Source organism: Cololabis saira, chromosome 24, assembly GCF_033807715.1.
Source record: "Cololabis saira isolate AMF1-May2022 chromosome 24, fColSai1.1, whole genome shotgun sequence".
NCBI lineage: Eukaryota > Metazoa > Chordata > Actinopteri > Beloniformes > Belonidae > Cololabis > Cololabis saira.
The window spans coordinates 17,200,629-17,344,807 of record NC_084610.1 but is presented as its reverse complement, the minus strand read 5'-3'; the positions used below and the strand labels follow the sequence as shown (position 1 = coordinate 17,344,807).

General features: G+C 40.9%; 6 protein-coding genes across 6 annotated transcripts in view; 4 read left to right on the top strand and 2 right to left on the bottom strand.

The window, feature by feature from the left end:
* LOC133424849 (retinol dehydrogenase 16-like) overlaps positions 1-1,177 on the top strand; it is a 5,743-nt gene extending 4,566 nt beyond the window's left edge. Inside the window, exon 4 of the mRNA XM_061715383.1 lies at positions 847-1,177. Coding sequence (XP_061571367.1) covers positions 847-1,070 — 224 coding nt within the window. The 3' untranslated portion in view covers positions 1,071-1,177. The remainder of the gene's footprint in view (positions 1-846) is intronic.
* Positions 1,178-8,495: 7,318 nt separating this feature from the next.
* Positions 8,496-15,223, bottom strand: atp5f1b (ATP synthase F1 subunit beta). Its single transcript, XM_061715382.1, has 10 exons — positions 15,092-15,223; positions 12,886-13,059; positions 12,631-12,805; positions 11,667-11,788; positions 11,400-11,584; positions 11,163-11,321; positions 10,311-10,433; positions 9,986-10,198; positions 9,047-9,248; positions 8,496-8,955 (listed from the first exon to the last, which is right to left on the bottom strand). Exons 1-10 carry the CDS (start codon positions 15,192-15,194, stop codon positions 8,858-8,860), a joined length of 1,554 nt encoding a protein of 517 aa, XP_061571366.1. The 5' UTR covers positions 15,195-15,223; the 3' UTR covers positions 8,496-8,857.
* A 21,542-nt stretch (positions 15,224-36,765) lies between these two features.
* LOC133425074 (collagen alpha-1(XXVIII) chain-like) lies at positions 36,766-110,056 on the top strand. The gene is made up of 36 exons (XM_061715740.1): positions 36,766-37,221; positions 38,208-38,377; positions 43,283-43,857; positions 47,854-47,874; positions 47,962-48,024; positions 58,160-58,213; positions 58,314-58,358; positions 58,468-58,494; positions 58,897-58,941; positions 59,194-59,238; positions 59,602-59,655; positions 67,066-67,134; positions 67,241-67,309; positions 68,841-68,909; positions 76,947-77,015; positions 77,808-77,876; positions 79,459-79,527; positions 83,579-83,647; positions 83,759-83,830; positions 85,130-85,198; positions 85,294-85,365; positions 85,500-85,568; positions 87,442-87,510; positions 87,976-88,044; positions 91,217-91,285; positions 96,564-96,632; positions 99,449-99,517; positions 99,676-99,744; positions 99,837-99,917; positions 101,546-101,581; positions 101,679-101,715; positions 102,519-103,076; positions 103,794-104,020; positions 104,109-104,286; positions 108,348-108,542; positions 109,317-110,056. Exons 2-36 carry the CDS (start codon positions 38,224-38,226, stop codon positions 109,322-109,324), a joined length of 3,582 nt encoding a protein of 1,193 aa, XP_061571724.1. The 5' UTR covers positions 36,766-37,221; positions 38,208-38,223; the 3' UTR covers positions 109,325-110,056.
* An 8,900-nt stretch (positions 110,057-118,956) lies between these two features.
* LOC133425072 (kelch-like protein 41b) lies at positions 118,957-130,492 on the top strand. Its single transcript, XM_061715738.1, has 6 exons — positions 118,957-120,208; positions 121,612-121,769; positions 122,089-122,196; positions 124,696-124,881; positions 129,888-130,034; positions 130,136-130,492. The coding sequence occupies exons 1-6, from the start codon at positions 119,102-119,104 to the stop codon at positions 130,245-130,247; spliced, it is 1,818 nt and encodes a 605-aa protein (XP_061571722.1). The 5' UTR covers positions 118,957-119,101; the 3' UTR covers positions 130,248-130,492.
* An 8,565-nt stretch (positions 130,493-139,057) lies between these two features.
* Positions 139,058-140,038, top strand: LOC133424835 (2-oxoglutarate receptor 1-like). The gene has a single exon (XM_061715369.1). The coding sequence runs from the start codon at positions 139,058-139,060 to the stop codon at positions 140,036-140,038; it is 981 nt and encodes a 326-aa protein (XP_061571353.1).
* A 3,138-nt stretch (positions 140,039-143,176) lies between these two features.
* LOC133424905 (heparan-sulfate 6-O-sulfotransferase 3-B-like) overlaps positions 143,177-144,179 on the bottom strand; it is a 38,067-nt gene continuing 37,064 nt past the window's right edge. Inside the window, exon 2 of the mRNA XM_061715486.1 lies at positions 143,177-144,179. This exon is cut by the window's right edge and continues 979 nt beyond it. The gene's annotated coding sequence lies outside the window, so the exon portion shown is untranslated.

Sequence of the window (144,179 nt, the reverse complement as noted above, 5' to 3'; positions counted from 1 at the left end):
TCTTTTCAATACCCAGAGCAGAAGTAGGAGGTTGTAGTGAAGCTGCTGTGACGTATTTGATTGTGTATCTAAATGAAGAAGACAACAACACTAAAGATGTAGAACCTGGAGGAGATGATAGATGTGCTGCTGTGTCTGTGGCTTGTGTTTGATATCAAGTTAAAACATGAGAGTGAGAGAAGCTTCAAGCAGCAACGCTTTTAATTTTTATTTAGTTTGTCTTGTCGCTGCTGAAAAGTCAGCTGGAGCCGTGAGCAGCTATGAAGTGACAGAGCTCCTGGTGGATCTGGTCGTTCCTTATCGCCCGTCTAGATCCCTTTTTAATTCTCTCCTCAGCCACCAGATTTATGAACATCTGCACCTCAGAGTTGGATCAGAAACAGACTTTTGTGCTGCCATTGCTGGTGGAATAAAATGAACAAGAAGCCGCGAGTCGCTCTTTCTCTGATGTCACATCCTGACTCAGACGTCTGACTCCAACCCCTCGACCAATCGGTGGCCTGTAGTGTGATGACGTCAGATACAGCCGACTCAGCTACTTAGAACCTCGGCAGAATAGTTACAGAAAAGTATCTACTCTTCATATACCTGCCCAGGGACTACAAATGGAAAGTAGCTAGTAAGCTAAATCCGGTACAAAGCATCTTTTTTCATCTCTGAGACTAATGTAATTTTGTACATTGTCCCTAACACAAATAAACTTAATTAAAAAAATACATTAAAAAATACGTGGCACGTTAGACCCCTAGTGGAAAAGTGCAAAACCTAGGCGAGTCGGGCTGAGTAGGTACTAATGGAAAAGCGCCATACGTTTCATAGGATTCTAACAGTCTTTTTCCCCCCTAGTCAAACAAGTCACAAAAGAAAAAATCGAAGCGATGAGCAGCGGAGACCTGATGAAGGTGGTGAGCTGCATGGAGCACGCTGTGTCGGGGGTCTGGCCTCGCAAACGCTACTCTCCCGGCTGGGACGCCAAGTTCTTCTGGCTGCCGCTGTCCTACATGCCTACCTGCTTCGTCGATTACCTCATGCTGAAGGGAGCCATCCCCATAGCCGAGCAGAGCCGGTAGAGCTGACCCACCCTCTGGTTCCAGGCTCCGTCTCTGTTTGGATCGTTTGCTCCAGAGGCAGGGCCGCCGCAAGGGGAGTGCGAACCGTGCGACCGCACGGGGCCTCGCGCTATAAGCCGTTTTTTTTTTTTTTTTTTTTTTTTTTTCCAATTTTTTTTTTTTCCTTTTTTACTTTATAAATATCAACAGCCACGTTCCATTACAGACCTAAATGTGTAGTAGTCTGTGCATATCAATAAATATATGTGCAATGATGCGCGTGTCTGTTGTTCAATACAACTGATCAGACCAAGCGCAGACACAAGTTGCTCTGATCCAGACGGTGGAGTTGGAACAAACTGTCACACAATGTCGAGAGAACGAGACAGATTCAGGAAATTTCCATCAGGGGATGAAAAAAGAAAAAAACGAAAGAAAATGGAAGAGTTTAATGCCTCTCTGAAAGGCTCGTTTGATGAATTTGTTACAAAAATCACCGATCCCACCGGGTCTCAAGCAACCGTGGGGCCCCGCGTCGAGTCAGAGCAAGCCAGATGATGATGAGGCAGGGGAAGGTATCCAGTATTTTTCTAAAATTTTGCGCGCGCTCGCTACGGTCACGCGCGAAGGCCTCCACCGGTCATTTCGCACAGGGCCTCGCAAATCTCCCCGACGGCTCTGTCCAGAGGACCATACAGTTTCGCTTTTTTCAGTCTGTGACTACGTGTACATGCAGTCAATAACCCTTTTCTAACCGGAATATTAGCAATAACCCGGTTGCGCACGGCCATGTAAACACCAATAACCCCTTTGAATAACCGGAATTTGCTCATATTCTGGTTTTTAAAAACCTGAAAATGACCCCTGGGTTCCTTCTTTTCTAACCCGAATATTGGGTCATGTAAACGCCTAACGGGATATCCCCATTAAAAGGAACAGGAATTTGTTTTCTGCGCATGTTCTTTTCACAAGGAATCTTGTTCTTTTGAGTCCAGGAAGTTCTTATAAACATGGAGAAACGCAAGACCCGGAGGAGACTAATCACTTCATAAATGTAATGAAGGATATGAACATTTTGGACTTTGTAGACGGTAGAAAGTACCGGGATAGCCAGATTTACAAAAAGGTGAGCGAAAGGTTGTGCAAAGCAGGATTTGTACGAACGCCAGACCAGATCAAGCTCCGCTGGAAGACGCTGAAAAAGGTGAACTACAGGGCCGAGAAACAAAACGACTTCTACTGGGCTGTTCATTATCCGCCGTGCTGCTGTTATTGTTGTTGTTTTTGGTTTGGATACAGGAAGAAGAAGATGAAATGACAGGAATTGCGTCATGACATTCTCTGTGTGTTGCTGGTTTGATCCAAATAAATGATTAATTACCATGTATACAGGGATAACCCTGTTTGCTCACGCATGGAAACAGATTATTCCAAATGTTTCAGTAACCGGAATATTGACCTTAACCCGAATTTTGACTGCATGTAAAGGTAGTCAGTGTCTCTTCTTGAGTTGTTTTCAGTAATAATTACAGAACAATACTTGACCTTCTCAAGGCCAGCTTATCTTATGGAGGGAATAATGTTGTCAGCATGCTTGATAGGCACGTGTTCAAGGTTGGGGAAGAGCAATAAAAGAGCAACCTGCCTCAGACCTGATTTAGTACTTGGCCGTGACCTTAACGCCACAGAGAAGGAGCCCTGACTTAAAACGAAACGAAATGAAAACTAACTTGACAAGAGCGCCCCCCGGTGGCCGCGCGGTAGGACGTCATGTGGACAGCAACATCACTCATCACCAACACACGGAGAAGGTTCCCTTATAGGAAAGGAAAGGCACGTTTATTTGTAAAGCACAATTCAAGGTAATTCAAAGTGCTTTACATCAAAATTAAAAGCAGCAAGACACAGTTTAAACAGTAAATAACAAATAAAATGATAAGAAAAGAGGTAAAATAATAAAAAGCACAAGTTTTTAAAAAGTAAGGGCAGTAGAGTACAGCAGGTACATCTCATTCTTAAAATGACAAGAATTACGTTTCTATACGGTCAAAACGTACAAAGACCAGGTCAAATACAGTATTACAAAAGTAAACTGTAACAATTCGTACGGTGAATTAAACCCTTTTGACAATTCTACATCACAATGCCTGCATTCAGGGGCTTATCAATAACAAAAATCATGTCAAGTATTTAATTTAAGAGTACACTTAAATACGGAGTATTAGGACCAGGCAGGAGAAAAATAAAAAATAATATTTTAGAGGAGGAAGATTTTTTTTCATTATGCACTTCGAAAAAAAAAGTCAAAATGTCGAGAAAAAAGTCGAAATGTATTTCAACTTTATTCTCGAAATTCCGACTTTCTTCACGAAATATCGACGTTATTCTTGAAATTGTATTTCAACATTAATCTCGACATTTCTTTTTTCTCGAAGTGCACAATAAAAAAAAAATCTTCCCCTCTCAAATATTTCTCCTGCATGGCCCTAATACTCTTCCGTACTTAAATAACAAATAAAATGATAAGAAAAGAGGTAAAATAATAAAAAGCCCAAGTTGTTAAAAAGTAAGGGCAGTAGAGAGCAGGTAAGTATTTAATTTAAGAGTTGACAGTTGGAGCAGACCTCAGGTCTACAGGAAGTTTGTTCCACCGGTGAGGAGCAGAATAACTGAACGCTGCCTCACCTTGCTTGGTTCTGGTTCTTGGGACACACAACAAACCAGATCCAGATGAACCTCAGGGGTCTGGGAGCTTCATAGGAACTAACAGATCAACCATGTATTTTGGTCCAAGACCATTCAGTGCTTTGTAGACCAGCAGTAAGATTTTAAACTCTTTATAGGGTTTAATCATGTTCCCCAACAGCGTGGCAGAAGCTCCTTCTCCTCTCCAAACCTCATGAAATTATCCAGCTTATTAGAAAAAATACACATCATTAAATACCCTCAATACTCTATTTTACAACAATCTTGCGAGGAGCAGTATGTAATCACTCCTTCCCCCTCAACGGAGGAAGTCTTTCACAAAGGCCAGGTAGAGCCTCGGGTGCTCCCCATATACGGTCTCACGACCAGCAGAGAGAGAGAGAAGAAACTATAATCTGCCCGTTGAGGGAGAAAGCATTAAAGATACATACTGGAGGAAAATATAGTTCCCATAATCCTTTTATGCAGATGCCCCAAATTGAGTTTGAAGAAGGAAAAGTTACTCGTAATATTGTACCACCCGCAGAAGAAAGAAAGAGCAAGACAGCGTAGAGCGGAGATGGATCATTTAAAGCAGTGGTCCCCAACCCCCGGGCCGCGGGCTGACTGACTGATGATGGATGACTCTCAAACTGATGGTTCACAATGTTTTTATTCCTTGGGTGTAAATACACTGCAAACACACCGTAAAAGCTATAAAAGGAATAAAATAAAATAAAATAAAATAGTTAGTCTTTCTACATTCATATAAGTTTAACTTAAATACAGACCGATGCAGCTGCTCGCTCGGTTGGCAATAAAGCTACCACAATACATGAGCGACCAAACTCAAGCTGGACATAAAAACGGTATAAAATCACAAATCCTCATCAGCAGGTGCTTTTTGTGTCAGTTAGGCTCCACTTTAGCATTCCCGACACTAGTTTAGTCTTTCAGACACACTTTCTACTGCCGTTAAACTTTTACCGTTAAAGTCCGAAGCGCCGGATGTTTACGAGGTCTCGGTGAGACGCCTTCAAAATAAAAGCACTAAATATCGGTCTACTTAATATATAACAATAAAATAAAAGCCTGGCTTTAAATAACGTTAATGAGAAAACAAACATAAAAACACATTTATAGAAACACTGATTATATAGGTAATTTACAATTTCCATTATTTCATTTTATTTCTTCAAAAATGATGTTTTTTTATTATTATTATTATTATTATTATTATTATTATTATTATTATTATTATTATTATTATCACTACTACTATAGAGAAAATACCACAGTTTTTAATGCCGGTCATTTTATTTAGTTTTTATCAGCTACACCTTTAGATTGGGCCGTGAAAATATTGTCAGACATTAAACCGGTCCGCGGTTCAGAAAAGGTTGGGGACCACTGATTTAAAGGGATGTCTGGGAACAGCAGGTGGTGGGGGGTTGGAGATGAGGAAGGGGAGTCACAGGGGGACTCTGCTTCTGCTTCTGGCTAACACTTACCCAAACGGCTCCTGCCTACCTTCACTGCTTCATCCAGAGCTACTCTCCCTCTCCACAGCTCCGCTCAGCCAGTGAAAGACGCCTGGTTCTTCCACCACAACGTGGTGTGAAATCAGTAGCCAGACTCTTCTCCTCCATTGTTCCCCGATGGTGGAACAACCTACCAAACTCTAATCTGCAGGGTCTGGACCTACTTTTAAGAGCAAAATTGAAACATCCAAGGAAGAATCACAAAGACCAAGGCAGGTTAATTCTTTATCTAAATTCAGGGAGAGCACACATTCCAAACAGCAGTCCCAAAATGGCTGCTCACAGGGCCGGGTTCAGACAAAGGGTCAACACCTACTGTATATGGAAGAGAGAGAGGGAGTGCTGCCTCTAGTGGGCAGGTGAGGTTATGACATAAACACAAGACACAGAATATCACAAAAATAAAGACTCTTCTGCATCTAGTAAGATGTATGCACTTATGACATGATGGTGTCTTCTTAAGGCTGATTTAAGGTTCTGTGTTAAACCAACGCAGAGCACACGCCCTTGCCGTGACGCCGTCATGAACCCTTCAGATTTCTCCGTCACTCCATTTCACCGCGGTGCAGTACCCCCCCAGAGCGCTAGTTGATACTTTGTTTAGCTTCCGGCTTTTTCCGGTCACAGTGAATCAAAGAGATAAGGACAACTATTGTGCAAAAAACCAAAACAACCCAAAAAACAAATCGCACACACACGAAGAAAAGAGCGCTGAAAGTTCACTACTGCTTCACGAACCGGAACTGGAAATGCGTTGCTACCAAGCAAACCAATCACAGCCCTCTCGGTCTGCGTTGAGTTTGCGTCGCCTCGAATTTTGGGAGGTTCACGTCAGGCTACGGCATAGGCTATGGAGAGAATCCCGCGTAGCCGCGTACCCTACGGCGTAGGTTTAACGCAGAACCATAATTCAGCCTTTAGACGTAGCTTTCTTAGATATATATTCTAGCATTAGCATGGCAGCACCTGTGTCCAACTGGACTCTTTGTTCTCTCAGATGTAAGTCACTTAGGATAAAAGCGTCTGCTAAATGACAGTAGTAGCAGTAATAGTAGTGGAGAAGAAGAAAGAAGGATAGGGAAAATACTGAGGGGTGGAGAGAGGAATAATTGCTAAACCTAAGCCACCTCAACAAGCTACGTCTCCTGGTGGTTGTTCTGAGGACGACATGATGGAGAGGACGGCCACAGGTAGGACTAGCACTACTGGATATGACCTGTTCCCCGCAGAAATGCTGCTCCAGTCTTCAAACACGTGTGGAAAGCCCACGTATGCACAACTATGAGTAGGGTTGCCAACCGTCCCTTGAAAAACGGAATCGTCCCGTACTTATAAACTAAAGTTTGCGTCCCGTATTGAGCTGAAAAGGGACGCACTTTGTCCCGTATTACTGTGAGAGTCAAAAAATAGTAAAGTAATAAAATGCCAATGGAAAACGGCATTGAGCTGTTGAGTTCATAAGTTATTTTTTCTGTTTTACAACTGTAGCCTACAGTCATGGCCTTTGAGGCACAAATTTCTATTGTTTTATATTGATTTATACAATTTGAAGTTAAGCAGGACAGGTTTCTGTTTAAGAAAGATACTTATTTTATTCAGTTCATTTTGTATTAAAGTGAATTGCTGGATAATAATTTGTTTTCCATGTGTTCATGGCATTCAAAAATATGCATCTAATTCAATTCAGGTTCGAGTCAAATAATTAAAAAATCGTTTCACTCACATAAAAAGGGGCTAAAAAAATTCACCACGCCAGGAAAGATGAAGGCAATCGATGGTGTCCCTTATTTATTTTCCAGGGAGTTGGCAACCCTAACTATGAGATTAGAGAAAGATCCAGAAAACCAAAATATCCAGGGAATCTCACGTGGGTCAATTAACAGAATATCCTCCAGTCTTATCGGCTTCTGGCTCAGGATTAAGGCCTGAACGGCACGTCAGGATGTTGTAATGATGCAAGCAGGTATATTTGGAGTCAAAAGTTCACCAAACCAGTTCAGTCGTTTAAAGGTTTGGTAAAATGTTAATGTCCTCTTTTATGACCCCCCAAAAAATACATAAAAACAAGGCTTTTATGAAAAGAAATGGAGTAGCAACTGTTGTAGTTGCTAAATTAGGCTACAATAGTACACTGATAAACGGGGGCATTTGGGATCCCCAAGAGCAGAATCTCCCATCAGTAGAAGGAATCATCCAGATGTGAAGAGGAGGCAGAGTTACCAAATAAAGGGCATCTCATTCATGTAAGTTTGGTCAGTTTTGGTTTTTTTTTTTGAAACCATGATAAACAAATCTGCAAGTCAAGGCGAATCACTGTTAATAGTCCAGACGTTGGGATGAGTTCTTGAGTTCTCCCAGGGCATAAAACAAGCCAGGACTGCCACTAATCCCTCAAAAATAAGAGAACATGTCTAAAGATCGAAAAAAAAAAAAAAAAAAAATTCCATTTACAACTTTTGGTATTTTTTGTTTATGCCCAAAATAGGAATATTTTGTTGGACATGAGCATAACTAGTGCCATGTTTTTGCCTTTAAATATGTTTAAAGGGACAGAAACAAAGTTTTTTTAAATAATTGCATCAATTGTCTATTTCTTTGATTTATATACCGTATACCGGGGTTACATTTGCATAAAATGCTAAAAGCGAAATTCTCATGAGAAAAAATAAAAATTTCATACGGCCTCCGTTTGCTGCCCTGGACCTGTTGGATAATTCTGACACAATGTTTCTGAAAGCAGTTCTATCAGCATTCTGGGAGGTGATTGGTCCTTACATCATTAGCTGCCAATACTTGCTGTTGAATCTCAATATAATACTAGTATTAATATGTTGCAGAACTAGTCATGCAACAGCTGAAATAGTTCTAATAATCCAAATCAATAGCGGAATCGAACCAAAGCGTGATAATCTAGTCTGAATCGGAATTGATTCTTGACATTTGAATCCATCCCCAGCCCTAATCAAAAATGAGTGTTGATTAAAAAGGTTTTAGGCAATTTTCAAATTCAGCCTCTTTTCTAGCAGCTTGTTAGTTTCAATGGCACTCAACCAAAACAATATCCTGCATGTCTGTAGCATCGTTTGAGCTGCAGCTGACCAATCTGACTAAAAAAAAACAAACCCAATTCTTTTCATCTGGTCAACATCCTGATATGAAGTCATTTTGATGGATGTTAATAGGGGAAAAAAATAAAATAAACACACCGTAGAAGCTGGCATCCAAATGTTTGTCCACCGTTTTATTTCAGTACATAAGCTGCAGAACAATAACAAAAAAAGCTTAGCCTGGCGCGAGGCTGCCATCTGGTGGCGACCACAGGAACTGATGAACTTACTAGCAACAAGATTCTCAGCTGCTTCTACACTTTTCAAATATACAATTGACAATTTGTTTTTTTGTGTAAAGACAGTTTGTTTTATTCCATCTTTCATTGGAAACATTAAATAGAACTTTCTGGGATGACAAGACAGGTACATTTGTATTTTGACATGTTTTACAAACCAAGCTCCCTAACCCCTCCTGTTTTTTTTTGTTTTTTAATTTTCCTCCTCTTCTCTTTTTAAAGATAGTTCAGATGTTTTACGAGTGCTCCTCTGCCAGCTTCGCAGCCTTCTCAACCACTTCCTCGATGGGGCCGACCATGTAGAAGGCCTGCTCGGGCAGGGCATCGTACTCGCCTGACGGAAAAACAAACGGGACAGAATTAGCAACGATGGCCGAGAAAAACAAGTCGGTCCACTTGACATTAGGAAGCCCTGCCGCACTCACCACCGAGGATGCTCTGGAAGCCCTTGATGGTTTCCTTGAGGGGCACCAGCTTGCCCATGTGGCCGGTGAAGACCTCGGCCACCTGGAAGGGCTGGGACAGGAAACGCTGGATCTTGCGAGCGCGAGCCACGGTCAGCCTGTCTTCCTCAGACAACTCATCCATACCCAGGATGGCAATGATGTCCTGGAGGGACTTGTAGTCCTGCAGCAGAGACAAGATAGTGAGTGCGTTTACATGGGAAGTTTAATTCAGAATTAAAATTAAATCCTATTTAAAATGAGTAAAAATGACCATGTAAACACCTAATTCCGAATGAAAATGGCCATTCCGAATTAAACTTAATTCCAAAGTGGCTGGTTTATTCCGATTTTAAATCCGAATAGAATAATTCCATGATCATGTATACACTCATTCCACTTTAAATTCTTTCTGCGCTGCTCGTTCCCTCGCCCGTCTGTCTCCATGACACTTATATTCTGCACTGGGCTTGTTTTCTAAACAAAGTTTCAAGATGGCAGCACGCAGTAAACGGTGGTCAAGAGCAGAGACCATTTATTTAATAAATAGCTTGGAGGACCTGGAAATAATTAAAAGAACAGATGGCAGGAAACAGAAAAATTGTGAGCTTTTCAAAGTTGTAGCGGCTAAGTTTTGATTTTCTTCCAGTAGACGTAACTTCCGGTAGTTTAACATCCGGTCCGCCCCCCTATCCAATCAGAACCTTCCCAACTCCCAGACCTTAAGCGGAATTGGATAAAACCAATCAAACTTGTTTTCCATGTAAACCTCAATTCGGAATTACTATTTCCACGTAAACTCGAAGGAAAATTGTTTAATTCGGAATAAATTAATTTGTCATTGAGCCCAACATTAAGCCTTGTATTGTCAAAACAAAACAAAAAAACAGTGGGTAGGGCTTGTTCAATCACTCATCTTACCTGGAGGATTTTCTGTACACCTCTGGCAACATCGTAGTGCTCAGATCCCACAATGTTGGGGTCCATGATACGGGAGGTGGAGTCCAGGGGATCCACAGCGGGGTAGATTCCCAGCTCAGCGATGGCGCGGGACAGCACAGTGGTGGCGTCCAAGTGAGCGAAGGTGGTGGCAGGGGCGGGGTCAGTCAAGTCATCAGCGGGCACGTAGATGGCCTGGAGAGAGAAGACAGCTCCAGTTTAGGTCCCTTAAGCTAGAAATCCAAGTCAGGATTTCTACTAGCTTCCTAAGGTTTGACCAGCATCCTGGCTCAGTGTTGTGCTGTACCTGCACAGATGTGATGGAGCCCTTCTTGGTGGTGGTGATTCTCTCCTGCATGGTTCCCATGTCAGTGGCCAGAGTGGGCTGGTAACCCACAGCAGAGGGGATACGACCCAGCAGGGCAGACACCTGGGGGAGGGGGGGGAATTTAAAAAACAAAGCACGACTGCATTTAAATTTACATGACAAACCTGGGGCTGGTTGTTTTCTGTGTATTGTTGATACTGATATATTATATAAATGGTTTTATACAGGACTGCCTCAGAAAATTAGAATATTGTGATAAAGTTCTTCATTTTCTGTAATGCAATTAAAAAAAAAAAAAAAAGTCATACATTCTGGATTCATTACAAATCAACTGAAATATTGCAAGCATTTTATTTTTAAATATTGCTGATTATGGTTTACAGCTTAAGATTCCCAGAATATTCTAATTTTTTGAGATAGGATATTTGAGTTTTCTTAAGCTGTAAGCCATGATCAGCAATATTAAAATAATAAAAGGCTTGCAATATTTCAGTTGATTTGTAATAAATCCAGAATGTATGACATTTGTTTCTTTAATTGCATTACAGAAAAATCACAATATTCTAATTTTCTGAGATAGTCCTGTAGGTGTGAGGATGTTATTGATATTCATATAACATTTGTGTGTGTATGCCGTATGTCAAATATATATATATATATATATATATATATATATATATATATATATATATTTAATACGTTTTTACTTCCTACTCCTTTTCGAGCGTGTTAATTATGATGCATGCATGCATGTTTTTATTTATATTTTTGTTTATTTTATTATTATTATTTACTACTGTTTCATGTTGGAAATAAAATTTCAATTCAAACCTCAGAGCCGGCCTGTGTGAAGCGGAAGATGTTGTCGATGAAGAGCAGCACGTCCTGCCCCTCCTGGTCACGGAAGTATTCAGCCACGGTGAGTCCGGTCAGGGCCACTCTGGCGCGGGCGCCTGGGGGCTCGTTCATCTGTCCGTACACCAGCGCCACCTAGCACAAGAGACGGTAGTTTTAAGCTCAGCGTCCAACGCCACTGGAAACCAGCCCGGCGGGGGACGCCTTCCTCACCTTGGAGGTGGTGTCCTTCAGGTTGATGACGCCAGACTCAATCATCTCATGGTACAAGTCGTTGCCCTCGCGGGTTCGCTCTCCCACACCGGCAAACACCGAGTAACCACCGTGGGCCTTGGCCACGTTGTTGATCAGCTCCATGATCAACACGGTCTTGCCGACACCGGCGCCGCCGAAGAGACCTGCGGCAAATAAACACAAAACGTCAGCATATGATGGATGTACTTTTGACTCGCGAGGAAACGGGGTTGGTCCGGCTCGTACCGATCTTTCCTCCCTTGGCGTAGGGGGCCAGCAGGTCCACCACCTTAATGCCGGTAACCAGGATCTCCTGCTCCACGCTCATGTCGGTGAATTCAGGGGCTTCAGCGTGGATGGGGGCAGTCCTGAGGAGAAATAAGAAAATAAGTCCAAAATCCAGTCACAAAAGACCAGTAAACATTTTAAGACCTAGACAATTTAAGCAAACTATTAACATAAAATAATTCAAATTGTTAGTAAAGAAACATCTCCTGAATAGGTAAATATATATATATATATATATAAAACTTAATTATTAAACAATGTAGATAGTACATGGGTATGTGTATGCATGCATATGTAAATAAGGTTATTGGTGCAAACTATGAAGGACCGTCTCAGAAAATTTGAATATTGTGATTAAGTTCTTTATTTTCTGTAATGCAAAAATGTCATACATTCTGGATTCATTACAAAAACAGAAAAATTGCAAGCCTTTTATTATTTCAATATTGCGGATTATGGTTTACAGCTTAAGATTCCTAGAATATTCAAATTTTTTGAGAAAGGATATTTGAGTTTTCTTAAGGTGTAATCCATGATCAGCAATATTAAAATAAAAGGCTTGCAATATTTCAGTTGATTTGTAATGAATCCAGAATGTATGACATTTTTGCATTACAGAAAATAAAGGACTTTATCACAATATTCTAATTTTCTGAGACAGTCCTGTACATGGTTCAAATTTGTTGATGTTATAAAATGTATGTATGTATTGATTTTATTTATATCTAAATGTTAAATGGAAAGACTAATTTTTTCTCCATTTTCTGTTTTTCCTCTTTTTTTATATGCTACCTCTTTAGGTTTGCTTCTAATTTCTTGTTGTAATGTACTGTGTATTATGTGTCGGACCCCAGGAAGAATAGCTGCAGTTTTGCTGTAGCTAATCGGGATCCAAATAAAACAATTTCCAAAATAAACTCACTGTTTGGTAGAAATGGGACCCCTCTCGTCGATGGGCTCGCCAATCACATTCATAATCCTGCCTAGCGTCTCTGGGCCCACGGGGATTCTGATGGGGGCACCAGTGTCCAGAACCTTCTGTCCACGGACCAGACCCTCGGTACCGTCCATAGCGATGGTGCGCACAGTGTTCTCTCCTAAAAGGCAGAACAGTTTCAGTAAAGGTCTATGGGTGTGAGCAACGTGCTGAGAGAGAGAGGGGGTGCAGCCGACTCACCCAGATGCTGAGCCACCTCCAGCACCAGCCGGGCCTCGCGGCCGGCCACCTCCAGGGCGTTCAGGATGGGGGGCAGGCCCTCGTCGAACTGCACGTCCACCACGGCACCGATGACGGCCACGATGCGGCCGTTGGCGGTGGCGGCAGCCGCGGCGGGAGCAGCATAGTCTCTGCCTGTGGAGACACGACAGAGCAGTGTTGTGAATGTGTTCATTTATGTGAGAACATTGAATTGAACACATACATATTTGCAAATAAAGAACTTGAACGTGAACTTGTTCATTCTGCAGATCACGAACTGGAATTTGAACTGTTCAGATTATGTGAGTTTCAGCGCGCACGACCTCTCTCTACATTACCCACAATGCAGTGCACACTAGCATAGCAACGGTCACCAGCTCCATGGCAACGGTAGCCCAAGCCCGGTGCAGTCTTTACATGACCAGTGAAGAGACAGATGTTGCGGATTCAGCGTCAGATGATGATCTGCTTATCATTATCTGCAGGAATTTTACACATCGTCTCCCAAAGAGTCAGACGGTAAAAATCTAACTTTTCTGTGCAAATGATGTCCACCTGCGCAGATAAAACAAATCCGAGCGTCTGCCTCGTCAACTTCACATCTGAAACGTCATGTGGAGTTAAAGCATCCGTCCTGTGTGACAGGTAGACACACTGATAATAAACTACATTAGAGATTGAAAAGCCACTAGGACATGATTGTATACAGTGAACGGTTTTAGGATAGGGGGGCATTATTCGTACTTCTCACCTAAAAATATTGAAATGAACTGAATTTGATCAATTTGAATTTGTTCAAGGTGAAAATGGTGAACTATTCATTTTTAAACTATGTGAACTGAACTTTTAACTAGTTCACAAGAAGTTTGTTTTTATTGAAACAGATACAAGGCACAAAAGTCATATCAGAATTAAAAACTTTTGCCTTGGGTTGAGCAACATCAGAATTACAAAATATACACTGAGAATCTAATTATCGTACAACATTAAAAATAACTCACAAGGGCCATCTCATTAAATCATATCTTTCAAGTAAAGAAAACAGTTTAAGGGCTTTCTTTTCTTCAACAAGACTCAAGGACTTAGTCAAGAGCTTTAGCTCATTTCTCCAATGGGTCAAACCAGAATCAGAAATAAGTTTATTGCCAAGTTTGTTAGACACACACAAGGAATGTGTTGTGGTAATTGGTGCAGTACAAAGAGCAAATATATAATGAAAGGAGAAAATGTACAACATGAGGTTTTAAAGTGCCGGATGAGTGTGCAAAAACACGGTTTGGTCTTAAAATATCTACATTTGTACTTTGAGAGCACTTTTAATTTCGTTGTACACAAGTTATAATGACAATTAAGAACTATCTATCTATCTATCTGTGAATGAAGAACTTTCCCAATAACACCAAATTATTAGAAGGTCAAAGTCCAAATTCTTGTCTTCAACGAAAAAACACCAAATATAACCGTCTTCACTGTTAAATGTAGCTCAATCGAGAAGTAGGAACTTGCAGACAGCACTGCGGCAAAGTCACGCGTGGCCACCGGGAAGTATCGCGAGAACAGCTGCGCGGCGGACCGCTGTCGCCTCAATGTCACAGGCCGGTTCAAACAATCCCGTTAACAGCAAGACCGACGAGCGAAGTAATTCCTTGAGTCTTGTTAAAGAAAAGAAAGCCCTTAAACTGTTTTCTTTACTTGAAAGATATGATTTAATATGAGATGCTACTGCTATGCTACTGTTTTGACCCCACAAGCAGCAGTTTTGACAGCTCTTAACTTAACCCCGTCAGAAACGCGTCCCTGGTAATAATAAGCAGGTAAACACGTGTAACAGGTGTAACAGTGTAAAATGTAACCGTGCTAGAGTGTGACCGTGCAGCGCTCGCTCCTGCGGGTCTCGCCTCATGTCATTCCACAAAGGTCATTCCTGATAACGTGACAGAAACAAACCCGATCCGCTCCATTTTCAATGCACCACGTCTAGCAAGGTGATATCTACCCGTTTATATCAAGTTATATTCAGTTATAGTTGGGATAGGTGTAAGTTTAACGCCTTTAACCCGAGGCCTGCTCTGCTCGGCCTAGCGGGGAGCTAACGTCCTCTCCCACTCATGCCTGCGTTCATTTAATTCGTCCCTTTTCCTGCTAGGATTTCGCTTCAAAACACGCCACGCATGCGGGGACTCACGGGAAAGGACGGCTGGGGATCCAACGAGGGCTTTGAAGGGCTGGCCCGCGGGCCTGAGAGCCTGCAGAGCCCCGGTGCAGCAGCGTCCCACGGCTCCTAACATTGTAAAGATGGCTGAAGGTGGAAGGAGACGGAGGACCGGGCTTTATATAGGACCCCAGAGGGGGACCACTGCGCATGCGCGCCACGCCCAGGAGCCCGACTGAGCATGCGCAGACCGGTACACCCAGACCGGCTGACATTGTGCCCTCCACAGAGGCATGTTTGACTAAAGGCAAGGCGAGTTTATTTGTAGAGCACAATTTAACACGAGGTAATACAAAGTGCTTTACATCAACATTAAAAGCGGCAAGACACATAACAAAACATAAAGAACTAGGGGTGTAACGATACACTAATCTCACGATACGGTACGATACACGATATTGAGGTCACGATAACAATACGATATTATAGCAGTATTTTATTTCATACAAATATATTTTTAGGTTATTTTGGTAATTCAGGGTTCATTATGTTATAAATATATTCTTTATATTCTGATGTAAATCAGGGACTATAATTACACTAGTCAGTTTATCTGTAGTGGTTAGTCTGTTTTAGATTGGGCGGAGTGATACGCAGTACTGGAGTTGAGGGGGGATGAGGGGGGACGGCATCCCCCCCTGAAATAAAAACAGCCAAAATCATCCCCCCTATAAAACTGCCATCCCCCCTTTCCATCCCTTATGTCATTTCATCAATGAATGTGGTTTTACTGATATTTCAACATTTAGAGTCATCACCAGAAAAATAACTTATTTGACAATTTTCACCTGTTTCAAGCAAATTTTCACTTGAAATAAGTAGAAAAATCTGCCAGTGGGACAAGATTTATCTTCTCATTACAAGCAATACAATCTTGTTCTACATGCAGATTTTTCTACTTATTTTAAGTGAAAATCTACTTGAAACAGGTGAATATTGTTGTTTTTTCCAGTGATGAGTCTTGTTTTAAGTGTAATGAGTTTTTTTTACTAAAATGAGACATTTTAACTAGAAATAAGACAAATATTAGTTTTTGCAGTGATCCATTTTACTTATCCTGTGAAGGACAGAGTCATATTGAAGTTCAGAAAAGTGTTTTTTATTGTTGTGTTTTGATGTATTTGATGTAAGCCCAGTGGATATTTAAAGCTTACAGAAGGCTGCATTTAACTGCTGCTATGTCATTCCTGCAGTATTTCTGCAGGTGTTTTGGTCACTGCTATTATTTGTAATATATTATATTATTTGTAATCAGCACAAATTATCTGTCCCCATATGATCAAATCCACCATCCCCCCTGATTTTTTTTTACAACTCGAGTACTGGTGATACGCCACAGTACAGCACTAGGTGCTGTGTTGATGTTCTAAAATCCTACGCTGTTGAGGGACATTAAAGTACACTGGAACTCAGCAGAAGTTGTCCCCGTGTTTATCCTACTCACGACCCCAAAAAGGTTTAATTTAATAAGGTAAGGCTTAACTCTACACCAGCCTTACATAAGTAAAAGTTCAGAGCTCAAAACGGGACTGCAAAACGGTACTAGTTTCTTCTGAGCGTAGTAAGATTTTGGTCCACGGGTCGAGGCGTGGTCGGATACGCATTACTAGTCAACACAATAGATTAATATTTATAACCCAATATCGCGATACAGTTTGTCACCTCCATGTATCGTGACGTTTTTGTATCGCAAAATTTCGTGGCACGATATATTGTTACACACATATAAATAACAAATAAAATGAAATAAAATAAGAGACGAGGTAGAATAATAGAAAGCACAAGTTGTTCAAAAGTAAGGGCAGTAGAGTACAGCAGGTACACATCTCATTATTAAAGGGGACCTATTATGAAAAACAGGTTTTCTCTTGCTTTAACATATATAAAGTGGTCTCCCCTCAGCCTGCCAACTCAGAGAAGGAGGAAAGCAACCAAATTCTGCAGTGTCTGTACAGCCGCTGGATGAGCCGTCCAGTGTGATGTGGATCTACGAGCCGTTCAGATTCTGCTCCATTTCATTACGTCAGTGTTTCCTAACCCTGGTCCTCGAGGCCCACTGTCCTGCATGTTTTAGATGTTACCCTGCTTCAGCGTGATACAAGTGGCTGTGTCATCAACAGAATTGTGAAGACCTTGATGACAAGCTAATTAGGACCATTAATTAATCAGGTGTGATGATGAAGGGAAACGTCTAAAACATGCAGGACAGTGTTGCCTCGAGGACCAGGTTTGGGAAACACTGCATTACGTAACCAAAATGCAAACCACGCCCACAACTAAACACCATGTCCTAACTGCATGCGAGCGTCCGACTATCACGTAGCACTGCGTGACATCGGACGCTCTCTGTTCATCTCCCTCCAGCAGCTGCCACTTTATTGAGGTTTTTGTAGTGAAATGAGGAGGAATCATAGAGATAACTTCTCATTTCAGCTAACTGGACCAGCCGTTCCTCATCCGTGACTGTTTCCTACCGCTTTCAACCGGCTTTCAACCGGCTTTCAACCGGCTTTCAACGCGAGCGGCAGGAAGAAAATAGAAGCAGGGCGTCCGACAAATGTTCAGCTCAAAACGGTGCGCCGCGTCGCGCTGCGCAGCCAGTTAGGACAGTTAAATAGAAAATAAAGCAATGGAATTGATTTTGTCGCTGAAGCTCACTCGCATCGCATGCAGTTAGGACACGGTTTAATAGTGTACGCAGCCGGCTGCTCTTCTGCCCAGAGCGATGCTTTGTGTCCTCCCCTGCTACACGTCATTCAGGCAGCCAATCAGCACAGAGCCTCATTATCATAGCCCCGCCCACTCAGAATCACTAATAGATAATGAGGTTAGAGAATGGGAGGCTGAAAACATTCCTCAGAGGCTGAATTTCTAATTTATTTAGAAAAAAACATAAAAAGCTTGTTTTTAAGACATTCAAGGCCTGTTTAAAATATATATTACATGCCATAATAGGTCCCCCTTTAAAATGGCAAGAATTACGTTTCTATACGGTCAAAACGTACAAAGGCCGGGTCAAATACAGTATTACAAAGTAATCTGTGCCGATTCGTGCGGTGAATCAAACCAATTTCACAATTCTACGTCACAATGCATGCATTCAGGGCTTATCCATAACTTTGCGCGGTTTTCAAAAAGTATTTCATTTAAGAGTACGCTTAAATAACAAATAAAATGAAATAAAATGATGAGAAAAGAGGTAAAATAATAAAAAGCACAACCAAGGGACCTCCATCACTAGAAAGACTCATTTACAGATGTTGGAAGACGTGCAGGAGGGTGTTAAGGGCTCCTCTGGAGCTAAGTGGAAATGGAAAATACAGATCTTACAGATATTTTGTGTTTTTCCTCTTTATGGGCCATCCTTCTTTGCACGATCGGATCCAGAGTCTCCAGAACAGAGACGGCCCTCTAAACCGGTTTGTACTGACTTTGATGCCGCTCCCCTAACAGATGGCTGCAGATGAAACTGACCTGTTCACAGCAGTGCTGTGGAGTAGGGAGTACAGTAGGGAGGGAGTGACATAAACTAGGTTATTTGGCAATATTTTTTGTCATTATTGTAATTAATTAAATTGTGTTTTTCTTGGCTCGATCATAATAGGTCCCCTTTAAAGAAAATGCAACATCATGCTGCAAATGTAAGCCTGCCAGTCCTTGGTACTGGAAGGTTCAGTTCTCTCTGATAGCACCCTGCGTTGTGCTGTAACAGTGGTTGAGACTGGTCTGATTTCGCCTTCACCGGCCATTTATTCTCTGTACAAAACGTGGGAATGCCGTCTCAGTCGGGTCACACTGTGTAGAAAAATCTGCAAGTGGGACAAGATTTATCTTCTCATTACAAGCAAAAAATTCTTGTTCCACTGGCAGATTTTCTACTTATTTTAATTGAAAATCTACTTGAAACAGGTGAAAATTGTTGTTTTTACCAGTGATGAGTCTTGTTTTAAGTGTAATGAGATTTTTTTTTTTTTGACTAAAAATGAGACATTTTAACTAGAAATAAGACAAATATTCTTGTTAAGATTGTGAGTTTTTGCAGTGATCCATTTTACTTATCCTGTGAAGGACAGAGTCATATTGATAAGTTCAGAAAAGTGTTTTTTATTGTTGTGTTTTGATGTATTTGATGTAAGCCCAGTGGATATTTAAAGCTTACAGAAGGCTGCATTTAACTGCTGCTATGTCATTCCTGCAGTATTTCTGCAGGTGTTTTGGTCACTGCTATTTTGTATTATTTGTAATATTTTCAGATTTTGTAAACTGTTTCATTTGTTTTCAACAATTTGCACTTGAATTAAAATGGACTTGACTTGCCTTGACAGGATTCATTTGTTCATTTACAATGTTTTGTGGGGTTTTGTTTTGAATTGTAATAGATGAAATTCCCAATAGATTCAAAAGTACCATGAGTAAGAAGTTACACTTGATTGATCCCAGTGGGAAAATTCGTCCTCTGCATTTGACCCTAACTATTAAGAGCAGTGGAGCTATGGCAGCCTGGGGACCGACTCAAAATCTGAGGTGCCTTGTTCAAGAAGAACAATGTCAGAAGTATCTGACACTGGTGAGAGAACAGTACCCTGAGGTGCTCCTGTGCTGCTGACCACCTGATCAGATAAGCAACCATTTAGTCTCATGGATTCTGGTCCGTTTGTCGGGTTTTAATCCAAAGTCTTCACCTGCAGTTTCATACAGTAAAGAAAAAGGCTGAATTGTGTTAAATTAACTAAATCAAAGAACCTGATCCTCTTAATGTTGTCTGCTTTGTGCAGATTTGTGCTTTCAGCTGCACCCCATCATGTTTGTTGTCCAGTTCAGGGGTACCTTTTTCCTTCAGGGCAGATCTGTGTCCTCAGTCTTCAGAGAAAAAGCAAAAGCATTCACATTCTGACCACAAATAATCAATCTGCCCAAAATGCATGTGTTTGCAGAGATATATGGAGAGGCAGCATTCACGCAACTGTAATTCCCCATTCTGTTACATCTTTATCTTTAATATCCTCTACAGTTTTTTGAAAAGTTGCATTTTAGATTTTATGAATACGTTTGCCCCTTTGTGAGTTTATGATGGGTTTGTGAATCTTAAGTTCAATTGCAAAGGACCTATAGCAAAATAAATTCAGATACAAAACAATACTTTACACAACAGTTTAAAAGGGAAAAAAGTGATATAGTGAAGATTAAAATTCCATGTAAAATAAGAAAATGTAAATTTGCTAATTATCCAGGGAAAACTTTGAAATTTTGACTCACAAACTCAGAAATTTGCACTTTAGTGCTGCAAGAAACAGCTCAAGCAAAGTAAACGAGCCTCACCTGGCAATACCCCAAACAGCCACTAGGTGGTGACAGTAAAACATATTTAAAAAGTGAGGATTTCTCTGATGAAGCACAAAGGGATTTTTTTTCCTTAAAAGTCATCATAGTTTGTGGATTCACCTGAAGAAGCTTCATACTTCACCCGCTCAAGACTATAGATAGTGTTTCTTCCATTCCTGCTCTATTATTAACATTATTGGTATGTGTCTGTGTGATGTTTTATCTGTGCGATCGTGATAATGTGTTGTGGCGGTCAAAGTTATGAAGGTTTTATTAATTAATTATTTTTCTTGTTTGTGATTTTGTTTTATTTATTTAAAGTACTTTGTTTTGCACATTGCATTAAAAGTTCTATAAAAATAAAGATTAACTTCTGATCAATTTTCTGCTATTTAAAAAAAATCAATTTCATAATAAAATATGTATAAACAATATGAATTTTTATGTTTTAAGCCAATAACGTGAGTCTGAAAAAAAGGAGGCGGCTGGCATGTTGTGATCAAGGGTGGTGGTAATTTAAAAGATAACGTAAACGTATAACTGAGATATGAACGCAACCTTCCACATTTATTTTTTCAGGTGCAAAAATGTACCCAAGATAAATGTATACTACGTTCATAGCAAAACTCCTCGGCAAGCAAAATTCAGTATTTATTGTGACCTCCGACAGAAGCAAAGATTTGGCCCGTGCAGTTTGCACGGACATAAAGATATCAGTTAGGAGTCCATGCTATTTAGGTTTCAGGGCTCCAGGTTCTTCTGTTTTCTGTTAGTATGTTAAATAACATGACATTTGTTCCAGACTAGCACAAGTTAAAAAAAAAAAAAAGAAAAAAAAAGGGGGATCATCTTGGCCCTGTCTGCAATTCCAATGTTGATTGATTGATTTGATTGATTTTTTGTACAGGTAAAAAGATTTCATCCTTTAACACTTAATATCTTAATTTACATGTGCAAAAAGGAGTAGGAAGAAGTGTAAACTTATTTAATCCTAAACCCATTCACTAATCATTTATTAACAAGTATTTATAATAACTAATTATACTATAATTATACTCACACACTTACCTGTACATTCATACACATAGTTGAGTATTTCTATATATTTGTACACACATGCCCATATAAATATTTATATAAATATACTTATTTACCCCATACTATCTCTATATTAACTCCATCTGCTCTATATCTATATATATCTATATATATATATATATATATATATATATATATATATATATATATATATATATATATATATATATATATATATACACATACATGCATGCATGCATACATACATATATATACACATGCATACATACACATATAATTAGCTGCCCATTTCTGTACATAAATATAAACAAATCTACCCTTTCACCCAATAGTGTTATATCAGGCCCGTAAAGGTCGCTAAACCCCTTCCTCTTTGTACCTTGTGAAAATCATGGTATCATGTTGAGTCTGGGACCTCTTTTTGGGATCTAACTCAATCATGTTTCAGTTTGAGGCCTATGCCCCTGAATCTATATGAGCCCCATCAAATATCCCGTCTTAGCCTTGTGCCATTTAGCTCACTTGTGTTCCTTGTGGCCCATATAGTCTTCCCATTCGGGGCCCACAATAATAAAACCACATAGAGCCCATAACATTTGCCCTTTCCAAGGCCAAACCTCCACCGTAGCCCACTCTGAACCCAGATGGGCCCACATGGACATGCGGGCCAAGTCCTGACTTTGAAAAGGCAGAATGCCAAACTTCAGACCTCAGAGCAGAAGTTCACAAACCGCTTGTTGACGTCACTGTGGTTATATGCGTCTTTATATGTGTTATCCATGCTTGCAATCCAGCTGATGCTGGTGGCATCAGGAGTAGTTTTTCTCATTTAGATGACTTCATTTGCATGTGGGTGAGTAGGGGCTGGGGATTTCTGAGATATTTCTAAGAAAAAGTGTAAGACGTCCTCCCTGTCCTCTCCTAGAAGGGACTCCGCAACCCTCAGATCTCTGATTGAGTCCAGACAAACCAAAACTATGTCCCATTTTCACCACATGCTAGTTTTAAGCATTTTCCAACACTGAATAAACAAAAGAGCCAGGCTGAAAAACAGAAAAAAAAAGTTCCCGTTCAGTTTAACATGTGCTGATGATGGTAACTCTTATGCCACGGTTCGATGCACACAGCGATGAGACGATCTCACATCTGTACAGCATCTACACACATTGCAGAAGGTGGAGCAACAGCTTTTGGAGCTTCTTAAAAAATAAAGCATTTTATTTTCCCACAAGTGAAAAGCTACGACGGAGTATTAGGGCCAAACTATGACAAAAAAATTACCAGAATAAAGTCATAATATTATGAGAATAAAGTCGTAAAATTACGAGAATAAAGTCATAATGTTGCGAAAATAAAGTCGTAATATTACGACAATAAAGTCGTAATATTATGAGAATAAAGTCGTAATTTACGAGAATAAAGTCGTAAAATTACGAGAATAAAATCATAATGTTGCGAGAATAAATTCGTAATATTACGAGAATAAAGTCGTAATATTATGAGAATAAAGTCGTAATATTATGAGAATAAAGTCTTAATTTACGAGAATAAAATCGTAATTTACGAGAATAAAATAGTAAAATTACAAGAATAAAGTCATAATGTTGCCAGAATAAAGTCGTAATATTACGAGAATAAAGTCTTAATATTATGAGAATAAATTCGTAATTTACGAGAATAAAATCGTAAAATTACAAGAATAAAGTCATAATGTTGCGAGAATAAAGTCGTAATATTACGAGAATAAAGTCGTAATATTATGAGAATAAAGTCGTAATTTACGAGAACTCTAACAGGAAAAGCATCTTCTCCTTGTGTTAAAATGAAGAATATTGAGCATCTTGTGAAGTTATATTAAATAAGGAAATACTTAATCTTTTGGCACATCAGCATCGAATTATTATCAGTATAAGGACTTTAAAACGATTGTGCAAATGACTGCGTCTATTTGGAAGAAGGAACCACAGAGACTTGGAAGAAATTGTGTCTTTTGTGGAAGAGGAAAATCACAACAAAACCTCTTTGAATGGCAGCAGATGGAACCACCGCTAGCCTTGCAGTCGACCAGACAGCTGCTCTTCCACAAAAGACGTATGTGCTCTTCCTGTTAGAGTTCTCAGAAATTACGACTTTATTCTCGTAATATTACAACTTTATTCTCGCAACATTATTACTTTATTCTCGTCATTTCCAATTTTTGTCTTTGTCTTAGTTTGGCCCTAATACTCTGTCGTAGAAAAGCAGTTAAAATGCCAGAGTTCTTATTTACTGACTGAAAACAGGACCAAGAAGTTTAACCCAAGAATGTAACTGGGGCAGGGGTCAGTCTGCGCTGCTCGTCCACCAGACGTCCTCTGGAGGGCGTCGCTGCACCAAAAGAGACTCCATGAAGGGTTTAGTTTGTCATTACAACTTTGGCACATCATTCCCCCCAAAATAAACTCATATTTATCTTATAGGCCTGAAAAAAAGAAACCATTTACTCCTAGTAACTGAAAAGATGTTCCCATTAAGAGTTTACAGCCTGTCAGAAGCAGCAGTCCCTTCAGTCTTCCAAATGAAGGAGCTGAATAAACACGTACTGTTGATGATATCACTGTTAGGATTTTATGAAATTGTTAAAAGTATGAGGGGTTTTTCGATAAGATTGTACACTGATGGTTGCTCTCAGTGCAGAACCAGCTCCTGTTTTTATGACCAGACTGATTAGCTGAGTTCTTCTTTAGGTGAGGACGGTGAAGAGGAACGGATGTTTAAGATTGATGGTTCTCCTCCTGTTTTTCTCTGGGTTTTGGTTGTCGTAGATCTTTGCTGGGTTGGCATGTCGGATTAGAGATAGACAACAGAAAATATATGGCTGAAAGTGTGACATGTTTAAGTTTCTTTCACTGCAGTTGGCCTCCTAGATAAGGTTCAACAGATAAGGTTCAACATCGGCTCCTACAACGTACAACAGTGTGCATTTCTCTCCTACCTATGTGGTTTGAGAAAAGTGTACCTCTGACTGGAAAAACATTGTGCATGATATAATAAAAGCTTGTATTAACTTTGATTCTGTTCCCTGGTTTTCTTATGGTGCACCAGACAAACGAACAATAGGATCTTTCATCACTACGGCTGATTGAACAAAGTTCACCTACAGATGTGTATCTGACCACCTGCAGGCTCAGCTCTACCTGTCTGGCCTTGTCTGCAAAAAACGCTGTTTTTTTCTATTCAGCATTGCAAAATGTTTAGGAGATGGATAAATCTGTTACGGTCTACGAAGAACACAGGTTTGTGAATCTTAAGTTCAATTTGCAAAGGAGCTATAGCAAAATACATTACATACAAAACAATACAATACTTTACACAACAGTTTAAAAAGGAAAAAAAGTGATATAGCCCCAGACTCTGGATGTTTCAACAATATATTATTCAGCCATTGAGGTCAGCTTTCAATTCATCCACTTCTGCTGTTTGGAGCTATTTCTGCTAAAACTTAAACTTCTTCAGCAGAACTTGGGGAAAAACATTCAGTTAACAGCATTTTTATAGACATGTTTTCTTATTATTAAAGCAACTTGAGATCTACAGAACTTTGTACTTAAAGAAAAATGCAAAGCATGGATTGCATTATTGCAGAAAGGAATAATGTTTTTAATTTTTATTCAACACGATGTTAGAATACTGAATGTCTGTTTGTATTCAGCATTACAAAATGTTTAGGAGATGGATAAATCTGTTACGCTCTACGAAGAACACAGGTTTGTGAATCTTAAGTTCAATTGCAAAGGACCTATAGCAAAATAAATTCAGATACAAAACAATACTTTACACAACAGTTTAAAAGGGGGAAAAGTGATATAGTGAAGATATAATTCCATGTAAAATAAGAAAATATGAATTTGCTAATTCCCCAGGGAAAACTTTGAAATTTTGACTCACAAACTCACTTTGGTGCTGCAAGAAACAGCTCAGGCAAAGTAAACGAGCCTCACCGGCAATACCACAAATAGCCACTAGGTGGTGACAGTAAAGCATCTTAAAAATATTTAAAAAGTGAGGATTTCTCTGATGAAGCACAAAGGGATTTTTTTTTCCTTAAAAGTCATCATAGAACAGTTAATAATTGTACTCAGTAGCACGTCTCAAAGTAAAGTCTGATGACTGATGACTCCCATCACCCTCGGTTTTTGGTTGTTTTTTCCAGTCGCATGCAGGAGTCACCACAGTTTGCCAACAATCACATCGTCGTTGATTCCAAACCTCCCGAGAATGGAGGGGAACTAAACTGCCATAGTTTGATTTCTGTTTGGGAGGCATCAGGTTTCTGTTGCTGAAGTTACAGCCATTTGGCCGAATCAGGTCACAGCATTTCAGGTGCTTGGCGATGCGAGACTGGACATGTTTCCTGTGATCTAAAGCAGCAAGTCTGTATGTTTTTTTTTTGCATGTTTGCATGTTTGTGCATCAAGTAATACAAGTTTGTGCAAAGAAAGAAGGAAAAAGGAAAAGGAAAAAGACAAATAATAAAATAATTCTGAACACAATAAGGAAACACATCTAATATATACATGTAGACAGGATAACAATGACTTCAGTCAAATAATGTAGAAGGCACTTATTAAAAATAATAGGTCACAAACATGCAAGGAGTTTTATTCACACACACAAAAACAACACTTCCCATTCCACCCCCCACCCACCTCCCTTGTACGGCTCTGTATTGCCTTTCATTCATATACCTACACAGTCTATATACACCTACACATCCACACTCAAATATACCTATAAGTCTGTATGGTTACAGATCTGCTGCATTTGTCGAATGAAAAGTCTCATGATCCTCATCGTGGAGCGATCAGAGGCATGTGTTTGTTATTTAATTCCACGATAAAAACCTTGATGGAAACTCTTTGAATTGTTTCCTGCCCCCAAAAAAGGGCCACATCTGTGTTTTATCTCTGTCGGTTGTTGCGAAGCAACTTTCACGGTTCTTGGGACGGAAACACTGACTCTGACCTTCTGCAGACACTTCCCCGTCCAGCTCTTATGATAAAACTTACAACGAGAAAAAAAGCCATTTTGGATCAAAAACCTTCACAAGGTGACGGAAATGTCAGTGATTTAATGTCTGCAAAATTAGTTTTTTCTCTTTTTCCCTTCTGGTCTCTTCAGTCCTGCTAGCAGCATGCCTCCAGGCGAAGAGGGAAGCTGTGTTTGTGTCTGTCAAGCCTTGTGAATTTTAATATTACCTCGGTAGGCAAACCTAATCAGGGAAAAGGCCAACAATGGGAGGTACAGCACAGGGACTGACGGACGACGACCAACGTTTACGGATGTTTCTGCCACCTTTCAGAAATAGAAATAAGAGACGCCCCGATTTCAGCAGCAGAGGCGCCAATAAAGAGGGACATCCCCAAAACTTCTAAACTGCATTAAATGTATATATTTTATATGAAAAAACAAAATGCTTTGATTTAAAGTTTAAAGTGCTTTAATAGCATTGAACTTGCATGACTGTACGGACAGCCAACCATATAGCAACTGAAATAGCCTATGCTCCTATGCTGTTTTTGTTTTATTCTTCATCCATTATGTGCTATACGCTTCACTCATTTATTTGCAATATTCTTTCACTCATTCATGTGCAATATTCTCTTATTCATTCATGTTCATAGTGTATATATATTTATGTTTCCTGTTTCTTATTTTGTTTTTTACATAGTCTTTACATGTGTGCACTTTTTGGAGCTGCTGCCTAATCTCATTGTATCATTATAATGATAATAAAGGCTTTCTATTCTATTCTACGTATGTCCACACCAGCCAAGATGTATAATAAAGCTACAGGTGAAGGTTGGAAAATTAGAATATGGTGTAAAAGTTAATTTATTTCAATAATTCAACTTGAAATGTGAAACTAATACATTACATAGTCTCATTACATGCAAAGCAAGATATGTTAGTGAGTGAGGTATTTCAAACCTTCATTTGTTATAATTTTGATGATTGAATTGTTTATTGATTTCATGAAATATTCTAATTTTTTCAGATTTTTTATTTGGGGTTTTCATAAACTGTGAGCCATAATCACCAAAATTATAACAAATAAAGGCTTTAAATTACGGTGGCCGACAAGGGCCAAACGCACTGCAACGGCCTAATGCGTCTCAGTTAAGGAAAACGGCTTCAAGTACAGAAACGATTCAAATTCACAAACTCAAAACGAGGTACAAAAAGAGGAACGTGGTGCAAATGAAAAAAAGTGCTGCAGAAAACAAAGAGAAATGCAGCATCATCAAACGCGCTGCAAATAGAGAAACGATGCAAAGCACAAACCAAATATAAAACAAAAAACCCTCTTCAACAGAAAAACGCTTCATAACCGGTCACTACAACCGGAAGTGCTCCAAACCTGCAGGGGGCGCTCTCGGCGTAACAGCTCAATGGACACACAGGATGTAGAGAGAGACCGAATAGCTTACTGTAACGTTAAAATATAATAAAGAAACGTCTCGTAATGTACAGCGTTGTACAGTGATATAAACATCGTATATACGGTAAATATAGTCAGATAAAAATCACATTACCGTTCCCGCTGTATGTTTAAACCATGGATGTAAACACTGTGGTTCAGTCAGCTGTTCTGTCAGCTTGCGCCCCCTGCAAGTTTGTTTCCCTCCATTTGCTTTTTTCTGATAATGAACCCTCCTCTGGAGCCGTTACGGGGGCACGGTTGCAGCTTAGCGCGCTCTGTGCTGCAGTTATAAGCTTACACATGCATAAAGTCGGTTTCCCCTCCGTACACCGACTATACATTTGAAAAATAAACCTTATCTTGCAAAAACAGTGGTTAAACCAAGCCACAGAAACACCTTAGGTGGTTATGGAACATCAGCGACTTAAAGGATCGCTCAGCTTCAACTGTCACTCCTACTTTTGTCTTTTCTCCTCTTTATTCCACCTTAATCCAGAGAATGATATGATTAAAGTCAGTTGGATGACATTACACACTTCTGTCGTATACTATCATCTGTGTATCTTCCCAGAGTAGCACCATTATGCTAATTATTTTCAAACTTTATGGTGACTCTCACCTCATTGATGGGGAGTTTGGAGGCATGTGGGGTCTGCTGTCTAAACAAGAAAAAACCGCCTCTTCTAGCAAAGGGTGAACATCTCGTTTCACTTCAGAGTACGACTATGAAATGCATTGAAAACATGACGTTCAAAGGTCTTTTAAAAATGATGATAGGAAACATGGATTTGAAGCTTTATGTTTTAAGAACATTTCAGTGGTTATATTTGAATAAATAATGACAGTTCAGAGCTGTGCTGTAGCCTAGTTTCAGCTCCATGTGTTTGCTTTGCCTAACAGAAAGAAACAAAGCTCCAGAACCTCCACTGATTTACATGAGCAGGTGCTTTTTTACTCTGGTATCAACACTTTTTTCAATTTTCAATTCAATTTCATTTATATAGCGTCTATTACAACAGAAGTTGTCTCTAGGATCTTTACAGAGACCAGAACATGAACCCCGATCCATTATTTTTTTAATCGCGATTAATCACATGTTGTCCATAGTTAACTCGCGATCAATCGCATATTAATCGGACATTTATTCACAAATTTTTTCGCTGTTCTAAATTACCTTTAAATGTTTTTAATACTGTTAACAACATGAGAGAACATTCGAATCCCCCCCCCCCCCCCCCCGACCCCAACACAGACACACACATCTTTTGCATTCAAATGCGACTGCAATTTATTTCATATATTGAACATATGTGCGAAAAAACTGTCCATCTCTGTAAAAATAGATTTTCAACCTGACCAGCTCCCAGAGATTGAAACAACAACAACACAAACAAGCCAAAATCTGAACATTTGCTCTACAAAAATCCCCACATCTTTCCATTGATGTGAGTGGGCTTGCTTCATGTGTGCAACACATTTCTTTTTTTTCCTTTTTACTGTACAATACAGTATGCATTACTTTCAACATATTTTTTTCCAAAAATAACCAGCTCCCAGAGGAAAAAAACCCAGCAGCAACAGCTAAACAAATAATCAAAATTTCAACAATTGCTCTGCAAAAATGTCAGCTTTAATCCCTACACATTTTCAGTGAGTGGGGTGGGCTTGCTTCATGTTACAGATCTTCTCAAACCGGGGTTGCAGGTGAGAGATTTCCACATGCATCTTCCTCAGTAGCACCGGGTAGTTGTGGGACCTGAAGCAGCAGGTCCTGGTTAGATTCCCGCTGGCCAGACCATTACTTCATGTCATTCCCCTTCTCTCTTCCCCCTATTTCCTGTCTCTCTCTCACTGCACATATGAATTGAAGGCAAAATCTTAAAGAAATAAAAAATCTTGGGAAAAAAAAAAAAAAAAATCTAATTAATCTACCTTCCAACCTCGCCGCGCCCCCACTGCAATAGCGCCGCGCCCCCCAGTTTGGGAACCACTGCTTTATGCCAATGTTTATTTAACTTTCCACAAAAAAAGCTTTTGACCTGAATGTAACATTCCTTCATAAATACAAACACAATGTAGTCCCCAACTTTACACTTGTAAAGACTAACTTAAGATTCCTTGTTTTTTTAAACAGCTCAATGTAAAACAATGAACCATATGCATCACAAACATTGTACAAGAAGTGCATTGGTCAGTTAAATTTTCCATGTAACTATGTCTAACCTCATATGGAGGAAAATAAAAGGCTCAAAAATTATCCCCTTCTCCTAAGTGGGATCAAAACAGGGGGATACAAACAAACAAATAAAGTGCACATGTAACAGCAGGGAGTAACTCAACCTATAAAGTGCAGTTAGGCTATAATTAGCTAATACTTCAGATGCTTTGGAACAGATCTCTCTTTACTCATGTAATGTATTTTTTTTTTTATGCTGCACGTTAATCGCGCGTTAAAAAAATTGTCCAGAGGACGTTAAGTTAACGCATTAACTTTGACAGCCCTAATTATTACATAAACATAACATAAACAATGGCAGGTAAAAAACTCCCCTAGTGGGAGAAAAACCTTAAACCAAACAGTTGCAAGGAAAACTCCCCTTTAGGAGGGAAGAAACCTGGACCAGGACCTGGATCATAAGGGGGGATCCTCCTGCCTTGTTTTAATTTCTCTCTGCAAAAATGGATTCTGATTCTGGTTTTTCAAAGGTTGGCCATTGTTTTGCTCAGCGATGCACAGAAAAGAGGTAACAATATTTAAGGTTTAAGGAGAACATTCTTGAGAGGCAGCTTTCCTACCCTGCTTTCAGCAAGAGAAGAAGAAGAAGCTCCCCAGCATGTGCTGGGCTCCACGTCCAGACTGGAGGCTCTACGCAGCGTCATGGGATTAAAACATGTCTGTATTTAAACACTATGTTACAGGATTATAGCATAAATATGAAGCTGATATCATTCTTATGAGCTCTAGGACAACTCCAGCTCAAGAAAAGGCTGTCCCATGTAGCTCTAAAGAGACCTACGGAAGAGTATTAGGGCCATGCAGGAGAACAAATATTTGAGAGGGGAAGATTTTTTTTATTGTGCACTTGGATAGAAAAGTCAAAATGTCGAGAATAAAGTTGAAATTTCGTGAATAATGGACATGTCTCCTCTGTCCCATCAAATCCAGTTAGGAGAGCGACTGACAGCTATGCAGCAGCAGCCGTAACTAACTAACTAACTAACTTACATCCTTAGAGTGTAACGAAGTTATGCAACTGCATATGTGTGATATGAGTTTCAAATCAATATCGTCGAAATTTCGCCTTTTTTCTCAACATTTCAACTTTATTCACGAAATTGTACTTCAACATTAATCTCGACATTTTGACTTTTTTCTCGAAGTGCATAATGAAAAAAAAATGTTCCTCCTCTAAAATATTTTTATTTTTCTCCTACCTCCTATACTCTTCCGTAGAGAACCCTGCAAGAGACTTTAGCTTGTGTTAAATGACGACCTCTTGTTTAAGAGGCCAATTATTTTTAGGAATGCAACATGTAATCTATTAGAATATTAGATCATGAATGTGAATTGAAAAGAATGGAAGAGCTGATGACTCGCTTGTAAATCCTGCACTTGCAGGGCAGGTGTTTCATCTGACGTCGCTCCAGTGAGTCCTGTCAGAGGCAGAGATGACATACGACTGATCCTGGTGTTTGCACAGGTGGTCCACGGGTGGCCGCCCCGGCAAGGTGTGCAGCCTGGAGGCAACAATCTCCAAATTTAACTGGTTCTTATCAGGGCGAGGCTCTGGGAGCACAATTACACAAAACATAAATAAAATATAATATGTGAAAAATCTCCGAAACAAACAGCAAATACAAATCTAAAGCTACTCCAATATAACTGGTTAATGCAGACATATACAGTACAACTCCTTTCAAATTAAATAAATATAACAGTAATATACCTGACAATTGTTTCAAATGCAATGAGGTTCAGGGAACATTTGTGCACTGTGTCTGGGAATGTGACAAAATAAAGAAATTCTGGAGGGAGGTCATTAATAAAACCCTGCTTATCCTGTCCTGTATGAATATTCCACTGGACCCTACGTTGTTATTGCTGCATCTATATCCAGCAGATCTCAATTTGAAACCCCAAGTTAAGACTGTTAAGTCGAAAGTTGTTGTGAAATGTCCTTTATAATAATATCCTGTGTGTGAATAAATATCAATAAAGATATTGTTAAAATATATATATATATACTTAACTGCAGCTACGTTCAGTATTTATACAGAAACAATGGATGAAAAGACGTGTGATGGTGGTTCTCCTTGCTTCGTGGAGAATGATAACTCTTCTGTTGCTGACTGCTCTGGCTCACTTTGTGTCCCATTCAAGCGCAGCTGGTTTAAAAAACATAGATATTAAAAAAAGAAAAGAAAATACAGACATGCAAGACATCTGGTTAGCTTCAGCAGCTGACCCGCTCGGGTGTTCAAAGCATAATCATGGAGAATATTTGATGTTAGAGGGGACATATTACGAAATAAAGAAAAAAATAAGTGGTTTTTCATTTCATAGATGTAAGAAAAACGAGTTTCATTTTAGAGATGGTATCAAAAACTGAGTTATTGGTTTTTCGGTTTGGAGGTGAAAATAAAAAAGCAGTGTTTGGGGTAGAGATGTAGTGTTAGGGCCATGCAGGAGAAAAAATATTTGAGAGGGGAAGATTTTTTTTTATTGTGCACTTCGAGAAAAAAGTCGAAATGTTGAGATTAATGTTGAAATACAATCTCGAGAAAAAAGTCAAAATGTTGAAAATAATGTTGAAATACAATTTCGTGAATAAAGTCGAAATTTTGCCTTTTTCTCAACATTTCAACTTTATTCACGAAATTGTACTTCAACATTAATCTCGACATTTCGCCTTTTTTCTCGACATTTCGATTTTTTTCTCGAAATTGTATTTCAACATTAATCTCGACATTTCGGCTTTTTTCTCGACATTTCGACTTTTTTCTTGAAGTACATAATGAAAAAAAAATCTTCCTCCTCTAAAATATTATTTTTATTTTTCTCCTACCTGGCCCTAATACTCCTATTCCGTATGTTCTACATCCAAATCACAGCCGAAATAACATTTAAAGCCAGTTTATGAAACAATTCCACTTCTGACCACATGGGTCGTATTTACGATACTGTGCCACCGAGAATGGTCCTCATATCATTAATAGGATCACTTTGCTCCACTGGAGGCAAAACTGGTCAGAAGGGGTTTTTACCTCAATTCAATTTTATTTATAAAGCATACATTACAAAACAAATCATCTCAAGGCTTCTTTTACATACCAAAAGCACGACCCCAGAGCAATTAGTAAAGAAATACCTGCAGGTAAAAACTCCCCTTTAGGAGGGAAGAAACCTGGACCAGGACCTGGATCATGAGCCTCCTGCTGAAGACCAGCAGGAGAGCAGGAAAAGAGGAGGGAGAAAGGAAAGAGAGGATGAAGAACAGAGAGAAGAAAGGCACAACATGAATTGTAAATATTAAATGAAACAAAGAGTTCTATGTATTTATATTATGACCGATTTGAAAGGCTTTGGAGAGAAGATACTTTTTAAAAAGCTGGCACAATTTTCCAAGGTTTTAACAGCACCACCTTAGTGGTTTGCTCTGTTGCCTCACAGCCAGAGGGTTCCTGGGTCGACTCCCTGGGTCGACAGACTTTGGACTTTGCATGTTCCCCCTGTGCTTGCCGGGGTTTTCTGCGGGTACTCTGGCAGCCTCCAGTCCAAAATCATCCATGTTAGGTTGAGGGACGATTTGAAATTGGCCGTAGGTGTGAATGTGTTGTTATGGTTTTGGTAGTTTCCTGTTTTATTTTGAAGCCCGTCAGTGCGTCCAAAATGCCATACTAAACAGTATATACTCAAAAAGTATACTTAAGTTTGGCACACTTTTGAGTAAATATCAGTAGTATGCATTAATTCGGACGTACTACTCAGAGCCACACGGCACTTCCTGCCGTTGGGAGGGGGAGTTGTTACCATGGTAACAACTCCTGTCACAGCAGCAGTAGCAGCACCGCTCCGCTCTTTCCCGTTTATCGTGGCCCATCAAGACCATCCATCCATCCATCGTCCGCCGCTTATCCGTTCCCGGGTCGCGGGGGCAGCAGCTTCAACAGAGATGCCCAGACTTCCTTCACCCAAGACACTTCCTCCAGCTCTTCTGAGTGGAGTCCGAGGCGTTCCCAGGCCAGCCGAGAGACATAGTCTCTCCAGCGTGTCCTGGGTCTTCCCCGGGGTCTCCTCCCGGTGGGACATGCCTGGAACACCTCCTTAGGGAGGAGGGACATGCCTGGAACACCTCCCTAGGGAGGAGGGACATGCCTGGAACACCTCCCTAGGGAGGCGTCCAGGAGGATCCGCTACAGATGCCCAAACCACCTCAGCTGACTCCTCTCAATGTGAAGGAGCAGCGGCTCGACTCCGAGCTCCTCCCGGGTGACCGAACTCCTCACCCTATCTCTAAGGGAGCGTCCAGCCACCCTGCGGAGGAAACTCATCTCGGCCGCTTGTATCCGCGATCTTGTCCTTTTGGTCACTACCCAAAGTTCATGACCATAGGTGAGGGTGGGTGCGTAGATTGACCGGTAAATCGAGAGCTTCGCCTTCCGACTCAGCTCCTTCTTCACCACGACGGTCCGGTACATCGACCGCATAACTGCGGACGCTGCACCGATCCGTCTGTCAATCTCACGCTCCATCGTTCCCTCACTCGTGAACAAGACCCCGAGATACTTGAACTCCTCCACCTGAGGCAGGACTTCTCCACCCACCCGGAGAAGGCACGCCACCCTTTCCCGGTGGAGAACCATGGCCTCGGTTTTGGAGGTGCTGATTCTCATCCCCGCCGCGTCGCACTCGGCCGCAAACCGCCCCAGCACATGGGGCCGCACCGAAACAAGACATTATATTATATTATATTATATACGAAAATTATAATATCAATATTATATAATAATAATATTATTATACTTAATATTATACTTAGGACATATATACGTATCTGCGCAGCACTTAGCAACCAAACACTGCTGCATTGCATTGTGGGAAGTTTCTGCTTAGATAGTGTCCATCAATCCATACTAATATATTTCTCCAGAATGAGTATGGATAGCGCATACTATTGTGTACGTACTAATGTTTCGGACGCACTAAAAAATCTCACATACTGTTTTTGCTACTTATTAGGGTGGAAGTATGGAATTTCTGACGCAGCCCGTGTCTTTGTGTTTCAGTTCTGGGTTGACTTTCCTGTTTCCCATCTGCCCTGATTGTCTGCACCTGTGTCTCGTTAACCCTTCTGTATATCTGGTCTTGTTTTCCCTTGCTCCCTGCTGGTCCGTACTGTTTCCTCCCTCTGTGTTTCCATGTCAGGGTTTGTAGTTTTTGATTTTTGTTCCGCGTTTTTGCCATTCTGCTTTTTGTTTAGTTAAATAAATCACTGTTTTATGGAACTCCTGCTCTCCTACATCTGGGTCCGACCAACCCTCATTCCTAACACGTGTGGGCTGTTCGTCATACGTGGCCCTGTGATACACTGCCAACCTGTCCAGCTGCACCCACCACCTTTCACCTGTAATGAGCTGGGATAGACTCCAGCAGACCCCGGCAACCCTGCACAGGATTAAGCAGCTTTAGAAAATGGATGGACATGTGGTTGCCATGTCAACCATCCAGACCTCTCAGGTCTTCTGGTCCAGGTCTGCTCTGTGTCCACAGAACCAGAAACAAACATGGAGAGGCAACATTCAGCTTCTATGCTGCACAGATCTGGAACAAACTTCCAGAAACCTGCAGGAAGCTGAAACTCTCAGTTCCTTTAAAAGGAACACAGATCTTTAAAAAAACTAAATTCAGGCCAAAATTAATGGAACGTTGTGTTTCTGTAAAAGGTATCAGTTTATAGAACAATCTGGATACAGAAGCCAAAGAATGCAAATCAAACATTACATTTAAAAGAATAATAAAAGCCAGTTTGATGAAGAAATATCATAATTGTTAAGTTAGGTGGGTTTTCCTTTTTTTCTCTCTCTCTTTTTAGCACCATTGTCATATTTTTTTTCTTTGAATCAAAAAAGAATACGACTATCTGTGTTTGACGACAGCTATTTTGTGTTATTCTTTAAATTTGTTGTCGTTTTTTTTGTTGTTTTTTTAAATTAAGTTTATTAGGAAGTGTTTTTTTTTATTGCGTAATTTGTTTTTGTTTTTTTTCTTGTTACATTAATTGAAATTTGATTTCTTAGGAAAAAAGGACAGATAAAATAAGCTTAGTCTTCTTTCTGTTCCCTTTCATTCAAGGAAAGCGATTTGTTGTAATTATATTCAACTGTTTAGTTTTTCTTTTAATGAATGAAATAAAGAATTAAGAGAAAAGAGAGGGTGAAAAACGTTTCCAGCTGCCTTGCACTGAATTATTCAAACTATCTGAATTTAGATTTAAACTGTTAATTTTAGGTCTGCACTGTAACTCTAGTTTAACTTTTCTTTATTGTGACACTGCACTGTAGCTCATGATCATTTGATCTTCTCTTTTACTTTTCATGTTTTTTTTATTATGTAAAGCACCCAGACTTGAAATTCGCTGATCAAATAAACTTGCCATGCCTTGCCTTACTCCACCTCCTTCTTCTGTGACTCATTTGAGATCTGTCTCACAGCTTTGCATTTCCATCTATCCAACTCTCAGGACTTTAATACTTCACGTATTCCTCCAACTTTAATCTTGACTACGGGGTGGGGGCTTGTCATCCTCCTGGTATTCCACTGAAACAAGAGAAAGGACCTTCATTCCTCAGTGTTTATGAGGGATTTATGGACTGATACTGCCTCCCCAGCCTCCACACCCACTCTCTACCCAAAAGGAGTGAGGGAGTTTAAAAAAGGGCCGGCCTTCCTAACGTTTACTGCAAGCTCAAGAATGACTTAAATCTCAGGGAGTCCCAGACTGAAGTTTAATCAAGGCAATGCTGCTGCTGCTGCTGCTATGACTGTGATGCATATGTGATCTTCAGACTCTCAGCCAGGATCCAACTCTTGGAAGACAACGCCGACCTTGATACTCTGCACATGGAACCAAGATCTGAAAGAAGTAGCTCTCCTTCGTCCTGCACGCCACGTCTTTCTTGATTTCTCCCGTTACCTCCAGGAGAGCAACGGTTTACAGATTGCAGCGTTTTTGGAGACTTAAGCCAGCAGGACTGTGAGGTATGCATCCTTGGATCCCGGGGTCTCCAGCATGCACGCTTGTCAAAGCTTGTTCTCTGAGTACTGTGCAAGCTTTTTTTTCTGCTTTTTTTTTACTGAATGTATTGAAATCTAATTTATGTTGATAGAATCATTTAATACCTGATAGAATCATTTAATACCTGATATAGAATCATTTAAAACCTGATATAGAATCATTTAATACCTGATATAGAATCATTTAATACCTGATATAGAATCATTTAATACCTGATAGAATCATTTAATACCTGATATAGAATCATTTAAAAAAAAGTTAAAAAAAAAAGTAGAAATTTTGAGAAAAAAGTTGAAATTTTGAGAGAAAGGTGACATTTTGAGAGAAAAGTCGAGAAAAAAGTTGTAATTTTGATGAAAATGTTGAAATTTTGATGAAAAAGTTGAAATTTTGATGAAAATGTTGAAATTTTGAAAAAAACTTTGAAATTTTGATGAAAAAGTTGAAATTTTGAGAGAAAGGTGACATTTTGAGAAAAAGTTGAAATTTTGAGAAAAAAAGTTGAAATTTTGATGAAAATGTTGAAATTTTGAAAAAAACGTTGAAATTTTGATGAAAAAGTTGAAATTTTTATGAAAAAGTTGAAATTTTGAAAAAAACGTTGAAATTTTGATGAAAAAGTTGAAATTTTGAGAGAAAAGTCGAGAAAAAAGTTGTAATTTTGATGAAAATGTTGAAATTTTGATGAAAAAGTTGAAATTTAGATGAAAATGTTGAAATTTTGAAAAAAACGTTGAAATTTTGATGAAAAAGTTGAAATTTTGAGAGAAAGGTGACATTTTGAGAAAAAGTTGAAATTTTGAGAAAAAAAGTTGAAATTTTGAGAAAAAAGTCGAAATGTCGAAAACGCACGAAAAAGAACGAACGCACGAAAAAAACGCACGCTCGCACGCAAAACGCATTGGATAAAATGGATCTTCTTTTCTAACCACATTTGTGTTCTTTTTAGCCATTTCAGGGAAGTCATGCTCCCTTCTTTGCACTGGCTCCTACTGCTGTTGAGGCTTCAAGGTCTGTGGGCACAGTATTATGATGAAGAAGATGACGAAGATGAGGTGGTAACCGTTAAGAGGAAGAACAAAGTGTTTTCATCCAATTCTTTATCACAAAACGGCAAAAGTAAGTTTCTTGACACTAAAGTACCCAGAAACACCGGTTCTCTTTCTTCTTCTTTTTACCCCCCTATTGATGCACGCACTTGGGGGAAACAAATTAGATACAATTTGAGCGGGAGAGAAATATGAGAAATATGTGCTGCCACAGGTAAAAAGTCAAACACGATACTAGTAAAACTACTCAGTGGAGGAACCAATCCAGCTGGACTGATCATATCTCGTAACCTCTGAGCAATCCATCTCTCGTGTGACCGCTCAGCACTCTGATACCTAAATGTTTTATTCGCTCAGATTCCCATTTCCCCAGGCACATTCCCTCTGTGACATATTTCTGTGAAGATGAATGCGATACCTCCTCAGTCTATATTAGATCTCAGCCTCTTTCCACAACTGAAGGCTGACACTGCGAGCTGAGTTACTTTCATTTTGTCTTTAAAGTGATGTGTCACATTTATGAACTTATCACAATTTTCTGAAAAAGGTGTCAGCCTCTCGTGTCTAAATGGTCAATAAATCACCCCTTCTGAAGGCCTCGCAGATAAAAATGTCTGCCCTACCCTTAAAATCCCTTTGGCTGTGATCAATTGGGGATTTATATTTGCTGGGAAATCAACATAGTAAATGATAAATTAATAAAAGTGTCAAAAACCACCTAGGCAACAACAAATACAAAAGAAATACATTCCTGTATGTGGAGGAAACTTAGTGATTTATTATGAAACAAGAGCAGAAATGGTTCTGATAAAATGCCAAAATGTGTCATTATGTCAATTAGGGCTGGGGATCGATTCAAATGTCAAGAATCGATTCCGATTCTTAAGATTCAGAATCGATTATCACGCTTTGATTCCGATTCAATTCTGATATCGATTTGGGTTAGTGTTAAGTTTTTTCAGCTGTTGCATGAATTATACGACTGTGTAGTTATACAACATATTAATAGTATTGGCAGCTAATGATGCTGTAAGGACCAATCACCTCCTAGAATGCTGATATAACTGCTTTCAGAAACATTTTGTATGGTCAGAATTATCAAACAGATCCAGGGCAGCAAACAGAGGTAGGGCCATATGAAATCATTTTTATTTTTTCCCATTTTTGAGAATTTGGTTTTTAGTATTCTATGCAAATGTAACCCAAGACAGTATATAAAGTAATGAAATATAGACAATTTATGCAATTATAACTGAAAACTTTAACGTTTTCATACCTTTGAACATATTTAAAGGCAAAAACATGGCACTAGTTATGCTGGTGTCCAACAAAACATTCCTTTTTTGGGCATAAACAAAAAAATACCAAAGTGTTAATGTAATGACGAAAAAAAAAATCGATCTTTAGACATACAAATCGATTTTTAGGAATTAATATGAAAATCGATTTAGAATCAGACAATCAATCTTTTCAACACAGGCCTAATGTCAATAATGTTAATAAATGTGTCAATACTCGACTGATAATTATTGAATAATTAAAATGTGTTTCAATCCATCCATCTATTATCTACAGCCACTTCTTCCTGTTCAGGGTTGCGATGTCAGCTGGAGTCGGTGTCTTCAGGCAGGAGGCAGGGGACACCCTGGCCTCGCCACCACTGCATTTCATCAAAATTGGTATCCAATTTGGGAAATGGACTTTGTTGCACATTTAATTTGTTGGTAATTCCAATGGTGCTTGAATTACCAAGGGTGCTCCTCTCACTGAAATTATTCCTCTACGCTTGGTCAGTCGGAGAGAACTGCCAAAGCGGAAACTGGAGGGTGTGTGAGAATTCTCCCAACTATTCTTATTGAATTTTGTGCTTTGGAGAGGGTTTTCAACTGTTTACAACTCTATTGATGTCCTGTGGAAGATACTCTGGGCGAATAGCAACCCTTTTCCAAGGGCTATTAGATCCCTATACAAACAGAGCTCCAGGTCATGTTGCAGGAAGCCAGACAACTGCAGGGGTGCCCTTTGGCACTGATTCGGTTCACAACATTTCCGGACAAAATTCTTAGGAACATAGGAACAGACTATGGGTGCAGGGTTTCCAGTAAAGATTGCATTGTTGAGTTTTGCAGATGATGTTGTCCTTTTTGCTTCATCGAATGCAGCAATTAGTAGTTCAGAAAATACTGAATTGGGGCCGCTGGGTGGCACAGTGGTTAAAAACAAGCTACAGTACCCGGCCTGCAGCCCTTTGCTGCATGTTGTTCTCATTCTCTCTCTCTACCCCTTTCCTGTCTACACTTTGAATAAAGGGCCACTAGAGCCACAAAATCTTAAAAAGAAATACTGAATTGCTCAGTCTGGATTGGGAATGAGTGGAGGTTTTCAAGTATCTCATGACCTTCTTCATAAGTAGGGGTTGAACTGAGATAGAGATTGATAGGTGCACTAGCGCATTATCTGCAGCAATGTCTGTTGTGTGAAGAGAGAGCTCAGCTTAAAGGCACCGTTCTTGAGTTAAAGGATGTTCCAACCATCATCTGAGCTGTGGGTAGCGGCCGAGAGAACGAGGTTGTGAATACAGGCTACTGAAGTGAGTTTTCTTTGAAAGCTGGGTGGGGCCAGCCTTGGGGGATACAGCGGCATTGAAAGAAACCAGTTGAAGTGCTTTATGTCACTGAAGAGATTATCTCTCTCTGAATTTATTTGAATCGAATTTACTTAAAGGGATTGTGACATGAAAAACACATTTTTCTTGATTTTTTGTGTTTTGTTGGGTGTCTTGACATCAATTACACCCAAAAAACAACAAACTTTTAACATTCAGTGTATTGTGTGCTTTCTGGGATTTTCCGCATAACTATGCAAAAACGGCGCATGTGGTTTGGTGGCGGATCGTTACGTAACGATCCGCTAAATCACCGCCCCCTCCACCCAGCTCCCTGTCTCCTCTCCTCTCCAGTGCACCATAAAGGCTGATTTATGGTTCCGCGTTACACCGACGCAGAGCCTACGGCGTAAGGTTACGCGGCGACGCGCACCATACGCTGAACCCTACGGCGTAGGCTCTGCGTCGATTTAACGCGGAACCATAAATGAGGCTTAACAAGGAGCTGTTTAGAGCCTCTTTTGTTCTAATCACCGGAGGAAAACTGCTAAGAAGACCCGCGGCCACTGACTGGACTTAAGATAAGGGGACAGTGCTGCTTGCATGCCTTTATTTTTATGATTGTTTGCTGTGGTTCGCCCTCCTGCTTTTCCGTGCATGCTTCGCCTGTCGCTCCGATGCCGCTGTGAGCGTATGGCTGGAGGAGGAGGAGGTTTGGAGGAGGAGCGGAGCAATGATTGACAGGAAAGGGGGGAAAGGAAGCATTTTTCACGGCGCAAAAAAACACTGTAATAAAAAGCCAGGAAAAGAGTACTAGAGTGAAGTTTTTCTTGTTACACTCTTTTAGACACATTTGAGGGATGTTGGCCAAGACTTTTAATAGTGTTAAAAGCATATTAAAAATGATGTCACAATACCTTTAAACAATACTTTTTTCTCCAAATGGAAATTATATTATTGGAATGTAGTGAAAATGAGAAGAAAATTATCAAATTAAAACTGATAAACAAAATATGTAGGAGAGAGAGATGCATGGTTGAAATCTTCAGAGATCTCCCTAAATAACCTGATGACATCACTGCTCGAGTGGTGCTAGCAGGTAAAGGAGATGAACTATCTAAGTAGAACACATGGATGAACGTGAAGTCAGTTCAACATCTGGGCACAGTAACATGTTCTGGGTCACACTATGTGTCAACAAGTGCGACAATTCAAGTTCTAAAACACATACAGCGAAACTCCCAACAGATTTGTCAGTTTCTGTGCCATAAGTGCTATCCTTTCATGTGCAATTTATCTCACATTCACCTGAGAAAAAAAAGTAATACTTCCTCGTCACGCTCTGTTTTACTTAAACTTCTTTAGCGTCTCCTTTCAACACATTCTGAACTGCTAAAACCTCACAAGCACATAATGATAGAAAGCAGATTTTGCTGATGCTCAGCCAGATGTACCTTCCCAGTCATCTCCATATTTGTTCATTTAACATTTAAAAAACATATATTTAGCTAAGCTAACCGCAGTATGGAAGAGTATTAGGGCCAGGCAGGAGAAAAATAAAAATAATATTTTAGAGGAGGAAGATTTTTTTTCATTATGCACTTCGAGAAAAAAGTGGAAATGTTGAGAAAAAAGTGGAAATGTTGAGAAAAAAGTGGAAATGTTGAGAAAAAGTGGAAATGTCAAGAAAAAAGTGGAAATGTTGAGAAAAAAGTGGAAATGTCGAGATTAATGTTGAAGTACAATTTCGAGAAAAAAGTTGAAATGTTGAAAAAAAAGTGGAAATGTTGAGAAAAAAGTGGAAATGTTGAGAAAAAAGTGGAAATGTTGAGATTAATGTTGAAGTACAATTTCGAGAAAAAAGTTGAAATGTTGAAAAAAAAGTTGAAATGTTGAACAAAAAGTGGAAATGTTGAGAAAAAAGTGGAAATGTTGAGAAAAAAGTAGAAATGTCGAGAAAAAAGTGGAAATGATGAGAAAAAAGTGGAAATGTTGAGAAAAAAGTGGAAATGTCGAGATTAATGTTGAAGTACAATTTCGAGAAAAAAGTTGAAATGTTGAAAAAAAAGTCAAAATTTTGAGAATAAGGTTGAAATGTTGAGAATAAAGTCGAAATTTCGTGAAAAAGTCGAAATTTCAACTTTTTTTTGAAATTTTTTGAAATTGTATTTCAACATTATTCTCGACATTTCCACTTTTTTCTCAACATTTCCACTTTTTTCTCGAGGTGCACAATAAAAAAAATCTTCCCCATATTTTTTCTCCTGCATGGCCCTAATACTCTTCTGTATCGCAGAGATTGGAAACTGATGAAAACATTATTTTTCACCAACAACTGTTTATTAATGGCTTTAACCTTGTTCTTTTCAGATGCCGTTAATGAGGACTGCAGTTTGGAGCTGGCCTTTCTCATTGACAGCTCAGAAAGTGCCAAGGACAACCATGCCCAGGAGAAACGCTTCGTCTCGGATGTGATCGACCGGCTGCAGGGGATTCGGCTGCAGACCAGTCGCGGACTCAACTCTCGCGCCGCCCTACTGCAGTACAGCAGCCACGTGATCGTAGAGCAGACCTTCAAACAGTGGAGGGGCAGTGAGGACTTCAAGGCCAGGATCGCTCCCATCGCGTACATCGGCCATGGCACCTACACCACCTACGCCATCACCAACCTGACCAGAATCTACCTGGAGGAGTCGGATACCAGCAGCATCAAGGTGGCCGTGCTGCTCTTTGACGGCGTGTCACACCCCAGGAACCCGGACATATTTTCAGCCGTGGCCGACGCCAAGAACCAGGGCGTCCGTTTCTTCACCATAGGAATCACACCCGAAGCCAAAGCGGCCAGCAATATTGCAAAGCTGCGTCTGATCTCTAGTTCCCCAGCGTCCCGTTACCTTCACAATCTGCAGGATGTAGGCATCGTGGACAAAGTCATTAAGGAGATTGTGAGTATAAAATAAATCTCTTTCCTTTGCAAATAAATATAAAAGTTGGAATTTCCTCGCAAGGGTTCACTGAGGTTGAGCTTTTAAGGATTTGATTTGATTTTTTTCACCTTATGTTTGATGAATATGTAAGACACGAAGGGTGAAACTCAGCATCCCTCCTTGGCCTTTACTCTTGGACACTTTTGCACTGTGTCTGCTTACAAATTGAAAATTACCTTCAAGCCCAGTAAGATCCAAATTCCTTCAATTTCCATGCTCAAGAAACTTAAAAGCTTTGCTGAATTTATAACTCTTCTCTACTCAAAGAACCAAACATTTACGTTTTATCCTGGGTAGACAATTGCAGTGGTGTATCAACCCTTTACAAGGAATTTGGTAGCTTCATGACAACTGAGTTTTCCTTTTTCAAAAGAGAAAAATGTAATTTAACAAGAATCTCATAAACAATATTAAATCTGGCAGCAGTTGTTAAATCCCTCTCAATACAGTTTCATTAAAGAGACTTCAAAGAAACAATAACATGCTTTTGGTATTCATGCTTAGACTTGTGCATAGCCACTGGGCAAACATGGGCACTTACATCGCTTATGAAATTGCATGTATGTCTGATAATTGCTCTTTGCAAGAGGGTACAAATTTATAGCTAGATAGTTTTTTCAAAAGGTAATTATGAAGACAGATATTTGTTTAAGTCTTCTTCCTCTACCTCTGTTGGTATCAATTACTGTTGGATTGCTGTGTGCCCTACAGTACCTGCTGTTATAGCAACCGGTCTGTTAACTTAGATTAATACTTATGTCCACAACAGATGGCCTAAAAGTCACCATGGCTGGCTTTGACAAAGGAAAAGTAGGCCATTTTAAATTGTTGCTGCTGACTTCAATGACTGGGGTTACTTTTATAGGCCACTTCATGTTTTAATCACAAAATGTGCTGCACAGCAACATTCTAGAAGAACCAACGGACTGCCGGGGTGAAACATATGCTCCACATTAAAGCTCTAAATATCGCAAGAATAGGCATGCACGCAACTTCATTTCCAACAACTCCCTCAAACACTAATTCCGAATCCAGTTTTGTTGACACAGATGTTATGCATCTAAATATGATAAAGGGAAACGTAATACAGAACTTGCAGTCACGCTTCCTAAGCATTGACTTTTGACAGACGGCATTCTGCTGGCATGCAGGAGCCCAGCAGCAGCGAGAGTCAGACTTTCATCTCATCATTTCCTTGTATAGGCACCATCTGTATGTCATAAGCATGTGCCTCTGTCCTGGCTGAGAAATTGTCTTTTATCTTTACTCTCAGTATTCACCTAAAACAAGCAGTGTTTTTTTTTTTTCGAGCAAGGAAAGTGGGTGCAGTGTCTGCTCATCCCCTCCAGTTACAGAGACATTCCCTGGATGCTTACTGGGGCTGTTTCACTCATTAGTGTGTGCGGTTTAGGGCTGTCAATTACACTCTTTTGTAGAAAATAGAGTCAGCTTTGAAGTTAAAATTAGTCAAAATTGAGGTTCTAATCTTTACAAGAGAAAATATGGGCCGGATGATTTGTTACATTTCCCATCTGAGAAAGCCTCTATGGTGAAAATGAAAACAAAGAAACGACATGTTAATCGTCAACCAATCGGCCATCTCCGTTGACCGTCATCAACTCACTCACAGCTGCCAGTTTCTGACACTAACTGATAGGGATGGGCGGAAATACCAATTCTACTCCACCTTTGTAACTATAAATCTATCTCGCTCTCAGATCCGCCATGTTTGTTACACAAAAACGTCATCAACGGGAATTTATCCTTTTTTCTTTCTTTCTGGCTCATTTCTTTCTTTCTTTCTTTCTTTCTTTCTTTCTTTCTTTCTTTCTTTCTTTCTTTCTCTTTCTTTCTTTCTTTCTTTCTTTCTTTCTTTCTGGCTCATTTCCTTCCTTGCTTCCTTCCTTCCTTCCTTCTTTCCTCCTGCTCTCTACTTCCTTTTTTCCTTCCTCTTTTCACCCTCCCTTCCTCCTTTCCTTGTTTTCTCCCTTCCTTCTCCCCTTTCATTTCCTTGCTTCCTTCCTTCCTTCCTTCCTTCCTTCCTTCCTTCCTTCCTTCCTTCCTTCCTTCACGTATGTTGTGCGTGGATTTAACACAGAACCATAAATCAGCTTTACACAAAAACGTCATCAACGGGAATTTATCCTTTCTTTCTTTCTTTCTTTCTTTCTTTCTTTCTTTCTTTCTTTCTTTCTTTCTTTCTTTCTTTCTTTCTTTCTTTCTTTCTTTCTTTCTTTCTTTCTTTCTTTCTTTCTTTCTTTCTTTCTTTCTTTCTTTCAGGCTCATTTCCTTCCTTCCTTCCTTCCTTCCTTCCTTCCCTTCCTTCCTTCTTTCCTCCTGCTCTCTCCTTCCTTTTTTCCTTCCTCTTTTCACCCTCCCTTCCTCCTTTCCTTGTTTTCTCCCTTCCTTCTCCCCTTTCCTTCCTTGCTTGCTTCCTTCCTTCCTTCCTTCCTTCCTTCCTTCCTTCCTTCCTTCCTTCCTTCCTTCCTTCACGTACGTTGTGCGTGGATTTAACGCAGAACCATAAATCAGCTTTACACAAAAACATCATCAACGGGAATTTATCGTTTTTACCGCAAGATGACAAATTCTTATCGTGAGGAATTTTTTTGACGGTCGTGAACGTTAAAACGTCCATTCCTACTAACTGGTCTAAAGTTGCACGTGGCATTCTCAAATAAAACGTGAGCCCTTGCAATTCAAAATGTTTCATAAACTTACTGAGTCAGAGCAAGGACAATTTCACAAATAAGGTGCTTTGAAATGTTGTAACCTGGTAAAACACAATTTCTTATCTCTATTTAACAGTAAACATTCATAGCATTGGAAAGGACAAAGTAAGTGAACCAAGTGATGCCTTCAAAAGGGGACTCAAGATTTTTTTGTTCACCAAGGCATTTGCCTAACCTCAGTAGGAACTATGTATTTTTTATTTTTTATTCTCTTAGCTGTGCATTGGTGAACATGGTCTGACTTTCTTTTTTTTTCTTGCAATTTTGGTCCATCTTATTGTTTCTTTTTTTTTCAACTTGTTTTTATTGTAGCATTTGGAGATTTGATTCAAATATACAGTAAAGTGCGTTATAAATCAAATTTATTGTTATTATTATTATGAACCCTTGGAGCTTCAATACTAAAAGGAAGCAAGCCCAAATCATGATACTAACTCCACCGTACATCAAAGCTGTAATAATGTTTGGATGTTGCCAAGATGCTCGTTCTTTTTCAAGAACGGCATCTTCTCTTGTTTTGTCCTGTTAGGAACCCCTCCCTGTTCAATGGCTTACATACGGTAGACTCATGAATAGAGATGTGTGTCTTCAAGTCTTCAGTTGCTACTTATGGATTCTTTTTTTGGGGGGTAATTGAAGACTTTTGCAGGACAGTCACATATAGGACATTTAGGCAAAGCAAGGCAAGTTTATTTGTAGAGCACAATTCAACACCAGGTAATTCAAAGTGCTTTACATCAACATTAAAAGCGGCAAGACACAATTAAACAGTAAATAACAAATAAAATGATAAAAAAAGAGGTAAAATAATAAAAAGCACAAGTAGTTAAAAAGTAAGGGCAGTAGAATACAGCAGGTACACATCTCATTCTTACAATGGCAAGAATTACGTTTCTATACGGTCAAAACGTACAAAGACTGGGTCAAATACAGTATACAAACTGAATTTGTTGATTAGACTCAAGGTACGTAAATCACACGTTCAACTAGCTTTCATTAAATGAATTATTCTGTGTTTCTTCTTAGTTTTTGGGTGCGTTCAATAAAGACCTGGGACTTGTGCATTACCAGCTTCAGCACATATTGTAGTGATCTTGATGAAGATCTTATGTCTGGCAAATGTAGAAAAGCAGATAGTTTCAGAAGGTTTGGACAGTTTGTTATGATCAACCATATGGAGTTATGTTATGATTTTGAACTTGTGATGTTTCTTGTCCCACAGACAGCGCTGGCAGATGAAGGGGTAAGTCTCCAGACTGGCAGCCACTCCACTAATATCTGACTACGCCACTCCGTACTCCGTCTCATGCTACTTTTCCTGTGTTTGAAGTGTCCTCTGGCCCAGAGCACGTGTGCATGTGAGAAGGGTGAGAGGGGATCGTCTGGCCCTGCTGTAAGTACTTTATTTATGTCTATAGTCATGCACAACCACAATACAATTCAACTCATTCATGTAGTACTTTTTGTTGTAGTATTAATATGCTCAAAATAGAGGGAATGCGCATGACGTCACAGATGCGACTTCACAGCAGGTTACGTCCACTGAGTGGCAGAAAGACTGAGTGGCAGAAAGACTGAGTGGCAGCGTAAACTTTCAGTTTGTGCAACTGGAAAACATCTTAAATGGGAAAAAGCTGTTGTGCGATCGACTGTACTCATAGATTTAGCAAGAAATCGAAAAATAAGCTTAAGAGAGACAAATTCTAACTTTCTAAATACCAGGTCGATTCTTCCCTGATGTCTATGTTTTATCGTTCTTTCATCGAATCTGTCATCACTTTTTCTTTCATTTGTTGGTTTCAATCCTTGAAGGTCAAAGACAGAAATTTGCTCAATAAGGTTGTCAGTCTAAGCAGTAAAATCATCGGGTCGGCTCAACAAACTTTACAAGAACCTAATAAAAAACAGCTGGAGGCAAACTCCATGTTGTCTGCTCACATCCCTTACATCAACAGTTTCAGTTTCTACCATCAGGTACACTGCTTAGACTCCCTTTTGCAAAGACAAACCGATACAAACACTCCTTTGTTCCCTCTGCTATTGTTCTTTTAAATGCCGGAAGGAAAAGGTAGCGAGTGAAAAAGCCTTCACTCTCAAGCTTAGGTCTATACTACGATGTGTAACCTATTGTAATTTATTATGTATATTTTATGTATATTTAACATTGTGTGCTTCTCCTGTCGCGAAACTAATCGCCCCCTTGGGGACAAATAAAGTAATTGATTGATTGATTGATTGATTGCACAGAAATGTGGATTTGCGGTTCCCATTTTGTATCAGGTAATGTTGGATTTTTGGGTAGCTAACGTTAAATGGTCAAATCCTAAAGTTCAGTGTCTTCATCACTTTAATTTCACCAACAAATCCTGCCTTGAAGTAGGACCAAGCGTCAAGACTTTTGTATGCCTTCAAGCTTTGCTTCTTGTTTTTCCCCGTGTAGAAATTAAGTACATATAAATATCAGGAAACTCGATTCGTGGCCAAATATTAATGTCCATGGACCACTGGTTCTTCTGGTAACTGTATGGGTCACTGTCAAGTCCAACTGACTTTAATTTAAGCCCATAATCGGCTGTTATCCCGTCTTCTCCACTAGTTGCAGCCATTTTTGCAAATTATGTTTTGCCACTCAGTGCTAGTAAGGGGGCTGGTCCAGTGGGGAAGTGACATCAATGCATACCCTCTATAGCCTACTAAGATTTCAAGGTGCTGAATACATTTACTCTGGAGATTTTTTCTAACGTCAGCTCTGTGTGATGTCACAGAGAGCGTAGTTTCCTTATATGGTCGTATTATCCTGGCAGTGTACATCCATAAGTTCAAGAGATTCAGCAGTCATTTTTTTAAGCGGCAGTTTATGACCAAGTAGCAAGGATTTAGTAAGTTTTCAATTCTTTTTTGTGAGAGAAAAGTTAGCAGATCATGGCTAGCAGATTTTACATGACACTCGGTGGGAGACCCCTGAAGCTGAAAGTCTGCGCTATTCCAACACTAGAAACTCACAAGTCTGAACTTTAAGAGGTACAAAAAGGTCCGTGTGCATTTTAGTGCAAGCCTCACACTCTTCCCTGCCTCATGCTAGCGAGAAATAAAAACACACCACATGAAATCACACAAAAAAGCAATCAATTACCCTTATCATGCCAAGACAACTTCGACTGCTTGCAGCTTTGGTTTCAAAACTAGTTGGTGACGCCATAATCCGCTTTTCTATTTCTTGGCTGCTGAAGTTTTTCTGACTGTCAGGAAATGTGAATACAGAAAACTTATATCAACATTATGAGACGGAAAGATGGCGCAATCCTTAATGTTGGACTGCAGAAAGAATTGAATGTGTAAATATTGTGTTGATATGCTGAAAATGTATGTGTTTGTGACTGGCAGCACTAATTGGCTACTTTGCACATTGGCAAGCCTGCACAAATTTCATCAGCCAAAAGACAAATCTGTTCATTCTTTAGGAAGATTTTTGGCTTTTATTGTTCAAAAATTATTACTGGGTTTTGGAGTTATGTTGGGTGCAAAACTTCATACTAAGAGGTACCAGAGATTATAATTACATGGCGGTATAGGAGCTTAAAATAGCCACTTTCAAGTAATCCAGGTGATGTTTTACCCCTTGTGTCATAAACAATCTATGGCTCCCTAATAGTTGTGTTTTCCTGCAGCACGTAAAACTAAATCTCTCTTTCTGAAAGTGACATTTTCTCCAGCTGTCTCCTCCTGAAACACCGTGGAAGACAGCACAGCTGACAAACACCCCCCTAATGCTAACAGGCTCCATAATGGCAGGGTTCAGGGGAGTTTAGTCATTTCTGTGGTTATGAGAGGTTCTGTTTCCCTCAAGCAGTGAGAGTGAAGCAAATGTCTTGCATTCCTTTTAGAGTTTATTGAGAACAGGTCTAAACATATATTTACATGGCAAATAAGCACAGTCATGTCTGTTGAAAGAATGTAACCATTTGGGACTGTTTAAGCAAACCAAGACTTACGTTTAATAGACAAAAAATGTTACATATGTGATTTTCTTTCCTCGTCAAACATGTCCTGACTCTGGCCTTTTATTACACAGATCGCTTTGTCTGCAGTCAGACAAAGCCATCACACTTTGTCTGCGGTCAGACAAAGCGATCACACTTTGAAGTTTTCTCTCAAGATGAGAACAAAACAATTGCCCACATGAAACCTAATGCTCAGAACAAGAGCTGCTTTTCATCAAGAGCAAAAAGGACATTATGACCAAAGCACTAAATACAAACAGTCATGCAGACGCAGTGATACTTAGAAGATAAAGACATACGCTTGAAAAGATGTAGAAGAGCCGGACCGTTGTCCAAGGAAGTTCTCACACAAGCATGCAGAAACTTCATCTGACTCATCTGCTCCCAGAGTCCTTCACCCATGATGGCTGGTTTCCCCCAACACAAAGATGTTCTTGTATTCAACATTACAGAGCTGAACAAAGTTAATAAGGAAGGCTATTTTATGAACCATAATTGCATTAAATTACACAATCTATCGACAGCAGCACTGCCATCCATAGTTACTGAATATATGTCCTTGAGAGGTCACACTTTGAAGAGTGGTGCACAGTAGTGCAGTGTTTTGTCCACAGATTTCCACTCATGGAGGATGTTAACTCGTACGATTAGGGCCATGCAGGAGAAAAAATATTTGAGAGGGGAAGATTTTTTTTTATTTGTGCACTTCGAGAAAAAAGGCAAAATATCGAAATTAATGTAGAAATACAATTTCGAGAAAAAAGTCAAAATGTCGAGATTAATGTTGACATACAATTTCAAGAATAAAGTCGAAATTTCGTGAATAAAGTCGAAATTTCGCCTTTTATCTCAATACTACGGAAGAGTATTAGGGCCAGGCAGGAGAAAAATAAAAATAATATTTTAGAGAAGGAATATTTTTTTTTTTCATTTTTTCAGAAAAAAAGTCGAAATGTCGAGAAAAAAGTCGAAATGTCGAGATTAATGTTGAAATACAATTTCGGGCGTCGGAATGTCGGGATTAATGTTGAAATACAATTTCAAGAAGTTGAACGTTTCATAAAGTTGAAATGTTGAGGAAAAAAGGCAAAATTTTGACTTTATTCACGAAATTTTGACTTTATTCTTGAAATTGTACTTCAACATTATTCTCGACATTTCGACTTTTTTCCCAAAGCGCATAATGAAAAAGAAATCTTCCTCCTCTAAAATATTTTTATTTTTCTCCGGCCTGGCCCTAATACTCTTCTGTAAACTCAACTGAGCATCTCAGTATTCTGAGTTTGTAAAACATACCTCAGAAATGGGTTAAATTGTTGTAATTAAAAGCCTTTTTGTCAGTTCAAGATAAGGAGAAAAATGGAAGCAGATTCTCATTTGCAATTCTAACACACATTTCTCCAGGCATCTGAATGTCAGTCTGTAGAGGAAATAGTGCATTTGTGCTCCTTAAGGAGCTGAGTTGCACTTGGATGATTGACAAGGAGCATGGCTCAAACAAGACACCTGTCAGGTTGAAACAATGGAGAGAGTTATGAACTTCCTTCAAAAAAATGTGTTTGGCAAATCATGTCTGTAGTTCCCCCACAGCTATTTCTAAAATGGATACGAGGACAAATTAAATGGGAAGTGTGTAAGCAGGTCAAGGAAGACTTGAAAGCATCAGGAAAGTAAACTTTAAGTAATATGTGGAATGGAAAATAGAAAATCAGCCACCACCTCCATATGGTTGACATCAAGCCGTATCAAGACATTATTGTCGGAAATTGGAGGTTGGAGTCGGACCCAGATGTAGGAGAGCAGGATGCAGGAGTTCCAAAAAGCAGTGATTTATTTAATCAAACAAAGAGTGCTGCTTAGCAGGATGGCAAAAACCCAGAACAAGAATCAAAAACGACAAAAAACCTGACGTGGAAACACTGAGGGTGGAAACAGCACGGACCAGCAGGGAGCAAGAAAGACAAGACCAGATATACACAAGGGTTAACGAGACACAGGTGCAGACAATCAGGGCTGATGTGAAACAGGAAAGTCAAACTAGAACTGAAACACAAAGACACAGGCTTCAAAATAAAACAGGAAACTACCAAATCCATAACAATTATTTGACTAATCCCCCTCGGCAGGATATACAGCAGTGATACAGGAAGGCTCTTGAATGGTATCAAAGAGGGGCCAAATGATTTTGAAGCGGTCAAAGTATTAAAAGTCAACCTATCCGGTATTCAGAGCAACGATAGTTTCCATAACAATCCAGCAACCAGAGCAGGGGCCTGTACTACGAAGCAAGTTCAACATACCCAGGATATCTTTTCCTTATCCAGATTCACTAAGCGGGACAATTGCAATCACGCTAAGCGGTCACACGACGGTGGTTATCAACTCGGTATATCAACCCAGGTTTCTCCAATCTGGATATGAGCGCGTGCACATAAAAGGGGCAGTGTTTTCAGCGCATGACCAATCGCAAGCATGGAGAAGTCCGCTGTCAGAGCCGCTTATTTCAGTAGCGAAGAGCAAACAATAATTTTACGGAAATATGATGAGTATAGGCATATAATACAGGCAAAAAGCAACACAGTTGCAGCTGCAAAATGCAGGAAAGACAGCTGGCAAAAGATCGCTGACTGTATAAATGCGTAAGTTCATAGGGATATAAACATCACTGCCCCATCATTAGGGCATAAGTAGATCTGACTATAATTACAGTTGTCTATTCTGTTAAATGCATGTGTTGCTTAGATGTATTCGTATGGCGTGTATGACAATTGTAGCCTCATTCCTTCAGCTGCAACCCCAGCGGAGTGAAACGCACATGGGAGCAAATAAAAAATAAATATAAAAACATAATTCAAAGCGGTAAGTAGGCTCACTTTCATATCTTAGAAGTACAACAAGTACAAGGCTTTAGTGTTTCTATCACTCTCTGTTTTAGGATGATATCAGTATACAAAAGCACAATGAAATAGCATTGACATTACTTGCAGCAAACAGAAAAAAAATGACAAGAAGAAGATCGGAGGGATCCTCTCACGATCCGCGCACCGAGCTCCACTGGATTCTCTTCGAAAGGGCATGCCATTTTCCAAGAGAGCTGATTGGTCAGTGGGCGGGGCTTTTATACCCGGCGATCTGTATCTCGAACATAACCTGCTCCGGAGCAGGTTAGCTGTTCAGCATAAGTTACCATGGCGATGTACCCCGGTAAGAAGTGAACCACCGTCGTAGTCCTGAAAACCCAGGGTTAAACCTGAAGTTACCTCGCTAACCCCAAATCCCGCTTCGTAGTACAGGCCCCTGAAGTAGGCGGGTTGTGTGATCTAAACGAAGAAGACAACAACACTAAAGATGTAGAACCTGGAGGAGATGATAAATGTGCTGCTGGGTCTGTGGCTTGTGTTCGATATCAAGTTAGAAAATGAGAGTGAGAGAAGCTTCAAGCGGCGATGCTTTTTTAAATTTTTAGTTTGTCTTGGCGCTGCTAAAAAGTCAGCTGGGAGCCGCGAGCAGCTATGAAGTGAGTTCCTGATGGATCTGGTCGTTCCTTATCGCCCGTCTAGATCCCTTTTTAATTCTCTCCTTAGCCACCAGATTTATGAACATCTGCACCTCAGAGTTGGATAAGAACAGACTTTTGCTGCCGTTGCCTGTTGAATAAAATGAACAAGAAGCTGCGAGTCGCTCTTTCACTGATGTCACATCCTGACTCAGACGTCTGACTCCAACCCCCCGACCAATCGGTGGCCTGTAGTGTGATGACGTCAGATGCAGCCGACTCAGCCGCTTAGAACCTCGGCAGAGTAGTTACAGAAAAGTATCTACTCGGCAAGTTAGACCCCTAGTGGGAAAGAACCAAACCGAGCTGAGTCGAGTCGGGTTGAGTAGGTACTAGTGGAAAAGCGCAGAAAAGGGAGAAGGAAGCATCTACAAGCATAAGCCCCTGAACATCATGTACCACCAGCAGGTCAAGGAAGTGGCTGAGATCAAGAAGTCCTAACAGTGGCTAGGAAAGGCTGGTCCGAGAGGTACACAGGAGCAGGCTCTGTGCACCAGAGCGACGAAGGGCAGAGACCAAACCTGACCCGGTGCAGGCCGTACAAACATGCCCCTGACACCAGAACATAACAGCAGCGTCCCAGCTGCGGTTAAGGTTAAAACCAGAAGTTTACAACTTTTTTCCTCACTCCCTGACGTTAAATCTGATTAAACTTGACCTCTTTTAGGTCAGTAAGTAATACCGACATTGTTCCTATTTGTTAAATGCCAGAATAATGAGAGGGAGACATTTCTTTTTATTACTTATCAGAAGTCAGAAGCTTACGTAGACTAAGATTGCTACATCTTGAAACACTTTGGGAAGCCCCGATGCTGATGTCATGGTCATGGAAGCTTCTGATGCCTGATGGTGCTATGTTGACCTGTTCAAATGATTTTATGCAACTACAAACGCCATGAAACTGTCCAGCCGTCCAGCTATCGAAGAAGGAGAAAGGAGCCAGAGACGAACCTCAGAACAAAAGTAAAACCCCCTGTGAAGATGTTGTCTGAAGCTGGTGAGAGAGTTGTTATCAACAGTGAAACGAGTCCTGCACCAACATGAGCTGAATGGCCACTCAGCAAAGAAGACCCCATTACTCCAACAACAACAAAAGAGACAAATTTCAGTTTGAAAATGCAAACAGGAACAAAGAGCTTCTTTTTTGGAGACATGTCCTCTAGTCTGATGACACTAAAATTAAACTGTTTGGCCATAATGGCCATTGTTAAATTTGGAGGAAAAAAAAGAGCAGCACCCCAGCTGTGAAGCACGAGGGTGGCAGCATCATGGTGTTTTGTTGCAGGAGGGACTAGTGCACTTCACAAAATAGATGGCATCATGAGGAACAACTCAAAACATCAGCCTAGAAGTTAAAGCTTGGGTGAAAATGTGTCTACCCAGTGGACAATAACCCTAAGAATAACACCAATTTAGACACAAAGCAGCTTAAGGACAACAAGGCAAGTTTATTTGTATAGCACAATTCAACACAAGGTAATTCAACGTGCTTTACAGCAACATTAAAAGCGGGAAGACACAATTAAACAGTAAATAATAAATAAAATGGTAAGAAAAGAGGTAAAATAATAAAAAGCACAAGTTGTTAAAAAGTAAGGGCAGTAGCAGGTACATCTCATTCTTAAAATGGCAAGAATTACGTTTCTATACGGTCAAAATGTACAAAGACCAGGTCAAATACAGTATTACAAAAGTAATCTGTGCCGATTTGTGCGGTGAATCAAACCAATTTGACAATTCTACGTCACAATGCCTGCATTCAGGGCTTATCCATCACTAGCGTAACTTCACGCGGTTTTCAAAAATCAAAAGTATTTAATTTAAGAGTACGCTTAAATAACAAAATGATAGGAAAAAGGTAAAATAATAAAAACAACAACAACAAAGTCATTAGGCAGTTTTAATTTAGATCCTGCGGCCGACAAGCTAGATCTGCGTTGCCAATGTAAAAGGTTGGGTCGCTGTCACAAAACCCTGATATCAATCTTATAGAAAATTTGTGGGCGGAGCTCAAAGGAATTCTCTCTCATTATTCTAGCTTTTATTATTTAAATAGAAATAATTTCAGTATCCTAAATGACCTAAAACAAGAAAGGTTTAGATTGATTTAATGTCAGACTGTGAGAAAAGAAATGATGTGTACTGTATGTTAGGGTGCGGTTGGAGTAGGACCCAGATGCAGGAGAGAAGCAGGAGGCAGGAGTTCCAAAAAACTGTGATTTATTTGTTAAAACAAAACCAAAAGCGCTGCTGAGCAGGATACAAAAAACCAGAGCTCAAACAAGAACTAAAAACCTGAACGTGGAAACACTGATGGAGGAAAACAGCACGGACCAGCAGGGAGTAAGGAAAAGACAAGACCAGATATACAGAAGGGTTAACGAGACACAGGTGCAGACAATCAGGGCAGATAGAAAACAGGAAAGTCAAACTAGAACTGAAACACAAAGACATGGGCTTCAAAATAAAACAAGAAGTATCAAACCATGACAGTGTATTTTTTTTACAGTGTACGTGACCTTGTGGTTGGAGCTGTAGGTATTGCATACATTGATGAACAAGTAGATGGAAGAGTCTACAAGAATGTCTGAGTTGGAAGCCAAAAAGTCAAAAAGGAAGACACTTCTGCGGATGGTAGAAAATGATAGAGGGAGGACCTTTTAGGATGATGTAATTCAGGCTAATAAAGAGGTGATGGCTAACCAACGAGATATTTTGATAGCCCACAAACACAAGAGGAAAACAATGTGACGGCAACAAAAGTGACGGCAATATCAACTAGAAAATTTCAGGAAATTTTGACATGGGCATGCCCTATTCGTCCCCTCTAGCTGCTTTGGTTTGGGGCTGTAGTGGTTGTGTTCCGGGTGGTTCTATGTCAGTTTGAAGTGTTTACGGTTGTTTTGCATTCATTCCTGTGCTCCCCACAGGGGGTGTGGTTTAGGGTTGTTAATAAACCACAACTCCTGCTTTGGGGTTGTGTGGTTTAGGGTGATTAATAATGGCCAAGAAGTAGTTTAGGGTTGTTAATAAACTGTTAAAGGTTGTTAATAAACCTTTGGGATGGGGCCATTTGGCAGGCATTTTGACTTAAAATTTATGTAAATCACAGCTTCATGAAATTTGAATATGTTGTAGTCCACAGCGAGTTTTGAAACATTTGAATCATTTCCCTACGATAACCTGATAACAATCGTCCCAAGTCGAATGGATTTTTTTATTTTTTTATTGAAAGTTAAATATCGCAAAAACTGTAATAATTGGCATAATGAGGTTGTACGATCCTTTAGTGCCAATCGGGCCGAGTGTTTGAAAATTTGAACGATGTCTCTACGATAAAGTTCGGCCGAGCAATAAGCGCCACAATATTCGCCATTTTTTTTTTGCTTTTTGGCATCTAGCTTTGCCACGGTAACACTTTTGACTGAGAAAAGTAATGTCCATCGAGGCACGATGGAGATGCATCCAACGATGTATGCCATGCATGGGTGCACATTGCGGTTCGAGCCACATTAACGGAGGAAAAAGCGTGCGGAATAAAAAGAAGAAGAAGAAAGGGGAAATCTCTTCTGGATACTAATAAATCACCTGCATTTTTCAGGTTTTCTCGGGCGTCCATATCAGAGCGGGGCAATGCTGTACACCCGCTGGTGCTCAGTGGGATTTTTGCAACTTTAGCTTTCTAGAAAAATGCTAGCAACATTGCCCTTTGGGCCATTTTGGACACTTGTATTATGGTCATGCCACTACTTGGCATGCCCAAAGTAAAGAACACAAAGCAGTAGAAAATAACGTCAAGATTTGAAAGAGGAAGTATAAAAGGTGTGGAAAGTGAAGATTGCACTGGTGACAGTGGTCATTTGAAAGTCCCACTGGGAAAAGCATCAGAGATGTTTGTCCAGAGGAGTTTAGTTTAGTTTATCCTTGAATGGTCCTGAGTGATAATGCTGCTCCTGCAACTACTTTCACAGGGAAAAAAGGGTCGTTCTGGAGATGATGGACTTCCTGGTCCAAAGGGAACCAAGGTATGGTATACTCTCATTAACCAACAATTAAAAAAGAAAGAAAGCAAGAAAATGTTGATACCAAGTTCCCAAGCTAATCTTCTCTTTTTCTCTTCCTTAGGGTGAAAGTGGGCTCGGTGGGCTTCCAGGTCGAGAAGGGGGAGAGGTGAGCAGAGCCTTAGCGGTGGATGATCAGAGGATGCTTTCTGTCATTTGAAAGTGTTTTTTACTTGCTGCCTAGCTTGTCCTGACTTAAATCTGTTTTGTGCACACAGGGAAAGCCAGGATACAAAGGGGAGAAGGTATTTTCTAGCTCCTGCCTACATTTCTATAGTTTTTATAAAGAAAAACTGCACAATTAAGTTCTTCAGATATGATAAAGTGGTCTGGTTTTGGAAATATCATGGCATTTGTTGTCCTTTGTTCAGGTGGGCTTAATGTCAAGCTTGTCTGCGAGTATCAGTATCCGGGGGAAATAAACCGGAACATTTTACATTCATGTAAAATTCCCTGACATTAGTTGCTGCAATCCTGCTGCTAGTTAGAACATGAAAACCTATTATTCCAAGATAAACTGCACCTTTGTGACAGCAGGCTTTGTCATAAACTTGTTATTGTAAATGCCATGAATTTGATAAGTGTTAAATTATGCAAAAGGACGTTGCGTTAAGGAATTCACTGAACCTTATCTTGTTCTCTTACAGGGGGAGCGTGGAGAGTGTGGCACACCTGGGATTAAGGGAGACAGAGTATGTTTGTATTTCAGTGTTGTTCGGGCTTGAATCTAAATGCAACTGTCACCTTACTGCCAGTCTTCACAATCTATTGTTCATAAATCCCTGACCTTATGTGTTATGTAACTTTGCTTTAAGTTCATCAAGCCTATTTTCACATTTTTTTAAATGTTTTTAAAAATGGTTTTTAATCAATTTTCAATTCAGCTCTGTCATATGTAAAATTCAAACGATTATCACAATTTCTGTTTTAATTTTTTTCCCCAGGGTCCTGAAGGCGTTCTTGGTCCAAGAGGAAATCGTGGACTTCAGGTTCAATCCACTTCCCACTTTTATATGTTTATTTAAGATCTGACTGACTCTATCCAGAACTTTTGCTATTAAGAGGAAAGATTAACTGTGAACATTGGTCTTTAAACAGTGGGCGTCTTTTGCTTTGGCAAACTAGTACAAACAAGAGAGGGTCAGAAGTTCATAGAAATGATACCGAGCCTTGCATACAGCTTTGATATAAACAACTCACTATTGGAGGGAGAATGTAGCACACCATCACTTCAATTATTTTAGTTTTTATATGCCATGTTCACAGCATATCCAATTATTGCTAATAATCTATCTTAAGCCTACGACTTTGCAGTTTTCCATATATAACTGTCATGCTTGTTCACATTTCAGGGTTTGCCTGGTCCCGCTGGTGATATAGGATCTGAAGGACCGATGGGCAATAAAGTAAGTGACTCTTTATCTTTATGCAGCTGAAAGAAAGTATTTGGAATTCAACAGGAATCTATGCATTCGTTTCTTGTTGAAATTGTCCGCTGCTATAGCCATTTCAAACATCACAGACTAGATTCTAGTGTTCACTATTACAAAACTCCCACAAAAAATGCACATAATGGCACCACTTTGGCTCAAATACTATTGTTGGGTGATTCGCCTCCTAAGTTTTCTCCCGCAGGAGCCTAAGCGGGTCATAGGTCCTGTCCTGTCCACAGTATGCATTCCACAGGTTCTTAGTTTGTTTCTGCTCCTTTACCCAACATTTCTATATAGATGTTCTATATATCTTTATATCCTCTTTCACCACCTCCAGAAATGCCCCAGCTCCCCCTTTCAACTCTCACTACAGATTACAGTGTCATCTGCAAACACCATAGACCAGGGGTCGGCAAGCCAAAATGTTGAAAGAGCCATATTGGACCAAAAACGCAAAAAACAAATATGTCTGGAGCCGCAAAAAATGAAAAGTCTTGTATAAGCCTTAGAATGAAGGCAACACAACTGCATGTTTCTATATTAGTTAGAACTGGGGGAAGATTTTTTTTTTCATTACACACTTTCATTATGCACATTATGCACTTCATTATGCACATTATGCACTCATTATGCAGAAAAAGTCAAAATGTTGAGGAAAAAGTTGAAATTTCAAGAAAAAAGTCGAAATGTCGAGATTAATGTTGAAATGTCGAGAAAAAAGTCAAAATTTCGAGAAAAAAGTCAAAATGTCGAGATTAAAAAGGAAAGGAAAAGGGAAGAAAGAGAAAAAAAGGAAAAAAAGGGAAAAAGAAGAAAAAAGGAAAAAGAGAAAAAAAGGGAAAAAAAGAGAAAAAAAGGAAAAAAAATAAGAAAAAAAGTGAAAAAAGAACAGAAAAAGGAAAAAAAGAAGAGAAAAAAAAGAAGAAAAAAGGAAAAAAAAGGTCAAACATTTTTGAAAAAGCTCCAGGAGCCACTAGGGCGGTGCTAAAGAGCTCTAGAGGCACGGGTTGCCGACCCCTGCCATAGACCATGGAGACTCCTGTCTGACCTCATCGGTCGACATATCCATCACCATACAAAACAAGAGGGGGCCCAGGGTCAATTCTTGATGTACTCCGTTTTTCACATTTAACTAATCTGTTTTCCTACTTCGTACACCTTACTGCTGCCAAGCTGCTCTCATACACATTCCCATTTAACTCTAATCTGATATCACAGTTCCTCTCAAAATGTGATTGTGCTACACAGAGCAACTCCTTCTGACTCTCCCTGTACTTCCTCACCAGCATTCTCAAAGCGGGGGGTGGAGGGGGGATTCCTGGACAAAGACTGAGTCGATGGTCGATTGTTAGCGATGTCTGGCTGATCAGGTCCAAGCTGTTTCACATCGAGCTTGTCATGAAACATCCTCCTCCCAAATGACATTGTTTTAAGTTAATTCACTGAATTTAATTTCTCCTTCTCCATTATTGTCTTCCTGCGTTGTCCGTCTCCAACTCCCACTCAAACTCACTTTAGACAACATAGATGGACAGAAAAGCTATTTGTGTATTTCATGTTGCTCATTTAAATATATATATATATATATATATATATATATATATATATATATATATATATATATATATATATATATATATATATATGTATATATATATATATATATAAATATATATGGCCGCTACTGGTTGTACGTCAACTGATAGCTTATCATTGATTAGAATTAGAATTTGCAAGAACGAGAAGAACGCTTAGATTTTAATCAGAAAATAGACAATAGTCTGATCAAGAAACTACCATGTAAACAGCAACTTTAATCTAAATAAGATAACATAACTGAAGTGAGCAATTAAGGCTTATAGAGTATGATGATCATATTGGCATTATTAAAACATTTTGTGCCATTAGTATTTGTGAACATTTTAAGATCACAAGTATAAAACAAAAATAAATACCACTAAAAATAAGATGCTGTACTTGAAGTGTTTGCTAAATGAACACTCGCACAAGTGTGTGGTATCGTCATTCCAGCGTGCACGTGTTTGAGGAATGCTACAGTAAAGTGCAGAGGTAAAACAAAAGCTAGTGGACATTCAAACTGTAGTTTAGAAAATGTTAGAATGGCAGCTAGCTTCCGTTTTAGCTGCACGCATTCCTGCGTGGGAGAGAGAACGCGGAGACACATAAGGACATCTCTTTAACATCTTAACTTCTTTAAAAAACAAGTAAAAAACGTAATCAGAACTTTGTCTTATTTAGATTAATATTTGAGTACTTCGCTTTAACCGTTGACCTCTAATCGATGGGGCTCCAATCAGCCGGTGATCTTGGCAGCGTTACAATCCGGCTAAAAGTTGTGTAATGTCAAAGGGATTTAACTTGTGCAATGGCCATTGCTATTGAAATACTGTGAAGCTGGGATCAAAAGTAAAGGTTTTTGCAAGTAGTACCACACGGTATTGTTACACTTCTCAAATAATGTTGTAGATTTTAATGCCCAGTACAAAACAATTAGCATCTAGCCCAATTTTACCATGTAAAACCATTGAGCCTGGTTTATGTTTCTCCATCAACTTCATGCAACGCTGTTGGTTCAACGCCGCCATTTACCTTTTTAGGTTCTGCGTGAAGTGGCGCAAAGCAATTTCTCACCAAAATGCTCAGAGATATTTCCATATCGAGAATCTCTCAAGTCACCTAAAACTGTTTGGTTGAGCGTTTTAGTTGTGATCGATTTGGAGCAGCAAATGCTTTCATTGCAAATGTTGCGCCGTAAACAAAAGAGAAGTCCGACCAGGAGGTGGTCTGTACGCCCTTTGAACAAATCTAGCTGACTGGAGTGGAACGAGAGATTATCCAATCAGAGAGATCAGATTGGGTGCCTGTCCCCAGTGTCTCAAAAGTCAGATCAGTCACATGATGTTCACATGCTCTTTGTTTTCAGTGCACTATTTTCATGTACAGTAATCCCTGGCTATAATGCAGTCCTCCTTTCACGTCTATCTGCTTCACGGATTTGCATTGTGCATCGTGTTCTGCATTCTGATTGGCTAAACAGTCTCCCCGCTTCTTCACTTCCTGTGTCAATAACGTTGGTCTCTTAGCAACAATACTGAGAACGGCCAATGAGCTTCAGCAGCAGCTCAAGAACGGTAGCCTTTGATGAATCGTTCATTACAGTTCTCAAACATAATCGATGGCGATATGTCGGTTTATAAGAATCTTTTTGCCCAGAAGAAAAAAAGAGCGACAACAACTACCCATAACTATGTTCTTCTCTGGAAAAAACACACCTGCACCGCGGGCTTTAGGAGAAAAAGACGCTACAGAGCGAGTCAGGATGCAGCAGCATCAGAAGAGCAGTGAAATACACACCAGTCACAATTTGTCCTACTGTACTTATTGTATTTTTTTACATAATCATTTTTCATTTTCTCCCGTTCAAATCCAATTAATTGGGTCGCGGTGGGGCGGGGCTGATCTCCGCTATTTGAAGCCTTGTAGAATAATTGTAAAAAAAAAAAAGAAAAAAGGTTGCTACTTCACGGATTTCACTTATCACGGGTTCTTTTTGGAACGTAACCCCCGCGAAAAACCAGGGATTACTGTACACAGTTTAAGCTTTGAACAACGAGAGCAAACCTGATGAGAGAGCTTTGTCCCCTTTAGTCCAGCCAGACTGGCCTTTACAGTGTTTAGTTTTGTTTTCGTACAATTATGAAAACAATTACTGGATAATTACAATTACAGCTATTTTTTCAGTTAAAGTAGTCATCAACAGTATTTAACTGCACTCATGAAATTCTACACAGACCAGCCGAAGTTGGACAATTGTGAACGTTTGCTGCATATTGTCTCATAATGATGTGTAGCCCTCTCAAAACCCCACATGCAGGGTCCTAAAACTATTCCATCAAGACAGTTTTGATTACTCCCACTCTTTGGTATGCAAAATAAGATGAAGCACTCACCCACAGGTGTTGCCGGGGGGGGGCAAACCCTAATGACATACTGGCTGTGGCAGAAAAACAGTTCAACTGCACCAAAACAAATGTAGTCACTGCACAACACAGCACAGGAAACCACAGAAGACTCGTGGATTGTAAATCATCTGATGATGGAAATATCCCCGGAACTGAGAAGAAGAGACCCCAAAGCTATATTCAAGACATCAACACCAATCCAGACAGCGCAGATGTGAAAGAATTTGGCAGCAGAACTACAGAGACTGTGCTGCAAGATGCAAACATCTTGTTATTGGCGAGGATCCAAGGGTTGGGTTTAGGTTAGAGACCTGAAATGAGATCTGGAAGATCCTTCAAGGAGAAAAAGACAGAATTAATGTGAAAAGACAGTGGAAACGTGCAGAGCTTATTTGATGAACTGATGATGAACTGAAATGATCCACCGAGTCTCTAATGATGATGCAACAGCAGGATCAACTCAGAGATCTGACAGAGATGTCAGAGGACAAACAGGAAATGAAGCAACGTCAGCGTAGCCCTGAAGAAAGAAAAACCCAACGGAGACACTAGACATTGACTTATGTCAGTTTGTCTCAAAGGAAATGCCATCCTGAAGTTTGAAGCTGTTCACTACGGAAGAGTATTATACGGAGCCCCTAAAGGGACACGGATTTTTTTTTTTTTATAATGAGTTTTAAGCGTGCGCTTGAAACCTTTACGCGCGCGCGTAAAACCTTTAAGTGAGCACGTAAAGTTGTTTACTTGCAAGCAAAGTGGTAATGTCCTTATAATGGAGTCCCAGGTTAAAATATAGCTCAGCTAAATCCTGTAATGTCATTTCCATTCATAAACAGAGCAGGGCGCAACTGGAGGGTCTCCTGTTCCAGCAAAACTCCCATGCACTTGTTTTTACGTGCTCACGTAGAACAACTTTTAGGCGCTCACTTATAAGTTTTGCAAGAGCGCGTAAAGGTTTCACGCGCACGCTTAAAACTCATTATAAAAAAATTTAAAAATCTGTGTCCCTTTAGGGGCTCCGTAGTATTAGGGCCAGGCAGGAGAAAAATAAAAATATTTTAGAGGAGGAAGATTTTTTTTTCATTATGCACTTCGAGAAAAAAGTCGAAATGTCGAGAAAAAAGTCGAAATGTCGAGAAAAAGGTTGAAATGTCGAGATTAATGTTGAAGTACAATTTTGAGGAAAAAGTCAAAATGTTGGGAAAAAAGGCGATATTTCGACTTAATGCACGAAATTTCGACTTTATTCTTGAAATTGTATTTCAACATTATTCTCGACATTAAACACAATAAAAAAAATCTCAAATATTTTTTCTCCTGCATGGCCCTAATACTCTTCCGTATCGCAAAGATTGGAAACTGATGAAAACAGGAGGAAGATTTTTTCATTATGCAATTCGAGAAAAAAGTCGAAATGTCGAGAAAAAAGCCGAAATGTTGAGATTAATGTTGAAGTACAATTTCGAGAATAAAGTCGAAATGTTGAGAAAAAAGTCGAAATGTCGAGAACAATGTGGAAGTACAATTTCGAGAAAAAAGTCGAAATGTATTTCAACTTTATTCTCGAAATTTCAACTTTATTCACGAAATTTCGACTTGATTCTTGAAATTGTATTTCAACATTAATCTCGACATTTCAACTTTTTTCTCAAAGTGCACAATAAAAAAAAATCTTCCCCTCTCAAATATTTTTTCTCCTGCATGGCCCTAATACTCCCTTGGTATGAAATGACCCATGGAGCTGGTTCAGGCGGCCGTCTCCAGCAGTATTTGTAGCTTGCTCTCATCCCTCTGCCTGCCTTATTCCAGTTTATCCAACTGATCATTACTTAGTTCCTACAAATAATTAGCTATTTGTTGAGCGCCTGTCCTGAAAGTGTAGTGAGGGGTTCTGCTGGACTTTCCCAGCTGCCTTCAGATAAGAGGCGTCCCCAGTCCATCGCAAGGCCACCCAGAGACAGAGATTCTCTTTACGCTTTACTGCTTTACGTCAACATTAAAAGCGTCAAGACACGGAGCATGGGGTTGCCAAAAGGGCCTTTCTGTGTGGAGTTTGCATTTTCTCCCCGTGCCGTGTTCCCTGCTACCCTCCCGAAAACATGCAGCAGTCCTGTTGTCCTGATCAGACGTCCCTACACTTGAACACCTATTTGCTCGTTCCGCCCCACCGGTGATGCCACATTTGCAGCCCTCTGAAGTGCCTCATCTGTTATTAACTTGTCAACTTATTTGCCTGTTCCTACCTCTAAGGCGTCCTCTCCTTTGTTATACCTACCAATTTCACCGTGAGCGCACACTTCCCACCGAGCGTCCCCCTCCTAATTATTTTGGAAGAATGTGCACGTTAATAGTCTGGCTGTCATCCTATATCACCAGGACCGCAGAGTAATGTCTGGCTTTAAGCATTGTCCCGACTTGTTTGAAAGGCCAAGGGAAGGAAAAAAAGAAGGTGTCGGTATGCACCCGGTCAGCCCTCGTGCCTCCCTTTACCTCCTGCTGAACACAAAGACCGGGATATACAACTTTGGAAATAAAAAGATATTGCGATTTGTGCTATTTGATTGATTTGATTTATTTTGTACATGTAAAAAGACAACAATTAAAAGAGAAGATAAGAAAACAAAACAAAACAAAAAAAAATACCAAGAATTTCATCCTTAAACACTTAATATCTTAATTTACATGTGCAAAAAGGAGTAGGAAGAAGTGTAAACTTATTTAATCCTACCCCCAGTCACTAATCATTTATTAACAGGTATTTATAATTACTAACTATACTATAATTATACTCACACACACTTACCTATACATACATACACATAGTTGAATATTTTTATATATTTGTACACACATGCCCATATAAATATTTATATAAATATACTTATTTACACCATATATTTGTTTTTAAACTGGTTAATGTTTGGACATTGTTTTAATTCTGAATCCATTCTGTTCCATAGTTTAACTCCACTGACTGATATAGAAAATATTTCAGTACCCCCTTAAATTATACCTCCATTCTCTGTCATAAAACATTTCCTGTAAGTGAGATGATAATACGTTTTTCTTAGCTTTATACATGAATTGTGCTGTTTGGAATTTCCACTATGTCAACAAATTTGATTATTTTAGAATTGAAGAATAATTTATTGGCGTGCTCAAGAAAACCGGCATTATGAATTATTCTGATGGCTCTTTTCTGCAGTATGAATAGTGGTTGCAGTAACTTAAATAAGGCAAAACCAGGGAACAGGACAGAACTGTATTTAAGTCCTGAATGAAGGATCTCTGTAGAATAGCTGCGCAGGAATCGTTCATGGCTGTTTATGCCTGTGGTGATTATCCGAGCTGTTTATGTGCTTCCACGTGTACAAGTCTGTCCCTGTCTGTCTTTTATTAGGGAGAACGGGGACTTCCTGGGCCACCTGGAATCCAAGGGGAGACAGGGATCGGCCTTCCGGGGCCCAAGGTAAAGTTTGCCACCCTACTGTTTTGGAACATGAAGACATGAGAACATGATGTCCTTTCTGTGCCATCCAGTCTAAACCCTCCTCTGGCTGTGTTGCACTCTGCAGGGGGATGTGGGTTTCCCGGGGGGACCAGGGCCTCTCGGGCCTCCAGGACTTGGTGAACTTGGACCACCAGTAAGTTGGCAATGCTGGGCCACCAGCACATACATGTTACCTGACTGGTCCATTTATTATAATTTACGGCGGAGTATTAGGGCCAAACTAAGACAAAAAAAATAGGAAATTACGAGAATAAAGTCGTAATATTACGATAATAAAGTCGTAATATTACGATAATAAAGTAGTAATATTACGAGAATAAAGTCGTAATTTATTAGAACTCTAATTTTGGTGATTATGGCTCACAATTTATGAAAACCCCAAATAAAAAAACTCAAAAATTAGAATATTTTATGAAATCAATAAACAATTCAATCATCCAAATTATAACAAATAAAGGTTTAACATATCTTGCTTTGTATGTAATGAGACTATGTAATGTATTAGTTTCACCTTTTAAGTTGAATTATTGAAATAAATTAACTTTTACACCATATTCTTCACCTGTATCTATATTCTACATCTGGGCTGATGTGGACATGTGTAGCATAGGAGGATATTTCAGTTGCTAGCATGGTTGGCTGTCTGTACAGTCATCAATTCTATTAAAGCACTTTAAACTTTAAATCAAAGCATTTTGTTTTTTCATATAAAATAAATACATTTATGTTCAGTTTAGAAGTTTTGGGGATGTCCCTTTTTTTTTGGCGCCCGCGCTGCTGAAATCGGGGCGTCCCTTATTTCTATTTCTGAAAGGTGGCAGCCCTAGTAATGATGGCAGATTGGAAACATCTGCCAACAAATGTTTCTACAAAGCTGCAGTGCTAGTGAGCTGTTGCTAACATTGCTAACGTTGCTAACTGCCAGGCTTGTCACATCCAGTGGATTTGCTAGAGGAAGTTTGTAAAGCATTAGTCTTTGGATGCACTGAATTAAACATTAACAGGACTCTAATTCAAGGCAACAAGAGAATTATAATTTTTTCTTGTTAGGCCTCCTAAAACTTTATAAACTGTTTAGGCAAGGCAAGGCAAGCCCTTGTGCTATAGGCTACAAAGGTTTTGTATAGCACAATTCAACACAAGGTCATTCAAAGTGCTTTACATCAACTTTAAAAGCGGCAAGACACAATTAAACAGTAAATAACAAATAAAATGAAATAAAATGATAAGAAAAGAGGTAAAATAATAAAAAGCACAAGTTGTTAAAAAGTAAGGGCAGTAGAGTACAGCAGGTTCACATCTCATTCTTAAAATGCCAAGAATTACGTTTCTATACGGTCAAAACGTACAAAGACCGGGTCAAATACAGTATTACAAAAATAATCTGTAACAATTCGTACGGTGAATTAAACCAACTTGACAATTCTATGCCACAATGTCTGTTTCCAGGTCTTATTTCACACAACTGACGAGAATTACGTTTCAATACGGTCAAAACGTACAAAAACCTGGTCAAATAGGCTACAGTATTACAAAATTACTTTTGCTACTTTACTTTATTAGCCTACTGTTGCTACGAGTGGACATGCAGTTCCAAGGAGATGTGTGCTGGTATCTGTTAGGTTTTCCAATGATTGTTTTTTTTTTCCTTTCGGTATATTTAGGGACCTCAAGGGCCACAGGGAGTCACTGGAGAGAGAGGGCCGATAGGGGAAGGCCTCCCTGGACCGAAGGTGAGTGCGTGTCCATGTCTTGTGTGTCTAAAACCCTTGGGACGGACAATGGTCCATGAAACACTCATGCACTCAAGACGGTTAAAAGCTTCACCCTTTTAGCAACGTTTCAGACGTTCAACTTCCCTTCACCCATCCACCCACTGACCTGTGAAAAGGTCCCGCCGGATTCGGACCGAACAATTCAGTGGCACTGATAGGAAGCTGAAAATATCTAAAGGGATGACGACGGAAGTTCCTGGGACTCGAGCTGTGATCCAGGGTTTTCTGGTTGCCACAGGAGGAGATTTCATTTCATTTTCACTTTATCTTGTGTAGAGGGACATCGTGCATTGATAAACATTTTAAAAAGTAAATATACCCAATTGTAGCCAAAAGGCTAATTTGCATTGGCAGTCCTCTTGCAAGACTCAGTAAAAAGATACAATCAACATTACACGATACGCAGTATCAACAACAATTAAAAATCGCACAACACTGCAATTGTTAACACAATAAACAATTAATGATCACAGATTTGAGATGTTTTAAGCCATTGTCACGGAGTGGTTGGATGAGGACCCAGATGCAGGAGAGCGAGAGGCAGGAGTTCCAAAAAACAGGGTTTATTTTCCAGAAACCAAAAACCAAAGCGCTGCTTAGCAGGATAAAAATACACAGAAACAGGGATCGAAAAACTATGGGACAACATGGATGGAGCAAACAGTACGGAACCACCAGGAGCAAGGGAAAGACAAGACCAGATATACACAAGGGGGTAACAAGACATAGGTGTGAACAATCAGGGCAGATGGAAGACAGGCGGGGCAAAACAGAAACACAAACTGGGGGAAATGTCAACCACTGACAGCCGTTCCTTGAGATTTCCCTTAAAAGGAAGAGTATGAGGGACAATCCCTTATTGAAGGCTGTTCCAAATTTTCCCACCTACAACAGATAACACATTCCTCCCAAAGGTGGTTCGTCTGTGTTGTATCTCACAGTCACCTCTATCACACGTCCGAGTGTTCGTACCACCCACAGATTTCCTTCTGAAGAACTGTTTCAGCGGCGGTGGTGCAAGACCATGAAAGGTTTTGTACACAGAGCAGGCAAATCTGAAGGGTTTTACATTTTGGAGGCTTAAAAAAATTACGTTTTTAAAAAATGTTACAAGTATGAAATTAATGTGTTTTTTTGTCCTTTTTGGGACTAAAGATTTTTAGTCCTTTTTTATAAAGGGATTAAATCGGCTTGAGTGCTGTGGAACATGCTAATGACCAGCTAGGTAGGCAATAGTCAATGTGTGATAGGATCATTGAATGGGAAAAGATTATTGCTGCACTCAGTCAGTCAACGAGTTCCTTATTTGTCTGAAGTTTGCCAAGCCATATTTAAGAGAGTTACACACTTTCTCGATGTGCTTCCTGAAGGAGAGTGTCCGGTCCAGGATGACTCCCAGATATTTAAATTCAGTCACCGAGTCAACTCGATGAGATCATATCTACAAAGAACAGAAGATTCACAGACTTGCAGAGGAAAGTAGCCAGGACACGTCAGTGAACGAAGTCTGTTCCTGCATCTGCGTTTTCTCAAACTCACCTTACTTCATGTTTCCCTAAAATAAGCCAGAGGTCCATATTGAAAAAAGCCGTTTCATATGCACACGAAACATTTTCACATCTGAAAGAGAATCTGAATATTCAGCAGCGCTGAGACTATTAAAACCAGAAACGACCATGTGGACACCCATAACCCAAGGATCCCTGTTTAATTTTTATGCATTGGAGTATCTTTGTATTAATGAAGTAACTATTTCTGAAACTGTGGCTGATAAACGTTGGTAAAAGCATTAATGCTGACACGAACACACTGCAGATTACTGTGAGCATTTTATCAGTGTTATGTTCCCTCCAGCAGCGTAAAATCGGCACCGACTGAGACATCCATCAGAGCTTCTTCTAGCGCTTTTTAATTTGCGAACAAAAATATCATTCACGCTTCATTTAACACTTGATTTGATTAATTAAATACAACATCTGCTCAAAAGTCACACTATAGGCTCCTGAAGTGAACAATATTTCCGATCAGCCCTTACAGAGCGCACTTGCCAATCAGAAGCGCTTGTTTTTCATGCAATCCCTACAAAATGCCTTTGAACCGTTTGTAAATTTCAGGTGGGAAATCAAGGAGAACCTCTATTGTTGGGATAAGTGCAGATGTTAAATTGAACATGAGTGAGTTAGTGGAATGCCTTTAATCATAACTCCAATTACAGTTACAGTGCAGCTTCACAGTGAGAGACAGAAGTCGGGCGAAATTCCTACTTTTTCCACTTGCTCTGGAAGCACAGGTTGGATGCTTTTCTTAGAAAAGTAACAGCTAGTTTCCACAGTAAAGTGGGAGGAGGTGGTGTGTCCTCCGCTGTAGATTTGCCTCCGGGGGTGTTTTTTCTTTCTCTCTTTTTTGTTTTTTGGTGCTGATTAGACTGTAGACGGCAGATGGCATTCGTTGGTGCTCTAAGTCAGCGCTCTTCAAGTTGCGTGCCCCGACAAGCTCCGGATTCACAGGAGCTCAGCGGCTATATTAGCCTTTCCCACATCATTAGCACTTCAGTTTGTGTGCGACGATGGAACTAATGACAATGCATCTAAACATGCGGAATTGAACATGCAAATGCAGCATTGCTATGCTGATCAATGTGCATCCATTTGTGGCACTCGGGGCTCGTCGTCCTTGTAAGACCTTGAAGACGGATAGAAAACAAGCTCACTCCACCGCAGGGTCCAGAAAGAGCTCTGCTGAACTCGTACTAGCAGACCTTTTTCAAAAAAACAGTCGCGCATCTTCAATGTATCCATTTATTTTCTTTTTTGTGATCAACTGTTTTTTATTATTTTGTTTATGCATAGCCTACAATTAAATCGAACATTTATGGACGCAATTTTATAGCACCCTAAATCACCCGTACCACCCACCCACCCTGTAGCGATCCAACAAGACGACAATAACACAAAAACAGGACAAAACAAGCAAGACAGGAAAGCCAAAAAAAAGAAAAAGATAAATGTTCAGTCAATATTCAGTTCTTTCAGTTTTTCAATCAAAAGGCAATCCCATGTTCTCCCGGAGTCCTGATTAATGATGACTCAGTTAAATTTACATTACAAAGATAAAGTTGTGTACCTGGCAGGATTAAAAGCCGCTAAAAAAATGCTTGCTCTTCGATAGAAACCACCACACGATCTACCAACATGTCACTGTGGCAAGAATTCATGGTACGGAACCCAGGACATTAAAAATATCCATTTATTTTCTGATAAATGAACTGTTTTTACGACAGGCCCCTCATCTGAACCCTTCCACTACAAAGACATGTTTGTTCTGGATCCAGCTTACTGTAAATGCAAGGCTTTTCCCTGAAAACAACATCTGGACGGGAGCACATGCCGCTCGAACACTCGTACATGCTGTACCTTCGAACAGTAAAGTTTCCTTTACAGATGATACCCATCCATAGACACTGATGCATCTCCGTAGTGACGCTGGTAATGAGACAGATGTCCCTCTCCTCTGTAGTCTGGAGGACACAGAGTTCAGTCTCCGAAGAGAGTTTAGAGAGCCGGTTCGTTGAGACACGAGTGGCTTTTCTGGATCCCGTTTGTGGTGGAAATCTGAAAATAAAGACTGACAAAATAACCAAATGGTCTTTATGTCATTTAATGAAAACCTTGTAAGGGATCAGCATACAATCACAACAAAGTATAACTGCACACTGATGGTTTGCTCCAAGGTGTAGATGTGTTTTAAAGACAAAGATTGTGTAAGTAAATGCATAATAATCTATAGGATGTGTTGTGATGCCAAATGTAATCAAGTCTGTAAACAGTCAAGAAAGAAATTACAATGGACGGGTGATCAGTGGTTCCTTCCTGGATTCAGATAAAGTTAAACAACAAACAGAGAGCATAAGAAAAGATGATTGCATTTCCAAGACTCAGACAGTGAGTTCATTCACAGTACAAGTCTGGAATCAAAGTGCATCATATAAAGTATTACCATGTGTCGGAAATGTAGAATACATTGTTATGTTTCCATTACATGTTCAAACCATGTGGCTTCTCTTTGCGTAATAAGAATATCTACGCAGTGAACGGAGGTCTTAGACACTGGCTTCCACCACAGAGTCCTGCTTTCTTTCAATTCAGTGCTGCCTGGAGGTTCAAGGATTTAATATTGATGTCTCCTGCATGTCATAACACCACGTGTTTAACTGAGTGACTCCGACACTCTAGGATGCTTTTTTAAACTCTATCACGTCACTCACCTGTTGTCTGTTACGGTAATTAGCTGCAAAATGCTCCTCCAGGTGTTTTAGGCCACGTTTATACATAGCCGGGTATTTACAAAAGCAGATATTTCCCCCTCTACGTTTTGAAAAATGCCATAATTTACACGAACCTGCATACATACGCTCTTAAGGTGCTATGAACAGCCAAACCTACAGGGGGCAGTGTAACGAGAAGCGTAAAGTCATGCTAGCCAATCAGAATCCTGGAAAAAAACATCAACAAATGACACGTGTAACTTCCAGTTACTTCCAAGATGAACGAGAGTCTTTCGTTTGGAGTGACAGAGAAGTGGAGTTACTTTTAAGTGTGACGTTAGAATATAAAACAAGTAAAATACAAGAAAACATTGACGTTCTGAAGCCTAAATGTCCGTTTCCCTCCGTTTACAAGCAAACGTGAAGACGGAGTTTTTGCAAATCTCCCTTTTGGCCAGAGTTTTCAGAAATGATCGTTTTTGGTGATTTTGAGCTTTGTTTTCATGTAAACGAACAGCCAAAACGCTTTAAAACACCACCGTTTTTGCTACGTGTAAATGGGACCTCAGTTCTTCCTCGCCCCTTGTAACCCACTGAATTAGTTTTTTAGGTGTGTTTCTGCCATCCATCTTAATTATCTTCAATGTCTATATTTTTTCATGAAACGGTAAAATGTAAACATTTTTATTCATCTTTGGGTGTGACGGCATATGGAGACTTTGCTTTATGCAGCTTCCCATACTACAAGGGCTGCTCGATCCCGCTGTGTTGGCAACTAAACCCGAAGTAGTCGCAACATCAAAGCCCCGCTGATTCTGTCCACATGTGCCGGGCCGTCCAGTTCTGAAGGACCACATGAGCTGTTGATGGAAAATTTCACCGAGGAGGCTGGAGAACAGTTGAATTGGATTTCACCTCTGCAGACAGTCAGTCAGTGCACCAACAGCAAAGCTCAGCTGATCAAACAAAGACAACCTCCGCACGATCTGAACAAAGGAAAAACAGCTGTCTTTGGATGCATTTTTTATTTTTTTTTAATTATATATTTTTTTGTCTGCATATAATTAATCCTTAGCAACGTGGTTAAGGTTAATACCATGTTGATAAAAACCTAAGGCATATATACTGTATATGCATTTTTAGTATATAATATATGGGGTGACATCCGCTGCTAGTCTAAAATGCGAAAAACACAGGGAAACGCGGCACACAAGCCTTGGAGATCTGTAAGAGAAAAAACAAACACGAGAACAGGCAGAGACACAAACAGCAACCATTTCAGGTCCCTGAGACCAGGGGCGTCAATTGGGTATGGCAAGGTATGGCAGCCGCCACACCTTTGCTTCAAGGGTTAAATGTAAATGTTTTTTTAAATACATTTATGGAATAACTACAAATGCAAATAAGAACAACATGATCGATTTCACTAGTTATTATACACTGCAAAAATTCAAAATCTTAACAAGAATATTTGTCTTATTTCTAGTTAAAATGTCTTTTAGTCTCTTTTTAAAAAAAATCTCATTACATTTAAGACAAGACTCAAAAACAACCATTTTCACCTGTTTCAAGTAGATTTTCACTTAAAATAAGTAGAAAAATCTGCCAGTGGAACAAGATTGTTTTGCTTGTAATGCGAAGATAAATCTTGTTCCACTGGCAGATTTTTCTACTTATTTCAAGTGAAAATTTACTTGAAACAGGTGAAAATGGTCAAATAACAAGTTATTTTTCTGGTAATGACTCTTGTTTTAAGTGTAATGAGATTTTTTTGACTAAAAATGAGACATTTTAACTAGAAATAAGACAAATATTCCTGGTAAGATTTTGAGTTTTTGCAGGTAGTGAGACTGCATTTGAAAAAGTTCAAATTTTCTTGACCACACAGATAAGCTCCATAGACTTCTGTGATGAGTATTTGCTGGACGTGTTGATTGATACTCTAGTTAAGTTCTGTGACTCGTAACCTTGCCATACCTTAGCTTCGACTGAATTGACGCCACTGGCTAAGACTGACACAAAGCTAGGCTACTGCGATTATCTGTCCCCCAAAACTGTGGAGTGAGTAAAGTCAAAACTATGCTCCACCTGAACTGTAACTATAGTGGAGGAGGGAGGGCACAACCACACCACCCGAGAGACCAGAAGCCGACAAGGAAGAAACCCGAACCCAGACCACCAGCCGCCCACGGAGGAACAGAAGAAGCATATTTATTAATAGAGTTCATTACTGATACTGAAACCTATCCATATCCAAAGTACATGTATTGATTGATCTTTGAGATACAAAGAACTGTGGGGCTCAGATCAGACGAATGGTCAACCTCCCTCTGATGGGTGGAGGACTGCGCTCACATCTGACATACAGGATATCAGAGCAGACACTAAAACTTGACTGGCCAATATTATTGATTGATAGCAGCATAAAGTGAAATTATATCCTCAGCTGTTTAAAGAACTCCCATGAAATGTGGTGCAGATGTGGCCAAAAGTGAGTAACTGAGCAGCAAACGTGGGGTTAACTTGTGTGGTGTCTGGGACTGTTTCAGCTCGTCTGCAACCTACGACCTCAGATCAGGAAACAGTTTAGTTGTTTTTTTTATTCCTTTTCCTTATGTTAACATACCAATACACATTTGAGGGGGCAAAACACATTGATGATGAGAAGATGTGACTGTAGGGAACCAAAAATGGGCAGAAAATCTCCAATTTGTTCCTAAAAAAGAGATCTAACGGGGGCTGAATCTCAAAATTCCCACCTGGGATCTCGGATCCCTCAGACAGAACTACTGATAAACGCTGTGTGCAGGAACAAAAAACAAGCTTTAATGTATCTTCTAATATGTTGTGGGTTATGTGAACCTTGTCCAGAGGCAGCTGCTCCACGCGTCTATTGGGGTCGGATGCATCTGTATCTTTTGCTCTCTATCAAAGACAACTGCTCCATTCACCAACAAGTCCAAAAGTCAGGGTGCTTTCAGACCTGTGGCCAGTTTGTTTTGTTCCGATTCATGGGCTAAATTGATACAGTTGTTTCGTTTTTCGTTTGTGGCGTTTGTGTTCACAAGGCAACCGTCTGTAGCGGTTCAAAACTTTTAACAAATGCCATGCACGAACCAACTGTTCTCTCATTGGTCAGAAATGAACGCGGAAGGAGTTTCCTCTTCCGTACCCTGGCAAAAACAACAACTATGGAGCATTGTAAGCGATTGTGGCTAGTTTGTCTCTGTGTGTTTCTGTGTGCTGTGTCGATTATGTTCTCACTGCAAACAAACCGCTCCAGATCTGGAATGGAAGCGAGCCGAGACCACCTCTCCTAGACGATCTCGGCTCGCTTGTTTTGTCCCGCATCCGAGCGCGATTGCTGTGTTCACATGTACCAAATGAACCGATCTTTAGGGGGAAACGCTCCCTGTTTCGGAACAACTGCTCCAAACGGGACAGGTGTGAAAGCACCCTAAGTCTCAGGGATGTTATGGAGCTTGTATCATCCACCCTTTCCAACGTTATTAAGCGAAAACCTTTACCGATTCAGGATGGATTGAGAAAGTTTGCTTTTGCAGACTTAAGGTGCGATTGACTTGTCCTTTCCACAGCCTTTCTCCCAGACGGCGAGAAGGAGGTTTGCTGCTTTGCTGCATATGGTCTCATTTTGCTGTTCCTGTTCTACTGTATGTCCAACTAATATTTCAAAGGTTAAAACGCCATAACTTCTCCTCCCGCCTTCGCAGGGTGAACGAGGCTTGGAGGGGCCACGGGGGCTCAGAGGGCAGACGGGAGCTGGAATCAAAGGAGACAAGGTAGAGCACACAGGAGCTGCAAACGAGGCGTCTGGCACAAACGGCTTCACAAAGGCGTGAAGAGAGAACTGGAGTCGTGTTGTGAAGGAGGGAAAAAAAGCTGCCACAGTTACCGATTAATGCACCGAGCGCAGCATAGGAGTTGCATAGGAGGTCAGAGTCTCCAGGTGATGAATCAAGGTTAAAGCTCGCTGGTGTAGGAGGAGAGCAGCTTTCCAGTTCGGGCTTATAAACGCCGCTCTGGCGCAGTCAGACAAGGTCTCCATTTGTCAGAATGTGTTTGCAGGACTCTGCAGTCATCTGGAAATCTTTGAACTCACACATGTGGAACGAGAGAAGGAAACGCAGGGCCGCTTTCAAAGGATTTTGACGTTTACATCACTCGTTTCAAAGACTAATCATGTTTAGGACTTTTCTTTCATTTGGATCATTTAATCTTTGGCCTTGCTCACATCTTGAGGCACAATTAATCACAGATGATTACAATGTTTTCACGTTGCTAAGGATATCTATTAGGGCTATCTGAAGATGACAAAATGTTCTAAACAAGAAAGAAGTTATACGTATAGGAACATTCTTACTGCGTCAATTTAAAGACCTAAAAGTGGCGAAACAGCTGAGCTGAGATGAAATGCACACGTTCTTGGCACAGGATCCCCTGCCGTCGGGCGCTTTCCACGAGCAATAAATCAGGAAACGCTCCAGCTGGAATCTAAATGTGTTGCACCGTCTTACTATTACCATTCACGTACTATTATCATCATTAACAGCCATTCTTCTCTAACACTACAGGGGGATTTTGGCCCTCCAGGTCTTCCAGGGCCCCTCGGCCGCCCAGGAGTAGGAATACAAGGAGAGAAGGCAAGTACGCGGCTCATAAAACTCCTTGATATCCGTCTTTGTTGTGGAAAATGTGCATCTCCCCCTTTTTTTACGACTTTTAAGGCAGACTGTAGTGGATAATAATATATACATAGAATATATATGTGTATGTATATATCCCCTGCCGTCGGGCGGGGGATATATTAGTGTTGTCAGGCGATTAAAAAAAAGAATCTAATTAATTACAGGATTTATAATTAATTAATATAATTAATCGCATTTTAATCTCATGTCTGCTAAAGGTCCCCAAATAAAGAATTCGAATTCTAGGACATTGCAAAATTGCAGTGCATGACTAATCAATTGAATACACTAAGAAGAGAAGATTTGAAATCCACATTTTTATTGGTGAAGTGTGTTTCATAAATGAAATTCAAAAGAAAAAGCTCAAGCACATCAGCAAACCAATTAGGCCAGGTGCATTATTCAAAAATGCAATGCAAATACAGTTAAATAAATAAAATTCTGAAATAAAATAAGGCTGAGTCTCAAATAGGCACTTAAGCAGACTCTTGATTCAAAATTAAAACTAAAGCTGACTCTATGCAGCAATTTAAGTACTAGTACCTGTAACGTTTACAGTGGAACTTGTCCGGACATGTTTAGCGTTTAAATGATAGTTCAGGCTGGAGCTGATAGGACAATTCTTTTTTACAAAATGTACAAATCACCGCGTTCTTGTTGATAGTCCCATCTTCTTTCTTTTTGTACATAAACTTGCCGTTCAAAGGCCCTAGCAAAGATTTGCTGAGTCGCTCCCCTGAGTCGCGTCCAGGTCTGTCACGCTGCTTTGTTTGTTTGACTAGCAGCAGGTGGGAAGTGACCTGCCACTGCCAGGTGGCCTACGGGTCTCTCAATGGGCCAAATTTCAAATGCTTGCGCATTTTGCCACTCATAATTAATTGCGTTAATTTTCATAACGCGTTAATTAGTGTAATTGATTAATCTAATTAATGCATTAAACTGCCCTAATATATATATATATATATATATATATATATATATATATATATATATATATATATATATATATTTCTTTTTTTTTTTTTTTTCTTTTCTTTTTCTAAATGTTTTGAAGTGTAATTCTTACAAATCACAGCTTTAACAGAAGGACAAGAAAATCATTAGGAAATGCAGGGCTGCATCATGAGCTAATTCTTTAGAAGAAACTTTAACATTGTTTTCTTCTCCATCTCTGGATTTTAAACAGAAGTGATTAATACATGTGAGGATGGAGCCTGTATATGAAATCAGCCTGGCTGATCAGCCGTCCTCATTTAGCCAACAAGTTGCATAGCCGTTAGACACACCAGGTGTAGACTCCTCAAAGAATATCTCCTGCTGACAGCCAAGCCAAAGATCACTTCCCTGATATCAAAACACGAGATAATTACTGTCAAAATATAGTTCTAGTCCACTGTTCGCTGACACATGGATGATGTGGAGCCTTTTTTCCTCAGTTCTGTGTTTAAAGCAAAAGGTGCTTCATAAATGTGCAAATAAATCTGCTTAACAGCCTGAGTCAGTCAGTTAGTTTGAATGTGTTTATTTATCCTTACAGGGCCAGGAGGGTCCAAGGGGGCCGCCAGGAACCAGGGGCCTGGTAGGAGAGGGCATGCCTGGACCCAAGGTTTGTCCTAAAACTCACTGATGTTGTTTTTTTGTTGTTTTTTTTTTTGTCTGCATATATATTAATGGTTAATACCATGTTGGTAAAAACCAAAGGCATATACGTTTCAAATATATGGAAATATGTACTCAGTCTCCTATTAAATTACATATTTAATTTAATAGGATTTAATATTCTAGATAATATATCTCTGAACCGGTGAGATAACATTTTAAAATGTGTTTCTTTTAGTATTGCCAGTTGGCAAATATACAGTATATTCTCAGCATATTGTGGTTAACTCAAAGTGGGGAGACTAATGCATGGTCATTATTGTCTAAAGAAAGTGTTCAGGTACCAATTTTGTCTTTTAAACTGTATTTACTGCAATTATGACATGTTTTCACAGAATTACATAAGCATTATATATGCATTTTTAGTAAATAATATATATCATATATCTTTGAATATATCCTATATATTTATAATAATAATACATTTAACTTGTAATGCACTTTACAGTACATTCAATGAATCTCAAAGTGCTACACTTAGACCATTATTCATTCATACACATTCTCACCGGTGGTGGTAAGCTACGTTTGTAGCCACAGCTGCCCTGGGGCAGACTGACCTTGTTTGTTTCATGAATTAATTATTCATTAAACAAACAACGATAAGCAGAAGTAGTGAGGAAGAGCTCTCGACCAACTCAGTCAAAGTGCTCATGTGGAGTATGACAACCCCAAATTATCAGTCCTCCACCACCATGCTCGACAGGTGGTCGTACCCGCGGCGTCGTACAGCATAGCTGAACATCTTTACTTTGGTATCATCAACCCAAAGAACCTCTGGACTAACAGGGATCTTTGAAGGGAGAGAACATACTTGAGTTTTTCCTGGCTGCACTGGCAAGGCAAGTTTATTTGTATAACACAATTCAACATTAAATTCAATCAACATTAAAAGCGACAAGACACAATTAAACAGTAAATAACAAATAAAATGAAATAAAATTATAAGAAAAGAGGTAAAATAATAAAAAGCACTAGTTGTTAAAAAGTAAGTAGAAGAGTACAGCAGGTACATCTCATTCTTACAATGCCAAGAATTACGTTTCTATACGGTCAAAACGTACAAAGACCGGGTCAAAAACAGTATTACAAAAGTAATCTATAACAATCCGTACGGTGAATTAAACAAATTTGATAATTTTATGCCACAATGCCTGTTTCCAGGTCTTATTTCACACAACTGACCAGAATTACGTTTCTACACGGTCAAAATCTACAAAGACCGGGTCAAATACAGTATTACAAAAGTAATTTGTGCCGATTCGTACGTCGAATTAAACCAATTTGACAATTCTCAATGCCTGTTTCCAGTTCACTGCCACAAACTTTAACATTAAACATGTCATCTGAGCCTTATAGGATCTGAAATGTTAAGCTATGTTTCAATTCCCCTGATCATGGTAAGATGTTACCCTGGGGCTAATCTGTTAACTTGTTTGGAAACTGCCCCATAATACTCTCCAGGTGGTCAGCTACAGATGCTTCCCAATATATTTCATCATTTGCATTGTGTTTACACAACTCCCACAACCTCTCTTTTCATGGAGGTCATCGTTCTTGCTGGTAATCAGTTCCCCACGTGCCTTTGATTCGCTGCACCTGACTGCTAATGACCCTCAGAAAGTGTGAACTTGGCCTCTCACACACTTTTGCTTTGATCTCGATAAATAAATGATAACACGGTGCGATGCGTCATGTGCAGTTCATCTCATTTAAGAGTTTAACTACCAGCTCAGAATATCTGTTTCCAACTGAGAGCACATCTTTACAGTATTTTCAAAAGTAATTCCCAGCAGGGGGGTTTAAACAAACGTCCCCCAGTTGAGAAAATGCAGGAAACAAAGACTATTCATGAACGCTTCACACTAAGCCACTTCGTTAAGGCCAAAGGACCCCTTCGTACTTGGCAGGCCAGCCAGCAATAAGTTGTGATCAGAGGTTTTTGGAGCTTTTATTTTTCATCTGCCACCTTTTTTAGTTTCCCTTTATCGTGTGCATAAGCGGGGTGTGAAGAGATATCTCTTTAGCCCAAGTAAGTCTCTGCTAAGCCTTTAATTATATAATAAATGCAAAGAGTTGCTGTACAACTGTCAGGCACCGAGTAGGCCACTTCCTTTTTATTTTTGTCTGCATAAAAACCTAAAGCATATATATATATATATATATATATATATATATATATATATATATATATATATATATATATATATATATATATATATATATATATATATATATATTTAAGAGTCTTTGAGATCTTTTAAAAGTGCTTTATAAATAAAATTGATTATTATTATATGCATTTTTAATATATCATATATATCATATATATTTAATATATCATATGTATGTATTTATTTTATTAATATATATATATATATATATATATATATATATTTTTTTTTTTTTTTTTTTTAATTAAATGTGAAGGGGAGTGGTGTCGGGGTGGGGGTCAGGGGTGACATCCGCTGCTAGTTAGGCCCTCCAGAAAAACGCGATTACGTGATTGCATAATTCATTGCATAATCAGCCAAATGGCGCAGATTACGCGGGGATAGATTTATTCCTAAAAGGCCGCATATTTCCCGCGATAATTGCATATGTCCACGCTAAATATGCGATTATGCGGGGATTATGCGGGGCTCGCTTGATTTCACAATAGCCACACATTTTCGCATAAAGTTTGGAAAAGGGGGAAGTGTTGTGAGTGACATGTCGGGACGCCCGGTCGCGACGTGCGGGACCCGCCCGGGGACCTCCGCACCCCTCGCAGAAGCCGCCACCTCCCCAAACAGCAGCTCTCACCCGCGGGGGTGAGAGGTACAGGGCGTGCCGTCTCCGCCGAGCCCCCAGCTTGCGCGGTGGGCGCGGCTGCCGGTGGACTCAGGATCCGCGCTGACCGCGTACCACTGCGCACGCTGCGCCCGCTGCGCACGCTCCCATCCACTTGGGGACCTTGGCGGCGGACGCGTGGGGTGACGAAGCTCTGGCTCGTCTCCTCGCCGCGCCGGTGCGCCCGGCAATCACCCGAGCACCGAGCCGTGGGCTGGAGGGGAGAGACCAGGCGGGGACCGGACTCCGGGCCGCCTCCGCCCCTCTCCTCTCCACCTGCGCTCTCCTTTTTTTTTTTCGTCTACGACCTCAGATCAGACGAGACAGCCCGCTGAATTTAAACATATTACTAAGCGGAGGACAAGAAACTAACAAGGATTCCCTCAGTACAATCAGCATTCTTTTAATCTGTGTTCTTATGTATTGAGTGTTGTATGTTTTTATCATGGACCTCAAGTCTGACTAATAGCCTAAACGATGATGATGATGATGATGATGATGATGATGAGTAGCGGCGAGCGAAGAGGGAAGAGCTCAGCGCCGAATCCGCAACTTCCTGCATATTTTGCATATTTTGCAACTTTCCGCATATTCCGCAACTTCCAGCATATTCTGCAATTTCACCGCATAAAAGCACATAAAAAACCTGCACATTTAATCGCATAATCAATGATTTTAGCCCGCATAATCAATTATTTTAGCCCGCAGAATCAAGGATTTTTGCACGCGTTTTTCTGGAGGGTCTAGCTAGTCTAAGATGCGAAAAACACATGGAAACGTACGACGAGCGCATAAGCCTTGGAGATCTGTATGAGAAAAAACAAACAGACACGAAAACAGTCAGAGGCACAAACAGCAGCCATTTCACGTCCCTGAGACTGAGTCAAAGCTACTGCTACTACTGCGATTAACTGTCCCCCAAAACTGTGGAGTGAGTATGTAGGTGAGTGAGCAGGTGTGTATGTCTGTGTAACTGTGTGTGTGTAAAGTCAGAACAATGTTCTACCTGAACTGTAACTATAGTGGAGGAGAGAGAGCTCTCAGGAGTAGGCCACTTCCTGAGTTCGTACTTTTTCCACTGTCTTGTGGGCTTTGGTAGATATTAGCAATAGTGGTATGAGATCAATGATGCGTCCCAACATTGACCCTGACCTCGTCTCCCTCAGGGAGACCAAGGGTTGCCAGGTGAAGTCGGAGCGCCAGGAGAAAGAGGAGCTGGTGATCCGGGATCTAAGGTGTGTCCAAGCTCCACGACAAAAACACTCACCAGTATCAACATCTATGTTTAGATAGAGTCAAAGTTTTTAAGTTTATACACCGACATACGTCTGTATACCTGTCTGCAGGGCGAGCCAGGATCGACAGGAATTTCGGGTTTGCCAGGGCTGCCGGGTGACGACGGAGCTCCGGGACAAAAGGTAGTTTGGAGACGGCCTCCATAATGTCCATCCATCCATCCATTTCCCACCGCTTATCCGGAACCGGGTCGCAGGGGCAGCAGTCTCAGCAGACATACCCAGACTTCCTTCACCCCAGACACTTCCTCCAGCTCTTCCTCCAGCTCTTCTGAGTGGAATCCGAGACGTTCACAGGCCAGCCGAGAGACAGTCTCTCCAGCGTGTCCTGGGTCTTCCCCGGGGTCTCCTCTCGGAGGGACATATCTGGAACACCTCCCTAGGGAGGCGTCCAGGAAGATCCGATAGAGATACCCAAGCCACCTCAGCTGACTCCTCTCAATGTGAAGGAGCAGCGGCTCCGAGCTCCTCCAGAATGACTGAGCTTCTCATCTCTAAGGGTCGTGGGGGCAGCAGTCTCAACAGAGATGCCCAGACTTCCTTCACCCCAGACACTTCCTCCAGCTCTTCCTCCAGCTCTTCCAGGGGAGTCCGAGGCGTTCCCAGGCCAGCCGAGAGACATAGTCTCTCCAGCGTGTCCTGGGTCTTCCCCGGGGTCTCCTCCCGGTGGGACATGCCTGGGACACCTCCCTAGGGAGGAGGGACATGCCTGGAACACCTCCCTAGGGAGGAGGGACATGTCTGGAACACCTCCCTAGGGAGGCGTCCAGGAGGATCCGATACAGATGCCCAAGCCACCTCAGCTGACTCCTCTCAATGTGAAGGATCATCGACTCCGAGCTCCTCCTGGGTGACCGAACTCCTCACCCTATCTCTAAGGGAGCGTCCAGCCACCCTGCGGAGGAAACTCATCTCGGCCACTTGTATCCGCGATCTTATCCTTTCAGTCACTACCCAAAGTTCATGACCATAGGTGAGGGTAGATGCGTAGATTGACCGGTAAATCAAGAGCTTCTTCCTTTCGACTCAGCTCCTTCTTCACCACGACGGTCCGGTACATCGACCGCATTACTGCGGACGCTGCACCGATCCGTCTGTCAATCTCACGCTCCATCGTTCCCTCACTCGTGAACAAGACCCCGAGATACTTGAACTCCTCCACCTGAGGCAGAACTTCTCCACCCACCTGGAGAAGGCACGCCACCCTTTCCCGCAGGAGAACCATGGCCTCGGTCTTGGAGGTGCTGATTCTCATCCCTGCAGCGTCGCACTCGGCCTCAAACCGCCCCAGCACATTCTGAAGGTCCCGGTCCGACGAAGCCAACAGGACAAAATCATCCGCAAAAAGCAGATAATCCATAATGTTTGACCTTTTATGAGTAATGAAAAGAAAGTTCAGCGTGTGCATGTTTGTGCCTTCAGGGGGAGCCAGGACCCTTTGGCCTCAGGGGGTCGGAGGGGGCACCTGGGATCGGGATTCAGGGGGAAAAGGTACACTTTTTGGCTCTTTGTTTAAACTTATACACTGTAAAAAATACTGTGTGTACAATGTACTATGAAACTATATCCTGAATATGGCCTTCCAGGGTGACCAGGGCCAAAGAGGAATAAGGGGCTTGTTAGGTCCTCCTGGCATTGCTGGACCCTCAGGACCTAAGGTAACGAGGCATCATTAGCTACATCTGCACACCACCCAGACTTGTTTGAAAGTGAATGAAAGGTGAGGAATGATTGGAGAAGATATGATTTTACTTCATGATTTTAACCACTGGCTTGTGTTTGTTTAAACTAGGGAGAACCAGGGGCACAAGGACGGTTAGGTGTTCCTGGTCCACCAGGACGCTTCATCACCGGACCCAAGGTACTGGTCCTCAATACCAGCACAGTATCATCAAACTCTCGAAACTTACACCGTCTGCACATGTTCAAGTTTGACATTTAATATTTGCAAGTGATAATTTTTGTCTCAGGGCTGTCCAAAAATGCTCTTTTTCCCTTTCCATTCTAATTCCTTTGTCCAAAAAAGACCAAAAAAAGAGAGAAAAGCTTGTAAAATCACACTGGAATCAAGTATCTTGTAGCACTGGAAGCAATTATCACCTGAATGGCAGAGATGTCAGCAGTCTCAGTGTTGGCAGACACACGAGGACTGCCTTCAGCTGCTCCTCATTTGCATTTTGAATCTGTCACATCTGTGTTTGGCAAGAATCGCATCTCTGCAGCAAGGTTGCAGCAAGGTTTACAACAATGGAGAGCAATAATTTTGTGCCTTATTTATCAGTAAATGCTTAACTGCCTACCAGACTTCTACATTTCCTCTTTACTGTGTATAACAGATGAACGCAGACTCAGAAATGAAGTCAGAATCGAGTCCAGATCAATTCAACTTCATTTATATGGTGCCAAATTAACAAATGTCAAGGATAGAATTAAACCGATTCAGGATTAGTCCAGTTAAGATAAAATCCATAATAATGATTGCAAGGAAACCAGCAGACTGCACCAAAATGTTCTTTTTGGAATGGTCCTCCCGAGCAAGCACCAGGCGACTGTGGAAAGGAAAACTCCCGACATGTGTACTGTCTGACGGCATTTAGTTGGTAGGTCCATCAGGGACTGATGAAGTGGTTCAGTCTGCTTGTCCATTTCTCTGTAGATGTCTGACTTTAGTGAAGTAATGAAGCAGTTTCCTGGGATCTTGTATATCTCTGACATGCTCTGATTAAAATAACATGGTAAATGGTACTTTTATACCATGTCAGCAGTCGGTTTTAGGGAGTGTAATTGCCATATATACTCCACTTCACTCCCTCTTCTGTGATTTTGCTCCTTCTGAAACTGGCGGTATAGTTTTGCATTTCAGAAATACAGCAAATGCTACAGAAGAGTATTAGGGCCATGCAGGAGAAAATATATTTGAGAGGGGAAGATTTTTTTTTTTATTGTGCACTTTGAGAAAAAAGTCGAAATGTCGAGATTAATGTTGAAATACAATTTCAAGAATAAAGTCAAAATTTTGTGAATAAAGTCAAAATTTTGCCTTTTTTCTCAACATTTCAACTTTATGAAACGTTCAACTTCTTGAAATTGTATTTCAACATTAATCTCGACATTTCGACCCCCGAAATTGTATTTCAACATTATTCTCGACATTTCGACTTTTTTCTCGCATAATGCATATGCAATGCGCATAATGAAAAAAAAAAATCTTCCTTCTCTAAAATATTATTTTTATTTTTCTCCTGCCTGGCCCTAATACTCTTCCGTAAAATGCAGCATAACGTGAAGTTGGGTATATAAAATTGTGGGGATGCATAATAATTCTGCATCATATTTGCCCAAATTGCAAAATGATGCTGGGTGCAGGGCAAAAGGGAGATTAATGGCAGTTTTGCTGTTTGAGACATGTTCTCGTTACAAGAAATCTGCTGCAGAGACCCTTGAGTTGAATACACAGGAGTCTCGTTCCAAAAGTTCCAAAAAGGTTTTTTGCTTCCAGCACATTGACCGTGGCAGATGATCTCCTTCCTTTTATTTCTGTGTATCTATACCACAAGCAGCTGAGCATGAAACGGTAAAAGTCATCCTACGAACCTGCTCTCCAGTCGACTATTGACTATGTTCACCTCTGGTCTTACTCTGCTAAGTCCTGCCCTTAAAAGTGCATGAAGCCTCAGGGCCACAGGGACGTGTAAAAGAGTCAAAAACATTCATGCTATGAAAATGTGTTCTAGGGGGATCTTGGCCCATCTGGTCCTCCTGGTCCACTTGGGGAGACTGGCTATGGACTTCCTGGTCCAAAGGTAATTAAATATATATAAATATATAGCTCTACATACAACTACACTGACAAGACTGATTGTGGACATCTTCTCCATGACAGCATTTAACTTTTTTTGCGTTCCTCCATGCAGAAGTAGACTTGAAATCCGATTTTTAATTGAAATTAAAAGTGCGTGCAGTCGTGTCATAACTCTGCTATCGGCTAAATCTGATAACAGGAAGATTGTGTTCTTTCATCATGAAGTTCGACATCTGAAGAGAACACAGACCATGTCAGACCATGGAGTGTTGAGCACCACATACACCTTGTTTTTCTGGTCATACATCTGGTCATACTGTCACTTCCTTCCACTGTTTTGTTAGTAGTTCTTAGCATTACCGAAGCGCACACACGTTCCACTTCACGTTTGCTTTAAATATCTGAAACTCATTGATTTCTTCACATGTATGAACTATGAATATATAGCTGTTTCTGTCTGTGATAGGGCGACCGAGGTGATCCAGGCCCGCCGGGGCCATTCGGCCCAAAAGGAGAGGGTTATCCCGGGCCTATGGTGAGGGACTGATTTAGACACACACACATGCCCATCTTTCTATTCATGAATCTGTAAATCAATAACATCCAACTATAGGTTACATGGAGCTATTCATCATATGTCTTGTCAGAAATCTATAAGTGAGAAATGTTCTAGCCAAGGTTCTGGAAGCTATACACACATGGTCAGTATATTTTCTGTTGCTCAGACCAAAGACAGACCAAAAAATAATTCATCTTTAGTGCTACATGAATTCATCTGGATTCACTTTTTCAGGAATGCCTATAGCACAAGCATACAAGCAGTATGCAGTATGCCCTGTATTCGGGCACTGACCGGCACTGTGGCAGCCTTCCGGTATGGTGGCCCTTCGCATCATGAGATTAAAATATGAAGATGGACTGGTTTCTTGTCCTCTGGATATCTTCACTGAAGTAATACTACACATTGGCAAATCAAGAGCGGATAGGTACCAGCAAGCCAACCTGAACTTGGCTTCGGTGATCACTGAGGCAAAAACTGTGGGAAGGGTAGCCTATGGAGGTCCAAGAAGATTGAGACCCCCACACCCCCCAGAGCTCCATAAGGCTCTGGATGCTGTGAGGCTGTCTTGGTTGAACCACCTCTATAACATTGTGTGGACATTGGGGACAGTGCCTCTGCAGACTAAGGCAGTGGTCCCCCTCTTTAAGAAAGGGTTGCTGAGGGATCACGCTCCTTATAGTGCTTTTACACTAGTACCTACTCATCCCAACTTGACCCGCCACGCCTTGACTCGACTCGCCTTGCCCTCGTTTCTTTTCAATATCCAGATCAGAAGTAGGCGGGTTGGAGCAAAGCTGCTGTGACGTATTTGATTGTGCGACACAAACGAAGAAGTAAAAGTGCCAAAGACGGAGAACATGGATGAGTTGATATATCTGCTCCTTGTTTTGTTTATTTGATATAAATGTAAAACAACCATATTGTTCTACGAAAAAAATGAACAAGAAGCTGCGAGTCGCTCTTGAAATGACCTCACATCCTAACTCAGACATCTGATTGGCCAACCTCCCGACCAATCGGTGGCGTGTAGTGTGATGCCACTTAAAACCTCGGCAGAGTGGATACAGAAAAATGATCTACTCGGCACGGCTCGACCCGTAGTGGAAAGGCGCCAAACCGAGGCGAGTCGAGTCAGGCTGAGTAGATACTAGTGGAAAAGCGCCATTAGTCTCCCTGGTAAGGTCTACTCAGGTGTACTCCATTGGATAGTCAAACCTCGGATTCAAGAGGAGCATTACGGTTTTTGTCCTTGCCGTGGAACGGTGGACCACGCTCAGAATAATCCCAGAGAGGGCATCAGAGTTCGTCCAAGAGTCTACATGTGGTTTGTGGACCTGCAAAAGGCAATCAACCATGTCCCTTTGGGGCACTACGGTAATTTGGGGTACCAGACCCCTTATATGCGCTGTCCGGTCCATGTACATTTGGTGTCAGAGCTCGGTCTGCATTGCAGGCAGTGAGTCAGATTTGTTTCTAAAGAAGGATGGGCTCCACCAAGGCCTTTGTCACCGATTCTGTTCGTTACTTTTATGGAGAGAATTTCTAGGCACAGCTGGAGAGTGGAGGCCGTCTGGTTTGGTGACCTCAGGATTGGGTCTGCTTTCTGCAGATTATGTGTCTTGATGTTCATCAAGCCATGACCTTCAACTCTCACTGGATAATTCACATCCAAAGCTGAAACTGAAGGCGAGGATGCAGCAGCTATAGGAAGAGAATGAGCATCTCTTATCCAAGACCATGGTCCTCAGCCAGAAAAGTTTGGAGTGTCCTCTCCAGGTCAGGGATCAGATCCTGCCCCAAGTGGAGGAGTTGAAGTATCTCAGGGTCTTGTTCATGCGTGAGGGAAGAATAGGGCCGGAAAAAAATAACATGCGGCATCAGCAGTGATGCAGGCGCTGCACCGATCTGTTGGGAGGAAGGTGTCTGGGCTCCCCCTTAGAGCCAGGATGAGAAGCCTATGGCACTTTTCCACTAACACCTACTCGGCTCTACTCATCTCAGCTCGGCTCGACTCAACTTAGCCTGGTTTCTTTTCCATAACAATACAGCACCTGGAGCAGAAGTAGGAGGGTTGGAGCGAAGCTGCTGTGACGTATTTGATTGTGTGATCTGGGGTAGGTGGCTCAGTTGGTAGAGCGTTCGCCCATGAACCTGAAGGTCAGTTATTCGAACCCTAGTTCCTCCTGTGTCCACCAAAGTGTCCTTGGGCAAGACACTGAATCCCCCAGTTGCTCCCGGTTGTCAGGCCAGTGCCGTTGTATGGCAACTCCGCCGACAACCGGTGTGTGAATGTGTGCGTGTGTGGGTGAATGTCTACAGTGTAAAGCGCTTTGGGGCTGTAGGAGTACAGCTGGAAAGCGCTATATAAGTGTAAGCCATTTACCATTTAAACGAAGAAGACCACAACACTAAAGATGTAGAACCTGGAGGAGATGATATATGTGCTGCTGGGTCTGTGGCTTCTGTTCGATATCAGTGAGAGAGAGAAGAGTGAGAGAAGCTTCAAGCGGCAGCACTTTTAAATTTTTTTTTGTTTGTCTCGGCGCTGCTGAAAAGTCAGCTGGAGCCGCGAGCAGCTATGAAGTGACAGAACTCCTGGTGGATCTTGTCGTTCCTTATCGCCCGTCTAGGTCCCTTTTTAATTCTCTCCTCAGCCACCAGGTTTATGAACATCTGCACCTCAGAGTTGGATCACCAAACACACTTTTGCTGCTATTGCCTGTCCAATAAAATGAACAAGAAGCCGCCGTCAGAGTTGGTCTTTCGCTGATTTCCTCCTCCTGACTCAGACGTCTGACTCCAACCCCCCGACCAATCGGTGGCCTGTAGTGTGATGATGATGTCAGATGCAGCCCAACTCAGCCGCTTAGAACCTCGGCAGAGTAGTTACAGAAAAATATCTACTCGGCACGTTAGACCCCTAGTGGGAAAGAACCAAACCGAGGCGAGGCCAGTCGAGCCGGACTGAGTAGGTACTAGTAGAAAAGGGCCATTAGTCTCACTGGGAGGTTTTACACTGAGGTACACTTTCTTTTGCGGTGGGGTCACAGAGTATACTGGGAGGTGGGGTGTTCTCAATAAAACAAAGTATGAATCTGCTGTATCTCTGGAAGTTCATTCTAACTTTTTGCCCCGTGTTGTTTAGGGCCCACCTGGTCTGCCCGGGCTTTCAGGAGAACCTGGGCCAGAAGGACTGGGTTTCCCAGGACCAAAGGTGAGCGTGTGGATCAGTAAGTTAAAGCTGTGAGTGCTTGCTGGTTTCAATAAAGGGGCTTTAGATAGATAGTTCCACCCTGGAACCCATTCATATTTCTGTCTTACACTGTACAAGAACTCCAAATCAAACTACAACCCAAGGACGAGTGTACTTGCAGTGTGCCCTGAACCGCAGTTAAAACAGAACCTGGATATTGAAGGGGAAGCTGCTTCTTGTTATGTCCTACTTCCCTGAGCTGTACATTATACGTTTAAAGATAAACAGTGACATAAAGAGGAGATTTAAATAGCGGAAGAACAATGAATTTATTTCTTCTGAGTGATCTACTCTGCCCAGCTGGTCTTCAGCAGGAGGTTCCCCCCTTATGATCCAGGTCCTGGTCCACGTTTCTTCCCTCCTAAAGGGGAGTTTTCCTTGCCACGTTTGTTTAAGGTTTTTCTCCAGGTTTTTTTTTTACCTGCCACTGTTTATGTTATGTTTATGTAATAATTGCCCGGGGGTAAATGTTCTGGGTCTCTGGAAAGATCCTAGATACAACTTCTGTTGTAATAGATGCTTTATAAATAAAATTGAATTGAATTGAATCAGCTGCTCTTGCTTGGTGGGAGGGACCGCAGGATTTCTATTGTAGAAACCATCTGTGTTACATTCAGATACATTTCTTTGGGTCACTTGAAACATAACTCCATTAATGAGCCTTAAAATATGATCATCCTACATCCTACATCCTCTGAGCCTCCTGGAAAAGCTGGACATGTAACAAGTGAAATGTAAGCTTTTCTGACAAGGAAACACGTGATGCTTTGAGACAGCGCCTACAGATAATGTTTGTATACTTGAAACATGTTTAGCAACAATTGCTTTTGTTTACATGAGTGATAAGTGTAAACCTTTCGTAGAACAGTTGCTTACAGTGACATGCAGATTTTTTTATTTTTCTACAGCATTCTTTATTGCAGAATACCATTGCAGACAAAGCCTTTGGTTTCCATACATGTGCTTCCTGTTTAAAAGCCCTGAAATACTTTTATGATGCTAATCAAGTCAGGGCTTTGAACGAGACATTCCATACGCCTTACATTTTTTGTGTTTTTTTTCTTTCTTTCCTTCTTTTTTGAGACAGATACTGTAGTCTTTGGTGCATCATATCTGTGCGCTGTTTCAAAGAAATCCAGATATATAGATATTTTGAAAAAGTCTAGATGAAACAACAAACACCTGTTCACTTTACAACTAATTGAGTTATTTGGCACAAGTTTGGTGGCATGGCTGGGCCTTTAAAGAACATATTAACTTTCTCTACTCAGTAAAAGGTCTCATACTGAGTCCATATTTAGAGTTGTCTCCTAAAGACTTTGAATAGCTTATCATTTAGAATATATCTTCTTTTTTAAATCTGAGAATCTGGCAAACTCTCTCAAATGTGGCTTTAAAACTTCATAGTGCAAAGAACAATCCTGATGTGAAGATGATCCACTATCCTCCCTGGGCCGAAGCTCAACCGAAGTGGACTGAGGGAGAGTGGAAAAGGTCCTGCAGTTTGACGGCTTAAAATTCAAAATAATTTTGCAAAAAGTTATATTAAGGTTTTATAGCAACATTTTCTCCATTTTCAGGGAAGGCCTTTCAACTTTCAGCAAGACAATGCTGTCCCATTTCTTTGGTTTATTTAGCTGTATTGCTGCTTTCAAATTCAAAATGATTTCTGAAGATGTTTATGGGTTTGGGTTATGAGATTTGTATTTCAACAGCCACTTTCCCACTAAAGATCCAACGCCGGGTACGTCCATGCCCTTTCCCACTGTTACTTCTGGTGCTGCACTTTTCTTACAGGCCGAGCAGAGCTGGATGGGATGTGAGGTGGTGTCGAGGTTCAAGGAGGGTTTTAGGTTGAAAGTAGAGGAAGGCATCTCTCCGGCTTATTTAATGGCTCTTCTTATTAACTATGTTCATGACAGGCATGCTTTGTTTACAATTGTCATCAACACTTGTCACAGATACATTGAATTTAGTTTGCAGGAAGATCCTTCAGAGTGTCATGGCAAGGACGAGTGTCGAGATCGCATGAGCTGGCAACAGGGGTGCCACAGGGATCGGTGCTTGGCCCTCTTCTCTTTTCACTATACACCACTTCGCTAGGTGAAATCATCAGCGCTCATGGCTTCTCCTACCACTGCTATGCCGATGACACCCAGCTCTTCCTTTCCTTCCCACCTGGTGACACGGCCGTCTCAATGCGAATATCGGCCTGTCTTTCTGATATCTGCATGGATGAAGGACCGTCAACTTCAGCTAAATCTGTCCAAGACTGAGTTTATTGTTTGTCCAGCTAGTCATTCCATACCTCCTCAGATTAGATTAGATTAGATTCAACTTTATTATCATTGCACATGTTAAGGTACAGGGCAACGGAATGCAGTTAGCATCTAACCGGAAGTGCTTGTGCAGTGAAATAAACACAGTGTACAGCATATACACATATATACACATATATAAAAGTATGTATGTACACAGTGCAGATTAATAATTACTGTTATAAGGTGCAGTTCATACATGAATAGGTGATAATATATATTATAAACAGATTATAAACAGATGAGATGTCATTATATGATTTACAGCAGATTTGAGTTGCAGTATGTACATGGGTGATTGCAGCATTCCCAGTGTGGAAGTATTTACAGTAGTGCGAGGAGGTTGTTGGTAAAAAAAAAGTCCAGTGCAATTATATTATGTACAGATGTGCAGAATAGTGCAAAGAGTTAGTGGGTACTAGCCCCGTTCACTTCTGGGGGGATGGAGGGGTGGGGGTTTGGGGGGGGGGCAGAGTTCAGCAGGGAGACAGCTGTGGGGAAGAAGCTGTTCCCTTCGTGTGCGGACACTTCTGTAGTGCCTCCCAGAGGGCAGGAGGGCAAACGCTTCCTGTCGATAGTGTTCATGGCAGGAAGTGAAGCTCCAGCGATGCGCTGGGCGGTTTTCACCACCCTCTGCAGTGCCTTCCGGTCAGCGCTAGAGCATTTCCCGTCCCACACTGTGATACAGCTGGTAAGGATGCTCTCGATGGTGCAGCGGTAGAAGTTAACCAGCATGTCTGGAGAGAGGTGGTGTTTCCTCAGAGTCCTCAAGAAGAAGAGGCGCTGGTGAGCCTTCTTGCAGCTGGATTCCACCACACTTCTGCCCCACGTCTTCTGCTAGGAATCTTGGTGTCATATTAGACAGCCGGCTGTCCTTTAAGGACCATGATGCTTCGGTTTCCCGGTCTTGCCGTTTCGCTCTCTACAACATCAGGAAAATCAGACCCTACCTAACAGAACATAGGACACAGCTCTTGGTTCAGGCTCTGGTCATGTCACGTATTGACTACTGTATTTCCTTGTTGGTCAGCCTTCCTACATGCCCAGTTAAACCTCTGCAGATGATCCAGAATGCAGCACCACGTCTGGTTTTCAATCAACCCAAGAGAGCTCATGTCAGTCTGCTGCTAATCTCTCTGCACTGGCTTCCAGTTGCAGCAACAAGTTCAAAACTCTGTCCGATCTGCAGGTCTGTACCTACTTTTAAGAGCAACCTAAAGACTCAGCTCTTTAAAGGTATAGTCTGTGATCGTATTCAAAAACATTTATTGTTATACTGGGTGAAATGGTCCTTCCATCCTGAGAGTAGCCACTGAATAATGTGTTCAGAAAAAGGAAAGAAATACATCCGACCTCTCTGACAGCTTTAATCCTGTAAAAACTCTGACTAATCCGTCTTTTGCGCTTCGAATGGCACGGATTGGTCAGAGGACCAAAGGATTGGCAGGGGGGAAAGAACCAATCAGATGCCTTCATTTTAAGTCCCGCCCACACACCCCTCTGTCCCATGCGCACACTCTGCTTCCAGCCCCCCGTCGGGTCGTCCTCGGCTCAGAGTGTCTCAGTGTAACCGCCCCAGTATAGGGGTCCGTGGGGATGGAGGCGTCTCCATCCCGGCGAGGACGGAGAGCGCCGGTGCGGCTGGTGGTGCGCTGCGCTGCCGTGCAGGCTCTGTTGCCACGGCTAAGCCGCAGGGTACGCCGTAGCCTACGGAGTAGGGTACGCGGCGACGGCCACCATTCTGCGTTGGTGTAACGCGGAACCATAAATCAGCCTTTAGTGTGTGCTCTGTGTGCTGTTCTGAACTTCTCTGTTTTGCTCATTTTGCTGGGACGTCGGGTCCCTCTGCCGAGACACAACTTTTGCGGTATGCGTTCATTGTTGTGTCTAAAAATGATGCACAGTGCCCACCCAATCAGAAACGGTACATATATTCTGTGATATTTTTTTATATTTATAAAAAAATAAAATTATAAAAAAATAAAGGATCCCCATAACTTTGATTGGGTGGGCAGGACGCATGTTTGGGTGGGCACAGCCCACCCCTGCCCCCCCCCCCCCCCCCCCCCCCCTAAAACCGCCTCGCTTACAGGTGAATGAGACATTGAGTAGTTTTGTTGAAAATGTGCTGTCTAAAATGTCCTGGAAAACTCGACTCCTGCAAATGCGCGTTCCCCAAAGTTTGTGGGGGCGTGGCTTTGGACAGAGCGCTGACGAGAGGGGGAGGAGGGGGTGGGGCTTAGAGGAGGGGCCACTTTCAAATCTTGCTAGCTCTCCAAAATCAAGGACTATACCTTTAAGGAGCACTTCGGCATCTAGTAGATACATGCACTTATGACAAGATTGTGTCTTCTTAGACGTAGCTTTCTTAGATAGATATATATATATATATATATATATATATATATATATATATATATATATATATATATATATATATATATATATATATTCTAGCACTGGCATGACAGCACCTGTGTCCAACTGGACTCTCAGCAGTCTGACCAGCACTTAGCCAGCTGTACCCTACAGTATGTGATTTTGTGCTTGTGTTGATCTCTCAGATGTAAGTTGCTTTGGATAAAAGCATATGCTAAATGACAGTAATAGTAGTAGTAGTAGTTCTAGAATCTAGATTAACTCCAGTTACCTTTCACACCATCTCTCTCAGCGTTTACCTCCTCACTCACTTTGCCCTGCTTGTGCCTGTAGTGACGAGCATGGCGTCCAGTAAAATGAATTGCTAGAAGACGACAAACTTGACAACAGAAGATCATTTTAAAGTATTTTTGGGGTTTATTCTTCTTCTTTTAAGAAGCAAATTGAAATAAAAATAATTCTTCACTCGGTGCAGAAGTCAGTTTTCCTGCTAGATTGTAAGCTGCACTAGTTCTCATATATGTGTGTTTCTAACTTTGCAGGGAGACGTTGGATTCAGAGGGTTGCCAGGTTTACCAGGACCTCCAGGCGAAGGTCTCCAAGGACCACCGGTAAATTTATTACCTTTATTTGTATAAACATATATATACTTTTGATTTTGAATCCATTTCAACTCCACAAGCTTTGTGCTCCAATCCTGCAAGCATGGGTCAATGTTATCATCCTGAGGTCTTTCGTTTAGCCTAGCATAGAAGTTCATGACTGAGTCATATTTTCCGAGGAATAAAAGGTGAGAAAAAAAACACCACTTCACATGTGCAAACATGTCCAACACAAGAGGCTGGAATTCAAAGGCGGCCAGTTCATTTGTCTGGGGGGGTTATTCCGATTTCCCCCACAGCACTCTAACACCAGGGCGCAGAGTGTGAATCTCCACAGACATATGTGTGTGATGGGACGCACAGATCCAGAGTCCCAGCAGGCCTCAGGCCAGCGTGTTTACAGCCTAGAGCATTTCCACCGTCGGAAACCTGAAGTAAAGCTATCTGATGGGTGAAAACAGGAGGATGAGCATCACACCTGCAGCTGCCAAAAGACTGATGTTGCCCATCCCAGAGTCGGTGTTTAATGAACAAACTTGAAAGAAACTTGAATAATGTGTTTCATATTCATCACACATCCGATTCGAGTCACGTCATTGATTAAACATGTGCGATACAGCTGCCCTGTGTGGCTGCAACATGTGTTCTGACTATATTTGGAACAAGATGACCTTATTCTCGCTTCCTGAAGCCAAGACACATGAAACCAGTTACATTTATGGATCCAAGGAATCAATGCACCAGAGCAGTTCTTTTTTTCTTTTTTTTTTTGGCTGCATATATTAATGGTTAATAACTAGTTGGTAAAAACCTTAATAATATTATATATATATATATATATATATATATATATATATATATATATATATATTTTTTATTTTTTTTTTTTAATTAAATGTGAAGGGGGGGTGGTGACATCCACTTTTAGTCTAAAACGTGAAAAACACAGGGAAACGCACAACAAGCACACAAGCCTTCGAGATCTGTAAGAGAAAAAACAAACAGACACGAGAACAGGCAGAGACACAAACAGCAACCATTTCAGGTCCCTGAGGCTGAATCAAAGCTAGGCTACTGCGATTATCTGTCCCACAAAACTGTGCAGTGAGTAGCCAAACGAGAGCCAAACTCTGACCAGTTCAATGTTGCAACCACAACGGTACCAAGTCCACAACTGAACCAACGATGTTTGTCGGTCCTTAGAGGGACAGGGCTGCAGAAAAGATCACCTGTCTAGCAATGGTTAGGCAGGTGCTGTAATTACACAGCGAAACACTTTGAAGCAGCAAAGGTACTTAAGATACATGAGTGGTTGCTACGTAGAAACACAAGTCAAGCTATCAAGTATTAAAGGGAAAGTTTCGTTTTTTACAACCTGGACCTTATTTCTGGCATTTTTTATGGTCGTATACTCACCCAGAAAAGTTTGGTGTCATTTGGAGTCCTTTGGAAGATATTAGGGGTTTTGTGCGAGCCGCTTATCCATATAATGGTAGCGAATGGGGGCACAGCGGGACACAGACGATGCAGCGTCTAAATAACACATTATTCCCGCGAAACTCGTTAATTTCTTTTATGAATCACTAGATCTGCTTCTGGCTATCTTCCAGGACCTGTTGTCTACATCCGTGGCTGTGTGTGTAACAAATAAATCCGTTTGTAAACAAGACCTCTGACCTGCATGACGTCATCTCTGTGCGCGCATCCCAGACACAGTTCCGTGTACAGCTGGAGTTCGCTACTGTTAGTTTACTGTTAGTTATTTGAAACATGTCTGAATATTTGTCAAATCCTGAGGTTGTGGACGACGACTTTGAATATGATGGACGTCCTTACCGTTTTCTAGTCTAAGTTACCGTTTTAAGTCTAGCTGTACCTGTCCAGGATGCGCGCACAGAGATGACGTCATGCAGGTCAGAGGTCTTGTTTACAAACTGATTTCCTTGTTGTTAGTGAGTTATAATGTGTTTAACTGAATAAAAACCTGGGGACTAAGATTTAGCAAGAGTGGGAAAAAGAAATGAACGAGTTTTGCGGCAATAATGTGTTATTAAGACGCTGCATCGTCTGTGTCCCGCTGTGCCCCCATTCGCTACCATTATATTGATAAGCGGCTCGCACAAAACTCCTAATATCTTCCGAAGGACTCCAAATGACACCAAACTTTTCTGGGTGAGTATACGACCATAAAAAATGCCAGAAATAAGGTCAAGGTTGTAAAAAACGAAACTTTCCCTTTAAGGCCTAAATTGGTCAATAGTACAAAGTGAGAAACTATGTTGATTTTATTTGGTGAGATTTGTTACTAGTGTACACCCTTTTTTTATTAAAAACAATCACAATTCACCAGCTTCCAAGTTTACCAAGTTAAGACATTGATTCATACGAAGTAAAAACTAAGAATTCTCTCTGATACGTCTTGATCACCAGGACATTTCATATTCAAGTGTGGACATTTTAGGAAGTCTTCACACTTCAAATTTCTCTCACTTATAAATTCTGACCAACCATGCAATTGTTCACAAAGTTCTGCCCAGATGTGTAGACAGCAACCCGGGAGAACTCCCAACCATAACCCAGATTGCATTCCTTTCCTTTACTAAGAGTTGCCTCATTCAGGTAAACCCAGGAGGTTGTTTCCTACACACGGCCTCTTTAGAATAATCTTGAACTTAGTTTGTAGACAACGGTCCTGCAGCAGATCAAGCAGACCTGTGAGAATTGATCCACTAAAAGTGTATTTGCATCAACATCGTTGGACACGGCGTACTTCTTTACTCTTGTCTGCGTAATATTGGCCTTCACTTATTTGGCTGAATTTGCAGGGAAACTCAGGGCGACCCGGTCCACCAGGACCAAATGGGCCACAAGGACAAGGAGTTCAAGGGCCAAAAGTGAGTCGAGCATTTTATATTCATTCACATATCAATTAATGTAAACTAAGATGTTTTATTATAGTTAATCCGTTATGGGTTCAAAGACTCAACGCCAACTTGTTTGAACAAAGTATTTCTGTGTCTGACACTGTAAATGCACTCTGTGTTTGATTCAGGGTGAACAGGGGTCTCAGGGTGTAACGGGGCCAAGAGGGATACCTGGAGAGGGCTTTGCTGGATCTAAGGTCAGTTACCATGGTGACTTGAACTTTGAGTGTCGGTTCTATTTGGATTATTAATTGTCTGTTCCCTGCTGGCTTTGCTTTGTGATGTGCAGGGTGACCGAGGCTCGGCGGGGGAGAGGGGAGTCAAGGGATTCAAAGGAGAGATGGGAGACCCTGGATCCTCAGGGGAGGCTGTGAGTGACACTAATGATGCTTTTATGGGTTTCATATGTCCATTCGAAGTGATGTTCTTCACTAAAAGGCTGAAGAAAGTGAAGATGCAAAAGAAAGCAGGGAAGTGACTTCACCTCCATCCCTGTAGGGGGACCCTCCGAGCAAAAGATGCTGCTTTGTGCTGCTTTAAGCCAAATTGAGCCAACATTTATTTCTTAAGCAGTGTTACATTTTTGTAAAGTCCACAAGAGAAGGCAACTAACTAACTTAGAGCTTGTAATGTGACAGACGACAGAAAGACAGTCCTTTGGTCGTATTTGCCACTAAGTGACTTCAGACTCTCGATGTGGAAACAGTTGCCACAACGACGTGTTCCTTAACAGCTTGGTTCCCAGAACCTTTGTCTCTGCAACTGAGTGAGCTCGTGCAGAGCCGGGCCAAGGCATAAGCGAACTAAGCGGCTGCTTAGGGCCCCGTGACCACTAGGGGGCCCCCAAGAGTTAAAAAAAATAAAATAAAATAAAATATTTTTGAATGTGTGAGTGATGATTCATACATTATCATAGGTATGTTATTGTAAAAAACACAATAATTAATATTATTACATAAACAATATTATGTTAACAGACTAGAGTAGACTACTGCTGGTGCAGATTTTGCACATTTTTAATATTTTATTTTTAAACAATTTTTGTTACCTCGTTTCTGCTACCTCTGTTGATTTACATCATTATTTAAGTATTCTTTTGATTGTATTTGTTTATTCTATTTAATAATGTCTGTTTTTGTACATTTGAATTTATTTTTACACGGAGAACATATTGTTTTCCATGTTTATCTAAGTTGAGTGATTTTAATTATAGTTCTAGTTTTTGTTGTACTTTGTTGTTGCACTTAATTGTTGTTGTTCCACTTCAAATTGTTGTTGCACATTACTGTTGCAGTTTATTTAAAACCAAAAATTGACGTAAATGATTTATAAATGATCTATTTGACCTTTTATCTATTGCTTCTCTGTGTGGCCAGTAGGGGCAGTTGCTGATTTTGCAAAATATGAATTGAAAGATTTTTCTGCAAGTTTGTTAATCTGCTGTCTGCTTCCATGGTCTTAATTACTGTGGATTACTAAGTAGGCCTACAACAAAAAGTTCTTACATCTTGTTTTACAAGTGTATTTGTAATGACAGGGAAGAACATGAAATAAGTTTATAGTGGGTTTGTGAATGATCAATAATCAGTATTATTGGCAGTAATAGAGGGCCCCAAAATCACATTTTGCTTAGGGCCCCATGGAGGCTTGGGCCGGCCCTGAGCTCGTGGACCGCTCCGGCTTTCTAATAAACTTTGATTAAAAATGTAGAGATTTTCGATTTTCATTGCAAGCAATAAAACAATGTTGACAGTCAGCAAGGTAAGCAGAAAAAATGACTTAAGAGGAGGAAGATGTGAACACTGCTGCGTCTCCAGTCTGACTTTAAGTCCTGCGATTGTTTATGTACTTCGCACAAGCTACCTTCGATGTTTCGTGTAGTTTCATTCGAGAGCTTAGCAGCACGGCTACTACAAACTGTTTCAAAGTGCTTAATCACTGATGATGCTGCTGCACCGAGATGTGTCAGGGATTTGAAGTCTTGTCTCCTCATCTTAGGGCCGGCCAGGGGTCAAAGGTGAAGCAGGCCTCACTGTGAGTTGAACCCTTTCAAATTATTTTCCATTGATTGCTCTACTTTTCATGTTCTTTCTTTTTCTGTGCTGATATTGTGTTGGTGTATTCATTTCAGAGAGAGGACATCATTCTTATGATCAAAGAGATCTGCGGTAAAGTATCTCATGTTGCGTCTCAGTATTGCATTAAACAGCACAAATGTTATCTAGGAGGAGGAGATTTAGGCCCAATCCCAATACACCCCTTACTTTCTTTCACTAGCCCTCCCTCACTACCACTACCCCTAAAAAAGAAGGGACAGATTTTAGGGCACTAGAAATCTTCCCAGGGCCCTATCCCAATACACCCCCTACTCCTACTTTCAGCACCACCACTAAAATCAGAAAGCTGAGGCTACGCCGTAGGCTCTGCGTTGGTGTAACGCAGAACCATAAATCAGCCTTTATTCTGGCGTGATCTTCGCCACAACAGGCAAACGAGTGATTATGTACATTCACTGAGTGAATATCATGAAAGTAAAATATATATTTCTCACTAGAAATGTAATCAAAACACATTTTTATGCAGAAACTAACTCAAAATATTGATTTTATTCACTAAAAAATAGGAAATGTCCGCCATGTTTTTGTTTTTTTTTCCGCAAATGACGACGAAAAGCATTCTGGGAAATTTTTCTGGCCCTAGATCAACTAGTGAACATCGGAAATCCCTCGATCCGTAGGGACAGATTCATAGCCACTACACTAGTTTTCTTCACTACCCCTAGGTGGAAAGAGGAATTGGGACACCACTACCCTCACGGGAACGCGCAAAATTTAGGGGTAGGGCTGAAAACTAGGGGTAGTGATAGTATTGGGACAGGGCCTTAGTTTCTGTCATTTTATCTGCAGATAGATAGATCTGATGTCTTAGTTTGGACCTCCTCAACGAGACATTTGATGTGATGTGATTCCAGGATGCGGGATCAAGTGTAAGGAGAGGCCGATGGAGCTGGTGTTTGTCGTTGACAGCTCAGAAAGTGTGGGCCCGGAGAACTACGAGATCATCAAGGACTTTGTGACGGCTCTGGTGGACCGGGTGACGGTGGGCCGCAACGCCACCAGGATCGGTCTGATCCTGTACAGCCTGGAGGTGAGGCTGGTGTTCAACCTGGCTCGCTACTCGTCCAAGGAGGAGATCAAGCAGGCCATCAGGAACATCCCGTACCTGGGCGAGGGCACCTACACCGGGACGGCCATCCGCAAAGCCACGCAGGAGGCCTTCTACAGCTCCCGCTCGGGGGTCAGCAAGGTGGCCATCGTGATCACGGACGGACAGACGGACCGACGGGAGCCTGTCAAGCTGGATCTCGCTGTGCGGGAAGCACACGCCGCCAACATCGAGATGTTTGCCCTGGGGATCGTGAACTCCTCGGATCCAACGCAGGCCGAGTTCCTGAGAGAGCTGAACCTGATCGCCTCCGACCCAGACAGCGAGCACATGTTCCTCATTGATGACTTCAATACTCTGCCAGGTCTGTTTATTTTACATTCACATATCTCCAGGGCCGGCCCAAGCCTCTATGGGGCCCAAAGCAAAATTTGATTTTGGGGCCCTCTATTACTGCCAATAATAGGTGGTAACAAAGGTGGTCTAATAATCCATGACTGTATAGAGGTTATGCATTGACGTCACTTTCCCACTGGACCAGCCCCCTTACTCGCAAAAATGGCTGCAACTAGTAGGGGAAACTATGGAAAAGACTGGATAACAGCCGATTATCAGCTTAAATTAAAGGCAGTTGGACTTGGCAGTGACCCGTACACTTCGTTTTTGGTTCGGTTTTGGTTTTTCACTATGCACTTCGAGAAAAAAGTCAAAATGTCGAGAAAAATGTCAAAATGTTGCTAATAATGTTGAAGTATAATTTCGAGAAAAAAGTCAAAATGTTGAGGAAAAAAGTCAAAATTTCGTGAATAAAGTTGAAATGTTGATAAAAAAGGCGACATTTCGACTTTATTCTAGAAATTGTATTTCAACATTAATGTCGACATTTCGATTTTTTTTCTCGACATTTCGCCTTTTTTTCGAAGTGTGCAATTAAAAAAATCTTCCCCTCTCAAATATTTTTTTTTCCTGCATGGCCCTAATACTCTTCCGTAGAAATAGAGCAATGGAGCCTTATGTTTGTGCTTTAATGAGCCAAATGTACGTAGTTGGTGACATTAAAGTGTGTGATTTGTTCTCTTAGCTCTGGAGTCTAAACTGGTCAGCCAGTTCTGCGAGGACGAGAATGGAGCCCTGATATATAACAGGATAACTAACGGCTACAACGGCTACGGGAACAACGGCTACAATGGCAACCGAGACAACAGGATTGGCACCGGCAGCTACGGCAACGGTGGATACAAGCCCGTGACTCAGCCGGACGCTAGGCGGACTGACTCCAACTCCGGCCGTGAGGGAAGCACCCAGCAGGTGAGCGTAGCACCCACCACACGTGGGAACGTTACATGCCGGTCCACAGAGCTCGGTGAGTCCTTCATGTTTCTGGTGTCGTCCTCAGGGGGGAGGAGGGCAGCGACCAACCGACGAGGGATATGGCCGGGGGGACACGTTCACCCGTGGCAGCGCCGAGAGTGAACCTCCCCCTTCGGGCAGAGAGGACACCTCCACCGACAAAGGCTCGTCCTCAGGTGTATCTGTAGTGAATGTGCCTGCAACAAGGCCGGCTCTTCCCAAAGGTACATATAATCACTCAAACTCCTTTTATATATTTTCCATAGTTTTTCTCCAGAGAAATGTCTGATTGCTATTGCAAAACAAATTAAAGCTGCAAGCAGCGATGAACGGGCCCTCGCACTCACGGCCACCGCCCCCCATAAGCATATCAGAAATTACACCACCCACGACTTCCTACGTCAAACCATTCAAAAGTTATAGCAGAAAATCGGACAACCTATCAGAAGAAGGGGCGGGGCTAATTCAGGCCAATGAAGCTCAAGGACTCAATACAGAGTCAGATGACACCACCCGCTACTCTCTATGTCAAAACATTCAAAAGTTATAGTGGGAAATAGGGACAACCAATCAGAAGATGGGGCGTGGCTAATTTTCACCAATTATGGTAAAGGACTCAATACCGAGTCCCATGACACCACCCACAACTCTTTATGTCAAACCTTTCAAAAGTTATGGCAGAGAATAGTATTCTAGGGGGCGCTGTTGAGCCGTTAGGCCACGCCCATTAATGCAAACCATGAAATATCAAATGTATCGCCAGGCCTGTCTTGCATGCAAAATTTGGTGACTATCAAATATGGACCAATCAGATGAAGGGGGGGGCGCGCCTTTTGGCGTCTAGCGTCGCCACGGTAACACTTTTGAAAGAGAAAAGTAATGCGCGTAGTCGCAGGATGGAGACGCACATTTTGATGTATAACACACCTGGGTGCACATTACGGTTCGGGCCGTATTAATTGCCGAAGGAATGGCATAAATTGCGCCAAAATTACACAATTAATTCAAAATGGCCGACTTCCTGTTCGGTTTCGGCCATGGCTCCAAGACACTTTTCTTTAAGTTGTGCCATGATACAGGTGTGTAGCGATTTTCGTGCATGTACGTCAAACCATATTGTGGGGCTTGAGGCACAAAGTTTTCCGGGGGGCGCTGTTGAGCCATTTTGCCACGCCCATTAATGCAAACCATGAAATATCAAATTTATCGCCAGGCCTGACTTGCATGCAAAATTTGGTGACTTTTTGGGCACGTTTAGGGGGGCAAAAAGGCCCTCCTTTCGTCAGAAGAAAGAAAAAAAAAAAAGAAAGAAAAAAAATTCCTACAGATACAATAGGGCCTTCGCACTGAAGGTGCTCGGGCCCTAATAATAAAAATTCCTGCAAATAGAATAGGGCCTTCGCACTGAAGGTGCTCGGGCCCTAATAAGTGGCAAAGCGAGGGATGCTTCTGGGATAACAGGAAAATGCATCCTTCCTGCAGGTTTCACACACCACCAAAGTAGAATATTTGAATACGCCAGAATTGTCAAGAAGAGCTCCGATCCACATTTGTTGACCACGTTTCAGGTCTCCTGAGGACCTACAATGCACAAATGGATGTTCATAAACAACCAGAACTGTGATTATAGGAACGAGTAGAATCTAAAAACCACACAGACTTTTATTTGAACTGCATCAGAATATTTTTCCCTGCAGGTAAAGCAACCTGAAGCAACCTCCAGTTCTCCTTTTAGAAACCTTTGCAAAGGTGTAAGAGCGTGCATTTACTAGGAAGACCACTAGAGGTTGAGAAAACACTCAAACTCAGTTATTAAAAATAAACTCAAAAAAAAAATAGAATACTTGAAGTTTTTTTTTTCTTCTGCATATATATTAATGGTTAGTTTGTAAAAACCTAAGTCATATATATGCATTTTTAATATATAATATATATCATATATATTTTAATATATCATATATATTTATTTTATTTAAAAAAAATACATATATGTATGTGTATATATATATATATATATATATATATATATATATATATATATATATATATATATATATATATATAATTTATTTATAAATTTTTTAAACACAGGGAAACACACAACGGGAACACAAGCCTTTGAAATCTGTAAGAGAAAAAACAAACAAACAGACACGAGAACAAGCAGAGACGCAAACTGCAACCATTTCAGGTCCCTGAGACTGAATCAATACGTCTAGTTTTATAAAAAAAATAAATAAAAATTAAAGCTGCAAGCAGCGATGAACGGACCCTCGCACTCACGGCCACCGCCCCCCATTAGCATATCAGAAATGACACCACCCACGACTTCCTATGTCAAACCATTCAAAAGATATAGCAGAAAAAAGGGACAACCAATCAGAAGAAGGGGCGGGGCTAATTCAGGCCAATGAAGGTCAAGGACTCCATACAGAATCTGATGACATCACCCACTACTCTCTATGTCAAACCATTCCAAAGTTATAGCAGAAAATCGGGACAACCAATCAGAAGAAGGGGCGGGGCTAATTAAGGCCAACGAAGCTTAAGAACTCATTACAGAGTCCCATGACATCACCCACACCTTCCTATGTCAAACCATTCAAAAGTTATAGCAGAAAAAAGGGACAACCAATCAGAAGAAGAGGCGGGGCTAATTCTGGCCAATGAAGGTCAAGGACTCCATAAAGAATCTGATGACACCACCCACGACTCTCTATGTCAAACCATTCCAATGTTATAGCAGAAAATAGGGACAACCAATCAGAAGAAGGGGCGGGGCTTATTAAGGCCAACGAAGCTTAAGGACTCATTACAGAGTCCCATGACACCACCCACAACTTCCTATGTCAAACCATTCAAAAGTTATGGAAGATAAAAGTATTCTAGGGGGCGCTGTTGAGCCATTTTGCCACGGCCATTAATGCAAACCATGAAATATCAAATTTATCGCCAGGCCTGGCTTGCATGCCAAATTTGGTGCCTTTTGGGGAACTATCAAATATGGACCAATCAGATGAAGGGGGGGTGCGCTTGTTGGCGTCTAGCGTCGCCACGGTAACACTTTTGAAAGAGAAAAGTAATGCGTGTAGTCGCAGGATGGAGACGCACATTTTGATGTATAACACATCTGGGTGCACGTTGCGGTTCGGGCTGAATTAATTCTCGAAGGAATAGCATATATTGCTCCAAAATTACGCGATTAATTCAGAATGTTCAAAATGGCCGACTTCCTGTTAGGTTTCGGCCATGGCGCCAAGAGACTTTTCTTTTAGTTGCGACATGATACAGGTGTGTACCGATTTTCGTTCATGTACGTCAAACCGTATTATGGGGCTTGAGGCACAAAGTTTTTTCTGTCGAACCAATCAGATGAAGGGTGGGTGCGCTTTTTGGCGTCTAGCGCCGCCACGGTAACGCTTTTGAAAGAGAAAAGTAATGCGTGTTGTCGCAGGATGGAGACGCACATTTTGATGTATAACACACTTGGGGGCACGTTGCGGTTCGGGCTGAATTAACTTTCGAAGGAATGGCATAAATTTCGCCAAAATGACCCGACTAATTCAAAATGGCCGACTTCCTGTTCGGTTTAGGGCATGACGCCAAGAGACTTTTCTTTCAGTTGTGCCATGATACAGGTGTGTACCGATTTTCGTGCATGTACGTCAAACCGTATCGTGGGGCTTGAGGCACAAAGTTTTCTAGGGGGCGCTGTTGAGCCATTTTGCCACGCCCATTAATGTAAACCATTAAATATCAAATTTTTCGCCAGGCCTGACTTGCATGCAAAATTTGGTGACTTTTTGGGCACGTTTAGGGGGGCAAAAAGGCCCTCCTTTCGTCAGAAGAACGAAAGAAAAAAGAAAGAAAGAAAAAAAAAAAAAAAAATCCTACAGATACAATAGGGCCTTCGCACTGAGGGTGCTCGGGCCCTAATAAACTCAAGACATGAACTTTACAAACAAAACAGAGGAAAAGTATACTGAAACTAAAACATCAGGAAAAAGGTAAAACTGAGCCCAGTGACGTCTGGAGGGACATCTGCTGTGACGTCACCTGATTCGGCAGGTGAATCCACAGCGATGTTCCAGTCCAGTGTGTTTAGCGAGCTGATGACGGAGAAGGCGGCGTTCTTTCGTGTAACCTTCATGCTGCGTGTGCATCAAAGCGAGGAATAGGAGAGGCCAATTATTCTCGATGCAGAGGGGCTGTTGTTGTGGAGCTGCTCTGAAACTGAGCCTCTCTGTGCGTCCCCGCCCTCATCATATGAAACGTTCTCCCACAGAGACCGTACCCTTGGACCCTCGCTGCACCTTGGCTCTGGACCAGGGCACGTGTCGTGACTATAACATCCGCTGGTACTACGACAAGCAGGCCAACGCCTGCGCCCAGTTCTGGTACGGAGGCTGCGACGGCAACAAGAACCGCTTCGACACGGAGGAGGAGTGCAAGAGGACGTGTGTGATACAGAGAGCCACAGGTGGGCCTTCACCAGTTCTTGCACCTACTTTGCTAATAGAGGGTCTGCATTGACGTCACTTCCCCACTGAACCAGCCCCCTTACTCGCAGTGGCAAAACATCAGTAAAAATGGCTGCAACTAGTGGAGAAGACGGGATAACAGCCGATTATCGGCTTAAATTAAAGGCAGTTGGACTTGACAGTGACCCGTACAGTTACCCCAAGAACCAGTGGTCCATGGACATTAATATTTGGCCACGAATCGAGTTTCCTGATAATTTATATATACTTAATTTTCTACGCCGGGGAAATACATAAAGCAAAGCTTGAAGGCATTCAAAAGTCTTGACGCTTGGTCCGACTTCAAGGCAGGATTTGTTGGCGAAATTAAAGTGATGAGGACACCGAACTTTATGATTTGGCCGTTTAACGTTAGCTACCCAAAAATCCAACATAACCTGATACAAATCCACGTTTCGGTGCCTGGAATCCAGTTGTTTCTGCAAATTGCAGTGATCCATTTGTCTCTCTTAAGCTTATTTTTCGGCAGTCTGTAAAACAATAACTCAGATTTCTTGCTAAATCTACGAGTACAGTCGATAACACAACAGCTCTTTCACATTTTAGATGTTTTCCAGTTGCTCAAACTGAAACTTTACGCTGCCACTCAGTCTTTCTGCCACTCAGTGGGCGTAACCGGCTGTGAAGTCGCATCTGTGACGTCATGCGCATTCCTTCTATATCGAAATGACGGGACTCAAACATTAACTTGCACGTATGTTTTCCTGCTGCAGGAGTCTGAGCGGGCACGACCGTCCACATCTGCTGTAAATACTTCAAGGAGGAAGCAGCTAAAACCACATGTCTCTTCACAAGAATACAGAGTTTTTGCATACATCTCAGGCACACACACACACACACACACACACACACACACACACACACACACACACACCACTGTTTCACAGTTCAGGTGTATGAGTCCCCTCCTCCTGGACGTCCGATGAAACCTCCTCTGACCGCAGTGAGGGGAGGTTTGGGCACCTCCTGGACCAGATTACCTCCATCCAGACACAACAACCCCCCCGGGGTGTTACCAGTCGCTCCAGCATTCCCATCCCCGGTGTTTTCTTGTGAAACACGTGAATACTGTGAGGATCTCAACCAGATGGACTCTCTGCACAGCTCGTCCCAGAATAGCTCAGCTGAGAGGATGTTTATGTCTCCATCAGCTGCAGCTGCGTGACTTACTGGAATCATTATGTACATGTGAATGTTTAGATTTACTGAGAGAAAAGTGTGATTATTTTCGAATTTACGTTGTCTAACTCGTGCAACACTGATGGACGGACAGATGTACACACACACTGCCCTCTACTGGGCGGTGAGGTGCTCCGTCACTGACGACTGGACTGCTCTTTGTTTTCCTGTCATGTTTTAACCAGCGTTCCCGTGTTTTACATGATGTCAAGCTTTTTAATAAATCTGACCTACCTAAACGAATCCACATGTTTATGATAGGAGGCTCTCTCTGCTGTTGGACATTTTCATTTCTTTATATTTCTTAACTCTATCCAGCACGAACCCCAAGACGTCTTCCCGTCTATCTGTCTGGAGGTTAAAAGCTCTGAGTGTGCAGACTTGGGAGTTTTCCACTATTTTTTCCATGTTTTATTCTCTTTAAACAATGGGACAGGCATTTATCCGTTCTGGGTTCACATTTGTGTCTTCACAGCAAATAATGTGCAACAGTTACAAACCTGAACGTCAAAGACAAAAGAAGGAAGGATCAGTTTGGTCTTTCCTACGACGGAGTATTAGGACCAAACTAAGACAAAAAATAAAAAATAAAGTCATAATAATATGAGAATGAAGTCATAATAATATGAGAATGAAGTCATAATATTACGAGAATAAAGTTGTAATATTAAATATATTATAAATATATAAATAGAACTTCACAAGATGCTCAATATTCCTCATTTTAACACAGGGAGAAGAGGCTCTTCCTGTTAGAGTTCTCATAAATTATATTCTCATAATATTACAACTTTATTCTCATAATATTACGATTTTTTTCTCATAAATTACGACTTTATTCTCATAATGTTACGACTTTATTCTCGTAATGTTACGACTTTATTCTATTACGGCTTTATTCTCGTAATGTTACGACTTTATTCTCACAATATTATGACTTTATTCTATTACGACTTTATTCTTGCAACATTATGACTTTATTCTCGTAATGTTACGACTTTATTCTCATAATATTACGACTTTATTCTCGTAATGTTACGACTTTATTCTCGTAATGTTACGACTTTATTCTATTACGGCTTTATTCTCGTAATGTTATGACTTCATTCTCACAATATTATGACTTTATTCTTGCAACATTATGACTTTATTCTCGTAATGTTACAACTTTATTCTCATAATATTATGACTTTATTCTCGTAATTTCCCTTTTTTTTTTCTTAGTTAGGCCCTAATACTCCGTCGTACTTTCTAGACCAGGACAACACGAGATCTGGTGACTGTGGATGCCACGACTCAGGAACCCACGGGAGATGCTTATGGCGCTTTTCCACTAGTACATACTCAGCCCGACTCCACTCACCTTGCCCTCGTTTCTTTTCAATACCCAGATCAGAAGTAGGAGGTTGGAGTGAAGCTGCTGTGACGTATTTGATTGTGTGATCTAAACGAAGAAGACAACAACACTAAAGATGTAGAACCTGGAGGAGATGATAAATGTGCTGCTGGGTCTGTGGCTTGTGTTCGATATCAAGTAAAAAAATGAGATTGAAAGCTTCAAACAGCGACCCTTTTTAAAAAATGTTTTTGTTTGTCTCGGCGCTGCTGAAAAGTCCGTTGGCAGCCACGGGCAGCTATGAAGTGACAGAGCTCCTGGTAGATCTGGTTGTTCCTTATCGCCCATCTAGATCCCTTTTTAATTCTCTCCTCAGCCACCAGGTTTATGAACATCTGCACCTCAGAGTTGGATCATGAAACAGACTTTTGTTGCCATTGCCTGTTGAATAAATGAAAAAGAAGCCGTCAGAGCCGCTCTTTCACTGATTTCCTCCTCCTGACTCAGACGTCTGACTCCCAACCCTCACTACAGGCCACCAATCGGTGGTCCACGTGGTCCTGGTGATACCAAACCCAGACCCTGCAGTTGATATACAGGACTGTCTCAGAAAATTAGAATATTGTGATAAAGTTCTTTATTTTCTGTAATGCAATTAAAAAAACAAAAACGTCATACATTCTGGATTCATTACAAATCAACTGAAATATTGCAAGCCTTTTATTATTTTAATATTGCTGATTATGGCTTACATTTTAAGATTAAGATTCCCAGAATATTCTAATTTTTTGAGATAGGATATTTGAGTTTTATTAAGCTGTAAGCCATGATCAGCAATATTAAAATAATAAAAGGCTTGCAATATTTCAGTTGATTTGTAATGAATCCAGAATATATGACATTTTTGTTTTTGTAATTGCATTACAGAAAATCACAATATTCTAATTTTCTGAGACAGTCCTGTATAGACTCATCAGACCTGGACACGATGTCTGTCCTGGTCCAACTGGCAGCAGTTGGATCTGCTGAGCTCTTGTGCTGCGCTGCGTACGGATGGCGTTCTGCACACTTTCATAGCAGCACGTAGTTATTTTCTTTTTCTCCTGTCATGAGCGGCTGCTGGCTGCTGTCCTCTCACCTCACATCACAAGGCCTCTCCAACCAGAGAGCTGCAGCGAGCTGCATTTTTCCTCTTTTTCCTTTTTTCCTGTCCAGCCTGATTCAAGTTTCTGAAGAACTCCACCCCGCCCATCTGGCACCGACGTCCAGGCCACACTGCCCCGATGCCCCGTCTGAACCCCAGCAGGTCTTAAACGGAGCGCTCTGCTGACGTGATTGGCTGATTAGATTTGTATGTTTGCTTTATTTAGGTTTAGATTTAGATTTTTAGATTTATTTATTTGCACAGTTAAACATTACACAAATAAAATTACCAACTTTACAAATTAAAGTGCAGGAAGAGGCGAAAACTCAAAAGAGCTTATCAGGTGCCTCCACCTATAGTTAACATAAAATTTAATATCATACTTATAAAAACAAAATATACAAATGAGCAGTTAGAAATCTATAGATGATGAAAATTACAAAGAATTTACACAAAAGAAAAATTATCGGATATATGAAAAACGATAGAGTACAATTTAATAATTAAGAAACAAACAAAAAATAAACGACTAAATGACAAACCAAATGAACAAAAACAAAAAATAATTTCAAAGAGATTACACAAGACGATCAAATTTTTCAGCACATCCATTACATATGCCGGAGCAGTTCCATTTACAAAACAAAAATTAAGTGGTGTTTCAGACATCCTTTAAAGCGTTAGCATTAGCATTAGCAACAGCATTAGCTATTCTTCCTGGGGTCCGACATACACTAGGCTGACCATATTTTGATTTTCAAAAAAGAGGACACTCAGCCCGGCCACGAGATAGCCTACTTAAATGATACTCGCAGTTTACTCAAAGATTCGTTATCATTTTAATATATTTAAAGTTAATATGTATGGATATAATATTCAGTTATATTACAAAATAATATCTCTCAAAGACGGAAATTCAGATAGGCTTCTCAGAAGTTACTCAACTTTTTTATTATGTCTAAAATAATAACAGTTACAGTCAGTACTCGAATTGTAAAAAAAAAAAATCAGGGGGGATGGTGGATTTTATCATATGGGGACAGATTGTGCTGATTACATAATATATTACAAATAATAGCACTGACCTAAACACCTGCAGAAATACTGCAGGAATGACATAGCAGCAGTTAAATGCAGCCTTCTGTAAGCTTTAAATCCACTGGGCTTACATCAAATACATCAAAACACAACAATAAAAATCAGTTTTATGAACTTATCAATATGACTCTGTCCTTCACAGGATAAGTAAAATGGATCACTGCAAAAACTCAAAATCTTAACAAGAATATTGGTCTTATTTCTAGTTAAAATGTCTTATTTTAGTTAAAAAAAATCTCATTAGACTTTAAACAAGACTCATCACTGGAAAAAACATCAATTTTCACTTGTTTCAAGTAGGTTTTCACTTAAAATAAGTAGAAAAATCTGCCAGTGGAACAATATTTTTTTGCTTGTAATGAGAAGATAAATCTTGTCCCACTGGCAGATTTTTCTACTTATTTCAAGTGAAAATTTACTTGAAACAGATGAAAATTGTCAAATAAGTTATTTTTCTGCTGTTATTTTTCTGGTGATGACTCTAAATGCTGAAATAGCAGTAAAACCACATTCATTTGTATTTCAGGGGGGATGATTTTGACCGGTTTTATTTCAGGAGGTAATGCTTTCTGGCACACTCTCGACTCCCGGGACCTCCGTAAACTGATTTATGGCCCGCGTTACACCAACGCAGAACGCGCACGTACGTTGCGCATCGCCGCGTACCATACGGCGTGGGCCTGCGTCGATTTAGCGCGGAACCATAAATCAGGCTTTACGAGTGAACGTCTCACGAGGGGCAGTCGCGTTGCGACGCCACTGTAGCCAAATCATAAGGAGAGAACAGAGTACTGTGAGCTCATGAGAAGTCCCGGTACGCCGTAAAAAGTCCCGGGACGCCAGAGGCTAATACTGAGAAGTGGGGGTACTCCGTACCGCTGCGTACCGGCCCACTAAGCACTGGGTGAAGATGCATTTTCGCTTCGGCATCTTGGGAGCGTGTGTCTGCCGCTGAGTGTTGAGTGTTGGAGATCCGCCCACAAGGCAGGCTCTCGGGGATTACGTCACACACGCTGAACCAAACAAGGATAACTGGGGGGCGCACACACATATACACACACACAAAAGGAAAACCGGACATTATCATCAATTTATAAAACCCGCCCGGACGCCCCGGACAGGACGTAAAAAGAGGACATGTCCGGGGAAAAGAGGACGTTTGGTCAGCCTAACATACACACAACACACAAATGAACACTTAATACATAACAGACATATATTATACATGACAAACAAAACAATAATAGACACAACTACCTCTGTCACAAACAACACAGAGGATAAAACTAAATCACCGTCATTCTAGGACATAAATACATGGAAATGAAATCAAATAAAACACCTTCATAAACAATACCTGCCTGAAATGACCTTATCTTAGAATTCTTGACCACTTTTCACCTTTATTGTGATAGGGTTTACACTACCTGGAATTCTATTCAAACTTCATTCTGTTTCTTCCAAATGTCAAATCATAATTCATTAAATTTTAAAAGATATTGTTTCAACTGAATCTTAAACCAGTCTTTGCTACCTACATGAGAAATATGAACTGGTACAGAGTTCCAGCCAACCATGGCTCTGTAAAAGAAAGTTCTCTGTATCAAACCTGTTCTCACCCTTGGTAGTATGAACCTCCTTTCTGATATCATTCTTGTACTGTAACCATGGTGATAAAATGATAGTATAATCTGTCATACAGTTGTTTCAGAGATCGTGTCACCAGTATATTCCTCAGAAAATTTGACCATCTCGATGAGTACTCGAACAAGCAGCCGGTGCACGAGGGATTCTTCTTTTTTCATTTCGTTCTCAACTATCAGGACTCATTAAGTATTTATGGAGTATTAATAGATCGTTTAAGTTATTTGTGTAGAGCAGGGGTCTTCAACCGGGGTTCTGCGACCTCTAGGGGGGCCGTGGAGGTACTGCAGGGGGTCCTCCCACTTAAAAAGAAATAAAGGCAATTTTAACCAAAACAATTTGTGAAAATTAAAAAAAAATGATATATATATATATGATTGAGAAAACTCCAATTAACAGGCAATAATCTACTTTTGACATTAATTATTTAGTCTACAACTCTACATAAATGATTCCCATGACGTGAGTCATGTGACCAATGTCAACTTTAGAGCGGAAAAACGAGCTAGCTGTTTAAGAAAAAGAAAATCCGTTGTGAAATTGACTTGGCTATTTCATATTTAACCTGATGGATACATTTGTGACAATAACGAAGCCTAAAGCTGGAGATTATAACGTTACAGCTCGGCCTAACGTTACTCCTTCCACGTCTGACAAGGCCAAAGTTTCATCAACCATAAACACATTTAGGCTAATAATCCAGTCAGGAATTGGTTAATAAGGTGATATAAGCAGAATAAAACTCATTCAAAAGTTATAACAAGCCAGGCTTAAAACTTGACACATTAAAAAAAGGGAAAAAACAAGAATTAAAGCTGCAAGCAGCAATGAACGGGCCCTCGTGCATGCAATTTCCACAATTAAAGGTTAAGGACTCAATACGAAGTCCGATGACACCACCCATGACTCTTTATGTCAAACCATTCAAAAGTTATGGCAGAAAATAGGAACTATAAAATATCGACCAATCAGAAGAAGGGGCGGGGCTAATTTGCACCAATTATGTTCAAGGACTCAAAACCGAGTCAGATGACACCACCCACGACTCTTTATGTCACACCATTCAAAAGTTATGGCAGAAAGTAGGAACTATCAAATACAGATCAGATGAAGGGGGGGCGCGCTTTTTGGCGTCTAGCGTCGCCATGGTAACACTTTTGACTGAGAAAAGTAATGGGCGTCGTCGCAGGATGGAGATGCACATTTTGATGTATAACACACCTGGGTGCACATTACGGTTCGGGCGAAGAAGGGGCCGAAGAAATGGCATAAATTGCGCCAAAATTACATGATTAATTCAAAATAGCCGGCTTCATGTTCGGTTTCGGCCATGGCGCCAAGAGACTTTTCTTTAAGTTGTGACATGATACAGGTGTGTACCGATTTTCGTGCATGTACGTCAAACTGTATTGTGGGGCTTCAGGCACAAAGTTTTCTAGGGGGCGCTGTTGAGCCATTAGGCCACGCCCATTAATGCAAACCATTAAATATCAAATTTTTCACCAGGCTTGGCTTGCGTGCAAAACTTGGTGACTTTTGGGCACGTTTAGGGGGAAAAAAGGCCCTCATTTCATCAGAAAAATAAAAATATAAATGACAAAAACGAGGAAAAAAAAAATACAATAGGGCCTTCGCACTGTCAGTGCTCGGGCCCTAATTACAAGCGGGGGTCCCTGCTCTGTTTTTCTCTCATCCAAGGGGTCCCTGGGCTAAAAAAGGTTGAAGACCCCTGCTGTGGAGTCACACAAAGTGTAGCAAAGTGCTTCCTCGTTCAGCTTCCTGCAGCATTCTTCTGGAGAAACGAACATATAATTGCCGAACATGGTATCTAACTTTGCTCATTCATTGTGGCTTTAAGAAAGTAGGAGAGCTCTCTTACGCAGGTCAGCTCTCCCCTTCCGCTTAAATTACATGTTAAAGGCTCCTCGACAAAGTGGCACAGTCTGATCTATCTTTAGTGCCACCCACGGGAGAAAATGTTAACTCTACACACTCCCCGCGCTTTCCCAGGCCGGAGAAACGGGACTCGGGCTGCTGGGGAGACACGCATTTGAAAAACCCAGAAGCTAAACCGCCTCGCGTGGACGACCACAAGCGGGCAGCTGAACTGTCATACCCTCGGTTAAAAAAAGAAAGAGAAAAAGGAAAGCAAAGACTTGCTGATGAGTGGAAATGGCTGCTTGGATCATGTGTGCCTTTCACCTGTTTGTGCAGGCAGCTGCTGCACCCAAACATTTCAAATCTATTTATAGTCTTGTAAGTCTAAAGCTCCTCGTTCCTCCATAAATAAAGCTGAGATTTGTTAAAATAAGGTGCATGAAAGGGCTTCCTTTAACTGTAGCACAAGAATTCAAAAATGGTTAAACATTGTGTTTTAAAGTGGTCTGGGACCTCTGGGAGGGGGTTTAATTATACTCCATAATTATGTTTTATTATAATACATTTTGATAATACATTTTATTTATAGGTGCCTTTCACAACACTCAAGGACACCTTACAGAGAACATCAATTGTACAAATAATAACCAAATGGCAACAGATTTAAATGCTAGCAAAATACCTTCAGAATAAAAGGTAGAAAATAAAATATTGAACTAACAAAACAACAGTTTGTTTGCTTGTTTTTCCCGTTCAGACTCTTTTCAAATAAAGAGGCTGCTGTTTCCCCTCAAAAACCAGGTCACATGGTTTATAGGCTTCAGTAGTTCTTCTATGACTGCATTATTGGAGAGTAAATATAAAAATCAACCGAACATTATCACACTTTAACCGTGGGCCGACTGTCATTACACAGTTATTACATTATTATTATTTTTTTTAATATCTTTTTATTTCACATAATTTTCACAATTCACATTTTCACATTCATGACTTCTATTCTACCCACATTCCTACCCTCCCCATAATTACCCTAGGGGAAAAAAAAAAAAAAAATACATTAAGGGAGAACAAAATTAAATAAATAGTAAAAATAAATAAATAAATAAATAAATAAATAAATAAAGAAAATATATAATGGCAGCAACAGCGATATCAAACTATATATATATCCATACATACATACAAACATGCATACATATAAGGCACAAGTTCGAAAATATGACCACGGTTGTATTTTTCCAAAGTTAATTTTTCCAATGGTAAAAAAACTGAAATTTGATCCAAAAAAAACTTGAAAGTTGGAGGGGAATCATCTTTCCAAAGTAAAAGTATGCATTTCTTAGCGAAGTATGTGATCATAATTAATATCCTGCTTTTTTTCCGGTCTAACTGAAGATCCAGTGTGTCATTTAATAAATACAAATTGGAGCTTAACTCAAAATTAATTTCTAATACTGATTGTGTGAAGGAATGAATTGATTTCCAGAAACTTATTAAAAGATCACATTCCCAAAACATATGTACAAATGTTCCATCGATTCTTTTACATCTTGGACATTTTGAAGAGATATCCTTTGAAATTTTGTGCATTTTAATTGGAGTTAAATAAAGTTTGTACATTATTATTTATTACATTCATTGTATGTCAGTATGTCAGTAGTCAATTATGTTTTGTTATGTAACACCTGCATGGACTGCGGACTACTGGTGTAAAAGTAAATCATTATCTCTGACCTGAAACTTGAAGTGGACATAAATCGTGAGAGAATTAGGGGAAATTAAACAAAAATGAAAGGATGTGACATGTAAAGTGATATAATGAAGGGGACTTCAGCTGGAAAGGGGCTATTTGAGGGCTTTGACAGCATGGTGTCCACTGTTAAACGGCCACATGACCACTATAGAGGCTGAATCATCGTGGCAGAGCTCCAGATGAAGCGCCCAGTTGCTCCTTTTAGTCCATGACAGCAGCTGCGAGGGTCCAGGCCTCTGCCGTCCTGTGAATCGGCTCGTCAGATTCCAGCGAGACTGAAGCAGGCAGGGGGGGATATATTTAGAGAGGGGCAGGATTAAGTTGCAGGGTCTTCACACAGGGAGCTTTTTCTCTGCTCTGCCTTTCTCGCCAGGACCGCCTGCCAAAAGGACCTTTGGCGACCGTCTCCTTCCCCTGTCCACAGACCACCTTGCCTGCCTGCCGTAACGCCTCCTAACACACTATGGACCCCAACGCTATTAAGGAGGAGCTGCGCCTGTTTCAGAGCACCCTGCTCCAGGACGGCCTCAAGGAGCTTCTGAACGAGAACAAGTTTGTGGACTGCACCCTGAAGGTAGGCGACCGCAGCTTCCCCTGCCACCGGCTGATCATGGCCGCCTGCAGCCCTTACTTCAGGGATATCTTCTTCACCGAAGATGGGAAGGAGGTGGAGAACACCAAAGAGGTGGTTTTAGACGACGTCAACCCCTCCATCCTGGACATGATCATCCAGTACCTTTACTCAGCCGAGATAGACCTGACGGATGACAACGTTCAGGATATCGTCGCTGTGGCCAACAGATTCCAGATCCCCTCCGTTTTCACAGTGTGCGTCAACTACCTGCAGAAGAAGCTGTCTATGAGCAACTGTTTGGCCATTTTCCGGATGGGCCTGGTGCTCAGCTGTCCCAGGCTTGCGGTGGCCGGACGCAACTTCATCGCCGATCGCTTCGAGCTGCTTCACAAGAACGAGGAGTTCCTAAAGCTGGCGCCTCACGAACTTTTCGCTATTATCGGTGGAGACTCGCTGAATGTGGAGAAAGAGGAGACGGTGTTCGAGGCAGTCATGGCCTGGGTCCGCCACGACAAGGATTCGCGCATCAAGATCCTGAAGGATGCTTTCGACTGCGTCCGCTTCCGCCTGCTGCCAGAGAAGTACTTCAAAGAGAAGGTGGAGGCCGATGACATCGTCAAGGCCGACGCGGAGCTTCAGAAGACAATCCAAGTCATCAGAGACGCCTACAAGGGGAAAGTCCCGGAGAAACCTGTGAAAAAGGAGGGGGCCGAGGGGGCCAGCAATGCCGAGGAGGAGGAAAGCCCGTTCCCGGGCTTCCTGAATGACACCGCCAGACTTGGCATGCACACGCGTGACTTTATCGTGATGATCAATGACACGGCGGCGGTCGCGTACGACGTCAACGAGAACGAGTGCTTCCTGGCCGCCATGTCAGAGCAGGTGCCACGTAACCACGTCAGCATGGTGTCCCAGAAGAACCAGCTCTACATCAGCGGAGGACTGTTTGTGGACGAGGAAAACAAGGATGCCCCGTTGCAGTGTTACTTCTACTTGGTGAGTAGTTTGTCGGTTGACCCGAGGAACTTAACCGCCGCTCTTGGGCCTGTATACTAACAATGGTTTTCTCTCTAGTTTATTTTATTTGAGAGGGGCCATGTGCAATTAAAGACATAAATGTAAACATTTGATGCATTGCACCAGAGTTAGCCTTAGGCTAATTTGCATCTGCAGTCCCTTGGTACAAATAAATAACAGCACAGATATAATGAAGATGAGCCAACTGTTCAGTTTTTGAAACTTCTGATGTTTAGATGGCCACAAAAAAGTCCTCTTGTTTTCTGCTTTGGATCCCAAACGACCTTTGCATGATTAACGGTTTGAAAAGTTTTAAAAGACATTTGTTTTTTAACAGCAGGATTGATGCACCTAACATCGTTAGGAACCCAGTTTTTAGGCTGATATTCCCCCGTTAGCGCCGCCGTTGTGCTGACTAGCTCGTCGAAGTCGAAAGCCAAGGCATCTACTCCGATTAGGGGGATGCTACATGTAGGTACGGGTATTCCACAGAAACTCACTTCCTTCGGCGATGTCGCCACAATTGTTGCCGAAGGGAATTCGGCACCAATGACCCAATGTTGAGTCCAACATCACCCCCTACTCACTATGAAGTGCACACTTATTACCCACTAGTTAATCAGTGGGAAGAGTTAAAGAATCCATTGGGGCTAATGAGGCAAGCCTCCATCTTCCTGTTGCACCGTCGGATAGATTACATTGACTGGGTTATTTCTTACTACACACTCAGACACTATGTAGTGACCTATAAAGTGTACACAGCCTATAAAAGACATCCTGGATGAGGCTACAGTAGGTTAGCTTAGCATCACTGCTCAGCACAAAGCAGACATTAGCATCACATTTTTAGAAAAAATAAACCCTGAAGCATAAAAAAGAAGATTTTAAAGACTCTTAATGGTAGAAATCAGCTTTGATATCAGCTTTTGAGGTGCAGATATTTTTGTTTTAATTTCAGTGTTTTCCTCTCACCTTTTTTTCATTTATGCAAATGTACGCCTCTCATTTCCTGTCTTTATAGATTTAAATCTGTAAGACAAAACTCCCAACAGGCATATCTCACTCCCAATGATTCTTAATGATTCAGAGATTGTTGTATCTGCAAAATGTCTTATTATTCATGACAATGACGTGGCTTGCCAGACTGCCATCTCAATGAATGCTTAAGCTGTTAAATCGGCTTCATTTAATTGTCTTAACTCATATCAAACCCCAAATGGAGAAAGATTATCGTGTACGACTGGAACTTTTAATGACTTCAACTCTTAAATCCTGTATATTCCACCAGATGTTAGTCATTGCCTACGAAGCATGATGTATGTTTGACAGTATAATCAATACGTGGATTTCACACAAAAACCTCACAATTCTCGTCTCCATAGCTTGATCCGTTCACATCTGACTGGGCCGCCATGCCGCCCATGCCTTCTCCGAGGTGCCTCTTCAACATCGGGGAGAGCGAGAACCTGCTGTTCGCCGTGGCTGGAAAAGACCTCCAGACCAACGAGTCGCTGGATACCGTCATGTGCTACGATACCGAGTGGGTGAAATGATTGTCTTTCTCACGCTGTCTCTTAACTTTCCCTACAATTTCCAGGCGATAATTGATTTCTTTAAAAGTAAATGCGGTACGATAAAGTGTTTCAGTATAATTCATCATGTTAAGATGTGATCTCACCCTTTCAGCGTGTTAAAGTTTATTACAAAAAGCTGTTTCTTTTCTTGCATTCATTGCAAAGACAGTTATACACAGTTACATGCGTGAAGAACAAAAACTTGTGCCATTTGCGCCCTTAAAACACAAGCACACCCACGTGTTGCATGGGATCTTAATGTGCTGCAATGATCCCATCCTTCAGGAAGATGAGGTGGACTGAGACCAAGAAACTTCCTCTGAAGATCCACGGCCATGCTGTTGTCTCCCACAAAGGCCTGGTATATTGCATTGGAGGAAAGACTGATGACAAGTGAGTACAAACAAGCGTGTGAGCGTGCATGTGTGCGTGTGTGTGCACGCTCCGAGCTGCAGCTGTTGCTGGTCCATCATGCGGCCAGGGGGCTGCACCACACATCACACACAGCACTTCCAGCACTGATCACCCGCATGTCGTGAAACTACGGAAGAGTATTAGGGCCAGGCGGGAGAAAAAATATTTGAGAGGGGAAGATTTTTTTTTCATTATGCACTTCGAGAAAAAAGTCAAAATGTCGAGAAAAAAGTCTAAATGTCGAGAATAATGTTGAAGTACAATTCGAAGAAAAAAGTCGAAATGTTGAGAAAAAAGTCGAAATGTCGAGAATAATGTTGAAATACAATTTCAAGAAAAAAGTCAAAATATCGTGAAAAAGGTGAAATGTTGAAAAAAAAGGCGAAATTTCGACTTTATTCACAAAATTTTGACTTTATTCTTGAAATTCTATTTCAACATTAATCTCGACATTTCGACTTCTTTCTCGAAATTTTATTTCAACATTATTCTCGACATTTAGACTTTTGTCTCAAAATTGTATTTCAACATTAATCTCGACATTTTGACATTTTTCTCGAAGTGCACAATAAAAGAAAATCTTCCCCTCTCAAATATTTTTTTCCTGCATGGCCCTAATACTCTTCCGTATGGAACAGTCAGCATAGAGCGTGTGGTTATTTCCTCTGCCTCAGAGCTCATTACTGAACACGTCGTCGTCATAGCCGCTGTGTTTTACAGGACTTCAGGATTTCATGTTGAAAGTGAACGGTCAAACATCTGGGTGATTTCAAATGACAATTCAACACTCGTCCAGAGGAAACAGCTGAGCCTCCTCTGCTGATACTAAGAGGCAGAAAGAGTGATTTAGGAATGCTGTAACCAGACTGATCAATGACCAACAGGAGAAGATTTACACCTGCGGCAAAAGTAGCGGCTCAGACTATTAAATGTTTCAGTGCTACAATATTTCTCATATGTGTTGTAGCGCTTCAATAAAGTAGAACACTTCAGGATTAAAAAAACTAAGCTTTGTAAAAGGCAGAAAAGTTAACAGATATCCTGGACTCATGGACAGTTGAGCCGTTCTTGGTGAATTAGCATGCGGTGATAAATCATAATGGAGTCTCGGGTTTTGTGGTCTAGACAGCAGTCTACGGAGACCAGTAAAGATTAGCAGGGCGATAAATATTCTTTTAAAACCTAAACTGTGTCGGAAGAAGGGGAAAAGCCTCATTGCTCCAGTTCTGTGCAGGCTAGCATGCTGTCCCCTGGAAGCTAGGAGCTTTAGTTCTGCTGGCCTATCTTATGCTAACCGGTGATGTTAATTATATTACTTTGCATACGTTCGCATCAAATCTGTCCAAACATCCGTTTTTCAAGTGTTTCAAGATCAACTCATCATGTTCTAAACTGTTTGGTGTAGCAGGTAGTGCATGAATGCCTCTAGTTAGCTCAGTTTTGTCCGTTAAGGTCTAAAAATCATTGTGTAGTAATATCTTCTTCTGGCGTCACACATAAACCCATAAACTCTCCCTTCACTCCCGTTCCTCTCTGGCGATGTGCGGCACCTGTGCCTCCTCAAAGCCGCGCCAACAAAAAAGTCTGAAGCACGCTTTTTCCTTCCTGCCCGTGGTAAATAACGGCACGATCGAGGGGGAACTGCAAGAGCAAAGCACAGTCTGTCGGTCTGCAGTGATTCATTTAAATAATCCCTTTTAATCCCCCACAAAGGCGAAACTTTCAGAGCGGGAACCTACAGTTATTTTCCAACGCCAGAGCAGAGTTTGTGCCAAGCACAAAGTGATGGTAAATCTTCGTCATTCATTACAAAGCAGCTAATTAAAACGATTTCCGTATAGACACTCCCTGCTTGTAAACATTTATCTATCAAACTTCACATCCTCAGTGAGCTTGAAATTAACTGCTCTCTTTTTTTTGTTCCATTTCATTTTTCTTTCTCTTAATTTTTTACTTTTCCTTCCCTTTCTTCCTTATTTCCTTCACTGATGTTGAAGCTAATGTGGCAGCTCTGGTTAAACAAAAAAGGAGAAAAACTCATTTAAGCTGATTTAAATGATGCAAAACAGAAGAGGAATTAATAAAAGCAGAAAAACAAAATGCATCACCTCGTCATTAGTGTCGACACAAAAAATTTTAAGATAAGATAAAATTGTCCTTTATTTCTCCCTCAATGGGGAAATTCACTTTGTGCAGCAGCAGTAATCTTAACACACACATGCAGAGAAAGAGTAAAAAAAAGTAAAAAAATATATAATTACAAAATATAACAGTATGTATATATATATATATATATATATATATATATATATATATATACACACATTGGAATGAAAAATAAAAAGTAGTGCAGTACGGGAAAGAAAGAAAAACAGTGCAAAAAAAGCAGGTAGGATGTTTATGAGGTAGACAGATATTGCACATGTTGTTATTTTGATGGAATCATCCCACATCTGTGTTCTCCCTTCATCTCCACAGCAAGGCTCTCAACAAAATGTTTGCGTACAACCACAAGCAGTCCGAGTGGAGGGAGCTGGCGGCCATGAAGACGCCCCGAGCCATGTTTGGAGCCGTGCTCCACCAGGGCAAGGTGGTGGTGGCTGGTGGGGTCAACGAGGAGGGTCTCACTGCTGCCTGCGAGGCCTACGACTTCACAACAAACAAGTATGGACCTCCGGAAGTCTCACAGAAAAGGGGGTCGGGCCTTCAAATCAAACCAAATCAAGTTTATTTAGACGGGACAATGCATATAGAGGGAATGTGCATGACGTCACAGATGCAAGTTCACAGCGGGTTACGCCCACTGAGTGGCAGCATAAACTTTCAGTTTGAGCAACTGGAAAACATCTAAAATGGGAAAGAGCTGTTGTGCGATCGACTGTACTCATAGATTTAGCAAGAAATCTGAGTTATCGTTTTACAGACTGCCGAAAAATAAGCTTAAGAGAGACAAATGGATCGCTGCAATTCACAGAAACAACTGGATTCCAGGCACCAAAACGTGGATTTGCGGTTCCCATTTTGTATCAGGTAATGTTGGATTTTTGGATAGCTAACGTTAAACGGTCAAATCATAAAGTTCGGTGTCCTCATCACTTTAATTTCGCAGTAGGACCAAGCGTCAAGACTTTTGTATGCCTTCAAGCTTTGCTTCGTGTATTTCCCCGGCGTAGAAATTAAGTACATATAAATATCAGGAAACTGGATTCGTGGCCAAATATTAATGTCCATGGACCACTGGTTCTTGGGGTAACTGTACGGGTCACTGTCAAGTCCAACTGCCTTTAATTTAAGCCCATAATCGGCTGTTATCCCGTCTTCTCCACTAGTTGCAGCCATTTTTGCTGATGTTTTGCCACTCAGTGTGAGTAAGGGGACTGGTCCAGGGGGAAAGTGACGTCAATGCATACCCTCTATTAATGAACACTACATTAAGCAGTGTAAATACACCGGATTTTTGCAGAAATGCTAGTTTCCACCCGCAGTCCCCACAGAATACATAAAAACAATTCAGTCAAACAATACAATCAAACAAGGGAACAAACATAAAACATACATAGTAGCAAAAATAGATTTAGCAGTTAAAAGCAGTATGTATCTAAAGTGACTTGAGTTTAAAGTGACTTGAGCAAAAATGCATGTTACAATAATGAAATACCAGCGATGGTAATATTATGGTGCTGAGAGTATCCAAGGTTGTGTGACAGACAAAGTGCATGTTTCATTGCACATTGCCCTGTATGTACGAATTAAAACAGATAATTAACATTAAGACAAACTACACAAGTTTAAGCCTGGTTGTGATAACAGTGTTGTTCCTCCAATAGCCATGATTTAAAATGTTTGGTGAAAGTTCACGTATCATGCTTGGTGTTACATTCCAGGTGTGAGAGGCACGAACCGAAAAAGTGGCTCGACTAAAAGCACTTTTTCTAAATGGAACTACACAGCTAAAAGGAACTATACAGTTCCTATACAGTTCCTATACCTCCTTCCAGAGGAGAGGGGGGTGATGCTCGATTGTTTCCTCCTGTTACTGCTATGACCTACACACTTTTAGAGGAGGAGTTGATGCAGAATGACATATATGGGGGATGAATAATACAGACTTGGATCTGTGATGTCACAGTATGCTGCAAATCCAAACAGCTCGCTCAACCACACGTTTCTAGACTCATCGGCAAGTTACCTGGTTTTATTTTAGGTTTTGATTTAGTACTGGCTTCAGGTGCCCAAATATATGCTCTTATACATAGCATTTGTATTTGTTGGTTTTACTTTTAAAAAAGGCTTTAACCTGAGTTCAGTGTAAGGTTTGCTTGCCTCTTTTTTTTTCTTGTTTTGATTTTTTTACTCCGGTTGTCACGGCTTGAAGTTGAAATGTCGAGATTAATGTTGAAATACAATTTCAAGAATAAAGTTGAAATTTCGCCTTTTTTCTCAACATTTCAACTTTATTCACAAAATATTTACTTTTTTCTCAACATTTCAACTTTTTTCCTCAAAATTGTACTTCAACATTAATCTCGACATTTTGACTTTTTTCTCAACATTTCGTCTTTTCTTGAAGTGCATAATGAAAAAAAAATCTTCCTCCTCTAAAATATTATTTTTATTTCTCTCCTGCCTGGCCCTAATAGTCTTCCATAGTGTTTCAGTTCTCCCTTTACTTCCCTGTTTCCCATCTGCCCTGATTGTCTGCACCTGTGTCTCGTTAACAGTACTGGAGTTGAGGGGGATGGCATCCCCCCCTGAAATAAAAACGGTCAAAATCATCACCAGAAAAATAACACCAGAAAAATAACTATTTGACAATTTTCACCTGTTTCAAGTACATTTTCACTTGATTTCACTTGAAGATTTATCTTCTCATTACTAGCAAAAAATCTTGTTCCACTGGCAGATTTTTCTACTTATTTCAAGTGAAAATCTACTTGAAACAGGTGAAAATTGTTGTTTTTTCCAGTGATGAGTCTTGTTTTAAATGTAATGGGATTTTTTTACTAAAATGAGACATTTTAATTAGAAATAAGACAAATATTCTTGTAAATATTTTGAGTTTTTGCAGTGATCCATTTTACTTATATTTACATATTGATAAGTTCAGAAAAGTGTTTTTTATTGTTGTGTTTTGATGTATTTGATGTAAGCCCAGTGGATATTTAAAGCTTACAGAAGGCTGCATTTAACTGCTGCTATGTCATTCCTGCAGTATTTCTGCAGGTGTTTTGGTCACTGCTATTATTTGTAATATATTATATTATTTGTAATCAGCACAAATTATCTGTCCCCATATGATAAAATCCACCATCCCCCCTGATTTTTTTTTACAACTCGAGTACTGCTCGTTAACCCTTGTGTATATCTGGTCTTGTCTTTCCCCTGCTCCCTGCTGGTCCGTGCTGTTTCCTCCCTCTGTGTGTCCTGTCATGCTTTTTGGAGATTCTTTTTTAATCAACACCACATCGTGACACCGGTGTCACCTCTATTTATTTTCCCCAGGCGGCCGCTGGATCCTGCCGGCCTGAGGAAAACGTTGAATGTTGTGTCTTTCAATAATTTACCAGTTAGTTAGCCAGTGAGATGGATGGTATGTGAGTGAGTATGAGTTCAAACTGGGAACTGTATGTTGTTTTTCTTTTCTTTCCTCCAGCAGCAGCGTCTGGTCGATTGATCCACAGTTACTCTGGTATTTGGTTTAGCTTGGGTTTACAGGAGGGGAATAAGTCTGTCTGAAACATGAGCGTAAACTATCAAATTTCACATTTCACAGCTCACATGGGTTATCTGGACTTCCACAAGCTGCATCATATGGCGCTTTTACACTAGTACCTACTCGGCTCTACTCATCTCAGCTCGGCTCGACTAAACTCGGCCTGGTTTCTTTTCCATAACAATTCAGCACCTGACTCAGACGTCTGACTCCAACCCCCCGACCAATCGGTGGCCTGTAGTGTGATGATGTCAGATACAGCCGACTCAGCCGCTTAGAACCTCGGCAGAGTAGTTTCAGAAAAGGTGTCTACTCTGCACACCTCGACCCGCCTCCACCCCTACACTGAAAAAAATAAATCTAAGCGCATGTAAATATAACATATTTAAATCTGTGATATTAACAATTAAAAATGAAGTTAGTTGCTTTACATGAATACATCTAGTTTTGAACTTAATCTGCATTTGTTTTAAAAACAAGACATTGTGCATTTTTTCCTTAACAAGCAGTATGTAAAATTTACTTTTCCTTTAACAATTGTAATCTATTGGGCAGATTGACCAACGTTTAGATGAAAAATGCTTTATTTGTTTAAATAGAACACCACAAATTAAGGCAACTTTTTCGCATGAGATTTTTATGTAGATCCAGAGAGACTAGTCTTTGTATAAACTACTTCATTTTTAGTATGTACAAAATTCATTTTCAAGTAAAATCAACTTATTTTTTGCAAGTCAAGTCAACTTGATTTTGTTTCTCTTTTTTTCCTTTTTTTATTTTTTTCTCTTTTTTTCTTATTTTTTTTCCTTTTTTTCTCTTTTTTTCCCCTTTTTTTCTTCTTCTTTTTTCTTTTTTTTCTTTTTAAAGTGAACTTTATTTTGATGAATAAAGTAAACTTAAGTTGACTGTACTTGCAAAATGTATTATTTATATACAAAAAGTTAAGTAGTCTTAAGTAGTCTAGTCTTTCTTGATCTACATAATAATCTCATGCAAAAAGTTGCCTTAATTTTTTTATCAAGCACAATATTTGTATCAGTGTAGTGGAGAAGCGCAAAACCGGGGCGTGGCGAGTCGAGTCACGCTGAGTAGGTACTAGTACAGGGGTCGGCAACCCGCGGCTCTAGAGCCGCATGCGGCTCTTTAGTGCAGCCCTAGTGGCTCCTGGAGCTTTTTAAAAAATGTTTGACCTTTTTTTCTTTTTTTTTCTCTTTTTTTTCCTTTTTTTCTTTTTTTCCTTTTTTTCCTCTTTTTCCTCTTTTTTCTTTTTTCCTTTTCTTTTTTTTCCTTTTTTCTTTGTTTTTTTCCTTCTTTTTTTCTTCCTTTTTCCTTTCCTTTTTAATCTCGACATTTCGACTTTTTTCTCAACATTTCGACTTTTTCCTCAAATGTACTTCAACATTAATCTCGACATTTCGACTTTTTTCTTGTTATATTGACTTTTTTCTCGATATTTTGACTATTTCCTCGACATTTCGACTTTTTTCTCAACATTTCGACTTTTTTCTCGTTATATTGACTTTTTTCTCGATATTTTGACTATTTCCTCGACATTTTTCTCAACATTTCGACTTTTTCCTCAAATGTACTTCAACATTAATCTCGACATTTCGACTTTTTTCTCGTTATATTGACTTTTTTCTCGATATTTTGACTATTTCCTCGACATTTCGACTTTTTTCTCAACATTTCGACTTTCGCCATTTGCCTTCATTCTAAGGCTTATACAAGACTTTTCATTTTTTGCGGCTCCAGGCATATTTGTTTTTTGTGTTTTTGGTCCAATATGGCTCTTTCAACATTTTGGGTTGCCGACCCCTGTACTAGTATAAAAGCGCCATTAGAACCTCGGCAGAATAGTTACAGAAAAAGTAGTAGGTACTAGTGGAAAAGCACCAATAGAAGGTCCATCTAAAATACCAGCTCCGTGTTGAACCCAGCGCCGTTTTCTCCTCAGGTGGGAGCCCTTCACAGAGTTTCCTCAGGAGAGGAGCTCGGTCAACCTGGTGAGCAGCGGCAGCTCCTTGTACGCAGTGGGCGGCTTCACCATGATCCAGATGGAGAACAAGGAGGTGGCTCCCACGGAGGTCACCGACGTCTGGCAGTAAGTCTTCCCAAGTTCTGGAAAAACGAGTCTCAGAGGCAGCTCTACTGTAGGTGGCTGCCGGCTTTGTGTGGAGATGTGACTCCTGTTGCTCTCGTTAGGTACGAGGACGACAAGAAGCAGTGGAGCGGCATGCTGAGGGAGATGCGTTACGCTGCAGGTTCCTCCTGCGTGTCCATGCGCTTGAACGCGGCCAGGATGCCTAAACTGTAGACCGAGCCATTTTCTGTCCTGCCCCCATCCATCCATCAGCGCCTCCTGATGACCCCGTCCCCCGCCACCGAGATGATCTTTGACATTAATTTTTCTCTGAACTCAAAAATTCCCTCCTGCTGCCAAGTGAAAGCCTGCACCATCCACACAAACACGAGACACGATGCACCACTTAGACTGATCCCCCAAGCTGTTTTCATCATTTCTAGCTCATGTTTTGTAAAAAATAAATGTTTAAAAACCTCTTCCTCTTGCCTCTGCTTTTACTTTTTCCATCTGTTCAATACAGATACAACCAGTGTGTGAAAGGGCGCCTGAGGGAGTAAAAACAAAAGGAGTCAAATTCTTTCAGCGTTTGAGGAAACAAGGAAGTAAAACGAGGTTAACGAGTGTCTCCCTGACAGCACAGGTTGATGATCTTTAAACAGGGGGGGGCAACAAATGCATGAACACAACGCTGCAAGTTCCAAAACTACATTAAAGTTTAGGTATATTAATACATTTTCCACTAGACAGTGAATGAAATTATTCACACTCAATCAAAAGAATGTTATTAGATGCTTTCACATTTGCATCATGGTTGAGCTAATGGCACCTGAGATGAAGGAAATGACACCAAATTTACATAAATTCACACCAGCGCTGTCACTCTACATGAGGCACGAAGATGTGTACAGGATGACTAAATTTCTGAGGAAAATAATTTGTCTTCTGAGTAAAAGACTAGAGAAAAAACCTGGAAGATGATTTGTTTTCGTTGGGCAGTGGGTAAATTAGTGGCATAAAGATGGTATCTAGTGATTAAAAAATGACTTTCAACATGTTTCATCACCCTGAAAGGCAGTTAGACAAAAATAACAACCAACTGGAAGCTAATGTTTCTCTTCAATATCAATGAAACAGATGGGAAGCAGCATATAATCATGCAGACAGCTTTTCATACCCCAAAATACCTTAGTCATAACCCAAAGTGTTCCTCAATTAATTCCAAAGGAGTGTCAAACCATATTTATTTACCATTTACCATTAAAGTATGCAGTAATAATAGTGATAGTTGATACTTGTCCATCACCTGAAATATACTCTCGCAGGTGCAACATACCCACGGTGAAAGTCGGAAGTGGGAACTGGGAATTTTTGAACTTGCTGAAAATAAAAGTAACGCTGCAAACAGAAACAAACGCTGCTGCAAATTAAAGAAACGCTGCAAATAAAAAGAAACGCTGCTGCAAATAAAATAAACGCTGCAAATAAAAAAAATGGCGCTGCAAATAAAAGAAACGCTGCAAATATAAAGAAACACTGCTGCAAATTAAAAAAAAACACGCAAATAAAAAAGCCACAACGGAAGTGAATTACCGGGGACCAGTTTTGCTGATGCACCGGTGATTTTTTACAGTACGTGAGAGGAGAAGTCCCTGACCACCACACACAGTTTCAACTTCACATTCATACAAATAACTATTGTTACCCACGCTTTATATTATTCTTGGCATTATTATTAATGATAAAAACAACAAAAACAACAACACCGGTGTCCTCTCACATAAAAACACCGGTGCATCGGCAAAAACAGTCCCCGGTAATTCACTTCCGTTGTGGCTTTTTTATTTGCGTCGTTTTTAATTTTATTTGCAGCGGGGTTTCTTTATATTTTCAGCATTTCTTTTATTTGCAGCAGTGTTTCTATTTGTTTGTAGCGTTTATTTTATTTGCAGCGGCGTTTGTTTCTGTTTACAGCGTTACTTTTATTTTCAGCAATGGCGGGTCTCGGCCACCGTACTCAGGGGCCGTTCTAGTTAAAACGTCCAACTACGAACTCGGAAACTCTGACTTCCAGTGCAGCGTTGACACTTCTGCGACGCACTCTCCTGGGAACAGTCCAGAGTTATTTGTCTAAATAAAGAAATAAAAGCAGCATCACAGAGACTTTTGAACTTATCGGCCCTTTTTAAAAAAAAAAGTAGTCTAGCGCTCATGGCATCAATTTCTTCCCAAAAAGATTTGAAACACTGATTCGTCTGACTATGTTGCATATTTTCTTATATATCTTCAAAGCTCAAAAAGAGCCCTTTTTTTAATATTAAAATAAGATCTTAAATATCTTTTGTGTATACGAGTTTATTCCACGGTTTTTTGTTGATGAATGACAGATTTTGACGCAGCACTACCGCAGGTATCCGAGGCAGCTAGCTGACTTGTTTGATCATTGATGAGAGATGAGAGATAATTAAACCCTGACACACTGCTGCTTTCACCCTCAGCCCTCGTTTCCCACGTTATTCCCAACTTCCTTGTTATTTCAGTGATACTGTGATATCGATCTAACACACGTTAAGAGACAAAGACGGAGCAAACACCTTGATTGAAACTTTTCTCAACATGAAAAGCACTTTTTCTGGTCCTCCGTGGGCGGCTGGTGGTCTGGGTTCGGGTTTCTGGTCTCTCGGGTGGCGGGGTTGTGCCCTCCCTCCTCCACTATAGTTACAGTTCAGGTAAAACCTCGCTTTCACTTTACACACACACAGTTACACAGACTTAGGCCCAATCCCAATACTCCCCCTACTTTTCTTCACTCGCCCTTCTTTTCTTCACTACCCCTAAAAAAGAAGGGACAGATTTTAGGGCACTTGAAATCTTCCCAGGGGCCTGTCCCAATACTCCCCCTACTCCTACTTTTCATCCCTACACCTAATCAGGAAGCTGAGAGCCAAAAGCTGTTTTAATTTAATTTAATTTCAGCTGTAGCGCTGTTAATATGGCACTTTATTAAGTTTTAATATTTTTTCAGGCGTAAAAGTAACCGTTAAGATCCCCAACCTGGGCTCAGTTTATCCAAATAACGGCTGTTAAGAAATTTGCTCCGAAAATTTCGGGATTTCTGCCTGTCTGCCGGCTCCGGAGCTGATTTATGGTTCTGCGTTAAATCGAGGCAGAGCTACGGCGTAGGGTACGGCTCCGCTATCTTCACTTCAGCTTTATCTGAAAGTGTGTAAATTACCCAGATAACAGCTTTGTGGTTTCTGAAAACTATTATATCAGAAACATCCAAAACAAATCTGACGAGTCACAGGATTATTTCTCTCTATTTCTCACAAAAAAATGCTTGCTCCCTTGGTCACAATCTGAGACGAGTCTGCAAATGATGTTTGCCTTCGGTCGGCGAGTCAAACCGACACAGAGCCTACGGCGTAGGTTACGTAACCTACGCCGTAGGTTACGTAGCCTACGGCGTAACCTAACAGCCTTTATTCCGGCGCGATCTTCGTGAACAACGGGAAAAAAAGTGATTATGTACATTCACTGAGTGAATATTATGAAAGTAAAATATATATTTCTCGCTAGAAATGTAATCAAAACTCATTTTTATGCAGAAACTCAAAATTTATGCAAAAACTCAAAATATCGATTTTTTCACTAAAAAATAAGAAATGTCCGCCATGTTTTTTTTTTTGGATTCAGTCCGCAAATGACGACGAAAAGCATTCTGGGAAATTTTTTGGGCCCTAGATCAGCGAGTCAGCATCTGAAAACCCTCGCTCCGTAGGGACAATTCCTAGCCACTCGCCCTCGTTTTCTCCACTCCCCCTAGGTGAAAAGAGGAATTGGGACACCACTACCCTCACGGGAACGCGCAAAATTTAGGGGAAGGGATGAAAACGAGGGGTAGGGGGAGTATTGGGACAGGGCCATACACCCCTGCTCCCTCACCTACATACTCACCCCACATAGTCTAATCTGGATTTAGTTTTAGAGACCTGGGGCCTCATGTACAAGACGTGCGGCGTACAAAAAACGTGCCTACGTCACTTTCTACGCTCAGTCAGATATACAAAGAATGATTTGAACGTAGAAAGTTGCATTCCACAAATCATGTCTGGCGTACGCACTTTTCTAAGGTTTTGTCCGTTGGCGACACTCACTGGTGATGCAGTGAAGTCCAGAATATGAGGAAACGAGACGTCAGCAATAAGTTTACGACCACACGTGAAGGACACGACAGTCCCCACATTACCAGATAAGTTACACAAGAGTGGAGCTGCAACAATCTCACAATCCCACATGATCTGAACAAACAACTAAAGGCAGGAGCTCAACGATGGAACCTGCAAATCCCGATGGAGCTTTGGCTCCGTTAGAGGAACCTGCTGATGATCAGATCACACCGATCTGCTGGTCCAGGACTAAGACTGGACCATCAGCTGGTTTAGGTACCAAGAGGATCCTTCTGGATCTCCGCCCTGAACTGGACCAGCTGCTCCGGTTCAGACCAACATGATGCTTCAGCTGGAGCTGCTACAGGTCGGACATCTCTGTCACCATGACGACCGTATGGGACGAGTACCTGAGATAAAAGCCAGATCCTAAAACATCCCATAACTGTGTCTGGACAGAAAAACATTAACATACATTTTGCAGCAATAAACCGGTTCTGTAAAGTTGTCTTTTAAAATAAAACTAAGATGTCACGGAAAGGTTGGTTGGTTTTTATTGAATGTTTAGGCAACTTTCAGAGTCTGATATGGAGTCGGCTGCAGGTGCTGCAGGATCCAGGAAGTGTTTCTCCGGTGATGGACCGGGATCTAGACCGGTCTCTCTCCTGCGGATGCAACACTCCGAGTTACAGCAACTTTTCTCTTTATTTCTCACGTTTGCACCTCGATAATCCCGCCGGCACACGTTGTCTTTATTGCTGCAGCAGAGGAATCAGATCGTGATGCTTCATGTTTTAAATATAATACGTTTATATTGTTCACATTGTTATGAGAGAGGTGATCGCAGACATCCACAATGTGTAAGACTCAATAAACGTGTACGTTGGCTTAATCCGTGAGCATATAATACGCGTGACAATAAAGCGGAACGAGGAGCCGTTTTTCATCCACCAACTTAAGTTCTGGTGTCGGTTCTTAAAATACAAACAATAAAAGGAGAGTGTAATGATGCACTAACGCTGCCCATAAACATTCACAAATCCTTACGATCATAATAAAACCACAACTCTTCACGGAACGCAACACAAAGCAAAGAACAGCAATACCTGTAATGCAGTGCAGCTGAAATCAGAAGAAATGCCCCCAAATAAAATTATTTTTTTCCATGCCTCAACTTTTGACAGGACTGTCTCCAGCTCACAGCCGATGTTTTTTTTAATTTGTTGTACCTGTTTTTGCAAATTTCTTGTTAAAATGAGCGGTTTTTAATGGATAATTATCTTCATTATCATATTCAAACATATGTATTTGAGGGAGGAGACAGGGCGGAGTGTTGTGCTCCCGCATGTACGCTTTTTTGCGTAAGTGTAACTTCCATGCACGGTTTCACGTTGAAATCCACGCACTCTTTGTACATGAGGCCCCTGGACTGGTTGCTGTTTGTGTCTCTGCCTGTTCTGGTGTCTGTTTGTTTGTTTTCTCTCTCGCAGATTCCAAAGGCTTGTGTGCCCGTTGTGTGTTTTCCTGTGTTTCTCTCATTTCAGACTAGCAGCGGATGTTAGTATGGTATTAACGGTAATGGTATTAACCAGTGGTGTAAAGTAACAAGTACTTCGTTATTGTACTTAAGTAAGATTTTTGAGAATTTGTACTTTTATTGATACTTTCATTTTTCTGTACTTTTACTTCGTTACATTTTCAAGGAAAAAATCGTACTTTTAATCCGCTATATTTAAAATTGGACACGTCGTTACTCGCTACAAATTAAAGAACAGCACAGCGGGGGCTGATTTATGGTTCCGCGTTACACCGGCGCAGAGCTACGGCGTAGGTTACGCGGCGACGCACACCCTACGTCGTAGCCTACGGCGTAAGGTGTGCGTCGATTTAACGCGGAACCATAAGGCGGACGGGAAGGAAGGGGGGTGAATATACAGAGAAGGAGCCGCAGCTCCCGGGAGAGTTGCGCCGCAGAGGCGGGCCGGAAGGCTGGAGGAACCGCCGTCGCGTCGAGTACCGATGAGGACTGAAGCCTGAATTATGGTTCCGCGTTAAATCGACGCAGAGCCTCGCCGTAGGGTACGGGCTCTGCGTTGGTGTAACGCGGAACCATAAATCAGCCTTGAGCGGCAGCCGACGCGTGTCCATGGGCACCATTCTTTGATTCCACCCCTTCTAAGGTGGTTTTGGCATTTCAAAGTTCACTGCAAGTTCATATTGTCACTGTATACTACAGGCTGGGGGTGGACCTGTCAGCGGGGCCAATGTTGTACAGCAGCAGTGATGAGCAAAGGGAGAAATTAAAATGGGGTAATGGAAACAAACACTAAAGGGGTCAGAATAATATCACCATTATTTAGAGTTGTAAGCTAATTCTTGGATTCTTCATTTCTTTGCAATCCTTTTGAAAATAATTTTGTACTTTGAATTTTGTACTTTGTACTTTGTACTTTTTACTTTTTACTTAAGTACATTTTACACCATGTACTTTTGGTACTTTATTATATTTAAGTTGAGGTACTTTTATACTTTTACTTAAGTAATGTTCTTAATGGGTACTTTTTACTTTTACTTAAGTAATTTTCAAGCAGAAAATTTGTACTTTTACTTAAGTACAATATTTTTGTACTTTTTCCACCTCTGGTATTAACCATTAATATATACATGTTTGCAGACAAGGGGGAAAAAAAGGAAAAGCACTTAAAACGGGCTATTTGTTCATATGAAATAACTATGTGTCTGGACCCCCCCCCCCCCCCCCCACGGTCACTGATTAGTCTGGAATCTGAGCTGTGTAAATGGGATGACGCTACGGTTTTTACAGCTTCATTTCCCACCAGGAAGTTACCTATCTTAGTTGCAGGTTCAGTGCACACAACAGCACAGATTCAGACGATAAGATGCTAGAAGACTGGAAGTAAAGTGAAGACAGTGGGAGGAGGAGAGACAGAGGGATGCAGCTGAAAACAGATATGAGACACCGAAGGCTCCAAGTGTGAACTGATGAGGACACTGGTACCACAAGTGGGTAAAATAACACACTTCTATTTTTACTTTTCTGAGTCATCTTTTCTGCGAAGCTTAAATCATCAGAATGTTTTTTATACCTCCAGATAATCAACATGACAAACACAAGTTCCTGCTTTTTGACATTTGAGTGAATGTGATGTGCAAATAACAATTTGCACGTCTGCCTCTGTTAAGAGCTGGTTCACAGTCGCTATGACAGCATGGAGAAAACTTTGGTTGAGGATATTGTGTCCTTCTGTCCCGCTGACTTTGCTTGATTACTTTTTCCTCCCTCGTGTGCGCACCTCTGGGTTTCTCTCCAGCTTTGTCCTTCCTTCACCTCGCGGTAATTGTTCCTGACAGTGAAATGACTCCCGTGGAAAGGGTGGAGATGAGTTGTTTGTGGATTTTTTTTTCCCTCATGTAAGATTTTATGTTATTTTTTGGGCAGCTGTGGCTCAGGGAGACGCGGTCGACCATTAGTTGGAAGGTTGGTGAACCATACGCTGCCCCTGATGTGTTCCCTGGTACGTGGCTGTGTGCATGGTAGGGATATGCCCCCAGGTTCAGAATATTGGCGTTTGATTTTTGGACGGAGGTTCTTGTGAATGAGACATAGATGTGACTGACAAAACCAAGGGATGTGCTCGCTTGCTAATTCACAAAACAACCCTGCCAAAAGCGTGCTCTACTTTATTATAAATTTCACTTAAATGTACATCCTGCTGTATAGAAACAGACTAGAACCACAAACCCATGAAGGAAATATTTACTGAGGAATAAAAAGTGATGGTTTTCTCATAGATTTCTATATTATTTGACTTGTTTTTACCTGTTAAGCCATTTTTAAGAATGCAGATTTGAAGTTTGAACAGCTTACATGTAAAAAGCATGGATGTAAATAGACTGAAAAATAGGGCCCCACAAGGGGGGAATTGTCCTCTTGAGTTCATTTATGTGGTTGGCCCAGTTGGACGATTGGACATTATGAACCCACTTGAATGTTTGGTTTTGTGGATAACATGTTGATTCAACGGCAGCACGGTGGCTTGGTGGTTAGCACCGATGCCTCGCAGCAAGAAGGTTCCCGGTTTCGACTCCCTGGCCCGGCGGGGGTCTTTCTGTGTGGAGTTTGCATGTTCTCCCCAAGCTTGTGTGGGTTCTCTCCGGTTACTCCGGCTTCCTCCCACAGTCCAAAAACATATGTAGTAGGTTAATTGATGATTCTAAATTGCCCGTAGGTGTGAGTTTGTCTGGTTGTTTGTCTATATGTGGCCCTGCAATGGACTGATGATCTGTCCAGGGTGTAACCCCTGCCTTGCGCATGAAAATGAGCTGGGATAGGCTCCAGCAGACCCCTGTGACCCTGCAAAGGATAAAATGGGTATAGATAATGGATGGATGGATGGATGGATGTTGATTCAATTCATTTCAACTCAATTGTATTTATATAGCATCTATTACAAAAGACAAGTTGTCTTTAGGCGCTTTCCATAGTCGGTCCTCAAATGCAAGTAGAAAATATTTTTGGGGGGGCTTAGGCATTGATCAGGGGTGTCCAAAGTCGGTCCTCGAGGGCCGGTGTCCTGCAGGTTTTAGATGTTTCCTTGCTTCAGCACACCGTGATAAAAGTAGCTGTGTCACCAACAGAGTTGTCCAGACCTTGGTGGCAAGCTGGTGATGACCGTTAATTTGAATCAGGTGTGTTGAAGCAAGGATAAATCTAAAACATGCAGGACACCGGCCCTCGAGGACGGAATTTGGACACTCCTGGCATTGATGATCACCTCTTATTAATACATGTATCTATGGCCAAGGAAACCCATCGTCTTTGTTGTTTATTGTTCTCATTTTCAGGCCTCCAGTATGGATAACAGCAGTGAAGAGTGCAAGGTGGACTGCCTGATGAAACTTTACTACCTCCCTGTTTCGTACAGTCTCATCTTTATAGTTGGCCTGGTAGGAAACGTAACCTCCATCAGCATCTACCTGACAAAGCTACGTCCCTGGAAGAGTAGCAGCATCATCATGATCAACTTGGCAGTGACCGATCTCCTCTACGTCCTCACCTTGCCCTTCCTGGTCTACTACTACAGCAACAAGGATTCGTGGAGGCTTGGTGACGTCATGTGCCGCTTTGTGCGCTTTGGCTTTCATTTTCACCTTTATGGGAGTATTCTCTTTCTGACCTGCGCTGCAGTTTTTCGTTTCGTGGTAGTGATCCAGCCACTGAGGGCAGCACAGATACAGAAAAGGCTTTGGGGCATCATTGCATGTTCAACTGTTTGGATCATCGCTGCCGTTGAAGTTGCACCAATGCTTTCCATTATATCTATACACAATACAACCAACAAGATGTACTGCTTGGACTTTGCCAACACCATAGCAGTCAATGATGTGCGGACGTACGGCTGGTTGCTGACTGCCTTTGGGTTTGCATTACCCTTAGTGGTGGTGTTCATTTGCTACGTTGGTATAGTGAAACAGCTGGCAAAAGGACTAAACTCATCCAGTCGCTGCCGGATGCGAGCGCGACGGGTGACCGTGCTCATCCTGGTGGTTTTTGTCATGTGTTTCTTGCCGTATCACATTTTGCGGGTGTTGTGGATAGAAACTCAGAGCGCTACAGGTAAGCAGCAGAACATTGTGCAGGCCGCATATATCATATCTAGGCCTTTGGCTGGAATCAACACGTTCTTTAACCTGGCTTTATACACTCTGTCGGGTAATAAATTCAGGAGGGCGTTGCTGGACACCTTTAATTGGGGCCGCCGTCTGAAGAAAACGAGGTCAGTGCTCCAACTGGCCGTCATCGCGAAGGCAGGCAGTGACATGCCTGCTGCATGACAGACAGCACCTGTTTCTTTGTTTTCAGCCTTCAACACTTTTTGCAGACATGTTATAAGCTTACCCAGCCTTGTTTGGGAAGATGTCTGGCCAATGGGATTTCTTCAAAGACAACTGGCTCTTTATCTATATTATACGTTTTTTTGTGTTTACTATTTTTTCTTTTGTACATTGCTAATTTTTCTACATTTTATATTGCTCTTTTTTTATTATTTAGCTATTTATTGGTTATTTCTTTTAAAATTTTTCTGTATAAACCGTTGAGTGTGTGTGTGTTTGGCTGCTGCACGATGGAATTTCTCCTCTGGGAGATCAATAAAGTCTTATATTCTATTCTATTCTTCTTTTCAAACAAAAAAAACCTTATGGCAGTGTGAATAAAAATAGCTGAAGTTAAATGTTGCAGCTATGTATATGTGTATGTATATATGCACGTATGCACGTATGTATGTATATGTATATGTGTGTGTATATGTATATGTGTGTATGTAGATATATATAGATATAGAGCAGATGGAGTTAATATAGAGGTAGTATGGTGTAAATAAGTATATTTATATAAATATTTATATGGGCATGTGTGTACAAATATATAGAAATACTCAACTATGTGTATGTATGTGTAGGTAAGTGTGTGAGTATAATTATAGTATAGTTAGTAATTATAAATACCTGTTAATAAATGATTAGTGAATGGGGGTAGGATTAAATAAGTTTACACTTCTTCCTACTCCTTTTTGCACATGTAAATTAAGATATTAAGTGTTAAAGGATGAAATTCTTTGTTCTGTATTTTTTGCATTTATTTTGTTCTTTTCTTGTCTTCTCTTTTAATTGTTGTCTTTTACATGTACAAAATAATATTAAATCAAATCCAAAAAAAGAAATGAAGTATTTGCATGTTAACTTAAACCTTTGCCCACAGTTTTTTTCTCTTTGTTGCACAGTATTATGACATTTTTTAGTTTACACAGAAAATTGTTGAACTCTTAAGCTGATGATTTAAACTTTAATATTTCAGTATACAGTTTTCCAGTTAATTCTTCCAGCAACAGCCTAATGGTTCAGTGTTTGTATTTTTGAATGGATGTATATTCAATACTCAGTCACTTTCTAGAAAAAATGTCCTTCTGGGGTCCAGGTATAGATCTTCAACAGTGCCCTCCCCTTGAGTATAACTTAATTTAAAACAAATACTAACCATAACCACTGATATAATGGGCATTTATACCAAGGTCTGTGTGAATACTCGATTCTGATTGGCTGGCAGGTGTCCATTAAAAGTGTTAATGGACAACTAGAAAAAAAGTTCGGTCAAATTGCCTGATAACTTTAATATCATTGCGCTGGATCAACTGCCAGGTGGTAACCACGGCAACGGAGATTCAGAGAAGAAGAGCCGGCTACCGCAGGATGGCGACATGAGTGATTTTGTAATTTCTTTTAATTTATTTGGTGAATTTAACAATTTTGATGACTGGGATGCAAAAGAGGAGAGAAAAGAAAATGAAATATTTGTAGCTTAATGAAATGTTTATTTATTTTAATGATTGATAATATTTGTAGCTTAATGAGACGTTTATTTTTTTGAATGGTTGATCATACAGTATATGCAGCTTAATAAAACGATTTAGGAAACTATCTGTGGACTTTGATTCTTTGAAACAAATATATTTACTGTTTGTTACTGTAGCATAGCCGAGCGGAGCTGAGCGAGCTAGAATATCTCCCGTTGCTAAGTCGTATCCCAGGTCCGTCCTAGTTACTGGAGAAGTCAACACTGTGTCCATTGCATAAGGACCTTATGGGACGGTAGTGATTGTTCCAGGTATTAGCAGAGACGTTCAATAAACGAGACAGCCCACTACGGTTCGGTTTCCTGTATCTGTGTCACGTGACTGCCACGCCCCTTTAGGAGACAGGAAGTAGGTCCTAGGTCCTGAGTCTATTGAGTCCTATGGGAAAAGTGAACGTGAGCACAGATTATTACCAATTCCTTCGCCCCATAGTAACCTAAGTAAATATGGGACCCATTTTTCAAAAGCCACAAACCTTCTGAACATTCTGACACCAAAATGGCAATTTTCAGACCGACAGATTAGGAGAAAATGTACTTTGTTTGAGACCTGTCTCTGTCTGAGCAACACACTCTCGCGAGATTTGGCTCTCATCGTTTTCCCATCGGATAAAATGAAGTTTAAAACTAAAATAAAACTTGCTTCTTTGCTTAATAATACTGTTATTTTTATTATTTAAGTCTTTTTGGAAGAAAGTTGTACTGTATCTAGTGTTGTATGTTCCAAAACGATGTGGGGAGAGGGGCGGCCACGCCCACTTAGGAGACAGGAAGTGTATACCATTTCATACCATTGGCAGTAACGGTAATGAGCTATCTTCTGTATAGAGCAGGGATCGGCAACCCGCGGCTCTAGAGCCGCATGCGGCTCTTTAGCGCCGCCCTAGTGGCTCCTGGAGCTTTTTCAAAAATGTTTGACCTTTTTTTTTCCTTTTTTTCTTCTTCTTTTTCTTTTTTTTTCTTCCTGTTTCCTTTCCTTTGTAATCTCAACATTTCAACTTTTTTCTCGAAATTTTGACTTTTCCTCGAAATTTTGACTTTTCCTCGAAATTTTGACTTTTTTCTCGAAATTTTGACTTTTTCCTCAACATTTCGACTTTTTTCTCGAGATTGTACTTCAACATTAATCTCGACATTTCAACTTTTTTCTCGAAATTTTGACTTTTCCTCGAAATTTTGACTTTTCCTCGAAATTTTGACTTTTTTCTCAACATTTCGACTTTTTTCTCGAAGTGCATAATGAAAAAAAAAATCTTCCCCTAGTTATAACTAATATAGCTACATGCAGGATGTGTTGCCTTCATTCTAAGGCTTATAAAAGACTTTTCATTTTTTGCGGCTCCAGACATATTTGTTTTTTGCATTTTTGGTCCAATATGGCTCTTTCAACATTTTGGGTTGCCGACCCCTGGTATAGAGGATCTTTGGTATTAGTCCAACCCTCAGGTGTTACCAAGGACAACAAGTTATGGCTTGTTAAAAAACTTTGTAACTTACCAGGTTACAACTACAGTAGAGAGATTAAATAGTCCGCTCAGCTGTGGCTTGTTATAAAACTAAGTGGAGGCAACCTGTCCTCCGCTTTGTGTGGGACTGTTCACGCCCCCGCGTGGTCCATATATTTATGTTAATGGACACTTTGTCAGGCATTATCCCTTACTTAGTGCATTGTTTTTAGGTGTCCGTCAACTCCAACTCACCCTTTTCTTGCACATAAATGGGATGTTACATTTAACTCATCTCCTTTAAGGAACTTGTCAGAAAGTGAACGGTTTGTGCAACAAGGATTTTGGCATGAGGCGATCGTCGAAGACACTAACTCCTCAAAGGTCTGTTGTCTGTGGAAATTTGTTAAACCGGATTGTTTTTCCTAGCGCAGACCAAATGGAGCTGGACGTTTCTCCTATTGGGGAGAAAAAGCTCTCAGCTTCTTCAGCTTTTTCTGCTGTAGCAGAATCGTGGTCGATTGAAGTTTAAATGATCAATTCTGAAGCAAACGCGCAGTGATCAATGGCCTGATGGTACACATGCCAATGTTCTGTCACTGTGATGTAAGAGTCCTCAAACTGGTTCTGACAATCGTTTTTTTCAGACCAGTGCTCTCTTCTTCTTCATCGTGGAGCATCAGTGTGTCTGTTTGGCAGGTTTTTATGGTGCAGGCATGCTTTGAAAAAGAAGCACGTGCACGTATACACACGTGAAACCAGAGAGTCCTTCGGGAACAAATTGACTGCTGCATATTTTTATTGAGCACATTTCCTTTGAGAAATTGCCTTTCCTGTTTCTGTATGCGGTATGTTGCAGCTTAATCAGTCAGAAAAGAAGGAAAACACACTGCATTTTGCCAAGTTTGTGCTTTTGACACTCGTAGGAAGCCAAACACCACAGAGTCACAACAAGATTTCACTGATCAACACAGTGCTGGATCACAAACATGACAGTGAGGAGCCTAAGGAGTCTTCACCAGGAGTCAGTCATCGTTTTAAGGTCAGGTCTTCTTCACTCACCAAGCAGTTTTTTTGATATTCAGCAGAGTTTAAGGGACATTTGACTGCTTTGAAACAT

Coding starts and splice junctions, on each gene's coding strand:
- LOC133425072 (XM_061715738.1), top strand. CDS start 119,102: ATGGACCCCAACGCTATTAAGGAGGAGCTGCGCCTGTTTCAGAGCACC. Junction 120,209..121,611: donor TGCAGTGTTACTTCTACTTG/GTGAGTAGTTTG, acceptor TCGTCTCCATAG/CTTGATCCGTTCACATCTGA. Junction 130,035..130,135: donor GAGGTCACCGACGTCTGGCA/GTAAGTCTTCCC, acceptor TGCTCTCGTTAG/GTACGAGGACGACAAGAAGC.
- LOC133425074 (XM_061715740.1), top strand. CDS start 38,224: ATGCTCCCTTCTTTGCACTGGCTCCTACTGCTGTTGAGGCTTCAAGGT. Junction 85,199..85,293: donor TCGGGATTCAGGGGGAAAAG/GTACACTTTTTG, acceptor ATGGCCTTCCAG/GGTGACCAGGGCCAAAGAGG. Junction 91,286..96,563: donor TGGGTTTCCCAGGACCAAAG/GTGAGCGTGTGG, acceptor CTAACTTTGCAG/GGAGACGTTGGATTCAGAGG.
- LOC133424835 (XM_061715369.1), top strand. CDS start 139,058: ATGGATAACAGCAGTGAAGAGTGCAAGGTGGACTGCCTGATGAAACTT.
- atp5f1b (XM_061715382.1), bottom strand. CDS start 15,194: ATGTTAGGAGCCGTGGGACGCTGCTGCACCGGGGCTCTGCAGGCTCTC. Junction 13,060..15,091: donor ATCCCCAGCCGTCCTTTCCC/GTGAGTCCCCGC, acceptor GTGTCTCCACAG/GCAGAGACTATGCTGCTCCC. Junction 10,199..10,310: donor GCTCCATCACATCTGTGCAG/GTACAGCACAAC, acceptor TTCTCTCTCCAG/GCCATCTACGTGCCCGCTGA.